The 143,085-nt window shown below is 40.3% G+C and overlaps 2 protein-coding genes across 5 annotated transcripts; one reads left to right on the top strand and one right to left on the bottom strand.

Moving 5' to 3' along the window:
* The first annotated feature begins 23,211 nt into the window (after positions 1-23,211).
* Positions 23,212-40,488, top strand: CBLL1 (Cbl proto-oncogene like 1). Of its 4 annotated transcripts, none has more exons than XM_067745924.1 (6): positions 23,212-23,409; positions 29,226-29,393; positions 32,427-32,524; positions 32,933-33,016; positions 34,295-34,368; positions 36,966-40,488. In XM_067745924.1, the coding sequence occupies exons 1-6, from the start codon at positions 23,361-23,363 to the stop codon at positions 37,999-38,001; spliced, it is 1,509 nt and encodes a 502-aa protein (XP_067602025.1). In that variant the 5' UTR covers positions 23,212-23,360; the 3' UTR covers positions 38,002-40,488. The 4 variants fall into 4 exon arrangements, with proteins under 4 accessions (XP_067602025.1, XP_067602024.1, XP_067602027.1 ...); XM_067745923.1 differs by having other exon boundaries at positions 23,219-23,409; positions 32,424-32,524; XM_067745926.1 differs by lacking the exon at positions 23,212-23,409 and adding an exon at positions 24,056-24,457.
* Positions 40,489-44,005: 3,517 nt separating this feature from the next.
* SLC26A3 (solute carrier family 26 member 3) lies at positions 44,006-75,878 on the bottom strand. Its single transcript, XM_067747632.1, has 20 exons — positions 75,748-75,878; positions 75,010-75,149; positions 73,482-73,592; positions 73,057-73,229; positions 71,532-71,696; positions 69,972-70,124; positions 69,435-69,517; positions 65,150-65,297; positions 64,926-65,039; positions 64,742-64,819; positions 60,714-60,809; positions 59,615-59,721; positions 58,243-58,312; positions 58,059-58,151; positions 56,411-56,506; positions 52,729-52,962; positions 51,219-51,273; positions 48,427-48,569; positions 48,239-48,304; positions 44,006-44,083 (listed from the first exon to the last, which is right to left on the bottom strand). The coding sequence occupies exons 1-20, from the start codon at positions 75,876-75,878 to the stop codon at positions 44,006-44,008; spliced, it is 2,334 nt and encodes a 777-aa protein (XP_067603733.1).
* Between the last annotated feature and the right edge of the window lie 67,207 nt (positions 75,879-143,085).

The following is a 143,085-nucleotide window of genomic DNA, read 5'->3' as shown; positions in this document are numbered from 1 at the left end:
CAGGGCTCGAACCTGTGTCCCCTGCATTGGCAGGAGGATTCTTGACCACTGCGCCACCAGGGAAGTCCACTTATTTATTTTATGCATAGTAGTTTGTACCTCTTAAATCCCTGCCCCCATCTTGCCCCTCCCCCCTACCCTTTCCCTACTGGTAACCACTAGTTTGTTCTCTGTATCTGTGAGTCTGTTTCTGTTTTGTTATATTTGTTTTGTTATATTTTTATATTCCACATATAAGTGATAACATACAGTTTTTGTGTTTCTCTGACTTATTTCACTAAGCATAATACCCAACAGGTCCATCCATATTGTTGCAAATGGCAAAATGTCATTCTTCTCTATGGCTGAGTAGTACTCCATTTTATGTGTGTGTGTGTGTGTGTGTGTGTGTGTGTGTGTGTGTGTGTGTGTATACACACATACCACATCTTTATCCATTCATCTATTGATGGACAGGTTGCTTCCACATCTTGGCTATTATAAATAATGCTGCTGTGAACACTGGGGTGCATGTTATCTTTTCAAATTATTCAGCAGTGGGATTGCTGAATCATATGGTAGTTCTAATTTTGGTTTTTTGAGTAGCCTCCATAATGCTTTCCACAGTGGCTGCACCAATTTGCATTCCCACCAGTAGTGTAAGAGGGTTCTCTTTTCTCCACATCTTCACCAACATTTGTTATTTGTGGTCTTTTTGATGATAGCCATTCTGACAGGTGTGAGGTGACATCTCATTGTGGTTCTGATTTGCAATTTTCTGATGACTTAACGATGTTGAGCATCTTTCCATGTGCCTGTTGGCTATCTGTATGTCTTCTTTAGAAAAATGTCTATTCAGTTCTTCTGCCTATTTTTTGATTGGGTTGTTTGTTTGATATTGAGTTGTATGAGCTGTTTATATATTTCAAATAATAACTGCTTATCAGTCATATCATTTACAAATATATTCTCCCATTCAGTAGGTTGTCTTTTCATTTTGTTGATGGTTTCATGTGCTGTGCAGTGTGTCAGTACTCTTTATTAGTCATCATTTTGATGTATTCTTCATAGCTCTACTTCCATTTCTGTGTAATTTCTTTTTGAAAAGACTTATTCATGCAATAAACAATGTTACCCACAAATATCTCCATTCAATCTTTTTTTTTTTTTTTTTTTTTTGCGGTACGCGGGCCTCTCACTGTTGTGGCCTCTCCCGTTGCAGAGCACAGGCTCCGGATGCACAGGCTCAGCAGCCATGGCTCACGGGCCCAGCCGCTCTGCGGCATGTGGGATCTTCCTGGACCGGGGCACGAACCCGTGTCCCCCGCACCGGCAGGTGGACTCTCAACCACTGCGCCACCAGGGAAGCCCTCCATTCAATCTTGTAATTTTACCCAAATATTTCCAGCTTATTTTATGCAACGATTTTCATTATTTTAAGCAAACTTTGCTTTCTGGTACAACATACACATCAAAATGATACAAAGTATAGTGTACTGCATGAAGAATTTTCACAAAACAAGCACACCAGTGTAGCCAGCACCCAGATCAACAAGCAGGAAATAACCAGCATCCCAGACGCCCTCTCATGCTCCCTTCCAGTAATTGCCCCAATGGATAATTACTGTGCTGATTTCTAACACTTGTTCTTTGAACTTTGTATAAATGGAATCAAAATGGAAAGATTTCTATCAAAGTAGGAAGATTATTTCTCTTTTTTCCCTTTCTCTTTTGTGTCTGTCTCCTTTCACTCGGTATTACAAATGTAAGATTCATCCATGTTATTGCATATTGCAATCATTCATTAATTCTCACGGTATTCCATTGTCTGAATTTACCACCAGTTATTTATCTATCCTACTGTTTATGGATATTTGGGTTGTTTCCAGTTTTCGGCTTTCATGAATAGTGCTGCTATGAACATTCTTGTTATTTATTTATTAATTTGGTAAACATATGCACACAATTCTGTGAAGTATATACCTAAGAGCAGAGTTGCTGGGTCATATACATATGTTCTGTTTCAGTAGACACTGCAGTAGATAACTAGCATCTACGGCAGAATTTTTTCCAAAGCGATTGTACCAACTCATACTTCTATCAGTTGTGAGTTAGAGTTCTAGTTGCTACACATTTTTGTCAACACTTGGTTTGTGTATCTTTTTCATCTAAGCTGTTCTTGTGGGTGTGTAGTAGTATCATACTATGGTTTTAATTTGCATTTCTCTGATGACTAAAGAAGTTGAACATCTCAGATGTTTATTATCATTTAACGTTTAAATATCCTCTTTAGTGAGTCATGGGCCCAAATCCTTTGCCTATTTTTCTTTTCTGGCCATCTGCCTTTTTCTAATTGCCTTGTAAGAGTTTATGTAGTAAGGATACAAATCCTTTTTGAAAAATGTACTGTAAATATCTTATTCTGTGGATTGCCTTTTCACCCTTAATCGTGATGACTTTTGATCGAGAGAAGTTCTTAATTTCAATGTAGTTCTTGTAGTTCCATTTATCACCTTTTACCTTAATGGTTAGACTTTTTTTTTTTTTGGTGTCTAGTTTAAGAAATTGTGCCTCCCCAAGATAACGAAGATATTTTCCTGTGTTTTCTTCTAAAAACTTTAATTCTCACATTTAGATATACAGTATATTTGAAGTCAATTTTTATATATGCTGTGACGCAAGGAGTAAAGATACATTTTTTTGTTCCCAAACGAATATCCCATTGACCCAGCAACTTTCATTGAAAATACCATATCTGGTGGTCCAGTGGGTAAGACTCCAAGCTCCCAGTGCTGGGGCCCAGGTTCGATCCCTGGTCAGGGAACTAGATCCTGCATGCATGCTGCAACTAAGAAGTCTGCAGGCTGCAACTAAAAGATCCTGCGTGCTGCAACTAAGACCCAGTACAGCCAAAATAAATAAATAAATAAATATTAAGATAAAGAGAAAAATACCATCCTTTCCCCTTCTTTGATGCAATGTAACCTTTATCATAAATCAGCTAACTCTATATGCTTGTGTCTGTTTCTAGACTCTCTGTTCCATTGGTCTAATTTTCTGCCCTTGTACCAATACTTTACTGTCTTAATTACTATAGTTTTTAGTAACTCTAGATATTTGGAAGTGTAATTCTTCCAGTTTGTTCTTTTCCTACTATATTTATGCTTAGCCCTCTGCATTCCCATTTACATTTTAGAAGAGCCTATCAATTTGTAACAATTATTATTCTTAATATATTTTCTAGAATTAGCAAAAATTTTCATCAGGAAAGGACCGATGACCCTGAAAAAATTAAATTTAAAAAATTAAATGATATATATGCTGAAACTCACAAAATTAATCATGATTATGCCTTATTAGATGATACAAAATATGAAAGCAACATGATTTTTGTGTTTGTTTTTTTTTTTTTTAATTAGAGAGAAATATAGATTTCAACTCATGTGCTTCATAAACTTACATGGTGGGACGCCCAGGTTGAGGTCAAGTTGTGTTTAGTTGGAACTGAGATGTGTGCAGGCACTGCCACTGATGGGCCAGGCTAAAGAGAAGTCTGTGTAATGACTGAGGAGCTTCTTGGGATAGAGACATTTATTCCAAAGCAAGAAGGAGCAGACTTAAAGAGCTGACCCAGTAACAAGGCTGAGTTGTTGGTGGACAGGGTGACTGGTGTAATATAGTGCCTGTCATTCTGGGGTATGTTCTAGAGACAGATCCATGAACACATGTTTGGGTCCTATGAAGAAATGAAGCTGCAAAAATATAATCCAAAAGAGCTGCTTTACTGAAACCCCTATAAAAGGATGGGGCCCATGAAATGCTCTTGACGACCATTATAACAATATAATTTCCAAGGCAGAGGAAGGTATTCTGCCCTGGTCTCCAGGCACACCTACAGCTCTTGGAGACACGTCAGGTCTTCTCCTGCAAGAATGCACGGAAGATAGCAGTCCTTGGTAGGACTGACTTGCTCATGAACACATTTCAGGTCCTCATTGGAACTTCCAGAAATATTTGAGGGGTCTTTTATTTGGGGCTTAGGCCTGTATGAACAGAGGAGATGAGAGTCAGTAAGTTATGGCTCTTTTCAATTTGCATCAGGCTGGGTTCCTGAAGAAAGTTTGGTTTCATTTAGAATAGAAAGCCCTTATCATGTAAACAATATAACAAAAACCACATGAATTTTAATCATACAAACTTCGGTTCCATAAAAAAGCCAAATAAAGACAAATAGCCAGAAGGAATGGGAGAGAGAGAAAAATAAAAGTGATGAGGGGGAAGGAAAAGAGGGCCAAAGAGGGGAAAGAGAAAGAAAAAGAACCACGATGAGGAAAATGGCATCAGGGAAGGGAGAGAAATAAGAAAGGGGAAATTAACTGAAGAAAGAGAAAGAAAAGGAAGGTTAAAATAAAAGGTGGAGAGAAGAGACAGGACATCAGGGAAAAGTAGAATGGAAAGATGAGGGAGAGAATTTAGTAGTGAAAAAAGAAAATTCAAATAAAGGATTGACTTCAATACAATCATATCATTTGAGAACTCAGAGAATTTAGCAGCGCTCCCTCTCCCACACATCACGCCAACCCCTGAGTTCTTGGTCCCCCTTACCTGGCTATATTTTTTTCCTCCATAATAGTTATCAGTCCACCTAATGCAATTTATCTCCTCTCCCTACTTCCTCCCTTATGCTAGAACATAAGCTCCACCAGGGTAGGGATCTTTGTTTTATTCCTGGACAGATTCCAAACACTAGAGGAGTGAAGAGTGCCAGGCCCACAGAAGGTGCTTAATACTGTTGGAAGACTGAATCACGATGCAGTGATGCTAAATAAGGCCGCTGTGGTTTGAGCATAGCAGTCATCTGAGTATTCAAGACATTCAGAGTTCCCTGGGCTTTCCAGCCTTTTCCTATGGCCTACACAACAGCCTGCTCTCCCTACTCGTCTCCAGAAAAACAGCTGGGGATTTGCTAGGATACTCACAGAGCTCTAAGAAGCTGAAGGCTCTTCTAGAATCTGCTGAGGTAGCCCACTTCATCCCTTTCTTCAGGAATATCTTTGGGCCTAGACACAGGGGAACTGTTTTTGTATAAGATCCTGCCCCAGTGCACTGTTTTAGACCAAGTGCTCCAGTATTCTGAATCCCTCCCCATTACACTTAAAAAAACAAAAAACCATTTTATTTTGAAATGATCATAGATTCACAAAATGTACAGCAAGGTTCCCATGTACCCTTCGCCCAGCCTCCCCCAATGTCAGCATCTTACACAATTACAGAACAATTCAGAACCCAGGAAATTGGCATTGGTACAAACCATAGAGCTTATTCACATGTCACCACTCATTTGCGTGTGTGTGTGTGTGTGTGTGTGTGTGTGTGTGTATGTTCTATGCAATTTTATCCCAAGTATAGCTTCATGTAAACACCATCACAATCAAGATGCATAGCTAGGGCTTCCCTGGTGGCGCAGTGGTTGAGAGTCCACCTGCTGATGCAGGGGACACGGGTTCGTGCCCTGGTCCAGGAAGATCCCACATGCCGCAGAGCGGCTGGGCCCGTGAGCCATGGCCGCTGGGCCTGTGCGTCCGGAGCCTGTGCTCTGCAACGGGAGAGGCCATAGCAGTGAGAGGCCCACGTACCGCAAAAAAAAAAAAAAAAAAAGATGCATGGCTATACCATCACCACAAGACTCCTGAGGGCCCTTTTTAAAAAGCATGCCAAGTGCTTGGAGCATGGAGAGGATACACCTCTCCATGTCACACCACTCCCAGATTCATTAAGACTGAACAAAGACATTCTGAGTTGGAGGAACACCTCTGATATTACACTTCCTGTGGCCAGGATAGGTTGACCACCTAATATTCCATTTTAGAACGTGGTTGCAATTTTCTCCATTTAAAAAAAAATTTATTTATTTATTTTTGGCTGAATTGGGTCTGCGTTGCTGCGTGCAGTCTTTCTCTTGTTGTGGTGAGTGGGGGCTACTCTTTGTTGCAGTGCACAGGCTTCTCATTGCAGTGGCTTCCCTTGTTGTGGAGCACAGGCTCTAGGCGCACAGGCTTCAGTAGTTGTGGCACGTGGGCTCAGTAGTTGTGGCTTATGGGCTCTAGAGCACAGGCTCAGTAGTTGTGGCCCACGGGCTTAGTTGCTCCGTGACATGTGGGATCTTCCCAGACCAGGGCTCGAACCCTTGTCCCCTGCATTGGCAGGCGGATTCTTAACCACTGCGCCACCAAGGAAGTCCCCAGTTTTCTCCATTTTTACTCATTACTATCCCAGTTATGGAGGAGCTCTAGGCCATACAGCAGGAGCATCTAAAGATCACCCTTTGGATGTAAAAGAATGATACAGGTCCTTGACCAACCAGTGCTACAAGTTGGTGGAGACTCTTAAGGATGGAGACCAGGTATGGCTCTTGTCCTAGTCAGTTCAGGCTGCTAAGAGGAGGTGGCTTAAACAAAAAAACATTTATTTCTATTTATTTCTCATAGTTCGGGAGGCTAAAAGTCTGAGATCAGTGTGCCAGCACGGTCAACGAATGCCCCCTTCTGGTTTATAGAAGGCACTCAGAGGGTTTTCTTCCTGCTGCATCCTCACATAGCTAGCTCTCTACTTGGAAGGCACTAATCCCGTTGTAAGGGCTCTACTCCCTTGACCTAATTACCTCCCAAAGGCCCCACCCTTCAGGTACCATCACTTTGGGATTATGGTTTTCAACATCTGAATTTGGGGGAGGGACACATTCAGTTCATTGCTGCACCCCTCAAGGCACCTGTGAACTAGGTGGCATTGCTATACACCTGAGGATGGGTCCTGATCTCTGCCTGTTAATTAGTCAACCCTACTCCTTCCAGGTGAATTCACTTGGTGGTGAGTGTAGCTCATCAACTGGTGGTGAGTGTAGCATATCAGGATCCTTTAACCCATTCCCCCAAGCTTATACCGTATACAAAAGGAGCCCTGGGCATCCTTCTAGTCCCTGGCACAGAAGTATTCAGGTGAATAGGAGCGGTCTGGACCAGTAGAACACACTTGTGCACCCGTGACTTTTCTCCGGTAAGCTCCCCATCAAGTGGGTAAGGGAAGGAAGCGGTGAGAAATGAGGCTGGCAGGTGGGCTGGGACCAGATTACAAGGGGCCTTGTACACCACATTAAGGAGGGTGGATTTTATCCTCTACTCTGGTAAGAGATAAAGACAAAATGGCTGGGTTACATTATCTAGCTAATCCAATCAGCTGACCTGGAAACCTAGAAATCAATTCAGAAGGTAAAATTAAAGTAGAGATGAATGAAGCTTTTGTTGTTTGGTTTCCAAGGACGGAGTAACAGGTGATAAATTAGCTTTTGTGATTTAGAAATAAAAAGCTTGTTCTATGGATGTAATTTTTATTTCCTTAGTTTATTCTTTTAAGACAATTCCAGTATTCTATTATCTCTAATGATATGAGGCATTACGTTTATGATTAGGAAGATATGTGCTATATAAAACATGTAAGGCAGAAGTAGATACTGATTTAATATCGTGGAGTCCATGTTCCCTTATAAACATGTTGCTGTTTCTATGCGGGAGTCGCTGTCTTTTCTGGTTTTACCTCCTCGTTTAAAAAACAGAACTTGCGGGCCCCAAACCAAAGGAGGAAGTGATTGCTTAATATTTCTGTTCAAACCAGTTATTAAATGTCTGTGACAAAATACGAGGCCTGGCAAACAAGTCCTCTGTGCTTGCTGTGACCTCCTCCCAATGAACCGAGGGCTTCCAAGCTGCGGGGGTGAAGCCTGCTCTCCTCCGTCCTCACCGCCTCTCCTCCGCACTGGGTGGTTTGCCTAACCAGAGACACAGCCGGCCACGCGGTGTGAGGACGCTCAGGATAAAGACCTACACTCGGGAGAAGCAACATGGAGGCCAGATCTGCCTGCTTAGAAGAGCTGAGGCTACTTTCTCTTTTTAGTTTCATCTACTTTATTTTCTTCAGGGCACTAGATTTTCCATCAGCTCCTTGTTCATCAAGTGCCTTTCCTGTGACAGGCACGTAACTAGAAGCTGGGTATACAGTCAGCGGTCAACAAAACAGAGCCCATCTCTATTCTCCTGGGACTTAAGAGTCTAATGTGGGAGATGGTCGGTAAACAAGCCAACATCCCAGAAAATACAGGTTGACTACTCTACTTGTGGTAGAGGCTTGGAGGTGATCAAGGGCCTTCTGTCACGGAGGACGACTGGGTGGGAACGCTGTGTGTCTCTCCGAGGAGGGGATGCTTCAGGAAGGAATTAGCAAGCACAGACCTGGGGGAAAATTGTCCAAGCGGAGGGAACAGGTAGGGAAAAGCCCCAAGGCAGGATTGATCTCAGCTGGGAAGTGGTCATTTGAGACAAAAAGAAGATCAGCAGGTTGGAGGAGGCTGCCGACGCAGGGTCCTAAACACTCGAGAGTTTGTACCTGGAAGGCACTGACAGGCTTTAAACTGGGAAAGATATGGCCAGTTTTGTGTTTTCAGAAGACTGCTCTGGGAGACTTGTTTGTTTCCCTGTGCGGAGAGTATCTCTCTAGGAATACCCATGATCTGGTCATCTTGGCTGCCTACAGGAAGAGGAAGTGGGAGTGGGTGGGAGGAAGAAGTTCTGTAGACCCTTTATTCACTTCTGATTCTGAACGTATTATATATACTCTAAGACTGGACGCAGGAACAGGGAGAAAGCTACTGCAGATGTCTAGGACAAATCTGAGACAGACATACAAAAATCTGGTGACCCGACTGTGGGAGTGAGGAAGAGGGAGGAATTAAGATGACCTGTTTTTGGATTTTGGATTGAGCCACTAAGTAGATGGTGATGATAACAAATTGGGGAGAGTTGAAGATGCACAGTTTGGGGGCAGTGGCAGCTCCTGAATTTCTAATTAGAAGAGGCTTAGGGGTGGCCAGCTGGTTGGAAGTAGCGACTGGAAGAGATTTGTCTTAAATAGTGAATTTGCATAGCATTTTTTTATATTAGTCAGGATATGTCTGTTTATACATAGTAACCTAAGATACACACACGCACACACACCTGAGAAATAAAAAAAAAAAAGAAAGAAAGAAAAAAGGCAAAACTTCAGGAACTTATATAACAAACTTTTTTCTTTTTTGTTCTTTTTCCTTCTTGTTCAGTTTGCTGGATGTCCAAATGACCCTCTGGGCAATATTCATCCACGAGATGGCTCAGCATTCCAGGCTGCTTTGATCTTAGGCATCTTTATCTCAACAAATGATAACCTGAAAACAAAGAAGGAAAAAAAAACACAGCAAGGAGAATTGTACACCTAATCTTAAATATTTCCACATGGAAGCAATACGTGTAATCTTCACTCATATTTCAGTGGCCAATGTAAGAGCCAAAGCTAATTCTACCTTCAAGGAGGTGGATAAATATAATCCTCTTATATAAATAAATAAGATCTCTAGGAAAGGAAGGAGGGCTAGAAGTACTGGTGAGTCTAGTAAAGCTTACTATGATATCTTACATAAGAATGAAAACACTTCAAAAATCTGTATCAAAGATTGGGGGTGGAGGTTAGGAGGAGAGGTAGAACGTGGGCCATCTGTGAGCATCCACCACCCTCCACACCCCCTACCCCCTGTTTAGTGCTGTGTTTTGTGTGTGGAGAAGAATACCACACATTCAAGAATCCCATTTCTGGACACATTAAATCAAAAATGCCTCTATCCAAGTGCAAGTGTCAAATAAGCAGCTGAATCAGAAGGTCGGAGGACAGGTCTGGGCTACATCTATAATTTGGGAAATTAAAATATATACACCTGCAGTTGGATATGAGAGTGTGAAGTCCACGAGAGTGGTCTAGGCTGGTGTGGCTGGGCATGAGAATGTCTAAGGAAGATGTAGAAAGGATGACTGGGAGACAGTTGTGGACAGAACCTTGCTGATGATGAAAATTACAGGGGGGTCTGGAAAGGAGACAGAAGAATCAGAGAGGAAGGGGGAGAATCAAGAGTGACTGTTAAAATTAAGGGAAAAAAGCTTTAAAATGTCTGCATTTCTGCTCTTATCAAAGCAAACCCCTCCACTTGCGTGATGGATCCCCACCCCTTCTGCACCTCAATTCCTCTCTATACTGAATTGATTCTGTTAGCACTTAAACATGCTCCAGTGACATCTCCCTTCTGATAAAACAAGGCCCACCTCTTCCAACCTCCTCCCTAGCCACTGTCATATCACAAAGCTCTAGGTACATGGCTCTCCTTTTAGTCCTTCAACATTCCAAGTTCTTCGGTGCCTTTGCACTTACTCTTCCCTCTGCCTGGAGGCTTTCCCCCAGCTTCTTCTAAAGGTTAACTCTTTTTCATCTTTTTTCAACTTAAATGGCATCTTCTCAAAGAGGCCTTCTGTGACCACACTGTGTAAAGCAGTTCTCCCAGTGCCATAGGTGCTTGTCTTAGTGTTTGGGCTGCTATAACAAAAATGCCATAAACTCTGTGACTTATAAACAACACACATTCATTTCTCATAGTTTTGGAAGCTGGGAAGTCAAAGATCATGTCTCTGGCAGATTCACTGTCTGGTGAGGGCTCACTTCCCGGTTCACAGAAGGTGACTTTTCACTGTGTCATTACATGGAGGAAGGGGCAAGGGAAGTCTTTTATAAGGGCACTAATTCTATTCACAAGGGTACCACCCTAAGACCTAATTACGTCCCAAAGGTCCCACCTCCTAATAATATCACCTTGGGGGTAAGGATTTTAACACGTGAATTTGATGGTGGGTTGTGGGGGGGAGGAGGACACACATGGATGACGACACACACGAACATTCAGACCACAGTAGTGCTTTATATATCACATTGCCCTGCTCTATTTCCTTCATAGTATTTACAGTTCTCTGAAATTATTGTTTGTTTACACGTATACTGTGAGTTTTACCCCACTAGAAAGCAAGTTACAAGGGGATATAAAGAAATCTTTGTTGGGGGAGGGGGTGTGGGTTGGGAGCATAAGGAGTGGTCATTTCTTCCTAAGGTATCACATTTTCAGCAATTTTAAGATACTGTGTTGATAGGAGGGTTGTTAATAATATGATGAAAATAACATTTGAGCAAGCAGTCTGATATTCAGATTGAGAGGTAAAGAAGAGAAGTGAGTCAAAGGTTGGCACCTTTATAAGAGTTTGCTATCCCACCAATCCAAGTAGTGGGGCTCACCACCACCGGGCCCTGAGCCAGATAACTCTGGTGGATGTTATAACATGGCTACACCCTTGAGACAGGGTCTCATCTAGCTATACGTCACAGTGCTTGGAACAGTGTCAAACGTATAGCAGGTGCTCAATAATTATTAGATAAATGTTAACTGCTGCAAACATTGCAGCCAGCTTCACTAGATCAGTGCTGAAAACCACCCAATGATTTTATTTTGTTTTATTTTATGTAATTATTTGGCTGTGCCGGGTCTCAGTCGCAGCATGAGGGATCTTTGTTGCAGCATGCGGGCTCCTTTAGTTGTGCCATGTGGGATCTAGTTCCCTGACCAGGGACTGAACCCGGGTCCCCTGCATTGGGAGCACAGAGTCTTAACTACTGGACCACCAGGGAAGTCCTCACCCGATGATTTTGACATGAGGAACTTCACTGGTAACCTGCGTGCGGGCATTTGCAGTTGGGTGTTAGCAAAATGGCCCGACTGCAGGGAGGGAATAGAGAGAGAAGAGAGGAAGTGGAGCCAGAGAGACTGCTCTTTCTAGAAGTTTCGCAGCAAAGGGAAGAAAGAAGAGGACAGCAACTGCAAGGTGCTAAATGAAGAGAGAGTTTTGTTTTGTTTCAACAGGTAGAGACTTGAACATTTTTTTTTTAATATGTCTAGAGAATAGAGCCAGTAATGAAAGAAGAATTGAAGCTGTATGAAAGGGAACACTTAACTGATGGTGTGTGGACAAGAGAAGATTTAACATACAAAGAATTCCCTTTCCTCCTGGGTAGAAAGGAGGTAAAGATGGGTTGGAAGTGGGGTTCAGGAAGCTGAAGGAGTGGCAACTATTTTCTTTCTAAACAGAAAGCTCAGAAAATTGACTTCCCAAACTGCTTTTTTCAATTTCTCCTCTTCACCAATTTAATTCTGTTCCCCATTTGTTTACGTCTTCTCTTAACTTTTACCCAGTTACGCTTTGTCAGCTCCACCTGTTCTGGATCCGCCTACAGCCCCTAGATCTTCAGCTGGTTTAGTATATTACCATGGCCAGTCTTCTGGGATTGCCCTGCTCCCTGATACCCAAACAACAAAACATTCCATCCTAAGAAAGTACAGGGATTCCGGGCTTTTCTCCGGTTTCTCTAAGTATTAATGAGGATTCCCACTGAGGGCTTTCATATATCACAATCTTTATCACCTTACTTCCGTAACTCAGTTCCAACTGGGATAATAATTCAGCCCAAAGATGGACACAAACCTCTCTCTTAATTCCCTAAGATATAACAAAGATATTTTAAACAAGATTTCATTTGAGGCTTAGGGATAACAGAAAGGAATATGAAAGAAAAGTAAGAAAGTTTTGTAACTCAAATGTCCAGCCCATTTTGTTCTTGTTCTACTTTGAGATCATATTCACAGATGTCAGAAAAGCACATCTAATTGCAAAAGCACTGATGATATTCCTTATCACATAGAAAAACTCGCTAAAACCTCCATCTGAACTCTTTCACACTTCCAACCAAGTTTTTGTGCCTTTGTCAGAGGTCTGTTCCCTGCAAAAGTTTCCTCCCCAGGCACACAAAAACATCCGGCCTACAGCAGGGTCTTTCTCCAAACCACACCCTACTCAGCCTAACAAAAGCTGGAGAAACAGATTTCTGCAAAACAAAAGCCCCAGGTGCTAGCCAAACTGACCAAGTAACACACCAGCGCTCCAGGATACAGAATAGGAAGGTTTCTCTGTTCCTCTGCTAATCCCGTGTCAGAATCTCCTGGAGTCTGAGAATCAAAAACCAGAACATATTTGACTTGTAACTATTTGGGACAACTGCTTTAGTAATTATTATGGATCAACTGCTTGGTTTGGGGGCCACAATATGTTTATATCTATATAGACACATTGCCTTATTACCATGACAGTTTTATTTCTGGCTCTTCATAGGACTTCCAAACTTTTGATGAAGACAGTATGTATGTGGGAGATTTTATTTACCTGCGGCTAGTGCCACCTAGTGGACATCATCTCTGAAAGAGCTTTGAGTCTAGGATTTTTATCTACCTGGCAAAGGTGGTGATGAAGATGAAGATGGCTGACATTCATTACGTGCTTATTATTTGTCAGGCATGGTATTAGATGTGATGCTAATCTATTTAAATTCATTGGCTAATTTAACCTCGAAAACAAAACTAAAAGGTGGAAACAGCTGTCCCCATTTTGCAGACTGTGGAAACTGAGACAAGGAAAGCTTAAGTGAATTGCCTAAGGCTGCTCAGGAAATAAATTCCAGAGTCCACGTGTTAACATACTGGGAGGTGAGCGGATGTTGATGGTGTGATTTAGCACCTGGGAGATGACTGAAGAAGACACCTAGTGACAGGTTCCAAGGACAGCTCAGCTAACCCCTGGGGCAATATGAAGAGGCCAAAGAAATGTTCTGCACTGGACACTGGGCAGACAGGATTCATTCTGAACTCCTCTGGTGCCCGAGGCAAGAACACAGGTGGACCAGGCCATCATTTTTATTGCCTTTTGTTGCAAGAGAGAAACAAATATTCACAATAAATGGGATAGCTAAAGTAGGGTAAAGACTGACACTTTCCCTCCCCCAAAAACCAATTAGAAAGCTCAGACTCTACCCTACCACCTGGAGTCTTTTTTTTCCTGATGAAGTAAGATTATATCACTCTCTAGCCTTTCAATGAGAAGTTCAGTGCACTTCTCAACTCATTTCAGCATCAGGTCTGGTCTATAGTCCAGAGTCTCATCTAAGTATCATCTAAATCATATATAGGTGAAACTAGGTAGGATTCATCCCGAGGCAAAATTCCTCTCCAGCTGTAAAAGCAAACAAGTGCTTCCAAAATAAATCGCGGGACAGGTATAGGATAGACATTCCCATTCCAAAAGGGAGAAATAGTTAAGAAGGAAGGAGTGACAGGTTCCAAGTAGGTCCAAAACTCCACAAGGCAAATTCCATTAGATCTTAAGGCTGGAGAACCACCTTCTTTGGTTTGATGCTCTGCCCTCCAGGCTCAGTGAGGTGGCAGTGTCAGGCCCACAGCTCAGCGGGGCAGCCCTGCCCACATAGCTCTCTGTGAGGGCCCTGTCCATGCAGCTCTGCTGAGCAGCAGTCCTGCCCTTTGAAACCAAGGTGGAGGCAGCCTTGCCCCCTTGCTCAGCTTTGCCTGTGTGCTCTGGACCTGTGGTGGGAGCAGCAGCCTTGATGGCCTCCGAAGTCACCTTAGGGGTCCTTCTTCTCTTTTCTTGAAGGATAACACATATATTCTCAGCCATATAGCTCTATGGTCCCATCCTTTGAAATCTAAGAAGGCCGACAGCCTTCCTTCATTCCTTGCCACCTTCTCTATCCCCTTTAGTTCAAACTGGCAGTGCCTCTGCTGTATAATCCCATCTCTCTGCCTGGCTTCTGCTGAGATGGATTAAGTCCGTAAATCTCTTTATCAAAGGGTTGTTCAGCCATAGCCTTAGTGTTCTCTTCAGAACAAGCTTTTTCATTTTTTGCAGTATGGATAGGCTGAAGATTTTCCAAATCTTCAAGTTCTGGCTCCTTTTTGCTTAACAATTCCTTCTTCAATTCATCTCTCTCCTTTTGCATTTTAGTATATGCAGTCAGGAAGAATGAAGCTGCCCCTTCAACAGTTTGCTTAGAAATCTCCTTAGCTAAATATCCATTTTGTCACTTGCAAGTTCTACCTTCCACAAAACACTAAAACACAGTGCAGCCAAGTTCTTTACCACTTTATAATAAGGACTGCCTTTCCTCCAGTAAACATGTTCCTGCAATAACGTTCTTCATTTCTCTTAATGTCTGTATGTCTAGCATGTACCTCAAAACTCTCTCAGCCTCTTCCAATTACCCACCTCCAAAGCCACTTCCACATATTTAGGTATTTGTTACAGCAACACCCCACTTCTTGGTACCAAACTCTTTATTAGTCATCTTGGGCCACCATAGCAAAATACCATAGATGGGGTGGCTTAAACAACAGAAATTTATTTCCTCGCAGTTCTGGAAGCTGAAACTCCGAGATCAGGGTGCCAGCTTGGTTGGGTTCTGGTGAGTGCTCTCTTCTTGGTTGCCTTCTTGCAGTGTGCTCACATGGTCTTTCCTTGGCGCATGCATGTGAAAAGAGAAAGAACAAGTTCTCTGCTGTCTCTTTTTTAAAATTAATTAATTAATTTTTATCTTTGGCTGTGTTGGGTCTTCGTTTCTGTGCGGGGGCTTTCTCTAGTTGCGGCGAGTGGGGGCCACTCTTCATCGTGGTGCGCGGGTCTCTCACTGTCGTGGCCTCTCTTGTTGCGGAGCACAGGCTCCAGACACACAGGCTCAGTAGTTGTGGCTCACAGGCCTAGTTGCTCCATGGCACGTGGGATCTTCCCAGACCAGGGCTCGACCCCATATTCCCTGCATTGGCAGGCAGATTCTTCACCACTGTGCCAACAGGCAAGCCCCTCTGCTGTCTCTTTTGATAAGGGCACTAATCCCATCATGAGGGTCCCACCCTCATGACCTCATCTAATCCTAATTACCTTCCAAAGGCCCCATCACATTGGGGTTTAGGGCTCCAACATATGAATTTTGAGATGATGCAAACATTCAGTCCACAGCAGCAGATATTTAATTTCTTTTGTGTACATTTATTTTTATTGCAAATGAGTCTTTCTAGAACTTTTATCCAACTTTTTATTATGTAGTATTTCAAACACCAGAAAAGTTGAAAGGAGACAATAGTATACCACACCTAGATTCATTAATCGTCTCATCTGCCTTATCTATATGTCTATATGCCTATTAGCTATATATTTCCTGTTTAAAATATCTTGCTGACAGCATGATATTCTACCCCCAACTACCTCAGCATGCATCTCCTAACCAAAATACCATAATTATACTTAAGAAAATAATTCCCTTATATCATCTTGAAGCAAATCCATATTAAAATTTCCTCAATATCTTTTTTTTTTCTTTTTTTCTTTTTTCTCAATATCTTTTAAAAAATATTTTATTTATCTATTTATCATTTACTTGGCTGCTCTGGGTCTTAGTTGCAGCATGCGGGATCTTTGTTGCCATGTGTGGGATCTTCCTTGCAGCATGCGGGATCTTTAGTTGCGCCATGCGGGATCTTTAGTTGTGGCATGAGGGATCTAGTTCCCTGACCCGGGATCAAACCTGTGCCCCCTGTATTGGTAGCATGGAGTCTTAACCACTGGACCACCAGGGAAGTTCCCCTCAATATCTTTTATAGCTGTTTCCCCCTGAGTTTGGATCCAATGACGCTGCAAGTATTACATTTAGTTGCTATAGCTCTTTAGTCTTATAAATCTAGAAAAGTCTTCCTACCCTTTTTTCCCCTTGACTCTGACTTTTTGAAGAGACTCAGGTGTGATAATGGCATTGTGACTTTATTACCTCTTAGAATTTATACAGAAATATTTACCAATAGGGGAAATGCTGTTACAAAAATACAGTGCATAATTAATGGACCTCAGATTTAATTTAAACTTCTTAGTTGAGTGGAATCAGAAAGCTTATCAAGTGCAGTAGTATACATATTGTGATATGGTGATAATACTGAAGAACACTGTGTGTTCATAATTCTAGAAATCTGCCTAAATTTACCATAGTTTTAAACTTATGTTCATTAATCGTTCAGCTTATCAGACTATATGGATGACAAATTTTTAAAAATCCAACTAAACAATTCTCTAACAATGCAAAAAAAATTACAAGGATAAAAATTTAAGAGTCACTCATATCAGTCTATACAGAAATAATTAACACCAGGTGAACAGCTTGCCCAGCTATCTGGGCAATACTTAATAGGTCGGTAGCAATACTTTTATAAAGACAATACAGTACTCTATATTCAAAGCAAACCCTGTGTGCCTGGGCATTCCTTACCCTGCCTCTGCTCTATCAACACTGCAGGGGTGGGGTGGGGGGGTTGATCCCTGCATTTCCCTGGCTCCTGTGCCAGCTGACATCCAGCTGGGGTCAATTAATTGGAGACTGGAGACCACTAGAAAGGGAGGAGCCAGGGGTACAGTCTTCACAACAGTTGTGTTTTTTTCTGGCCCCTGTGTTTCAGGTAACACTGCTTTCTCCCTTTGTCCCTTCAGCCTCAGGCTTCAGTGGCTTCTGGCTCTTGCACTAACCACTGTGTCACCTCATTGCCATACATGGCTTCCTAGCTCTTCCATTCCCTGTATAACAAGTCCCTGCACCAAATTCCTTCATTGAAAATACTTGACGTAGTTTCTGGTTAGACCCTGACAGCTCTACAATAGATGATATTTTTAATTAAAATATTCTAATTTTATTTTAATTTGATACAACAAAAGAAAATGAAGTAGAAAATTTTTTTCTTTAACATGTGGGCATTACTTTCTAAAGGCTCTTTCTAGGTTAAGAAGAGAACTTATGAAAACCTCTCAGAAGTTAAGAGTTGTTGCTCGTAATACTTTTAACTGCTTTTCAATTTTAGACAGTAAAGGTAGGCAGTTCATGAAAAATTAGTACTCATGTGCTTTCTGTCACCTTTCTCTTCACAATTTTTTAGTTACATTATTTTTATTTTGTTTATAACATTCACATTTTATTCTGTAACCATAATTTCCATAGTTGCTTAGTATTTGTAAAGTTACATATTTAAACCAGCTATATTTCTCTAGAATGTAAGTTTCGCACTGCCAAACTGGGCTATTTGCTTTGTTCATTGATAGATTCAAAGCAACTAGAAGAGTGTCTGGCACTGATAAATACTTGTTGAATAAATTTTTTACCACAGTTATTCACTTTCTTAGTTTAAATTTTAATTTCTCTCCTAACTGGCTGGATTTCATTGTGGTATATGTGTATATGTTTAAACAAGCACACACCTACACAGAGAGTTTTTTTCCTCACTCAAGAAAAGCTCAGGCTTGCTGTGCTGCTTGAGTTCCTTCATGTTGGCAGATATGGGCTGTTGTCTTCTGGCATTAGATGTTCTTTGCTCATTTTATTGAATGAACTATGAATACTGGTGTAATAAATTGTCACTAATTCTTTACAATTCTAGTAGCCAGTGCCCTCCTATTGCAGTTATTTTTTATTGTAAGCTTTTATCCAGTTGTTAGCCACATCCATTTGTTTTTTGTTTATTTTTTTGTGCAGTGCCACACAGCATGTGGGCTCTTAGTCCCCCAACCAGGGATGAGACCGGTGCCCTCTGCAGTGCAAGTGTGGAGTCTTAACCACTGGACTGCCAGGGAAGTCCCGCCACATGCATTTGTGTTCAAAAGTTTTAAACGTTTTGTTTTTTTTTTGGCAGGGTCATATTGTCTCTGATGACATTCTTCAATAAGTCAACAGATATTTTTGTGAGTACCTTCTGCTAAATACTGTGTATTATACAAATATGAATTACTAATGGATACTATCCTCTAGGAGCTTGTCTTGTAGGGTGCATAAAATAAGCATGTTGCTGCAATATGAAGTAGAGAGTGATGTCTTAAACATAGTTCTGAAGGGGCAGTAATTACCAAGAGGAATGAAGGAAATGCACACTTATTGAAGGCCTGTTATTTGGCAAGGGCTAAAGAGCCTTCACAGATGTTATCTCCTGATCTTCAGACCAACTCTGCAAGGAATGTTATTATTATTCCCATTTTACTGATACAGAAATTGAGCTTGAGTAACCATCCAGTATAACACAGGGAGAGTTGAGATTTGAACCCAGTTCTGCCTGGTTCCAAAGCTCATGCTCTTTCTCTGCTACATATATTACCTACTCTGAGCTTGAGTCAGAGCAGGCTTGATGGGGAAAGCGGCATATGAGCAGGTGCCTTGATGGGTAGGTAGGTTTCCAGGTGGGAGTAAGAACTGCAAATCCATGCCTAGTATTTTTCTCAACTGAGGGACAGATGCGTTTTAAATCTGTCAAAAAACTTTTCGTTCATTTGGAGATCCAGTTCTGAGGGGGTGACTATTACCAAATACCGGAAAGAAACACCACATCGCCCTCGTTCTTGAGTTTCCTGGCATTCTTTTCTTTTTTTTTTGCCGCACCGTGCAGCATGCGGGATCTTAGTTCCCCGACCAGGGGTTGAATCTGTGCCCCCTACATTGGAAGCTCGGAGTCTTAACCACTGGACCACCAGGGAAGTCCCTTTCCTGGCATTCTTTGATCTTGGATATCTATTTCCTCATCACCCCTCTGAGCAGACACACAAGGATTAATTCTTCCAAGTGCAAAGATTTACCCTTCCTCTTGGACATTTCTAGAATAGTATAAGCTCTTCAAAACAGCATGGGAGATAGAAAGTAGTGGTTTTCAAACTTAAATTCCATGCCATCAGGGCACTTCAACATTTCAGTGAGTCAAAACTACCATTTTTTTAAAAAAATAAATTTATTTTATTTATTTATTTTTGGCTGCACTGGGTCTTTGTTGCTGTGCGCGGGCTTTCTCTAGTTGAGGCGAGCGGGGTCTCCTCTTCGTTGCGGTGTGCAGGCTTCTCATTGCGGTGCTTCTCTTGTTGCAGAGCACGGGCTCTAGGTGCTCGGGCTTCAGTAGTTGTGGTGCATGGGCTCAGTAGTTGTGGCACATGGGCTTAGTTGCTCCGCGGCATGTGGGATCTTCCCGGACCAGGGCTCGAACCTGTGTCCCCTGCATTGGCAGGTGGATTCTTAACCACTGTACCACCAGGGAAGCCCTACCATTTTTTTTTTAAAGGGACAGAATAGAATAGAAATAGCAGAAAGCATTGCATACAGGAAGGGTGAGTACCGTTTCATGACACATAGTTATGTATATGTGTGTAAGTTTGTGTTTATGTACTGGGCTATGATGTAAAATATATATCTGATAGTGACAGACATTTCTTTAACAGTAACAAGGCCTATTTACAAACCTAGCATACCAGGGAGGCCTGAAAGCCCCTTCTAGCTGGCATAGAGTGGCAGCTGGGGATACGGTCAAGTCTAGGAAACAGTATGACAGACGGCTTGCTCACAGCAGTTTAAAACTGCCAAGCATTCCTTCAGAAATGTGGAGAGAAAAGAACAAAACAATGATCTCTTAGCAGAGGAGCTGCAGGGAGGAGCAGGCTTACCCAGCTGAAAGGATACCCACGGCAAAACAGTCCTTCTCAGAAGAGAAGGCAGGCTGCAGGGCCTCTCTAGGTCAAAGGTTCCTATCCAAATGGGTAAATATATTGCCAGGCCTCAAAAGACAGAGTTGGAAAATGCCTTTCATTAGCAATTTTCAGTCCTTATAGTCTTCCTTCTCATTCCTGAATCTGTCTCTTGCCCGGTTTTTTGTGTTTTTTTTGAGGTACGCGGGCCTCTCACTGCTGTGGCCTCCCCCTTTGCGGAGCACAGGCTCCGGACGCGCAGCCTCAGCGGCCATGGCTCATGGGCCCAGCCGCTCCGCGGCATGTGGGATCTTCCCGGACCGGGGCACAAACCCGCGTCTCCTGCCTCGGCAGGCGGACTCTCAACCACTGCGCCACCAGGGAAGCCCGGAACCCACAGTTTTTAATGCCGAAGTCCATATATCTAACCACTAGAGTCTACTATGTTTCCCATCCACTTCTACTTATCAAACTTGTTCATGTATAGTGGACACTGTCCTGATCAGTTCTCTATTGACAGTTCACTCACACTTGCTGGCATTTTGGCCATCACAGGGGGTCTCTGGCTTCTTGGTCAATTCTTAGGTGTAATAGTATTGATTCCTCCCTACCCAAATTTAAGATCTGCTCATTGTTTTTGAATCTATCTTGCTGGATTGTGTTGTTTATATAAATACATCATGCTAGGTTTTGTTTATATGCTCTTTCTTAACTGTTACTCTGAACTCTTACTTTCCAAGGTTCTCTACAATCATACCTTATTTCTCAGTACTCCCAAACATGGATCAGCAGTACAAAGTGAAGCTGGTCACTGTCCTGTTTAGAGCTATGACAATTCTCACATCTGTGCCCTTGCTCTTTCTTGTTTGATGTGCCTCTTTCTTCTCTCTCCTCATCTTCAAATGCTATCCTGTTCATCGAGGATCACTTTAAATCCCTCTGTAAAGCCTACCTAACTGCCCTCAGCTCTATTGCTCATAATTTTCTCTGAATGTAGGTAGCACTGCATTCTCCTGAAACATTTAGACTGTAATTCCGTGTTTTAATTATTTCTATAAATGCTAGCCTGTATGATCCTGGATGTAGGGACCATTATTTATACAGTTCTTGCCTTCTGCAGTCTCAGGCACTACAGGGTGATAACAACTAAAAGAGTAATAAGGAGGGACTTCCCTGGTGGTCCAGTGGTTAAGACTCGGTGCTTCCACTGCAGGGGTTCGAGTTTGATCCCTGGTCGGGGAACTAAGATCCCACATGCTGCATGGTGCAGCCAAAAAAAAGCATTAAGGAGATGAAGGTTATTGCCCTGATCTGGTATTGAGGAGTCTCATACAAGCTCTCTGATACCCATCCTCTGTTTTTTATAGGTAAACAGTGCTATGTAAATGCAAGGTCATCAAACACCTTGAAGAGCGTTAGCTTATAATTCATAGGCTAGCAGATGTCCATCAGGAAGATGAAAATAGGATGTGCACCTTGGTGCTTCCGATAGTCCACTCTGATGACATTTCATTTTTATAAACCTTAGGACAGTACCAAGCTATAAAATAAGTATAAATGTTGACTTTCAATAAAGAAATTGTGACTGATTACAGTACATGGGTTACCAACAATGGATGCCAGAGGGCAGTAATAAAATATAAGTCTTGTGGCTTCCCTGGTGGTGCAGTGGTTGAGAGTCCGTCTGCTGATGCAGGGGATGCGGGTTTGTGCCCCGGTCCGGGAAGATCCCACATGCTGCGGAGCGGCTGGGCCCGTGAGCCATGGCTGCTGAGCCTGCATATCCGGAGCCTGTGCTCCGCAACGGGAGAGGCCACAACAGTGAGAGGCCCGCGTACCGCAAAAAAATAAAAAATAAAAATTAAAAAAAATTATATATATATATATGTAAGTCTATATACAGTTTCACTTATAAATTTAGGTGAAGAAATTAATATGCCATGCTGGTACTGCACTGGTACAGTGAGGCAACTACAGTTAAGGGGAAAGTGAATATAGAGCACAGGTGCTTAAAGCAATGCATAAAAGCAGCAGAGGTCAAATCAAATAATTCAACAAATGTTTATCTAACATTTTATCAACAAGAAATCTAAAGTAAGTGAGTTTCCTTTCAGTAAATTTTCATAACTTGATGCACCACAAAATGCTGACACAACTTTTGACTTACATATTATATCACGTAAAACAGTTTGCAGGCTCTTTTTTATTCTAATTCTTTAAATATTAACATCAGCAGATACTAATATTATTATTCTGAACCTGGATTTGCATCATCTGAAGTATGGCTGATAGGCTAAATATGAGGATAGGAAAAAATAAAAAGAGCACTTCCTAGGTGAAAACTACCTTCTTTTATACCCCAAATTGGTGAAAAATGCTTGATCCTATCAGCGCTGTATTTAGAGAAATAGGGAGGAATGGGAGAAAGGTTAAGCTTCCCCCAACCTGCAAAAGAAAACAAAAAATGCCCAGCAACTGAAAGCATCTTGAAAACCACTTAGTAATACAGAAACTTACATTTTAACAAAAGCAGGAATAACGTTGATTCACAATTCTCCTTAGTTGTGAACGCACCTAAAAACCTGTTTATAAAGCTGCAGATATAGTGGGAAAGTCTTTAAAAAGATCCCAGTAAAACATTCAGCAGATAACACAGAACACTTATAGTATTACTCATCATATTATTATTCAAAGCTCTTACTGTTTAACTATACAGATAGAGCACATCGCTACACATACTTTATTCGAAATTCAGCACCATGAAACCACTTCTCTAAGAGGTCAATACAATAATCTCTGATTGATCCAGGAACTCTGGCACTGAAAGCGTGCATAACACAAGGTAATGATGTCGTCACCGAGGGACGACAAGAATAGAACCCAAATCCCTTGACTCCCCAGCTTGTGTTTTCCACTAATTGTGCTCCTTTCTACTCATTCGGGAGCATCAAGTGTGAAGGGCTGGAAAAGGGAGTGGACACAGATGCGCCAGGGTCGCGAGGTAGAGACCGCCCTGAAGGTCCTCAGGAATCACTCTTGGGCACTTGCCTTTTGTTTCGGCTGAGGACGATGCAAGCGGCAGCAACCACCGACCCGTGGGACCAAGAACTGGAACTAGGTACTGCCCGTGGCGGTAACTGTCTCTTCCTCATTTTAGGCCTTTCCTCTTTCCACCGCTCCCTCGCGGCCAGCCCTAACGTGCTCTCCCCCAAGCTCAGCTCCGCTCTGCACTGGAGTCCCCGCTGTCTCCTAACAAGATGCGGCCACGCTGCATCCGTCCTCCACCTGGCCCCGCGTCCAGTCCTTAGGAGGGGTGTTGTGTGTGTGTGCGCGTGTTTGGTGGGGGAGGGTTTCTAGCGCCACAAGAGCTTGCCCTAGAAAATGAGCGCTAATCAAGCGTCAGAAATGGGCTTCAACTGTTAGCAACTTTAGAGATGGGAACGGGGGCAGATAGCCGTCAGCTCTGCCTGTGTCTATGCAGCTTGTCACGACAAAGCAAAAAGGAGACCATATACACAGAGCCTTTCTCTCTAGCTGGGAGCTTCATACAGCTCAACCATCCCCCGGGCAACCTCCCGCTGGAGGACGCCTTCTAGAGCGCGCGTGTTTACACTTTTCCTGGATCGGGGGGACGGCGACCGTAGCTCCCGGACTCTGGGGGATTCCAAACCGTTACTCCGCCCGCCGAGGTGGGGCCAACCCAACGGCCGAGCCTGCGCAGTGTGCCTTGCAGGCTCCAGGGTCCCGGCGCACTACAAGTCCCAGAAGGCAATGCTCCTCGGGGCCGGCAGCCGCCTTACCTGCTGCGAGCTTAGTCCTATGGATACTACCGGCTTTCCCCCTCCCCCGGTTCCCGTCGGTCTCCTCTCCACAGTTAAAGGCTACTTCCTTTGGAAGCACATTTAGAGGAAGCCTTAGCAGCCTCCACATTGAAACTCTCCGCGTACTCGTTCTTTCTTTCTCTGCTCGAATTATGCCTGACTCCCTCACCGGAGTCGGCTAGCGTACGCGAGACAAGGAAGCCTTGGGAGGCCACAACCCGGGAAAGCTGGTTACACTTCCGCCTCCCAGGCTCCGGAAGGTATCGCGCACGCGCTCCCTGCGACTCCGGCGCGGTTGACTTCCGCTCCCACTGTGCCCTGCGAGCCGAATCATGGATCACACTGGTAAGGAGGCGGAGGCAGTGGGGGTCCTGGTTCCATGCCCCCTGGCCGGCCTGGGACTGGTCGCCCAGCGAGCTTAGAGGGTTTACGCTCGCCCTACACCATTGGGTTGTGGCGGCGAGAAAGAGATCTCACAGACCCCTCCGCGTGTCCGACCAGGGCCTGCTACTTCCTGGCCTACCCTCCGGTGTGGTACCTACAGCCTCGGTGCCGGCAACAGCCGTTCCTTCTCTGCTTCTGCCGGTCTCCGAGCAGGGACGGCGGGCGGCGCGGGCTTCGCGGGGAGGAGAGAGCGCCGGCTCTTTTTTTCCTCATTTTGGGTCCTCTGCCCTACGTTATGGGGACTGGCGGGTAGATTCCAGTCTCGGAGTCGGGGAAGCCTCATTACGCTGGGAGTCGATGCGCGAGAGTGGGTTGGAGACTTCCTGCTGTCTCAGTCAGCTTTGGGCGGGTGCTGCGGTGGTCATCTCCTGTCGTTTTTGTCTCTCCGGTCTTTCATGGACTAGAGGTGGGAGAAGGGAGTCAGATATGGTTTTCGGAATCATACTGGGAGCAGCTTTTCTGCTTAAGCCCAAAGCATGCCCCGCGCTTCGGCTGTGGTCCTTAATCATCAATCTTGAGCTTAAAATCAAGATAGTCTCATTTCTTTCTCCAAGTAAGAATGGCTTCACTCTTTGTTATGTGTTTTTTGGCTTTTGCTTTCTTGTGGTTTTTGGATATTGAATGAGTGTATTTGGAGTTAGATACTGCTCCGTTCAGTTCTATCAGCCATATTACAAGTAGGGGGAAAAAGGCTTTTTCCAGTATTAAGTATTGTTTAGGATTCCTCAGTCATCAACTGTCTACTTAATTGCATATATATATGTATACACATATATATATAAATACGTTATGTGTGTATGTATACACACATATAGATATATATACACACTCTTCTAGGCTTGGAAATGGAATGGTAAAGAAGACGGACTGAGTCCCTCTCCACTTGGAGGTTACGTTCTATTGGAAAAGACAATAAACAAGTTTTTAAAAATACTTAAATGTTTACAGATTATGATGAGTGCTTTGAAGAGGGTAAACGGGTGCTCTGGTAAAGACTATTAGGAGTAAGCTTCAGAGAGGGTGGTCAGGGAAGGTCTTTCTGGAAAAGTAACATTTGTAAGCTGAGATCTGATGGATGAGAGGAATCCAGCGTGGAATAAATCACGAGGAAAGCATTTAGAGCAACTACAAAGACTCTGAAGGAGGAAAGTTTAGAGAAGACCAGTCAGCTGCACCTAGTTAACTAGAGGGAAAGAACCGGAAGATGGAAAGGAAGGCAGGAGTCAGGTCGTGCAAGACTTTGAAGTCCATGGTAAAGATTTGAATGTTATTTTAAGTGCAATATGAAGCCATTGAACAGAAGTAGAGGAGGAACATAATCTCTTTTTAAAAACATAATAGGTTTTATGGAGAATGGTGTAAGAGAAGGCAAGAATAATAGAAGAAAACTTAGGAGGTGATTGCAATAGATCAGAAGGGAAGCTTGGCTTAGTGAAGGTGGCTGGTTTAGTGAAAAAGGGAGTGGGCAGATTCAGTGAATCTTTTGGTGATAGAACTCAAACAGGCACTGGTGGATTGGTTTGGAAGCATGTGAGAGAAAGGAAAGGGTTCTAGTTTGAGTGGTGTCCATTACTGGAAGACTTGGGAGAAAAACACTTTTTTTTAAGGAGCAGAGGTGAGAAATGGGAATTTGGGAACAAGATTTTGGACTGCTCAGTAAGAGATGTGTGTTGAGACATACAAGGGGAGATGTCAAGTGGAGATCAGAGGGAAGTTTGATTGGGACTTAGTACCACAAATGACTTAAGGCAGAAGAGAAGAGGGCCTAGAGCCAGGCTCTAAGGAACTCTAGTGTTTGGAAATTTTATAGAATTGAAAATCTGGGATCTTGGTGTTAGGGTAGCAAACATGCCACGTCAGCAAATGTTTTTCATTTGAGCATCTTACTGGAATTTTGGGAGTCAAGCAGCTTCCACAGTTTAGAGAATGTTATGTTAGGAAATTGTAATGTGGGTGGGTGTGTATCTCCATATTTATTATCCTAGTTCTCTAAGTTAAAAGTTTGCCTAAGTAAGTAAAAGTCATCTGAACATGAAAATATTCACTAATGAACCGACCACTTAAAAAATTAGTTCCTGCTCAGATATCCCTGCTTAACACCAGCTTCTGTTTTGTTCTTTTAGTTAATTTCATTATACGGCAGTGTCCTTAGTGTTTCATATCAGGAAATGGTATAAAATGCTGTACATTGATTGTGATTACAAAAGATTCTGATTTTCATGAAATTCATAAATGTGAATTCGGTAATTATTTGAATCACAAATAAAATCATTGGCAAGTGAGGAAATGCCAGTTAGCCAGTGAATTGAAGACATTATGACAGGATAGGCATCTCAAAAGGATGTTTCTAATATCAAAGGATTAATAGAGGCCCTTGGGGAAATTGATGAAACCCTCTAATGTTATGCAAAAATGACTGGTTTTGTAATCTTGCTGAAAAAGTCAGTCATAAAATAAAGGCTATCCTGTGGTGTTTTTATAATAGAATTTTGCTGGAAAAATTACTCCAGGAAACTCCTACTTAACACTTGATTCGTTCTTTGGCTATTCTAAGAATTAGCACTTAGTTGTAACTATAACCTAAATTTTGTAAAAATATTTCTTGGTTCCTTTAATTCAAGATAAAATTCTACACAAATCTTTTAAAAACCTATATAATATAATATAAAAGTGTTATGCCTTTTTAAAGTGGATTTCACTTTATATGGCCAGTTCTATCCTTAATTCTCACTTTGTGTAATATCTAAAGACTTTTGTTGTTAGGGCTTTATGTTTGTAGTTGTCTTATTCAGAAGGAAATTATGCTGTATGTTCTGATTCTTAATAAAACCCCCAAAACCCTAAGACAAACCCAGAGTGATGTCACTATTAACCGCTGTACTTTGCTTATGAACTTGCAGGCTGAGGCAGGCTGCAAGGTGTTAGAGGGCAGCAGGCTCTGGAAAGCCATAATAGGCTAAACAAGCCACAGTAGTGACCACAGGTGTCCAGGGTGGTGTGAAAAGGACTTGTAGTAATGAAATGTTGGTATTTTGATCATTCATCAAGGTGAAACCGTTAAGAGTCCTTTTACTATCTGAAGGACAGCACTGAACTGTTTACAACACTTGCTTTTTTTAGTTCAGTGGAAAATCAGGAATATACCTATTGAGCAAAAAAAAAAAAATTCGTTCTGTCTTATCTGTCTTTTTGCTATTACATCGCTTGTAGGTATTTTTACATAAATAAGCAACTAGAGTGAAAGCAGATGAAATACATTATTCAAATTGTTAATACATTTTGTGAAGTGTTGAGAGTTGATCAAGTTGGATTTATCCTAACTTTAACTATCCATGTAATCCCTTTTCCATGAATTGTCTTTTTTGAGGGTTAGCTATTATGAAAGTAATAATAGAAAGTAGACTGAAAGATATTTAAATTAATAATTAAGGACCGATTTTGAATTTTGTTCTATCCTTCAGAAAGAGTGCAAATCGATGTGAGTTCAACATGTGTCTGTAATTCTAGTACCCTTGGAGATCATTAGTACTAATTAGGATAACTACTTCCAAATTTGGCTTTACTGAATTTAATGTGGACAGTTTGGCTGTCACTCTTGATTGCACTGTCTAATGCAGTGAGAATTACACAGCCTTGTTCACTAATTGACATGTTTAAAACATTACTATTTAAAAAAATTATTTGCGTTTCCTATTTTAGGGCATTTCCCTTTCTGTCTTTAGTAGGTAAAGGTAAATATTTTCTGGATTGTAATATCTTGTCATGGACTTGAAGAAAAGGTGGCTTTTAACCTTCAAGTAGAGTCAGTTCTATGAAATAATGCTCCTATTACTCATGGGATATGAGTGAATTTAAATCATAAGCTAGTAACAGGCAGGGATGTAGAAAGTTTCAGTTATTTAGGCCAAGTACAGAAAACTTGCATCCTCCTCAACTATAATTTTCCATTACAGTGCTGACCAAGAATAACACAGTCACATGTGTACATCTAGAAATGTTATAGCACAAGTACATTAGTGCGTGTTTTTACTACTAAAGGGTGCAATAATTTTTACTATATTCCTGAATGCTTTTTAGAAAAACAACTTTACACTTAAGAGAATAATCACATCCCTAAAACTAACTTCATTTTCAATGCATTATTTATTTAATTTTACCATTGTCAGTGTTAGTTTTGTGTTTCCAGTATTATTGATTGTCCTGATATCGATGCAGATTACTAAATTTACTGAGTGCCTACTTTGCATACTTGATGGAGATAGTGATGGTTTTCTTTCTTTTTGTTCTTCTTCCTTTACTTTTCTTTTTCTTTTTTTAAAAAACCTCTTATAGTTCTAAGACAGAGGTTCTTATCTTAGGCTCATGAAGGGTTTTACATTTCTGTAAATCCCTCTGGAAAAATGCAAAATTTTTTTGTCCATTTTTTTAGGGAGAGGTTCTGTAACTTTTGTCAACTCTTTAAAGGTTCCATATCTCAAAAAGCATTGCTTTAAGGGTTTGTCCAAAATAGAGAAAATTAGTACTTGAACTTATATAGCATAGTATTTAAAATCAGAAACCAGATATTCAGCCCTTGATAATAATGTTGGGTATGTTGCTTTAATACCTGTGGCAGAATAATCTTCAAAAAGAAAAACTAAAAGAAATTGCAACTTTTTTTCTAACATAGACAATGAGTTACAAGGCACTAATAGTTCTGGATCATTGGGTGGTCTTGATGTTCGAAGACGAATTCCTATAAAGCTCATCTCCAAACAAGGGAACAAAGCCAAAGCTTCACCTCGAACTCCAAGGACTATAAACAGGATGCCTGCAAAGGCTCCAGCTGGTGATGAAGGTAATTTGTTTAAACTAATAGGTCCAAAAGTCCTTCTTTTAGATCTGATTCCACCAAATAAGCCATGTGATTTTATTTACCTTTAGTCACCTCTTTTTTTTATTTTTATACTCTCTTCCTTCTTCAGTCTTTGACTTCTCATTTTGGCATATTTTACTTTTCTCTCCCTTTATAAATATTTTTGGTTTATTTTCTTGTTGAAAGTAACACTGCCTATTGTTTACAAAAAATCTAAACAGTATTGCAGAAAACATAAAAGTAAAATTGTCCCTCTCCCCCCATAATTATTCTCTTCACAAATAATCCCTGGTATGACTTTTTCATAGTTACTTTATAACTGCCCTTTTTTCATGCAAGATGCATGTGAGATTTTGCCTTCTCGGTACATACAGTTGTATCTCATTTAAGAGAATAGGTTTAGGTATTTCACTTACGGACATACCATAATTTATTTAACAATTTTTCTAATTTTTTGCTGTTAAAAACAATTTTGTAGTAAATATCCTTGTATATGTACCTTAGTATGTATATTTTGTAGAATTTAAACTTTGCATGAATTTGGGCATCTTAGAGCTTGGTGGATTTTAGAATTTGTACATTTCAGAATTTGACAGATGTTGCCAAATGGCCCTTTAAAAATAGTACATCACTTTATACTCCCACACCAATATTGGTACTATTAACCTTTACAAATTTTTGTTCTGATACACATTTCTTTAATTACGAGTGGGGTTGTATATCTTTTCATAGTACTGGTCATTTCTTTTGCCTAGGATCTACCTGTTCATTTCCTTTTCCCATTTTTTTTTCTGTTGTCTTTCTCTTGATTTTTATGAGTTCTTTCTTTGTAATTTAATACAGTTGTCATATATTGTATATATTCTCCATTTGTCTTTTGAGTTTTATATATAAAATTTTTACTGTAGAAAAGCTTGACGGTTCTATGTAGTCAGATATCCAGTCTTTTCTAGTGTGACTTCTGGGTTTTTTGTCATTGTTAGAAAGGCCTTTCCCCATTTCATGAGTATAAAACAGTTTTCCCATCTTACCCTTTAGTACAGGGTCAGCAAACTATGGCCTATTGGCCAAATCCAGTCCTGTTTTTCTGTAAATAAACTTTTATTGGGACACACATCCATGCCCGTGGCTGCTTTTTTTTTTTTTTTTTTTGGCTGTACATGGACCTCTCACTGTTGTGGCCTCTCCCGTTGCGGAGCGCAGGCTCAGCGGCCATGGCTCACGGGCCCAGCGGCTCCACGGCATGTGGGATCTTCCTGGACCGGGGCACGAACCCGTGTCCCCTGCATCGGCAGGCGGACTCTTAACCACTGCGCCACCAGGGAAGCCCCTTGTTGCTGCTTTTCACACTATATTGGCATAGTTGAATAATTTCAGGTATGGCCTACAGAGCCTAAAATATTTACTTAACTGGCCTTTAAGCAGAAAAAGTTTGCTGACCCCTGCTTTGGAACTTTTATAGATATGTATTTGGTTATTAAAACAAAAAGCGGGTATGGGCTTGAAGTGGAAGGGAATGAAGAGATAACTGAGAGGAAAAGGATAGAAAGGGGATTTTAGCAGGGGATTTTAGCTTTTTTGCATTGTTGTACTGTTACACAAGAATTTATTTATATATTACTGTGTAGTTTTTAAAAAGTATTTAAAAACCAAAAAGGCCAAAGCGGGGGTACACTAGGTTATTGATAGAGCAGCAGCAGCTGGTATGTTATCTATACAAATATATATGTAGCTTAATGATGGGAGTACAAGTTGAACTACTCTGAAAAATGATAATGTGCTCCTAACTTGCTTGGCTGTTGTTCTGCTCAATAATTTTTTGAGTTTTTGATAAGTAGAAAAGTTAACTTTCCTTATTTTCAGTTTTAGATGACAGCAGCTTTTATAAGGTATAAATGGACCATATAAGAACCTAGGGTCACTCAGATGTAACTTATAAGAACTCTACATTTGTGTTGGAGGTAATTAGATAGCAGTACACTGGTATGTATGTCTGTATCAGGTTCAAAAAATTCTTGCATCTATGCGTGTGTGTCTGTCTCTGTTTGTGTCCGTGTGTCTGTATGCAGATGCTGTAATGTAGCCATGTGGGTAAAGTTAAGACTTATGTGCTTTGGCTACTCTGTTTACCAGTTCTAGGGCCAAAAGAGTCGTGAGAAGGCTGGCACCTTGGAAGGATAGATTTGTCTTCTCAGCTTTACTTTAGGTAATTGGATTCTACCTAGAATCCCCATAAGACTGTTTGCTGGTTTTCTTTTCTTTTGTATGAGATGAGAAGAGTGCCATCAACTTTTTAATTAGGTCAGAGAAATTGAAATTGAGCCCATTTGTTCTTCATATTGTTTTAAGTTTATTGATATTGATATATGCAGTGTAGGGGAGAATACTTGTAAGTAGATATGATATAAATTCTGCTGTTTGCGTGATTAACCAGAGAGAGGTTTCAGTGGAAAGGATGAAGTATGAATATGTTGGATGTTTCTAAAATCAGGCTCAGTTTAAAGCTGAAGAAGAGGATACCTAATTTACTAAGTCGTAAGAAGAAAGTCTGCAGAATTCTTCATGTTTTCACTAATCCTTTGGCAATAGTATCAGTTGCTTACAGCATAATACCACTTTTATAGATAGATAAGAATAAATGGTGATAAGTATATTTTATTTGTGTAATAATCATGATGATAATTAGTAGTTTTATACTAGAAATAGTTTGGTGAATTAATAAGAGCACTTGAATGGGAATGAAGAGATCTGAGATCTTTTCCTAGCTCTGCCACTGATCTTCTCTGTGTTGAGTTATTATGATCTCCAGTACTGCAATATTCTCAGTCATGAGAGTTGGACTACATGATTTCCAAGATCATTTCTAGATGGTGCTTTAAACTAGACTTGATTATCTTGTTCTTAGAAGAGCTTTGAAAGGTGTCAGTGAATAGGTCTATTTGGCCATGTACATGTACTTCCAAAATGAAATTGAGATGTGAAAAGTTAATAGGTAACACTTTCTTCTCTCAGAAGGATTTGATTATAATGAAGAAGAACGGTATGACTGTAAAGGGGGCGAACTGTTTGGAAATCAGCGAAGATTTCCTGGACACCTTTTTTGGGACTTTCAGGTATAACTAAAAATAAAAAATTTTATTAGAACAATAAAATATTTTAAATACTGTATTAGAACAATTCAGACTACGTAAAGAATGGTATGAACTTTTATTATAGTTTTATCTTTCAGTACTCACAAATCATTTGTTTATTAATGCCCTATTTCACTGTTTCCAAAAATAATCTGAAGTAATTTTTAGTAAAGTCAAGTAAAATCAATAACCATTAACACTGTTTAAGGGAATAAACCCCCAAGACTGATGGTGGCCCAACTAATGTGGCATATGTGGGGATTATACCAAGAAACCTTCATTTCTAATTGTTTTAATAACTTTTATAAAATACTAACCAATTCATTGTGTAAATTATGGACGTAAGTTTTAGAAATGCTTAAGGAAAATTTAATTATATCATTTCAACAGATAAACATCTTAGGTGAAAAGGATGATACACCAGTTCATTTCTGTGACAAATGTGGATTGCCTATTAAAATCTATGGGCGAATGGTAAGTATAAGTTAAATTCTGTTTTTGTAAATTAAATATTTGTGTAGAGGTAGGAATTTGAAATTTAAGTAGATAGATTTATTACTGTTTAGTGATTAAATTTATAACATTTTAAATAAGTATAAAATAGCTAGGGGAAATTTGGGAATAATATTCATTTAATAGAATTATCTTGACAAATTCTTTAATTGCTTGTAAAATATTAATTACGGAAACTAATTCTGAAAACTAAATAATTTCCTTGGACTGTTTGATACCTGTTAGTTTACATTAATTCTAGTTTATTAGGGAAAAATTTTTATTTTTTCCCTTGTTCACAGAATAAAATCAGTTATTCATTTCTGAAGGCTATAATTTTTAATATAAAACTGAATTAATAAAGATTATTTATGATTTCTGAGAATTGAATTCTAAACATTAAAAAAAAAATGCAGCCCTAACTGTAATTTAATAGTAATTTTGACGTATAAAAAGATAGTTTTAGGGCTTTCCTGGTGGCGCAGTGTTTGAGAGTCCGCCTGCTGATGCAGGGGACACGGGTTCGTGCCCCGGTCCGGGAGGATCCCACCTGTCACGGAGCTTCTGGGCCCGTGAGCCATGGCCGCTGAGCCTGCGCATCCGGAGCCTGTGCTCCACAACGGGAGAGGCCACAACAGTGAGAGACCTGCGTAGCACAAAAAAAAGATAGTTTTACATTTTTGTTGGAAAAAAATTTGAATTCAGTGATACATCTGTGATGGTGGAGGGTGTGGATTATGCACTGTTGCTTTGCTATATAACACAGCTAAATAATGGTAATGGCCTGTCAGTTTTAAAATGGTATAACATCATTTTACTGTGTCCTTCTGATTTATTTTTAAATATTTGTAAGTGTATTAAGACTACCAGGGAAGAAGGCTACTTATATTACATTAGAAGATATTTGTTCTTTTCCTGCCTAGGAATACTTTCAGGAGATACAGGATTAGTTAAAACATTATGCAGTATTCTTCAGGAGCTTTTAACCTGTAGGGACCATGAATGTGTAAGCAAATATGCATGTATATGTTTTTTGAGGAAAGGGCCAAAGTTTTCATCACATTCTCACAAAGAGCTTTGTGACTGAAAAAGGTTAACTGTTGCTTTTATGTAATTGGTACTTAATAAATGTTCATTTTAACCAAACAGTTCTCAAGTGCCTTCTATATCTAGGTCACTGTGCTTACTGTGTTTTTTTTTTTTATGGAAGTATTTTAATTTGTTCTAGTATGCTTAACTGTAACATGTCTCTGTTCACAGATTCCATGCAAGCATGTTTTTTGCTATGACTGTGCTATTTTACACGAAAAAAAGGGAGATAAGATGTGTCCAGGGTAAGATCATCATTAAATTTTTAAATAATAAAGTTTGTGATATAATGATTTATAATCTAGGTTAAAGGTCAGGGTGTGCTATAGACCGGTGGCCGGATATCAAATATGTAGACATGGCTCATGTTTCTCTTTGAGCCTAGAGTTGGCCTTAGCCTTCTCCTTAAGATAGGGCTAATTAGCTATTATCAATCAATTCAAATTGGCCAAAATACGAGTATATTTGCCATCAAAAGTTAGCGTTATATAAACCCAAAGTAGTTATTTTCTTGTTTTAATGGGACGCTAGAGAGGTAGTATCACGTAGTGATCGAGAGCAAAGACTCTTGAATTAGAATTCCTGTATTCAAATCTCTATTCTCTTATTTATTAGCTGTGTGACATAGGTGATTTCTTCATCTGTAAAATAGAGCTAATAACAGTACTTACCTCCCTGGGTTATTATTAGAAGTAAGTGAGTTAATACATATATAGTACGTAGCATATAGCAAGTACTATGTAAGTATAAACTCTTATTTATTACCTTCAAATCTGATTATTATGTCTTGAGTGTATCTTGAACACCATCATGTTCTAAGATAGACTCAGACAAGTTATGACAATCTAGAGTGTTGGTTGATAGTGATCTATTTGGGGATGGTCTTGAAGGATCCAGAATAAACTATGAATTTTTATATCAATTTAGAACCCCTGATAGAAGGTTTGAGGAAAGCTTTGAGAGAAACTTCTTTGGAACAACTGTAGGCTTCCTAGATTCCTTATAACCTGTCAGAACCTGTCCCAAGGGTTGTAGTATTAGTTGATAGCAAAGCTATGGACAATGGTAAGGGATAATTTTCTTTTATGGTGTAGGAAGATTGGCATCACTGAGAGAGGATGGATGATTCATTGACGAACCAGTGCCAACTAATTCTCTTGGCATATTTTTAATAGCCCTTTAAAGTCACAGATTATAAAATTTATAGTGTGAGTTTAAAGAGTATTTCCTTCCTAGAATTATAATTCAGAAGAGTTATGAAATTAAAAGCGCATATTCACTGTTGGCCTTATTTTCTGTAATGCCTGGTTTTCCAACACGGTGTACATCCACTATATAGTAAATTTGATTGCCTCATTGGGATAAGGGGTTTTGGATGTTGTACAACACCATGTAGAGGACATCAAAAGGTTTTCTCTTTTATGTAAGTGTTCTAATGTTAATATTTAAAAGGGAATTTAGTTTTCAGGCTGTTCAGTGTAACTCCAGTAAGCATCTCACTGGTTGGCCCTTAGGTATATTAGAGCATAAGCCTATTTGGATTAACAGACCCAGGTTAGAAAGTGAAGAAATGGCAATCCAAATTAATGTAAATACTATATACTAATGATTAAGCATCACCCAAAAGAAGTGCCTCACATCCCGTTACTGTGGAGATATTTCAGAGCTTACAGCAAGTTAGAAGCAAAAAATAAGAAGTGTGCCAAATGGCCACTAAAGGGATGCCTCCTAGTATCAAGAAGGAGTACCAGCCTTCAGTGAGGAAGGAAAAACAGACACCACTCAAAATCAAGAATATAGAGCCATGTAATATAGTGTCATATGACCTAACACACATATTCAATGATAACAGCTTATACATGTATAGTGCTTAACTAGTCATTAAGTCCTGTCATTTTCACTGTTTTGTTGATGTTACAGATACTCTTTTAAGTAGGGCGAAGTAGATACAAAAACATTGTGAGTTAGGTTAGATCTTTGAACCCCATTTTACACCCATTTTACAAATAAAGAAACAAAGTTTAAATGACTTCACCGAGATCTCAGAGCCAATAGTAGATCCCAGTTCCAATTCCTAGTTCAGTCCTCTTTCCGTTATTTCAAGAAGACTCTAAAGGCAAGAGTGGATTAAAAATAGTGAGTGAAGAATAGTTACAATTTGACCCTGACTCATTAAGAAAATATTGAGTTAAATTTAGTGGTTATAATTTAGAGAAGCAGGAGTGTGTAATACTTTGTAGTAGTAAATTTGTCTGACAGTTCAGAAAGACCCCTTGAAGGGACTCTTGGTGTTCAGGGTTTGAATTTAATTTGTTTATGTTGTTTAATGTTAAGAACCTTGATGATTAGGATGATCCTATTTATTTTTGTAGTTCTTACAGTTCTTCCACTTGGTGTCTTCCACTTAGTATTATTTGCGCAGAAAATAATACTCAATAAATACGGTACAAGTTTGAATTCCATGATTGCGACAGATCCTTTGGTTTGCCCTTCCTGGATTTTTCTTTGCAACTGGATGCAAAGCATAGAATTGTTTGAGAAAATCAGATAAATTCTAGGTCTTGGGAAGAAGAGATCTTTTCTTAAAACATACGCTGTTTGATAAACTTTGAATTTTTTTCTTAAGCGTTCTGATGTTGAAAGAAATGCTGTTGCTTAATAGGGAACAGACCACAAAGTGGAAAAGATTAAAGGTTCACTTGCAGTAACTATATCTTTTAATTGTGAACTTCTGTAGTATTTTCCATAACAAAATTTAAAACTAGTCATATCTTTGAAATTAAGTGCATTATTTTTATAGTCTGTTTTTAGTAAATCAAACTTTTTTCCCCTTCTAATTTAGCTGTAGTGATCCTGTGCAGCGAATTGAGCAGTGTACACGAGGTTCTCTCTTCATGTGTAGCATTGTTCAAGGGTGCAAGAGAACCTACTTGTCCCAGAGAGACTTACAGGCTCATATCAACCACCGCCATATGAGAGCTGGAAAACCTGTTACCCGTGCTTCACTTGAAAATGTTCATCCTCCTATTGCCCCACCACCAGCTGAAATCCCTGATCGTTTTATAATGCCGCCAGACAAGCACCATATGAGCCATATTCCGCCAAAGCAGCACATCATGATGCCACCACCTCCTTTGCAGCATGTGCCCCACGAGCACTATAATCAGCCACATGAGGATATTCGTGCTCCTCCAGCAGAATTGTCCATGGCTCCACCTCCACCTCGCTCGGTCAGTCAGGAAACCTTTCGTATTTCAACAAGAAAACACAGCAATTTAATAACTGTCCCTATTCAGGATGACTCAAATTCAGGTGCTAGAGAACCACCACCTCCTGCCCCAGCACCTGCTCACCATCATCCTGAATATCAGGGTCAACCAGTGGTCTCGCACCCTCATCATATTATGCCTCCACAGCAACATTACGCACCACCCCCACCTCCTCCACCACCAATAAGCCATCCAATGCCACATCCTCCCCAGGCCGCAGGTACTCCTCACCTGGTGTATAGCCAAGCTCCACCTCCACCAATGACCTCTGCTCCACCACCAATCACCCCTCCCCCTGGACATATTATGGCCCAGATGCCACCTTATATGAATCATCCTCCTCCAGGACCTCCCCCCCCTCAACATGGTGGTCCACCTGTAACTGCACCCCCTCCTCACCATTATAATCCTAACTCTTTACCCCAGTTCACTGAAGATCAAGGAACTCTGAGCCCTCCATTTACACAGCCAGGGGGAATGAGTCCTGGTATATGGCCTGCACCGAGAGGGCCGCCTCCTCCTCCACGAATGCAGGGTCCGCCTTCTCAAACCCCACTTCCTGGACCACATCATCCAGATCAGACAAGATATAGACCGTATTACCAATGATAATAGTATTTTGAACTGAAGATATGATGAGGAAACAAACTTATGTATAGTCAATCTTTTAATTAAGCTTTGACTGTTTGGGGAAGGGAAAGCACCTCTTACTGAGGTGGCTGTAAAACACTTAGGGTCTTGTCTCTTAAAATGGTTTTAAATCTTGACCTTAGGAGTGATTTCAAGTACTATACTGTAGTGCAGATAAGTGGCTCAGTTGAGCACAACTATATTTTAACAAACTTTCTTCCCCTAGTGTGGTAAATTGACCCAGAGGTGACCATTTGTAAAAAATTTGAAAGAAGTTTTTCGTCGTTCCACTTTCAAAAGTATTGCTTTTGTTAAACCCAATGTTTAGTTTTTCTTGTGATACATTTGTTAACCTGTGTAAAAGGATTAAATTTCAATATGGTTGTAAAAATGCTATTTTTATGTGAATTTAAGTGCAGCCACATAGTGTTTTTTAAACCATATGTTTTACCACTAATTTCCCAAAGTTATAATAAAATCCTAAAAGTAAAAATCTACTAGAATTTACTGCAAGGCACACTGTTAAATGGTAGAAAATGATTTCACATGTTAGGCACTGAAATTTTGAGGTATATTAGGTGTATAATGCACTTGACTTGGATGCCTTTTCATTTGTAGGCAGCCTCAGGAACACCAAAATACATTGGAATTCCAGTACTAAGAAATATTTATGTTTGTAATACTGAAAGGCAGTGTTCGTTACTTGGAAAGTTACGGCCAAAGTAATCAACTCTGTAGGCTCCAAGCTGTTGGGGATGCTGGCACCCATTAATGCTTTTTAACTGAATGGTTGGAATCATGTGATGCACCACAGATTAATCTTAAGTAACGTTATTTTATAGAACTGTTTAAATGGTGTGCTTTAGATGAAGTGTATTCCTCTCTACTCATTGTCTTAAACTAAATATTTAGGGCTGAATAGGCTTTATGTAATTCCTCATTTCTTGGTAGAATTTGATCCCGTGCTTAAGTGGGTTCTTGTTTATTGGGTTTTAAACTATAATTTGAATGCCATGGAGAAATTTGAATAATGTATTAATGAAGGACATTCTTGTAATCACATACTTGTGTTGCTCAGGTTTCATTACTGTGTGATAAGGTTTTTCCTCTAACTTGACATTTAAAAACTATTAATGATTTCCTGTTTCTTTTACTGGTTAAGCATCTAAAACGTGGAACGTTTTAGCTTGGAGTCAACAGTGAAGACTACCAGATGATTTTGTATTGGAGAAAAGAAAAGTAATCTAAATTGTGAATTTCAGTGCTTTATAAGGTGTCTTTGGAGTCAGCTTTTGCATTATAGGGGCTTCTTACAGTCCAGCTGAGATGACCACTTACAGTTTATACAGAACTCATATGTATAAATCAACACTCTTAGGATATTACTATATATCCTTTGAATAAACCCCTGTGAAGTACTTCCTCCCCCCAAAATGGTGCATAACATATAAACATGAAATGTGTAGTATGCAGATGCCATTTATTAAATAGTTAGTAGTGTATAAATTTAGAACATTTCTTTTTGACAAAGGGTGAACTGATTGCTAATTTACCATTTAATTCTGTCAGGAACAGGCAAAACAACTTCTCATCTTGGATAATCAGATGCAAAGTTATCTATGAACTTAGAGCTGAAGTTAGAAATAATTACAAATGGCCCTTTCAACCGTGACCAGCTGAAAATAACCAATACAATTTTTTTAAGTGAAAGTACGTGATTTTTCACACCTAGCAATTTGAGAGTCCAGTTGTTAATGCAATATTTCTAGAGAGAAATTGTTATCAGAAGCATGGGAGTGAAATAGTATGAAATGGTGGTGAGTGCATCTATCATATTACTGTAGGTACTTGGACTGTGCAAACTTGATTCCTTTTCATGGCCCTATTTAGGAGCTGTTAAAATACTCTTGTTGAAAATCCAGTACCATTTTTTGGTTTCATGTAATAGGAAATAGCCGAATTCACTTTAAAGCTTCTCAACTATTTATGAAGAGCTCACCTGTTTTAATGAAATTCACTAGAATTGAATGTGGCATGAAACCACTTAGCCTATGTATTGGACAAAAAAAATTAATATCATGATAAAATTCCACATGTTAAGAGAATTCTTGTAGGCTTTTAAAAAATGATTTCTTTTTGGTTAGGTTTAAGAAATATGTGTTATGCAGGAAGGCAGATCAGATGAAATGTGTTGTAACAGACAATTTTTTAAAATGGTGTCAGACTTGAATTCATCCAGTTATTGTTTGAATGAGGGTGGGTGGGTAGAAGGATAACAAAATTACTGTTAGTGTTTCTTTCCTTAAGGAAAAAGATGTGAATCCCAGCCTTATTTCAGGGAAGCCTTTGAAGCTATGATGGACATAAGTCTAAATTAAATGTATGTATATTTCATTATATTGCTCTTAAGACTACTGAGGTGGCAGTTTAATTCTTAAAAACAATAAAATGAAAGCATAAATACTATTTTGCCTAGATGAATTTTTACCTAATGATGACACATTTGGGAGATTGCAGAATTTTTCTTGTTCATACAGCTTTTACAGTTAAAATAGATTCACCTTTTTGGAGATTAAAACCAGCAAGTTGAACGTTAACATTTCTGAAGTGGTATGATTGTTCAGAGTATTCTATAGTATTTGGGGGAAATATCAGTTGCAAAGACTAAGAAACTACTTAATATCCATCTTGCCCTGTAAAAACCACTTGCTCAAGTTATCGTATAAATACTACCACTGAAATATAAATGCAAAAGATAATTTGACCATATTTTTAAACTCAAAATAGGTAACTTTACTGTATGAAGTATACAGAGCTGCTTTATGCTTTGTTCTTACTAACATACTGGAAGAGTATCTTTCATACATCTTTCTGGAAAAACTATAGACATATCATAAAATTCTTGAAAAAGCGTTACAAGTACGTGGAAAAATCTCACAAGTACCTGAAACAAAAATAAACTTTTCTGACTATTAGATCAGCCATCAAATTGGTATATTGATGTTAATTGAGGTTTGACATAATCATACTATATTCCGGCTGAAGTGGCTTTATTTTTCTTCACTGGTTTTTGTAACTGTAATCTGTTCAATTGTGGCCTAGACCAAGCCGACTTTTCTTATTACAATATATGCACAATCTAATAAAGCAATATTGGATATACTAGGTTTAAAGGGGAAAGAGAGGTAAGCCAGTTAAAATACTTGGTAATGATACTAATAAAAACATTTGAATTTTCAAACATGTTTTGATTCATGCCCCTACAGTTTTCCATCTTTGAGGGGAAAAGTATTAAGGCAGAATTTTTAAAGCAGCATTTTAGTATCAAACTTTAATTTTCTCATCTCCCTTAGAATTTGAATTTTTAGGCATTACAGAATCACAGGATTTAAATGAACAATGGTGGGTCATGGGTTTAGCTCTAACACTTGAGTGGAACCATGTCTTTTTAAAAATCTGCCATTTTGAAATGTTAATCTGTGTCCTGAGAATGTCTCATTGCTATTCCAAGTAGTTGTTAGCACCAACTTTCATATTGTATTTAAGCCCATTTCCTATTAATCTACCTTTAAAATTGTTCTCCCTTTGTCTTCCTTCAGATTGAAAAATCTTGCTCCCTTTATTTTTCTTCCTATGTGTTACTTTGAAAATCTTTAATTTTTTTGTTTTAAAATTTGCACTCATTTCCATTATACAAGCAATAAGTCTTTTGGGAGAAATATGTCATATTACAAATAAAGATCCCCTTGACCACTACCACAATTAACATTTCTCTTCCAGAGATAACTCATGTTATAACTTTGGTGTATGAATTGTTTTAGTTGCAGAGCTGACAACTAAGTAATAGGCTCCATCCTCCGGTTAAGCACCCTAATCCACGGTAAATGTAGTATTTCATGGCCTAAACTCAAATAGGTACTGAGCACCTACCATGTGAAATATAAATTCATTTATATGCTAGATGCCATTTTTAAAAAATTTTTATTTTATATTGGAGTATTGTTGATTAACAATGTTGTGTTAGTTTCGGGTGTACAGCAAAGTGATTCAGTTATACGTATATCTATTCATTTTCAAATTCTTTTCCCATTTAGGTTATTACAGAATGTTGAGCGGAGTTCCCTGTGCTATACAGTAGGTCCTTGTTGGTTATCTATTTTAAATATAGCAGTGTGTACGTGTCAGTCCCAAACTCCCCATCTGTCCTTCCCCCCACCCTTCCTCCCTGGTAACCAAAAGTTCGTTCTCTAAGTCTGAGTCTGTTTCTGGTTTGTAAATAAGTTCATTTGTATTAATTTTTTTTTAGATTCTGCATATAAGCAATATCATATGATATTTGGCTTATTGGCTAGACACCATTCTAATCACTTTGGATGCACAAGTCTTTAGAGACAGATGACCATAAATTTCGTTAAATTATGTAACATGTTAGAAGTGTGATAAAATCCTAGAGAATAAAGGGAAAGTAAGGATAATGGGGGTGTTGGTAGGTTTGCAGTTTTAAATAGAGCAGTCTGGGTAGAATTCATTGAAAACATGACATTTGAGCAAAGATTTGAAGTAGGTGACAGTTAGCCACGTATATTATGTGGGGAAGAACTTTCCAAGCAGAGGACACAGTCTGTAAAGGCCTTAAAGAGGGGGTTGCACCTGGCATATTTGAGAAATAGCAAGGAGATTGGAATGGAATGAGTGAGTAGTAGGAGGTCAGAGAGGTAATGACAGTGGGAATGGGGAGATCACAGGCTTCCTAGGCCATTGTAAAGATTTTGACCTTACTCTGATGTGGAAAACCGTGGTGGGGTTCTGAGCAAAGGAGTGGAATGATCTGCTTCTTTTAAAAGGATTATTCTGGCTGTGTGTTGAGAACAGAAGAGGGAAGCAAAGATTGGAAGGCCAGTCAGAAGGCTGTTTTAATCATTTTCACAAGAGATGATGGTGGTGACATAAGTATCAAGAAGTGGGTGAGGGACTTTCCTGGTGGTCCAGTGGGTAAGACTTCACGCTCCCAATGCAGGGGGCCCAGGTTCGATCCCCAGTCGGGGAACTAGAACGCACATGCATGCCGCAACTAAGAGTTCACGTGCCACAACTAGGAGTCCGCATGCTGCAATTAAAGCCCACACGCTGCGACCAAGTAGCCTGCCTGCTGCAGTGAAGATCTTGGATGCCACAACTAAAACCCAGTGTGGCATGCATAAATAAATAAATAATAAATATTTAAAAAAAGAAGTGGGTGACTTGTGGAAGGATGGAGATAGATATATATATATATATAAATAAATAAAATAAAAATTTATGTATGTAAATTAAGCACGTATATATGATGGACATGGGTATATAATTATGAACCAACTAGATATGATCCCTGCTAATTAGGAGCTTACATTTCTAACTTACCCAGGAATTGTTCTTGATAGTAACCCCTGAATTTTCCTCAAAAGATTTTATTATGTTCTTTTTCAAAGTATAGCGGCCAGGGTGGGGAAAAACAGTAAAAAATGTTTTACAAAAGTATACAGATATACAACCATAATGAGAGAAATAATTTATTTGATTCTGGAATTAATAATATATTTCCTAATAGCTTTTCTGGGTATACTTAATTGTGCAGTGCTAAATAAGTGACTTTGGAACAAATCTGCAGAATGCACCTATACTGTTCCTGAGTTTAGTCCTGCCTTGTGCTAGATCAGTTTTTAGATAGGTTTTTATTTCTTTTTTTTTAGGTTTTTATTTCTTTGAAGAGGTAGTATTTCCTAATGATTAAGAGCCTGGGCTCTGGAGTCAGACCATCTAGACTGAATTCTGGTTCTATACCTATAGAACTAGCAAGCGTATATAACTTAGACTAATTACTTATGCTCTTTGAGCCTTGATTTATTTTGCTTTTCTAAAAAATGAGGATAAACATAGTACCTATCTTAGGGGGGCTATTTTGAGAGTTAAGTGAGTTGATACTAGACATATTTAAAAGGTAGAGTCAATAGAATTTCCTAACAAAATTTTCAGCCTGAGCAGCTGGAAGGCTGGAGTTGGCATTAACTGAGGTGGAAAGGTGCTAGTAGAACAGATAAGGGGGAGAGGATCAGTAGATCAGTTTTAACATGTAAGTTGTCCAAATGAAGATGGCAGACAAATATGAAATATTCCTCTCTCTGCTCTTGTTTATGCAGTGTATGGTCCAGCTTGCATTTAAGACATTTCATTTACATTTCTAACTGGTAAGTTACTGTGTTTAAACAAGAATATGTATCAAATGCATAAATTAGCATTAGAAAGTGATTTTGAAGATAAACTGCTCAACATGTATGTATGAGCTCCAACCTTTCTTAATTTCAGTAATATATGTTTCTTCACAAGTGGTTCTGTCTCCCAGTTCATCACTGGATATCCTCTCCCCTTCAGTTTGCTCTGATTTGTGTAAGTTTTATTTTTTTGTAAGTTTTATTTATTTTTTTTTATAAATTTATTTATTTTTGGCTGCGTTGGATCTTCGTTGCTGCGTGCGGGCTTTCTCCTTTTGCGGTGAGCGGGGGCCACTCTTCGTTGCAGTGCGCGGGCTTCTCACTGCGGTGGCTCCTCTTGTTGCGGAGCATGGGCTCTGGGCGCGCTGGCTTCAGTAGTTGTGGCAGACGGGCTCAGTAGTTGTGGCCCACGGGCTCTAGAGCACAGCCTCTGTAGTTGTGGCGCACAGGCTTAGTTGATCCGTGGCATGTGGGATCTTCCTGGACCAGGGATCGAACCCATGTCCCCTGCATTGGCAGACGGATTCTTTACCACTGCACCACCAGGGAAGTCCCATAAGTTTTATTTTTATCTTCCAACGCAATCTCTTAACCTCTTCCTAAATCAGGGCTCAGAGTCTTTGCCCTGGTCAGTTTCCAATATTTGCTCTGAGGCAGGCAAATAGAGGCCCAGCCCCATGCGTACCCCTTACCCAAAGCATATCCACCTTAGAGGCCTCAGAGAAAAAACATTTAAGGATGAGGATAAGTGAACCTCACTCAAGATGTTAAGGTTGAATGGATTGTGATGGGGGCACGGTAATTGGAGTGCTTTTTCCTGCTCTATGACATATTGGTTGGCAAGAAGAGGGTAGAGGGCACCTTTGCTTGTGAAGATGCAGACATCAGTGACAATTCTGTGCAAGGCTTTTGCCCCACCCCCAAGCCAAATGACCAATTAAATAGGCTCATGCTTTCAATTTCTACTGGAGCTCTTAACCTGAGATTCATAGGGCATCATATACAAAGGTATATGTGTATATGTATTTTTTCCCGAAGTCCGTAGGGTACATGAGGCTCTCTAAGGTGTCCATGACTCAAAAAGTTTAAGACACGTTGCTATAAAGAGTGCTGACATTCTAGTTTTTAATTAAGAGTAGCTATGCAAATAAGCCTTTGTTTTATTTTTCTGTAATTGGTTTTAAGTCCAGTAGACAAGCCCTCTCAGTAAAGACATTAACAAAGGTTAGAAGGGTACTTTGACAATAAACATTCAGAGGTGAGATCTAAAACAATTGGGGCAACTTTTCCCATTGACAAAGTGGTTTGATGTTGAACAGAGGCCACTGAATCTTTTTCTGTTGGTGATGATGTTTAATTTCTATTACATAAAATAAATACAAATTTGTACCAAGAACAGTTCCAGCAAAAAAGAGAAACATGCTGAATCTCATTCTCCAGTTGAATTGAGCTCTAGAGCTGTTACCCTGTGAGTTACAAATAATGACCAGCAGTGAAGAAAGAGTCAAAAACTAGTTATAGTTACAGATAGGGCATTAGAAGGATTGTATCTAAATCTGGATAGGCGGTTGAGTGCTTTAAAAAGCTATAGTAATCATAAAATCTGGGCAAAGAAGTCTCATTGCAGGGGGTTTAGAAGATTCTCATGTAGCAGGTTTCCAGTCAGATCACTATAAAGAGGACCCACAGCAAGCATGTTTCAGAAAACTAACAAATTTAACAAAGCAAGACACACCCACTGTACAATTGATTTTTTAAAATGGATATATATTAGTATGAACTATACAAATTACAAGATTCAAAGCAGTGGTGCAAATGCACTGCAAAATATGCGCAAAGGTAGTGACTTGGATGGAAATCTGTCAGTGCTATAAAAATACATACAAACAATAATTTTCCTTTGATAAATCTACAAGGTATAAAATTAAGAGTATTTACATAATTGCCTACTAGATATGTGAAAAATATACCATGCTAGAACAATCTCGTTCCAAAGTTTGAAACATAATTTCTGTCAAACAAAAATATTCTTCATACAATGTATGAACTTATCAATAACTTTCTGGGTATAAAGTTGTTCTTTATGTGACAGTCAGATGAGGATCCCTCTGAATTATATTTTGATTAGAATTTTGTTTCACTGGGTACCTGGAAGAAGACAGAAAGTTCTTGCTTTAAAAGACTTGTTAAGTTCTATCCCTCTTAATAATCATATCTTGTATTTAAGAAGAGTAAATGTGGTCAATCTGATTAAAATTGGGAGCTAGAACTTACCAGAGTCACCAACAAGTTTTTTGTCTTCAATTTTAATGATCAAATAATACCTTCCACGACTACTTGGTTAACGTAGAACCATGTGATACCATGTTGTAATAGAAGTGTATTTTTCAAAGGCCTAATTTAACTTAACCAAAATAAGAATATAATGTGTTGTAGTAACATATTTCTTCACATTTGTTACAGGGGCCATACAAACTCAAAGGTGCCAAGTGTGCTGGTCAGGGACACTCAGCTTTTACATGAATTACCACTGGTGGCCTAACCACGACTGCTGATTTATCTTCCTCTAAGTAATGCAAAGAGCTTGTGTTAAATATTTCTTTTTTTTAAATATAGGGAAACAGGTACAGGATGGTATTGACTACATTCTGTTTGACAGTTGGTTCTAAAGCTATGATTGGACATCAGATTTAAATTCTGTTCCTATACTTGATCCTTTAAAACTTGGTGACAATTCTGAATCCAACAACTGGGCAGAGGGTTTCTGGTAAGGCTCTCTTTGTGGGGGCCTCGGGCAAGGTGCTAGATGTGGGGTTTTCTGGAAAACAGCCCTGGGAAACAGAATCATGGCTCTCCTCTCCCCTACCAGGTCTAATTTTCTGGAATGGCTTTTTCATCTAACCTTTTTCTGTTTGATAAAACTCTTAATAATCATCCAGGCTTATCTTATGCTATACATTGCTTCATTTCTAATTTAAATTCTTTTTTGCTATTCTTCTTAGACCTTTCTTCAAATAAGAGAAATACCACCAGCCACTTCCCGTACTTGAAGACAATCATTAGATTCTTTCCCAGGACCCTCACATCCATTAGTTTTTCACCAAAGGAAACAGCCAGTATAACATAGTGTGCAGAACATAGATCTTGACATCAGACACATCTTGCTTCAAATCCTGTTGTCAGTTTAGTGTGTGACCTTAAGCAAATTAGTTAAGCTCTCTGAGCCCTTCTAATTTCCTCATTTGTGAAATGAAGATATCTTCTTTGCATATTGTTGTAAAGATTGAGATCATGAATGTAATGCACCTACCATATACTTGCCTTACAGCAGATACCCATTTTGATTTGTAGTTCTGCTTTTCCCAAACTAGAGACAGTCCCTTATAGGAGTGAATATTCTAGAAATGAATATTCTAGAATGAAATGGCACTATCCAGTTAAATGATGATTTGCAACTCTTTCAAGTAAGGAAGTAAAGGAACCTAACTTTCAGTGCTGGGCTAGGCACTGTCTAGGGGCTTCCCATGCATCTGGGGGTCAGGAGGTGTACATTAGCTTCTCAGCTCCATCACAGATTCATCTATAGATGGAAACAGTAATTCCTTCCCTGCCTCATGGATTGACAAGACCAGAATAAGATCTTTGTTGTAAGTACTTTGAAAACAAAACGTTCTCTCTCTCTATGCTCAATATTGTGCTAAGAGATCGAGTATCACTATTTTCCATCCTTTTTTTGTACTGGTCTGAGCTTATTTCCCCCCAGAGTCCCTATGAGACTGACGTTGCTTCAGTTTTCTTTCTTTCTTTTCTTTTTTTTTTTTTTGTTATTGCTTCAGTTTTGTAGGGATGAGGCACAGAGGCTCAAACAGGTGCTGGACTTTCTGCAGTGTGCTGGAAGAGGCCTCACTATTTTTAAAAGTGTTTTGTCCTAATGTCTAGATACAGGTAAACCTGCTGAGGAATCTTACCTGACATTCCCGATTACGTAATGCTCCATTTGTGTTTATGGTGAAATCAAATTTTCCTTCTTTTTCCTGAAAACCAGGATGGAAATATGGATTAGGAATATATTTTTTTAATGTTGAAAAATAAAGGGAAATTTAAGAAGCACAGATGGTTGGTTATACAAATGTGAAAGTCGCCAAAAAGCTGTTACCTGACTGGGATTAAACTTCGAAGTACTGTAATCTTTCTTCATCAAAATATGCAAAACAGCATCATGGATTGTTAAGAAGAATATTGAGTCCTTGACTTCATCATCAAAAAATTCACACCGTGCCAGCTTCTCAATGAAGTCATCTGAAGAGAAGAAAGAAAGAATAACAGGAAGAAGTAATTGTTTGGCTATGGGTTTCTCCTTGAGGTTGGGGATTTGAATTTACATTTGCAAATGTGCATTTCACTGATGTTTGGTTAAGTGTTTGGGGGTTGCAATGGTACGATACCAGTGTACCATTAGTACAATGTCTTCTGGAACTAAAGGACACCTTTCTAAGAAAATTACACATGTAATGTGTTCATGTAAAAACAAAGAAGGAAAAGGTTCAAATGAGAAAAACTTCTGGCAGGAGACTTGTGAGTTAATCTCCCTCGTTAATGACTGGAGCATCAAATGTAGCTTATTACTAAAAGCTGAGATTCTGCCAAAATAGAACGTATACTCATGGACCAGTGCCATGGTTCTGGATTTACTAGTTACTGCTTTAGTCCATTTTCCCAAAGGTGCTGGGTACTATCAGAAAACATCTTCCTTGGCACCGTACATTACCTCTCCAGTCATCTTTGAGGAATTCTATTCTTGTAGGCACTAACCAGCATTGTTTGCACAGATAACCAAATATTACATCATGTCTACTATATGCAAAGCTCTGGCTGGGTAATATGAAGGATCAAAACCTAAGTTAGACATGAATCTTGTCCTGGAGTGAAGGTAGAGCTCTTATATACTATCTTAATGAAAGGGAAATTGTTGTAGACTCATAAAGGCAGGAAGCAATCTGATTTTTTTCTTTAATGTTTTTTTGGGGTCTTAAATAATGCCTAGCAGAAGGTAGGTCCTCAGATTTTTGAAGAATGAATAAGGCACAGATCATGTGCTATGGAAATTCAGAGAAAGAAGGGTAAAGGTTGTTTCCTCTTGGCAGGATTCTGGGAAAACTTGATGAAGCAGTTACCGTTTAAAAGAATGCCTAGGATCTGGAGAAAGAAGGATGAAGAGAAGGTATGAAAGGGTGGAGATGGGAAAGTCTGTTCACAGGCAAACTTTCAATATCGACAAGACCTAGCAGTGTCTGAGGGAGAGGGAGAGAGGAGGGCATTGTGGTTGCCAGAACCCAGGATGCAGGTGGGTGGTGGTGTGCAGTGAGAGGGAAGGTGATGATCTTAGTTGAGGACCAAGAGGGATGCCAGGCAGCAGAGGCAGCAGGAAAGGACAATCTTAAAAAACCTGGGATGATGGAGAAAGAATAAAATTGTTTAAGAGATTAAAGGGTTACTGAGATTAAGAGAATATTTTTAATTATAAGGAAGCCTTGAAACTAGAGTATATCTGTAGATTTTATGGATAGGAGCCAGTAGAGAGCAAAAAATTAAAGATGCCAATTTCACGCCTCCCTCAATTTCACTTGTCCTCCCTCTCCCTAAAAAGTTTTCCCCCAAGATACTGTCAAGGTTGACTCCCTCACTTCATTCCAGTTGCTGCTCAAATGTTGCATTACTGGACATCCTTGATCACCTGTCTAATATAGCATTACCCCTGTGGCTCTATGTCTCTTAACCCTGCTCTTTTCTTCACAGTGCTTAGCATTACCTGAAATATCTTTTTATTTGTTTATTATCGGGCTTTCCCACTAGACTATAAGTTTCATGAGAAAGATTAATGGGATGAGTCAGAAAATGGGATGGGAGAATATTCTAGGCATGGACAAGGACACTGATTAGTTCTTGCAGAGGACTTAGATGAGAACTGATAAGGGTCTGGATTAAGGCTGTAGAAATGGAGAGGAAGAGTGACTCACTAGGGAATATTTATGGTGACTCACTGAATATAGAGGGATGGGGAGGAGAAATTAAAGACGGCTCCAAGGTTTCTACTTTGGGCAACTGGGTGGGTATGTGGTGATGCAGTGATCAAGATAGAAAAGGAGAAGGAGTAGTTTTGGGAGGGAAGGTAATATATTTAGTTTTGAATACATGTATCTTAGGTACTTGGAGGACATCCAGATGGTTGAATACAGGGTCTGCAGCTCAGAAGAAAGGTCTGGGCTGAAGGTGTAGTTAGCGGATTCATTAACCTGTAGACATACTTGCAGTCATAAGCATGCTAAGAGATTGGCTTAGAAAGAGTTGATAGAATTAGAACCATAGGGTTTAGGTTTGAACCTTGGGGAAGACCGACTGCGGTGTGGAGAGGAAACAATGTCAGACACTGTGGAGCTCTGAGAGTGGTGGGAAAGGACTCAGAAGAATGGTCTTGCAGAAGTCAGGGAGACAGAGGCTAAAGAAAGGTACCTCAATGCTAAAGTAAGCTCCAAGAGAATGAGGCTGGGCTGGGGGTGGTTGATCTTGACAACCTGGACATCATTGATGACCTTGGCAAGGGCAACCTCATCAGTGAGGTGAAGCAGAAACCAGGTAATTATGGGCCGATGAATCGAGGGAGGTGAGGAAAAGAGAAAACAAGCCTACTTTTCTAGGAAGTTTAGGGTAAACAGTGGTTACATATTCACTCCTTTGCTGCCTGTTAAACTAGGATTCAAATTGTAAAGTTAATTACATATTGACACAACTCAAATATAAATATGCTGTTCCCTAGAGATTTCTGTTGGAAATCTACAAATTAGATTTCCTTCTTGGTGATCATAAAAAGTGCCTGTTCTTTGGAGAAGCTGTCTAGATTGAGAGTTAGCAGTAAAGAAATTGTCAGAATATAAAAACAAAACAACTTACCATCAGTTCCAACAATATACACATCTACCTGAATCCTGATAAATTCTTGCAAGATCTGTTAAAAAGAAAGTAGATCTTCCTTAGGGAACAGTTTCACTTGTCAGAATCATAAAGAAAACTATCATAATTATGTCTTAGGGTGATATGTTGCTTTCAGAGCCTTTTACATTTTGAAAAGAGACAATAGTATAGAGATACTAAAGTTAATAACAAGGCTCTATCACAGAAAGAAAGAAATCCAAAGGAAAGAACTCTAAGGAAGGATGATGGGAAAATGTTCTGCCTTGACTCACAAGATGAACTCTGATTTAATTTTAAAATTTTCTTCTATGGGATGATCTTGACTTAGTTTATAAAAGTATATAAAAGTTTAAAAACCCCATGACCCGTACACATTGTTCTTTTTATTCCTGTCCACAGTGCCTGGAGATATCTAGCACCAATGAATCTTTATCCGTTTTCCTGGTCTTTAGGCTAAGAACAAAGGCCAGTAGAGATATGAGAAAGGTCATATGAGGTTAAGAAAAGTATCTTGTACTGTTGATCAGTTTAGCGATCATAAATATCACTATTATCATCAGTAAACACTTTTAGAGCCTCTACTGGGCTGAAGTAAGAATTAGGACCTTAAGGAAACCAAGGAAACCTAAGGCAGAGTCCCCATCCTTTGTGCTATACTGCCAAGATCAAAACATAAACTTTTTGTGTATTTTCTCCTCCAAAGCTAAAATAGACAGAAGCAAAGAAAAAGAAAAGGCAAGCAGTCTCAAAAGTTATGTGATGTTTAGATTTTTTTTTAAAGATAGTTTGAAGGAAATAAAATTGATCCTATTTTTGAATTTTATATCCAGTTCACCTATACTTAATAGATCTTAGGTCAGTTTTTATGTAGGCAGATTTCTATAAAAAAATAAGCAAAAGAGGGGAACTTGGAATTCTTAAATTCTCTTGATATCTGTTTCTGCATTTCTGTTAGAAACTCATTATTTTAGAAATGCTGACGAAACTGTGCAAAGAAAACAGCCTGCAACCTGACTGTTACAAGTTCCGTTTTAAAATCACATGTGACATTTATTCTTTTGCATATCTACTTAAAAAAAACCCACACATTATTATATAGTCAAGTGAAATCTCACTGGCTTATGAAAGATGAGGATAAAAACAAAAGGCCACTTTTTTGTTCCACTTTTTCCCAAGACCTCCTCTATTTCAGGACAATTTAGATACAACACCCGCAAGGATTTGAAGGCACTGCAGAATTGGAATTTAATAGGATTATGAGCATTGTTGTCTATAAGCATACATTAGAAATTATATGCAGTCTCATGGGAAATGCACTTTGAAAGAGTTCTCTGAACATGCCCCACCTGCACTCCCTCCATGAAATATTCTAAGATTAAAATTTACTTCTACTTAAGCATGTGTTATCTAAAGGAGCATCCTTCCACAAATACACCTTTTTTACCTTTAGTGACTGATTAGCTGTTTCCATTCAGAAAAGAGAAATTACCATTTTGAGACCCCTCATTGATGAAATGTCAAGAAATGACACTGCTGAAAAGTCAAGAATGAGGCTGTGGAGGTTGACTTTAGGGACTGTGATGTTGAAAGGAAGATCAGCGTTCCAGTCTATCTGGAAGGGCAGGTCTGTTGTATTGATGGGCTGATCCAGTTCTTCTATATTATCATTGTCCAGCTCTTCGTCAGAATCTTTAAAGCCATCAACAGTACATATATATCCTTTCTGCAAGAGAGGATACTAATATGCATAAGAACTGTGACCGAGAAAAACACTGTAGGCAAAGATGTCACAAAAAAAGAAACCTACAGGCCAATATCGCTGATGAACATAGATGCAAAAATCCTCAACAAAATACTAGCAGACAGGATCCGACAGCACATTAAAAAGATCATACACCGTGATCAAGTGGGGTTTATCCCAGGAATGCAAGGATATTAACAAATATTACAAATTGAAGGAGAAAAACCATATGATCATCTCAATAGATGCAGAAAAAGCTTTCGACAAAATTCAACACCGATTTATAATAAAAAACCCTCCAGAAAGTAGGCATAGAGGGAACTTACCTCAACATAATAAAGGCCATATATGACAAACCCACAGCCAACGTCATTCTGAATGGTGAAAAACTGAAACCATTTCCACTAAGATCAGGAACAAGACAAGGTTACCCACTCTCACCATGCTTATTCAGCATAGTTTTGGAAGTTTTAGCCAGAGCAATCAGAGAAGAAAAAGAGATAAAAGGAATCCAAATTGGAAAAGAAGAAGTAAAACTGTCATTGTTTGCAGATGACATGATACTATACATAGAGAATCCTAAAGATGCTACCAGAAAACTACTAGAGCTAATCAATGAATTTGATGAAGTAGCAGGATACAAAATTAATGCCCAGAAATCTCTTGCATTCCTATACACTAATGATGAAAAATCTGAAAGAGAAATTAAGGAAACACTCCCATTTACCACTGCAACAAAAAGAATAAAATACCTAGGAATAAACCTACCTAAGGAGACAAAAGACCTGTATGCAGAAAACTATAAGATACTGATGAAAGAAATTAAAGATGACAAAAACAGATGGAGAGATATACCATGTTCTTGGATTGGAAGAATCAACATTGTGAAAATAACTATACTACCAAAAGCAATCTACAGATTCAATGCAATCCCTATCAAACTACCAATGGCATTTTTCACAGAACTAGAACAAAAAATTTCACAATTTGTATGGAAACACAAAAGACCCCAAATAGCCAAAGCAATCTTGAGAAAGAAAAAGGGAGCTGGAGGAATCAGGCTCCCTGACTTCAGACTATACTACAAAGCTACAGTAATCAAGACAGTATAGTACTGGGCTTCCCTGGTAGCGCAGTGGTTAAGAATCTGCCTACCAATGCAGGGGACATGGTTCGAGCCCTGGTCCGGGAAGATCCCACATGCCACAGACCAACTAAGCCCACATGCTGCAACTACTGAAGCCTGCGCGCCTAGAGCCTGTGCTCCACAACAACAGAAGCCACCACAATGAGAAACCCACACACTGCAATGAAGAGTAGCCCCTGCTCGCTGCAGCCGGAGAAAAGCCCACATGCAGTAACGAAGACCCAACGCAGCCAAAAATAAATAAAAGAAAAGAAAAAAGACATTATGGTACTGGCATAAAAACAGAAATATAGATTAATGGAACAGGATAGAAAGCCCAGAGATAAACCCATTCACATATGGTCACCTTATCTTTGATACAGGAGGCAAGAATATACAATGGAGAAAACACAGCCTCTTCAATGGTGCTGGGAAAACTGGACAGCTACATGTAAAGGAATGAAATTAGAACACTCCCTAACACCATACACAAAAATAAACTCAAAATGGATTAAAGACTTAAATGTAAGGCCAGACACTACAAAACTGTTAGAGGAAAACATAGGCAGAACACTCTGTGACATAAATCACAGCAAGATCCTTTTTGACCCACCTCCTAGAGAAATGGAAATAAAAGCAAAAATAAACAAATGGGACCTAATGAAACTTAAAAGCTTTTGCACAGCAAAGGAAACCATAAACAAGACGAAAAGACAACCCTCAGAATGGGAGAAAATATTTGCAAATGAAGCAACTGACAAAGGATTATTAATCTCCAAAATATACAAGCAGCTCATGCAGCTCAATATCAAAAAAACCAACAACCCAATCCAAATATGGGCAGAAGACCTAAATAGACATTTCTCCAAAGAAGATATACAGATTGCCAACAAACACATGAAAGGATGCTCAACATCACTGATCATTAGAGAAATGCAAATGAAAACTACAATGAGGTTATCACCTCACACCAGTCAGAATGGGGTTCATCAGAAAATCTACAAACAATAAATGCTGGAGAGGGTGTGGAGAAAAGGGAACCCTCTTGCAATTTGGTGAGAATGTAAATTAATACATTCACTATGGAGAACAGTATGGAGGTTCCTTAAAAAACTAAAAATAGACCTACCATATGACCCAGCAATCGCACTACTGGGCATATACCCTGAGTAAACCATAATTCAAAGAGTCATGTACCACAATGTTCATTGCAGCTCTATTTACAATAGCCAGGACATGGAAGCAACCTAAGTGTCCATCGACAGATGAATGGCTAAAGAAGATGTGACACATATATACAATGAAATATTACTCAGCCATAAAAAGAAAGGAAATTGAGTTATTTGTAGTGAGGTGGATGGACCTAGAGACTGTCATACAGAGTGAAGTAAATCAGAAAGAGAAAAACAAATACCGTATGCTAACACATATATATGGAATCTAAAAAAAATGGTTCTGAAGAACCTAGGGGCAGGACAGGAATAAAGATGCAGACATAGAGAATGGACTTGAGGACACGGGGAGGAGGAAGGGTAAGCTGGGAAGAAGTGAAGAGTGGCATGGACATACATACACTACCAAGTGTAAAATAGATAGCTAGTGGGAAGCAGCCACATAGCACAGGGAGATCAGCTTGGTGCTTTGTGTCCACCTGGGGGGGGTGGATAGGGAGGGTGGGAGGATAGGGAGGGTGGGATGGAGACGCAAGAGGGAAGGGGATATGGGGATATATGTATACGTATAGCTGATTCACTTTGTTATAAAGCAACAACTTACACACCATTGTAAAGCAAATATACTCCACTAAAGATGTTAAACAAAACACTGTATGTGAGGGATAAGTAGTGAATTTCTGAAGCATAGATTCAGAGTTGGGTCAATTGATGGGATTGTAAACTGTTTTATTTGGAGAATAAAAAATTTCTTAGGGGCTTCCCTGGTGGCGCAGTGGTTGAGAGTCCACCTGCCGATGCAGGGGACACGGGTTCGTTCGTACCCCGGTCTGGGAAGATCCCACATGCTGCGGAGCGGCTGGGCCTGTGAGCCATGGCTGTTGAGGCTGCGCGATTGGAGCCTGTGCTCCGCAACGGGAGAGGCCACAACAGTGAGAGGCCCACATACCGTAAAAAAAAAATTTCTTAGGAGAATACAATTTTAAGGAGACCCTTAAAAACATGACACTAATTGACACACAAAGTACCTTGTTTATCCGGCATTTCATTTAAAGGAATGGAACCAACCTCTTGAACTACATTTTACTAAGCTTTTAGGTACAATATGCAGAAGTGTGGGCAAGAAGCTTACCAGTGTCACTTGCAACAGACCTTTCTTCTGCAGTTTTCGGATTTTCTTCAAAGCTTTGTTGCGCTTGCGAAGAATTCGAAGTGGACTAAAGCCAACCTGAAAAGCCCATTGCTGTGTTACAAGAATGCTGAACATTCTGCTACTTATATAGCATAATTCTAGTTAATGGCATAATTCTACTTATATAGCATAATTAAGCGGGGTGGGTTGAGGGATTGGGGCACATAAAGCAGATATTTGAAATAAAATTTACAAGTGGTCCAAACATCATCATTGAGAGCATTGTATCAGACCTATGGTCTGCTCAGCCTGTATGCAGTTAACATTCAAAAACCTCTGTACCATCCAGGTTTTATCCCTAAAGTATCCATTAATGGGTCTAAATTCTATTTGAAGTTTTTGTTTTTGTTTTTGGCCCACACAACCCTTAGGGAATTTTATTTTATTTTATTTTTTCTATTTGTTGAATATGAGTGGCATCTAATTAGTATCCTGCTTCTGGATACTTTTTATTCTATTAAAATTTGTATGATTATATTTTATAATATCTACTATTATATGTCTTATTTTATACTTTTAGTATTAGATCTGAGAGTAACGTTCATTTTTCCCCTTTTCAAAACAAATGTGTTCTTATTGTGGTAGTATTTAGCTCCAGAGTAATAAGTAAGGAGGATCAAATTATGTAATAAAAAAATCATTGACAAAAAAATGTAGTGAGATGGAAAGATAAGTGAAAAGGACAGTATCTAAAGCCAGATAGACAGTATGATCCCGTTTTTGTAAAAAAAAAAAAAAAACTTGTTGGGTAGAAAGGTATTTGATGCATAACAAATGAGTAAAAATAGTTAGGGTTTAAGGCAGAAGCTCTGTGCAAGGTACAGAGTGGACCAGAAGGCATGTGAAAGAGTGAGTGCTGAGCTTTTGTTTCTTAACCTTAAAGTCTGCTTCTTTGTCAGCTTCTCTCCAGTCCACCAGGGACACTGGTTGTTATTTAGTGTTAAATATTCATTTATATTATATTTATTCATTTCACTTATAAGTATTCATTTGCTATCCTGAATCTCTTCAAGGATGCAGTCAAATATTAAGGACTCGTGTTGTTTCTGAAGTTGATTCCCAAAGAAAATCTGTAGGAGATCATCTATTAAAAACCAGCAGCCCAAAATCTTGTGGTAAATCTTTTTACTTTACAGCAGAATTTAATAAAAAGGGTCTCTATATTGGACCTTATACAAAAAGTCTCAGGCTTCCCTGGTGGCGCAGTGGTTGAGAGTCCACCTGCCGATGCAGGGGACACGGGTTCATGCCCCGGTCTGGGAAGATCCCACATGCCGCGGAGCGGCTGGGCCCGTGAGCCATGGCCGCTGGGCCTGCGCGTCCGGAGCCTGTGCTCCGCAACGGGAGAGGCCGCAACAGTGAGAGGCCCGCGTACGGCAAAAAAAAAAAAAAAAAAAGGTCTCATTTCCCAACATGTTAATGGACCCCTTATAATGTAGTTCCACCTGCCCTGGGACACAGGATACAAAAACACAAACACAACCCAGCCTCAACATATGTGAAATGAATGACACTCCTGTTACAGAACAAGCATTTCTTCCCTAGATATTCAGTGGAATTAAAAAAAATTAATAACCCCAAACCTTACAGCATCGATAAGTTTCTGCTTAAAGAAACTAATGTTTGCAAAGTAAATAGGAGATGGACATCTGAAAATCTTCACACCGTCTGGTTCATACATCTGTAAGGCAGAGAAGTCATAGTAGATGGTGCCCATTAGATTTATATTAATATCATTTAGCCAATCAAAGAGAAAAATGAGTTTTCCTTACTTCAGAGTAATCTTTTCTATTCTTATAGATGTTGCTCCTGCCAACATTAGCCAGCGTGCTGCACTTGGGACTGTAGGAAAAATCAACACCGAGTGAATCATTCATGCATATACGTTAGGCCTATGAGGCTAACATCGATGTTTTCCCAGCATCCCAAAGCAGGCTCACTTTTCCAAATTTTAAAGGTTGGGGAATCCTCACGCCATCATGCCCTGGAGGGCATACACCTTCTTTGACTGACCCTCCCACAGCTCCTGGAACCGTGCCTCTCCTCCCATTTACCACATCCAGTTTACAAAGCACTTCCATATGCTTTGCCATTTTGATTCTGAATATCAGTTAGTGGGTGAAATAAGGCAGATACAGTCACCTTGTTGTATAGATAAGGACATGGAGAAGTATCATGATTTGCCTATGACCACTCAGTTTGTCTCTGTGTTTGATGGGTCCCCAAGAAATGAATGAAAATATAAGTGAATAAACAAGGGCAGGAACATTTCAATGTAAATGTGTTCCGTCCAGGATCAACCTTAACTATGATAACACCTTCTGTTCTAGAACACCTTAGATCCCAACAAGCCTTATCTCTCTGTCACGCCATGTAATCCAACATAGGCTGAGTGACCACACGGTGGTGACATTACACGGCAGAGATTTAAGAATCCAAAGATGTTTGGACTGGAATTCTGTTTGGAATTCTGTTAAAAATCAAGAATTCTAAGTAGCTTTTGTGGCATTTCGGGATGAGCGGGGCCTTTGAGAAGTTTTCTAATCCAGCTCCTTGATTTTCAGGTGGGAGTCCAATCTAACAACCCATCCAGAGGAACAACAACACTCCCCCAGACACGGAGAATCTCAGAATCTTCTCAGAAACACTTTCCCATGTTTAACAAGTCTGAGACAAAGACACCAAACCTGCTCAGAATAGAATTACCACCAGTTTACAGCTGGGCAAACAGACTCAGAGATTTATGATTTCTTTGAATTGGTGTCAAAGCAGGGAGCAGACCAATAACTGGTGGGATCTGGCTGATGCTCTAAGGTTGGGCCATTCTTTCACCCTCAGGCCTTGGGGTGAGGCAGAACAGATTGGCCAATCTTCTCTTCCTTTTTTTTTTTTTTTTTCTCTCTCGCTACACGGCACAGCATGTGGGATCTTAGTTACCCACCAGGGATAAACCCTCGCCCCCTGCAGTGGAAACGCGGAGTCTTAACCACTGGACCACCAGGGAAATCCCAGGCTTAGCCAATCTTGATAGATTTGCATACCTATCAACTAAACTGCTTTTCCCTTAACAAGTGACAGGTTTTTTTCTCCTCCGACCTGGGCAGGTCAAAGCCTGCAAGGATGCAGACCACAATGAGCACTTACAACTGGGTCCTGAAGACGATAGTCAGGAGCTGAAGCGCCACACTAGCAGCCAGGCCTAAACCGAGGCCCAGGACAACGGCAAAGATGAAGGTCATGACCCAAATTAGCTGTCAAAAGAAGGCAACACATACACCACCATTTACTCTCATTTAAGTACAGTGTCCTAGGTCCAGAGCTATGAGAAAGCATGAACTTCTAGGGCCCAAAGCAGAAGTTGGGAGTGCACAGCAGAACGGACCTGCCTTGAGGTCATTTCTGCTGGCTCGGGTTCTGAGCTGCAGAAACACAAGCAAAGCTTTTCAAAAATCCCAAGAGAGTGTATCCATTTCTAATCCCATCCCTGGGCCAGTTAAGGAAATGATCGAATCTGTCACAGCGAAAATTCCAGAACCAGCTGCTCTTTGTCAAAATCAGCAAATTAATTGGTAGAGCCTGGACTAATCTCTTACTTTTGGTCCTCTGATTTAATTAAAGGCTACTGTCTCTACCAGACTCCTAGCATGCCAAAAAAGTGTTAAAATCCCTAACACTGATCTATCAGCAGCAAAACTAAACCAAGTGTGGTTTATTACTTTATGCTTGTTAAGTACCATAAGCTATGTTAACAAGCCTTTTTACACCACAGACTTTGACCCTGATATAATTAGAGACATGGGCTTCTCATTGTAAGGCATGCTGAGAGAGGGGAGCCTTTATAGAGTGTTTCCAAAAGGAACGTTCAGAATTTTTCTTCACAGATTCTCTGGAAACTAACATATGATGTAATGAAGAACAGAAGCAATGCACACCCTAAGATTCAGAGAGTTTCTGTGGTGTTAGAGGTGACTTCAAGAAGTTTTAGAACAGATCTAAGAAGTTCTCTCCTTGTGTTTCATGGACCATTGCCTACTTGTAAGTAGCTCATCCTTTTACATTAAAATCCCAGAGAATAATCATTAGAGTATGTAGTTTCAGGATAGCAAATAAAACAAACTCAGGTTATTTAAACAGACAGATAGAAACAAAATTTCACTTTGTTTGCAATATAAATATGCATTTTACATCAGCATTAAAATGTCATTCTGATTCCTCTCTCTCAAATACCATCGCCTCTACTTACACAATCATACTTATCCTTTCGCCACAATCTTCGTATTTCTGTGAACTGCATCAGCATTCCTTTCAAGTTTCCAAGGGCTAAAGCTGCCAGGACAGACTGTGAAAAACATAAAGAGCAGATGTACTTTGAGATAATCCAATAACCATAGAGAAGCAAAGGTGAAGGTTGTAAATAAGTGAGTCCTTTCCAGGGCCTCAAGGCCTATCAAAGGATACACCCTTTTCTGGTGTGCAATGCCATGCACGATACACCAGACCCAGGACTGTGAGCTGTCCCCAGCCATGATTTTGTCCCCACCACAGTGACAGGGACATGCCATAGATGATCTGATAGCATTTACTCGCCTGTACCTTGGGTCAGAGAAAGGCAGATCTGAAGACCTATGACCAAAAGAAATTCTTCCCAAGCAGAGGTGGTCTAGTGTATGTCTATTTACTGTAGGTAGGGAGAGGGGGTTGCTCTTTGTTTAAAAATAAAACTTGGGGGGACTTCCCTGGTGGTCCAGTGGTTAAGACTTTGCCTTCCAATGCAGGGGGCGCGGGTTCCATCCCTGGTCGGGGAGATAAGATCATGTCTCGCGGCCAAAAATCCGAAACGTAAAACATAAGCAATATTGTAACGAATTCAATAAAGACTTTAAAAATGGTCCCCATCAAAAATATCTTTAAAAAAAAAAGGAACTTGGGGAGCTTGGGGTCTTGGAATCAGAATTCAAACCTTGGATGATGATCAGTGATCATGTCATTTAGTATGAGGAAGCCGAAGATCACAAAGAGGTTCGCAAAGATTTGACGCCGACTCTCTGGGACAGTGTGAACCCTATCTGTCTTGTTCCCTACTAGATCCCCAGAACGTACTGTGGTAAATGCACGTGGGAGGGGCTTCATAATTATTCAGCGAATGAGTGGGTGAACTAGTGAGTGGAAGAGGCAGTAACACAGCCTCCTTTAAGAAGCCTGATGGTGATACTGCTGAACAGTAGAGTCACGAAGAGGGGTCTGGGTGGTCAGCTAAGCTCAAGTTTTTGTTTCCTGGCATGCCAAAATGAGATAATTTGTCTTGCAGGAATGATGATAATTAAGGTGAAAAATGCTGAATGGCACCCTCTCTTCCTTATTTGGGTTTTAACACAATGGTAGGAACAGGCCCCCAACCCCTGCCCCCAATTCAGCTGTTCGATTCTGAATGGACTATGGAATTTGTATACTGACTACTTTCACACCATAAAAGAAATGTACAAAGAAAAACCAAACACAGTTGGTGTTTTCCTATCTCAAATATAGTTTAACTGATCTAGACATTTTTTATTTTCACAAGTTATGTTTATAATTTAATGCTTGACTAGTTCATTTACTCACTGTGAGAATACAGGTGGTTGTTTAGAAGACTAAATATTGTCTTAAGTGACTTTAAAAAGGAAATTACACACAAATGCACACCAGTTAAAAAATGGGGGAAACTGGATAAAGTCTGTAATCTGGTTAACAGTACTGTACCGATGTCAATGTACTCGTTTTGATATTGTAGTGTAGCTATGTAGTTGCCCTGCCCCCCTGCCATGGTAGCTGCGTGAAAGGTTCACAGTACTCTGTACAATAAGCCTGCTGCTTTGGGGGACTTTACTATAAAACACGTCAAGTACCACCTGCAGAAGAGACATATTTTTTCTTTTCATTAGGCATTATTTACCACCTGGTCAGTATTCCATGGAAAAACAACTTGAAAATGGGTAAACAGCATATATATGTATAACCGAATCACTTTGCTGTACACTTGAAACTAATACAACGTTATAAATTAACTATACTTCAATTTAAATTTTTTTAAAAATTAAAAAAAAATTGAAACATTTACAGTGAAATACATACACAATAGAGCCTTTAAAGAAAAATAAAGATTACAGAGCCCTGAGAAGCCATAGACAGGAAAAGGGGAATCATTTTACCAGGAACCAGGTATCCATACTGTAATTGATATAAAGGATTAATTGTAAACAAAATGCTTAGAACTCTGCTGATGCTTAGTAAGCGCTCAAGGGACGTTCATTCTTAGCTATCATGAAGGGTTATTTTGTCCTTATATGATAAAAAGAAGTAGCCCAGTTATTCAGATGAAACAAAAACATTACAGACACAATGGTCCAAGAAGGAATTGTCACATGGTTCCTTTACAAAGTAGGGCCTTTGATTAGCATCCTGGACAGTGTCACTGGTGTGGTTTATTCACGAAAGAGATAGGATTTTAAACGGCAATTGTTTTTTTAGTTTCTCCCAATTGAAGTGGGTGAGGTAGAGCCCAGGGATACACATGGGAGGAAGCACACAGGGCAGAATTCTCTATTTCGGGGAGCTGTGTGTGCATTTATTTTTATTGAGATATACATTCTTATACACATTATTTCTTTGATGGTGACTTTTTGACCCATTTTATGCCATTCCTCTGGAAATCAGTAGGTTAGCATAGGAAGAACGCACAATTTTAGCAAAGAGTACTGTGCACTGCTTGGCCACATTCGGGATAACTGCACTGGGACTCCAGAAACCTTGGACAAAACTCATGTTCCAGCTACTAATCAACAAGGGAAAAGGCCTAGATAACAACCAACAGACTTTAGTGGGCTGTGTCCTATCTCTATGTCCTTTGTAGTCAGAGGTAGAATAGAATGTTTGTAGAATAAGAATAACAACAATAATAATCTTTATAATAAAGGCTAGCATTGGGACTTCCCTGGTGGCACAGTGGATAGGAATCTGCCTGCCAATGAGGGGAACACGGGTACGATCTTTGGACCGGGAAGATCCCACATGCCGCGGAGCAACTAGGCCTGTGCGCCACAACTACTGAGCCTGCGCTCTAGAGCCTGCGAGCCACAACTACTGAGCCCGTATGCCACAACTACTGAAGCCCACGTGCCTAGATCCCGTGCTCCACAACAAGAGAAGCCACCACAAGAAGAAGCCCATGCAAGGAGAAGCCCACGCACCACAACAAAGAATAGCCCCTGCTCACCACAACTAGAGAAAGCCCCTGCACTGCAACGAAGACCCAACGCAGCCAAAAATAACTAAAATGTAAAAAAAGGCTATTATTTATTAAGTGTTTATCATGTGCCGCACCCTGGGCTAAATATTTCACGTGCATTATTTCATTCAATTTTTGCAACAACTCTGTGAGGTGGGGACTATTTCCCTCCCTATTTTACAAATGGGCAACTTGAGGTTCAGAGAGGTTAAGTAATCTGCCCAAAACACACAGATAATAAGCGGCAGAGCCACTTAGAAGTACATCTACAGGACTAGAGCCAGTGCCCCCGTACTCCCTCAAAGTCAAATTAACACCACAAAGAACAAGGTATTGACCATCATCTGGTTTCCTACAGATCCTGTATTTTCTAGGGCCTGCTGTTATTTTTGTAACCTGGATGCTGCCACGGTGGACAAAGCATTAAACTACGCCCTCAAAAATTACAGTTCAGGAGAGATGGAGAGAGGAGCATGAGGTGAAGGTACAAGGTCAAAGTCTAGCTGTTGGCTCCCATCCAGCAATCTGACAACTTTGGTCTTGGAGTCAAACCAAACTCTGGGAGCTGCAGGGCGTATTCCTAAGAACAGGTTGTGTGGATGATAGCACCATTCTCTGAATTTGATAGAGGCCCTGATGACCTCAACCTTTAAGAAAATCTTCACTTTAGTCAATCCATATCGAAGCTGCAGTGCCAGGATGCCTTCCTATGTAAACATTAATTATATCTGGGACTACAAACATAGCGGTTGAAGAGGAGAGTTGATAAGGCAGAGTATGAGTTGCAAGGGTAGAGCTGTTGGATATTTGCATTCTTAACATTCATAAGATAGTGCCAGGAGAAAAAGAAATAGTTTTGGCCCATAGAGTATTGGCTAAGAAGAGGACCTGAGAGTTTGTAGATACTCATTTTCCCTAGTTTAGTTTGTGCTTCCTCAGTTTAAGAACCAGGGTCCTTGATTCATCACCCAAAGGAGAGAGATGTCAGTCCGAGAGAGGAGTGCTACCTTTTGCAGAGGCTCCAGGAGAAATCCAATGGCTAGGATGACAATCAGCACGATGACAGCAGAGAAAAGGCCAGCAACCTGTGAAGATGAGAACATTCTCATCACAGACTCAACTTTCCTCCCCGGATCCGCATCCCCAGTGACTCAAGCTAGGACGACCCTCACAGCAAAGATCCTCCAGTACCTGAGTTTTGCCTCCTGTACTCTCCTGGACCCCTGATCTGGAGAGGGCTGTACTTGCTGCAAATCCTCTGAACGATCCACCGAATATGTTACTCACTCCCAAGGCGATTAACTCCTGATGGGAGAACAAGGAAGAATCTTCCTTAGATGCGGCACCATTGATATTATGCATGCAGAATAGTATATAAAGTTGCCTAATTAGACCCAGCATCGGTTTATACTTACCTGATTGCCGTCAATGGGATAATCGTATTTGAGGGAATAGACGCTGGCCACAGAGAAGGCCACTGCAAAGCCAACAATGGCAATGCCAAAGCAGTCTCCGATGGTATCTCGGAAAGTCTGCACATTAGGTGTGATAGGGGCCTGAAACCTGAAATTGAAATTAAACAAGTCAGAATGCCACCATCCTGCTTATAAACCTTCCACGGTATCCATTTGTTCTCAGGAAAAGTGCAAATTCCTTAGCAAGGTCCCAATTACCCCTCCTCCACATCTTGCTTAATTACTACCATTTTCCCAGAATTTATACTCCAGCTATACCAAGCTTTCTTTGTTTCTCATCACCCATCATCTCTCACCTTGACAGCTTCTAATTTGCTGTTGCCTTTCCCTGAACCATTCCCCTCATCCCTATCCTTCCCTCCAGAAGGTCTTCTCTCACCCCCAAGGTCAGGGTTAGGCAAGATTCTCTACGCTTCCCCAGTTCTTGATGCCTCCTGTTTCCATCCCTGCCCCTCTCTCCCCCAACTCTCCATCCAGACCCAGAGCAGGGACTGTAACTTGTTCATTATTCTATGACCAGGACCAACAATGGTCCTTCACAGCATATATCAGGTGGTCAGTAATTGTTGGGCAAGTCAGCGAATGAATGAATGCAATCTAGGCTGAGTTGTGCCTTTGGAGTATGACTAGCAAGAATTTAGCACCACTGAAAGCCTTGGAATCTGTTATCTTACTGTTGAAAAGCAATGCCGCCTGTATTTGATATGAGTGTAAATCTAGTCCAGTGATAGTGATAAATCTGATATGATTTTAGCATAGCCACACTATAGTGTACACTTAGATCAATATAAGCTTTGTGCAAAATGTCTCAGATCCACTTGTATTGTTACATTGGGTTGCAAGGTATCACTCATTATGCCTCCAATAGCTATCCATGGATGAAGGCTCTTTGAGCAAACACAATTCTGAGAGAAGGAAAGCAAGAAATTCTTCCCTTCATTGAAAATGATAACCTTTCATGGAAAACCCTTAGCAAACAGATGGGCGTAGACTCTGCCCCGCACTCCACAGAACTTCTAGAGCCAACTGTGGCCCTGACGGAGGGCGGGTTTCCATTTAAAGTGAGATAGTGTCAGGGAAACATTCACGTCACAGAGGATACTCCTGTGCCTGTGTCTCATGAACTTAGAGCAGTTAAATAATATTTACTAATTGCATTATAAAGTCCAAATATCCCAAAGTCAACATCAATTTACTAAAATGCTCAGCTCCTATAAACATCTGTTTCTGACCTAAAACTTATTGGAGGTAAGTTAATTGGGTCCATTCAACTCTTTTTTAATTGCTACTCATGTTTTGTGAATGTTAATAAATTTTTAGCTCTAATTTTGAAGAAGTACTATTATTTCATATTCTGCAGCTTTCATAAATCAGAAAGTTAGCTTGGAATATTATATATAATTTAAAACCAGTGGTACAATTATAATCTGCATTTTATACCAAAATAACCAGAAGCCTGCTATCATTCTTTTTTTCTAGCCTCTAATCACCATAGGCAGAGTGGTGTGATGGAGATTTACAGTCTGAAAACTTGATTCATTTCCTGGCTCTGCTACTTACCCAGATTCCTCATTTGTAAAGTGATGATAATAACACTTGTTCTCTTTTCTTCATAATTTTTGTGGGAGGGTCAAATAAATAATGAATGTGACTACTGTTGACACACTGTAAAGTACAAAGTACCTGTAAGCTACTATTACAGGGTCCCTCTGGAATCTGAATATATCCTTTGTGTTTCCTTTACTATTTCAATGATCTCTTTCCTTCAGCCAAGTTATTTGCATTCAGTGTATGTAGCTTCACAAAGTCACTTCTAAGGTGTCATATTCATTAATAACAGATTAGCAATAATTAGCAATCGTTACCTTCCAGTTATCTTCTATTTGCAATCATCAGAAATCTAAAATGCTCACTCGATTATCACTCAGAAAAAATGGGACTGTAAAAAGCATGTAGGGGCTTCCCTGGTGGCACAGTGGTTAAGAATCTGCCTGCCAATGCAGGGGACACTGGTTCGCGCCCTGGCCCGAGAAGATCCCACATGCTGCGGAGCAACTAAGCCCGTGCGCCACAAGTACTGAAGCCCACACTCTAGAGCCCGCGAGCCACAACTACTGAGCCTGCGTGCGTAAAAGCCCGTGCTCCGCAACAAGAGAAGCCACCGCAATGAGAAGCCCGCACACTGCAAAGAAGATTAGCACCCGTTTGCTGCAGCTAGAGAAAGCCCAGGCGCAGCAACAAAGACCCAACACAGCCAAAAATAAAATAAATAAATCAATTAATTTTTAAAAAAGCGTGTAAAGTGCCTAGTACCTAATTTAGGTGCTAAATTAGGAACAGCAGTAATGCAGTTTGAACACTTACAATAGGCCAGGCACTTCAGGACATCACACATATTAACTCACTTAATCCTTACGAGAACCCTATGTAATAACCTATGCTATTTTTAGCCCCATTTTTACAGCCAAAGACATTAAGGCACAGAGTTTATTTGCCCAAGATGAGGAAGTGAGTCTGAAGTAAATCCTAGGCACTCTGCCTCTAGAAAGCATGAGTTTGCTTACTGGGCTACACTGCCTCTCTGTAGAGTGTAAAGACCTATAAATGTGAGTTACCCCTTTCCCCACCCACACACACTATGGAAGGAGGTCCATTGACATTTAAAGTATATTTACTAAGTAATGTCTCTAAGATTGTAACTCAGTGTCCTTACCTTTTATTTCAAAACCTTTCTGGCAAGATCCTCTTTAATTTTGTATCTACTTATCTATCTAGTTTGTGTCTCCCAAGATGTTTAAATAAAGCATAATCGGGCTTCCCTGGTGGCGCAGTGGTTGAGAGTCCACTTGCTGATGCAGGGGACAAGAGTTCGTGCCCTGGTCCGGGAAGGTCCCACATGCCGCGGAGCGGCTGGGCCCGTGAGCCATGGCCGCTGAGCCTGCGCGTCCGGAGCCTGTGCTCCGCAACGGGAAAGGCCACAGCAGTGAGAGGCCCGCGTACCGCAAAAAAAAAAAAAAAAAGCATAATCACTTGAAAGTTGCAGAGTGGAGAGAAACACTAGAAATAGTCTTTCAGCTTCAGCCTAATTTCTCCCATTTAAGTTAAAGGTGATATTTGTGATCCAAATATTACAAGTGGTAACACAATTTTATCTGATGATAAAAATATTTTTTGCTTAAAAATATATATTTGCTTTTTTTTTTTTTTTGCGGTACGCGGGCCTCTCACTGTTGTGGCCTCTCCCGTTGCAGAGCACAGGCTCCGGACACGCAGGCTCAGCGGCCATGGCTCACGGGCCCAGCCACTCCGCGGCATGTGGGATCTTCCCGGACCGGGGCACGAACCCATGTCCCCTGCATCAGCAGGCAGACCCTCAACCACTGCACCACCAGGGAAGCCCTATATATTTGCTTTTAATAGAATTTAGTTAGTTTTAAGTCAACAATGCAATGCATATACGTGCTGATTCCTGGAATAATTCTCAAATACTCCTAAGCATGGGGAGGGAGGGAGGGTTTTTTTGTTTTTGTTTTTTTACAGGAATACCACCTTTCCTAGGGGTAAGCAAGTTGAAAGAAATTGATGCTATGGCCAGAGGGCAGAGAGAGGAAAGAGCACAAAACTGGATCTCCCTCCTCAATCCAATAAATGCAATGGAATACGTTTTCAAATTCCTTGTACAAGCTGCGCCTCCCATCCTTCTGCAGCGCTAAGAGTTGCTCTGGGCTTGTCTTGAATTTGATCTTCAGAGAGGACAGAGTGTGCCCATCTGGATTGCTCAAGCAGCGTGTGGCAGGTATTCCTTCAGTGTCTCCTTTGAACTGTTGGAACTTGGCTCCAGTAACCTCAAACAAAACATTACGTATTGTTTATAGTAATTTATGGCCAAGGAAATCTGGTTTCCCTCGGTTCCTTTTAAGGAGAGGAGCAAGTTTACTTTGCCTATTTTTCTATTTTCACTATCTCACTTTTCTTGCGTGTGAGCCCCTTCTGGTTTGTGAGTTCTTCCGCACAGAGAAACTTTCTGATGTTAAGAACTGCACACCCTATGTCCTTTGTGACTCCCTCCTAGGAGAGTAGTGAGCCCTCCTCCTGGGTGCATGATGGATGCCAGATACAGGGAGGGTTCTGAGCTCGATTCATGCATTTCAGCTTGAAGTCGTTCGTCACTACTGCTTACTCTCTAATTAGAGCTTGGAGATGCCATAATAAGAGAGACACTTACCCACTTTCCATCTCCCCAACCACGGCCACGTTAAACCTGTTTTTGAAGTCAAAGCCATATGACACAGCTGTTGCGATCACAGTCTGCAAAGTTGCAAATTGCCCAAGTTAGAAATGGGAGATGTAACTAAGAGTCTTGCTTTGAAAAAAAAAATACCATTGCCAAAAGCCACCCCTTGACTTATTGAATAAGAATCTCAGCTCAGGTTTGGCTACTTTTTGAAAAGTCCCGAGGCAATTCTAATGTGCCACCAAAGCTGAGAACCACAGCTCCATTCCAATGGGTCTCTCACTAGGATTCTCAGAGGTCTGCTCTCTGCCCCATCCTTGTCTTACATGGAAAGAATAAACCCCAAGTCATCAAAGCAAGTTATTAAATTCTGAATAAAGAGAAAACCATACTAAATATGATACCCAGAAACTGCAGAGAGGTCACCGGTCCCACTAAAGCCTCTTGATCTACAGACGGTGAAGGGCTTTAGACATAAAAACACAAGACTAACGAATTATGAAAGAAAGTCTTGGGACGATCAGTTACCATGATGAGTTCAATTGGAATGGGCACTGGAAGTTTGGCTTTGTAGCGCTGATTTATTTCTTTAACCACAAATACCACCAACAGGATAACCAAGGATGTCACAAGGTCTGCAATATTAGTCTTCTCTATTTGTGAGAATATGGAAGTTAGTACCTAGAGTATAAAAGTAAAAAACATCCAAGTGCTACATTAATGTGTAATTTGGATATAACACTTAATTAATTCCAAATAGATAAAAATAAACATAGACGTGAAACGACTGACAGATTGATAGCAATTCCCTGTTCTGCTTGTGTTAGCCACAAGTAATTGTAGAGACTAGCATGGAGATATGAGAAGGGTAAGTCAGCACAGCATCGTCACCACACTGGTTTAGGGATGCTCTTCGTCTAGTGTTGAATTTTCTTGCACGTTTTTCACATTTTTATAACTGGTCTCTTCTGCTCTTAGGTGTCGTTGCCGTCTTTTTTATTTCACAATCAACACTACTGCTCTGTCCAGGGAATAACCTTTGACCTCTGATAGTTTTTCTTAGCATGTATCCCCTTAATTCCTGCCTTTTTTGTTTTAATGTTCAGACCCCTCATATTTCTTCGTTGACTCTGTCTGTCACTTTTGGAAACTAGTTTCCTGGCTAGCTGTGCAGTTCTCTAAGCCAGTTGGGTGCCGTATCTGTGGGATCCAGACAGCTCAAGCAGGTCCAAACTGGATCCCAAATGGTTCCCAAAAGACTCCACTTCTGGAATAGCTCTGGATGGGAGTGAGAGAGGGCTGGTTCCAATTTGGAGGGAGTTTGTCTCTGATTCCCAAAGACTGTCTTGACAGAAGCACTAACAAGCCCAAAGTCAGTAAAAGGAAGGAAATAACAAAGATCAGAGTGGAAAGAAATGAAACATAGACTAAAAAGACAATAGAAAAGATCGATGGAACTAAAAGCTGGATTTTTGAAAAGATAAAAGAGACAAACCTGTAGCTAGCCTCAGAAAGGAACAAAGAATGAGGACAAAAATACATAAATTCAGAGGCACTAAGAATGCTCTCTGTTCTACAGAACATCCTTTAGAGGAGAGAAGAAAGAACCACTGTTCTATTTACATATTGGCCAATTTCCTTTTGTTTTATAAACAGGGATGCATAAGAGGCAGAACTTCAATTCTAAAAGAACAAGACCTGCTTTTTAGAAATAGGGAAGCACTTCCACTCAATCAGCACATTTCTTCCAAAATAAGATTTTGAGAAAGATTTTAAAACTTGGGACAAACTTTTAATAATGGGCATCGATGTTTTTTCTTTTTAAAAATACTGAAGACTCAAATCTAAGAGAAGTGGTAGTTAATTTCTGTTATTCACATCAGCTGATGTGGTATATGGTAGCTGTGGTAGATTTTCAGGGTTGTTCTCCTTGCCACTTTTTTTTACTGTGAATACATTTCACAGCCCGTTGATTTCTTGGAAGTTATAGGTAAGTCCTGCAGCAAAGGCACGAAAGGAAAGTTCTCCTGGAAACATGATAGTGAATTTTGTGTATTTCCATATTTTTTAAGCAAAAGGAATACTTACTTTGAAAATTGAAAATGGATCAGCATGTGCTGGGACTGTCAGCTGAAGAATAAATTTGAGCTGGGAAACCAAAACGTGAACAGCGGCAGCTGTGGTGAAGCCACTGATTAAGGATTCGGACAGATAAATCACCACGAAGCCCAGCTGCAGAACCCCCATGAGCAACTGCAAAGAGAGAGAGCAGAGCCTTTGTTAGTGTAGATTCAGAGAACACCTCGGCAGACTGAAGGATCAGCTACTGTAATGATGCAAAATGTGGAGGTCAGCCTCCACCCCTGTGTCTTGAAGAAGCAAGTGTTGTTGCCTCCTGGAAAACCTCCCATGCAAGGTACCACCCTCTGCTTCCCTCCCCCATCCCAACACCCCCCACCCCAAGGTGGAATGTTACATGGTGTTCAAATAGCACATCAGTCCAGTATACTCCCAAGAACTAACAGGTTTCTTCTCTTCCCTCTTTTGAAGGTGCGGTATCTTTAGGAGACTCACCCATAAACCTTTCATAGCAGAATCTTATCTAGCATTAGCCCTCATAAATTTTCCCAGGGAATTTTCAGTTACCCTTTACAGCTGCTGTCGCATGCATGGGTGAACATCCATTCAGATTCCCTCAAACAAGTTGCTTGATTTTTGTTAGGAAATACGTAACTGCTCATGACATCAAAAGTGCTTGATTTTAAATGAGGGCAAAAGTGGTTCATTCCCCCAAAGCTTCAGGATTTTGCAAGAAAGTAAATGGATAGATGCTTGGCCTACCTCTCCACTCCTGACCCCGGAATGCAAACTGAGCTGTGAGTTTGCAAATGCACTAGGATCAGAGATGCACTCGGACTCCATTGTTGAACTGACCCCATTGTTGGTCAAGAAGACCCACCATTTATGTCTTGGTTTGAATTGACTCTTTTTTTCTTTAAGGAATGGTCTTAACTAATAATATCATTAGCCATAAACTTAGGCAACATCTTGAGGAGTCTGACATTTTCACTATCTAACATCTTGAGGATAGGGACATTTTCATAATCCAGGCATGGTAACAGGGGTGTGGCTTGGGAGTGAGGCTTTAAACCCCTCCATAATCCTTTTCAGCTTTCTCCAAATCTTTGACATGGACAATTCAAAGCACTAAGCGCCCATCCCTTCAAAATAGACTGTAGTCAATGAGGAATTAGAAAGAAAAAAGTTCCCAAGCTGCCAGTTTCTCTATTGCATAGAGTTCTGTTTAGTGAATATATAAATTCCCAGGTATATTATTGAATTCAGCATTTCACCTGTCACCACATGTGCCTCCCCACTCTTATTTTTTCCTTCTCTCTAGACCCATGTTCAATCATCTTTGCAAAGTAGACCTGCCCTTTCACTTCTGGCTGTGGTAGGTGACTCTTAAATTATTTCCAATGGGCTATTGAAGGAGGCATGTAAACTAACAGGAAGAGTCGGGAGGGGTGGCAGGAAGGAGAGAAACCACAAAGATGTGTACCAGTCAGGACACATAAATTGGGGAGCGTAGATTCTGTGACAGAGTACTCACCTGGATGATTCCAGAAAGAATTGTGACCGTTGCAGCCACCATCACCTTATGATCATCTAGTGATGAATCATTAGCCACTGAGCTATTAGTGACTGTCGGATCAGCTGTATCGGCTATTGGGGTTAATCTCACAACTACTGCTCCCACCATCATACTGAGAACTGGAAATGGACCTAATAAAAGAGAGGGCGAGTTGTAGTCATTATGTCTCCCTATAGCACAGTTGTCTTTCAGCCATAATGTAGCATATGAAGAGACTGCTGTCTGGAGTTCTGGTCTACTTCCCCAAGCCCCAGTCCTAATTCTTACAAGAAACTATGACTCCTCTCCTGGATTCTGCACAATTTGGAATTGATACAATGCGTGGCTAATGGCATTCATAAAGAAAAGCAATGTAAGGTCAGTTAGCCCAGGAGTTCACTTACCCACTGATATGTGTCTAGAAGTGCCCAAGAAAAAGTAGATTATGACTGGGAAAAAGGCTGCATACAACCCATAGCTTGGGGGGATGGTGACCAGCAGAGCAAATGCTAAACCTGTAAATACACAAGCATCAGTGTCCTTATTTCATGCAAAGGGATCATAGAAGTTTTCATTAGGCTCTTCAAGTATTTAAGATTGTACCTTAAAAATTATTTTATTAACTCAAATGTATCAACGATGTAAATGTAAGAGCTAAAGCTATAAAACTCTCAGAAGAAAACTTAGGTGTAAACCTTCGTGACCTTGGATCAGGCATGGGTTTCTTAGAAGTGACACCTATAGCATAAGCAACCAAATTAAAAACAGATAAACAGGGCCCCATCAAAATGTAAAAATGTGTACTTCAAAGGATACTATCAAAAAAGTGAAATGACAACCTACAGAAAGGGAGAAATGATTTGCAAATCGTATCTTGGATAAGGGTCTATTATCCAGAATTATATAATTAACTTTTGCAATTCAACAATAAAAAGACACATAACCTAATTTTAAAATGTGCAAAAGATTTACACAGACATTTCTCCAAAGATGTACAAATGGTCAGTAAGGACATGAAAAGATGCTCAACGTCATTAATCATTGGGAGAATGCAAATCAAAACCACAAAGAGAGTCCATTTCATGCTCACTAGGATAGCTAAAATAACAAAGGCAGACAATAACAAGGGTTCACAAGGATGTGGAGAAATTTGAACCCTCACCATTGCTAGTGGGTTATTATATGACACAGCAATTACACTCCTAGGTATATACCCAAGAGAAATGAAACATGTTCACACAAAAACTTGTGTACAAGTGTTCATAATAGTATTATTCATAAAAGCCACAGCATGGAAACAACCCAAATGTCCATCAGCTCATGAATGGACAAAATGTGGTATATCTATACAGTAGAATATTATTCATCCATAAAACGGAATGAAGTACCTGTACATCATGGATGAAACTTGCAAACGTTATGCTAAGTGAAAGAAATCAGACACAAAAGACGACATATTCTGTGACTCTGTTTGCATGAAATGCTCAGAATAGGTAAATCCATTGAGACAGAAAGTTGTTGCCGAGGGATGGATGGAGAGGGGATGGGAAGTGATTGCAAGAGATTTTGGGGGATGGTTGTAGTGAAAATGTCTTGCAGTTAGTGGTGATAGTTGCACAACCTCGTGAATACACAAAAAACACTGAATTGTGCACATTAAAAGGGTGAATTTGGGCTTCCCTGGTGGCGCAGTGGTTGAGAGTCCGCCTGCCGATGCAGGGGACGCGGGTTCGTGCCCCGGTCCGGGAAGATCCCACATGCTGCGGAGCGGCTGGGCCCGTGAGCCATGGCCGCTGAGCCTGCGCGTCCGCAGCCTGTGCTCCGCAACGGGAGAGGCCACAACAGTGAGAGGCCCGCGTACCGCAAAAAAAAAAAAAAAAAAGGGTGAATTTTATGATACATGAATTATATCTCAAAAAAAAAAAAAGTTACCTTGCAGTACAGCCACCAGCCCTGTGCTGATTCCAGAAACAATGTCACTGAGGAGCCATTCCTTTATGCGGTACGCTGGCAACCAAGATGCTATGGGGAACAAAGAGAGGGCAATTCTCTTGGCCTTTTGTGCAGAACAGCTGAAAACATTGAAAGCCACCGTTCAGTTATTAATATCCAATTTTAAGTTTAGTACCTATTGTACATGGAAAATTGGTAAAGATAATATTATCATTTCACTAACTTTCTCACTAACATTCACCTCCTTACCCATATCAACTGCCCCCAAAGGATTGACCACCACCAAAGGATTTTTTGTTTTAAGAAAAATGTTGCTTTTCTTTAGCCACAATAGAAATTATCTGTCATCCTCAGCTTGATTTTACAACACTTTGATGGAGAATTTTCCTCTGTCCTCATCTATCAGTTCTCTGGTATGGAGAGATTGTGTGGAGAGCCAAGATTGGTGTTCAATTTCAGAGACTACTTTTCTAGCCCTGGCAGGAAGTAGGAGGTTTGGAAACCAAAGATAAAAAGACTTTGGAGAGGGGGGAAAATATTTGAAAAGAGAAACATTTTAAATCTTTAATAAGTAGCCAATTATAAATATCTGTTTGAAAAAAAAAACAACTTTGGAGACTGTGGGCTAATAGCCGAAAGAAGAGCTTGGAAGCTTAAAAATTTCAGAGAAAGTGCTTCATTTACTCCTAATGCCAGTACCTTAAAAAAATATCTTACCGGAACCACGTTTTGAGATGATCCAGAAGTGTCTTATGATGTCTGTGTTTCTTCTTATGTTCTTCGTCAAAAGCCTTTGTGGAATACACTGGCCTGGCCACGACGTACTGATTCCCGATGGGTTCAATCATTGTGCTTTCTCTGACCGTTGTGGTAAGTGGAAGACCTTTGGAACTATGTGGCAAACCCTTCTTGCCTTTAGCAGGTTAAAAATGCCTGAAACCAAACAGAGCTTGCTTCTTAAATAACTCGGAGATAATGTGATGCAATTTACAGATGAGTGAGCTCTGAACTGAATGTTACCACCTTTTGAGATCAAAAGAGGCTGGATTAAGGGACCTAGATTGTATTTTGCGACTGTGATAATCGCTTTTTACTGCAAGAAGCTGGACACAGCTCCTCTGGGTAAGTAAACAAGGGCTTTGATTGATTTATTTTTAAAAGATTGCCAAAAAGCAATAGAAATTGACTCAGTTTACTAACCAGTGAGTGCATTTTTGACTTGTAAAGCGAGATCTCAAGAAAGGAATTTATTAAAAAAAAATTTTTTTTCAGCAATGTTTCCAAAGTTATGGCACTGGAGGTACTGGGACAGGTTAGATTTAAAGTCTGTTCATTGCCCCTAACTCTAGTCAAGCCTGTTGCATTTGACCCATCAGAATTTTTGTAATACATTATAAAATGTTTTTAATTTGTGAAATTCAAGGATATTGCCCATTTAAGGTATTTTCTTATTATTTCTGGGAATTAAATAGAGTTTTATCATTTGTAGTTGAGGAAACTACTCAATTTACTTAACCTTTTTGAGCTTCATTTGTATACTTGGAATAATAATACTCGTTACAAGGGGATGATGAAAATTAAATGAGAATGTTTTCACAGCATCTAGCATTGCTTCAAAGCATCTAGCACACTACAAGCATTCACTAAATGGTAGTTCTTATTCTAACTATTTGCATTTTCTGCACAAGATTGTTAATTTCTTGGTTCTTATCTCAATCCTTTTTACTACAGTTAAAAGATCAGTTTTGCAAAAGTTTTTTTATGCACATTATCTATTTAGCCCTCACAATTCTTTGAGGCAATTACTATTATTATTCTTGTCATCTTCTTACAAATGAGAAGACAATAAATAGCACATAAAAGTCTCCATAAAAATCTAAGAATCTTTTCCTCAGGTCATACAGCTAGTACACTGTCAAAAATACAACTTCTGTTTTCAGACTTTGCTGTTTCTTCTACAACGCACAGCTTCTCTTTTGTCCAGTGTGAACAGAATTGAAGAACCTTCCAACTAACTGTTAGCATTTTGCCCACTAATCTTGGTTCTGTATCATAGTTATTAATTGAATTATCTCAAACTAGATTGTACCTTGTTACATGGTGCTTTTCCAAAGCTCAAGGGATTTTTAGCATGTTTGCAGAGCTCAAGTTATAACCAGGAATCAGATGCTGGCCTCAATTTCTGACCCCACCTGATCTCTCTTTGGCACCCATTTCTTTCCCCACCCCATTCCCTAGCTTCCTCCAACGTCCTTTCTACTGACCTTCTCTGACCACAGTGTGGTGTTTCTGCCCCAGCCTCTGGCTTGACCTCCAGCATTTGAGACCCCGTGAACCTTGTTATGACTGTGAGACCGCCTTTGCTATTCTTTCTGAGCCTCCTCCAACCCCAAGCTGCTTGTCCTCCTTGCTTCTCATTTCTATTCCCGCTCCCACCTCTCCACACTCAATTCCAGGTGTTATATCCCACTAACTATATAGTACTTTCCATTATCAAAAGAACTTGTACGTGAAGGTGGGGGTTGGCTTACTCATTGCTGTGCATAGCAAGGATTTTTGTCCTTGTTTGCCAACTACCCACCATATGGTTGGGACGTTTACACGAGATCTATCCCACGTTAGTGACTCTTGACACCTTAGATCTCTTGCAAAGGCTGTCTTCAAGAAGAGCTTTAATCCTTGAGGTATGCAACCTAGCCAACGTTATTATTATTATTAGGCCGTGCTGAGCAGCTTGCGGGATCTTATTTCCCCAGCCAGGGATTGAACCCTGGCCCCCATATCAGTGGAAGCATGGAGTCCTAACCACTGGACCGACAGGGAATTCCCCAACCTAGCCAATTTAGGATGAAGATGACTCGGGTACTGTGCATTCTATTTCTGGCAGATGCTGCCGTGGACAGAAAAAAAAAAAAGATGCTGCTATTTTGTTACTTTACTCATATTTTCATCAAGTTGTTCAGGGAAACTCATTAGTTCTCTTCCTTAAGAAAAATCCTGAAAGTGCTTTTTTTTCTTCCTTTTCTGCTGCACATTTTCTCTCTGCTAAGTCACAGTCTAATTTTTTTGGCCAGTGACAATGATGGCAGATATAACTATATCTCTATGAAGCTTCCTTCCCTGAGGATGACCATGCCCTGGCTCTTCAGTGGATCAAAGGCCTGAGCCCTGGCCATCCTGCCACAGCCTGGGAAATGCCACCACCTCATGCCCAAGCGCTGACTACAAGGGGAGTGCTCGAGGGCCGGCATCAGGGTGGCTTAAGAAATCTTTTCAGAATTTAGAACGAGAGAGCTTGAGGGCCACCATTCCAATCTTGTGGTTTTCCCCTAGCTGCCATCACTTCTCCCAAAAGCTACTGCCTCATATTGCACATGTAACCAGGGACTTCCCTGGCGGCCCAGTAGTTAAGACTCCATGCTTCCAAAGCAGAGGGCACTTAAGATCCCACGTGCCATGTGGCACAGCAAAAAAAAAAAAGCTTTTAAGAAAAAATATTCCACATGTAACCAACCATCTGAGCCACTAAATCAACCACCCCAATGGTGCCTCTGCTGAGAAAAGCTCCAGATACTCATAAATTAATGTCATTCTCCAGTTCATCATTTCTGGGATTCTTGAGAATGACCTACTTTAGTTAGGAATTCAAACGTGATTTTTCTTAACTTAAAAAAAAAAAAAAACCTGAACATGTTACCTTTTCCCCAGAAATTCTTGGAAAACGTTTTCTTGGTTCCTAGAATGAATTCCACTTTCAAATATTACACCCTCATTAATGTACACCTTTTCATGTTCTGTTTTATCTTCATGCCTCAAATTTTTCTCTGGGTTTCTTAGGGCATCAGTGGCTTTGGGGGGATTGAAATTCATTCTCAGGCACTTTTCCTCCTAATAATTTTTGAACTTTAAGCCTTGTTTGTGTACATTTCCAATCTTGCTTCCTTTCCTATGATGTGTTCTTTTAAATTTTTTGGCCTTTATTACATATAAATTACATACATAGACACATGCACATACATACATATACCTACATATCTTGGTCCTGTGACTTAGTCATACACGTTTGTCTCTGCTTTTTTTTTCTTTCTGAGCAGAAATTTAGTCCTGGGATTAATTCCTGAAGTTCAGTTTTTTCTATTTTAACTATTCTGATTTATTAATAACATTTTGATACTTCTAGGAATTAGGGATAGTCATGCGCATTACCCATCCCCCTAACCCCTCTGAGCTCCACCCATCTGCACCCTGCAGCACAGTACTGAGTGTCACCACCTGGCTTCCAGCTACCTGGGCACCTCCATTCTGCCTGCCCCACTCCCCTGAGAAGTGTCGATGGCCATGACCTTTGCATGTCTCAGCATTTATCCATTCAGTGTTCTAGTCTTTCAGGGGTCTGTCCCTTCTGTGGGAAACTAATTTGAACCAAGATGCTCATAAGCAATGCTAGTATTTTTCTTTAATTGGTGGTAACTTGAAACCAGGAGGGAAGCAGGTGTGCAGAATATTTCCCAGCCCCTCCCCAGTCATGGTAGGTAACCTCTACCACCCTGGCACAAGGTTGGCTCTCAGTGACTCCACCCCTCCATCAGACCTCAAAATACCCCTGTGCCAGTCGGTGGAAAACCAGAGGTAAGCCAGGCCTATTTCACGAATTGGTCCTTGGACAATGGGATAAACAGCCGTGTCTTGATAGCTACATCTGGGGGAGAGATGGGAGAACAAGCAGACTAACGGCTCTGGTGAGCACCTTCAGAGGGACCCCACTCCGCAGCCAAAAAGAAACCAGAAATCAAGGGCACGTAGATCCACATTCTGGATGATGTCAAGCTGAATGGAAGCGGGGAGATAATGGCATCAAAATCGTAGAGGGACAGAGCGGTGGTTAGGAGTCACTGGGCTGGGGATGAGTGGGAAGGATGCGGGTGAAGAGAGCTCGGGGCGGAGGCTGATCCTGACGAAGAAAGGTCAGAAGGGTCAGAGGTGGGGCAGGCTGTACCTTCTAGCTAAATGCTGTGGTTCTTGTGTGCTTCGGCCACTTTGGAAACACAGTAAGGTAATTAATTAAGCTATGGTATAGAGGTGAAGTTGAATCTGGTAGCTCTTTGGGAGAAATAAATGTGTCCGTTATCATTTAGAACATAAAAAGCACTCCTGTTTTCCTTCCACCCTTTAGTCATGATCCTTGGAAAGCTATGAGCGTCTCACAAACCCTTCCAGATTGCTTTTGAAGCCAGAGTCTTCCCCTGAAGAGGGAATATGGTGACGTAGAAGGCAATTAAAGGTGGTGGGACTGGAATGAGAATCCTGAGGGTGTGGGGCAGTATCTCCAAAGAGTCCCAAAGGTTTTTTGTTGCCACAATAATATGGATGATTCACACAGCTCTAGCTCAGTGTCCATAGTGGGCGAGAACATAACAGGTATTTTGTATTGCTTATTCAAGAAATTTGTGTATGTGACACAGATTTATAGTGGTCTTCTAGCAACTTAACTCAGTTTTATCTTAATCTTAGTTCAGGCACTATAGTTATTATTGACAATTCTTTTTATTGGCAATTATTATTCTTGACCATCTGCTGAAAAACTCAGTCAAACCTAACTGAGTTGGGAGATGCAACAGAAAAGAGTGGGAACTGGGCAGCTAAGTAGACCTGCCTTCACATCCTTGCTTTGCCATTGCTTCGTTGTGTTGCTATGGGCAAGTGCTCCAAGCCTTAGTTTTTCTCACGGTGAAAGGGGATGTCATTACCTCCCTGGTAGGACTGTTGTCCAGACTGAAAGTGAGGTATGTAAGGAGAGACTTCTTAGCTTTAATTGCACAGATAATAGTTTCAGGATGGAGTTTAATAACTGGGTAGACCTTACATGACAGTCAGCTGGAAGCTGTCTGAAAATGTTAGTGCCGCCATCTTTTCTATAATTTTGTGTTTATTCTGGACTTCTCCAGAATTCGAGCTTTTCCATTCCCACCCATTTATTTTAACATCATGTTAAAGCATCTCCTATCTAAGCTTCTTAGCATGGTATACAAGGCCCCGCATATCTTGGCTCTGGCCTACCTCAAGACTCTTCACTCCTCCTTCATAATTACAGCAGTTTCTTAACAAACCATGATATTTAACACCCCCTCCCCTCATTCCTTTGCATGCATTGTTTTCTTTATCTGTGTTCTCCTCCAACACCTGGTAAATTCCAATTCATCCTTAAAAATACTCAGCTGTCCCTGACCATTGATTTGTTCCTTTGTTCCTTCAACAAGCGTTTATCATCCTATTGTTTGTTAGGAACCCTGCTCCTAAGACAATGCTGTAAAGCCTTCATGGAATCTCCTAAAAAGAGTTAATCATTTCCTTATTGTACACACCTGGTGTGTATTTCTCTCCCATAGTGTACTGTATTGTCATTATTTGTTGATAAGTTTCTCTTTCCAATAAGACTCAGTTCCTCAAGGACAAGGTCTAAATCTTAATCATTTTTTCCCTTTTGCATAGTACCTGTACCATAGTAATTACTCAGAAAGGCCTGTTGAAATAAACTGAACTATAAGCAAAAGATATAGAAATGATGTAGTCCTAAATTCCAAAGTTTACTTGCATAGAAGGAGGGCCCCAAACGATTGGTATGGATAACAAATTGTAAGCAGAAGGAATGTGAGTGTGGGTTGGTGTTGAGGAAGATTTCATCAAGGGACTGTGGGTCTTGAGTTAGACCTTAAAGAACAGGTAAGTTTGAAAGAGATGATGAGAAAGCAGTGGGGGATGAACACATCATGTTCAAAGGCTAGCGGCCAAATACTGGAACAGAAGACTTTGTTGGCCAAAAGGCTGAACTGCTAGAGAAATGTTAAGGTGTGCTATAGGAAGGAATCTCAGATGCACAAGGCTCTCAAAATAATAAAGAGAATCCCTTGACTTTCTCTAAGGCCTTGCATCTTCCTAAGCACTTTCACTTTTCTTTCTTGACTGTTATCCTGTGAAGTAGGCAGAGAAGGTAGGCGTTATTATCACCAATTTACAGAGCAGGAAATTGAGGTCAGAAAAGATATAAGACTTCCCAAGTCTCACAGCTAGCAAGCGACAGGGCCAGGACAAGAAGCCAGGTCTTGTAAATGATTCTCTCCAATCCACACTCTTCTCTGCCTTTTGATGTGGGGATGCCCATAAGCCGTGATCCCCAAGAGAGACAAGAGAACAGAGCTCCAGACGAGGTACCTACAGTGTGCCCTTGTGCAGAAGAGCCCCTCCTGCCAGGCTTCTGCTCTCAATATCACGTACACAAAATGTGAGCCTGGGTAGCCTGGAGTTCAATCTCACTGAAGTGAACTGGTTTATTCTCCCTTTACTACTCAACAAAGTGAAACAGAGGCTAGAGGAAGGCTCTTTTCTCCTTGTTTGGAGAACCAAGGACCTCCATCATGGAGAGAAGCTGGACCAAGTTATTACTCATTTATTCTAGTAGTTAAAAAACATCCATTCTCATTTTGTGAACTGTTTTGTTCCTTAGTGAAGTATAAGCTATTTAGTAGCTATTGAGACATTTGTTCATTTATTTATATACCTACTCATTCATTTTTCCAGGTGGAGGAGGCAAGGTGTGTGTTAACCCACTGTAAACTATTTAATACTTTTGTCTGAAATCAAATAGTTGCTTCCTTATCTCTTAGTAGGAATGATCTTTATGTGGCCAATTTTCACTACACTGTTTCTCTGAATGACACATTTTCTTTGGAAAAGAGAACTATCTAATCCAAAGATTTAATAAGTTGTTTTTCACACTCACGTTTAAAGAATATTGTGTAATCTTGTTTTTTTGGCCCCACTGCATGGCATCTGGGATCTTAGTTCCCCTACCAGGGATCAAACCCATGTCCCTTGCAGTGGAAGCACAGAGTCCTAACCACTAGACTGCCAGGGAATTCCCTATAATCTTCTGACATTTTAAAGAACGAAATAAATTTTCCTGTTAGGACTGGTAATCCATAGGAAAAGTACTCCTGCTGGTATGATATTACTCATGGCATGTGACATTCTGCTACTTTCCAGTGGCAACTTTTTTCTCTTTCTTTTTTACTGTCTGTCCTACTTGTTTCTATTCCCTTTTCTCCCTGCTGCCACCCCGCCCCCGCTTTCCCTTCTTGGACTTTCTGGAGTGTCTGGCAGCTAAATCCCTCACTTTTGGACCAAAAGTCTTTTCTCAATACCTTCTAACAGATCATTCTATCTCCTGGAAAAAAACCTTTCCTAAAATGTTGCTTTATTTGCCAAACTTCAGAACAGATGGTCTACTAATAAAGTCAGGTTTGAGTGCAGAATTAAAGGAATATGTGAATAATGAATGCAAAAAACCCTGCTATCATTGAAAAGGCTATTTAAGCCCTAACAGTGCATACAAACATTTACTTGGTCATGTCAAAATCTACTCAGGTATTTACATCACATTGCTAGGGCTCCAGACTAACATTTTTAGCCTACTGTTAGTGGTATCATTCAAAATTTCCTGCTCATGGAATAAACTCAAGAATGCAACCCTAACTTTTGAATCGGCTTTGATCAAAAAATATAACATTTGCAAGAGAAAACCAGTTTGAGTAAAATGATCATACATGTGTTTCCTACCTGATACACACTCATTGAGGTCCTTCAGCGATGGTGGAAAATAGCCCAGTTCTAAGAGGCAGTGTCCATCCACTTAGGTCTATAGGTTCTGCACGCATCCATATGTATAGAGACATCTATATATAGGTTATGTAAAGCAGTGGGGAAATCACCTTTCTGTCAGCTTTAATAATTAACTTTCATTAACTTTTACAACAATGGAAAGACTCCAGTGTGGTCTTGACCTTTGAGACTCTGATCAGCAGATGGGATGATGACAACAGCTTCCTCAATTTCCTTGTGAGATTATACCTCTCATTGCACTTGTATGTGTGTGTGTGTATTTCACTGGTCTGCAGAGATTTGCACAGACTATGTGTACATAGAAGTAAAAAAAAAATCTCGGGCTTCCCTGGTGGCGCAGTGGTTGAGAGTCCGCCTGCCGATGCAGGGGACACGGGAAGATCCCACATGCCGCGGAGCGGCTATGGCCCGTGAGCTGTGGCCGCTGAGCCTGCGCGTCCGGAGCCTGTGCTCCACAACGGGAGAGGCCATAGCAGTGAGAGGCCCGCGTACCGCAAAAAAAAAAAAAATTTCAGCAAGTGTTATCTTCCTGACATTTTACCTACTAGTTTAGATGGGAGTTGAGAGGTGTTATTTCTTGGCTGGATCACTCCAAAGAACGCTCATGAAATGCAAAAGAGCGGTGCACAGCCTAACTCATGGTGTGATAAAGGCCCTTCTTAGGAAGCTCTCCTAACTCCAGGCCACAGGCCTCTGTTTTCCCTCTAATTTCTGCCCCGACCACAGCTCCTGCTAAGGGCAGCAAACCCTACGTTGCTAACTCCAATGAGTGTTTTTTTTTCTTTTTTTAACATCTTTATTGGAGTATAATTGCTTTACAATGGTGTGTTAGTTTCTGCTTTATAACAAAGTGAATCAGTTATACATATACATATGTTCCCATATCTCTTCCTTCTTGCGTCTCCCTCCCTCCCACTCTCCCTATCCCACCCCTCTAGGTGGTCACAAAGCACCCAGCTGATCTCCCTGTGTTATGCGGCTGCTTCCCACTAGCTATTTTACGTTTGGTAGTGTATATATGTCCATGCCACTCTCTCACTTTGTCACAGCTTACCCTTCCCCCTCCCCATATCCTCAAGTCCATTCTCTAGTAGGTCTGTGTCTTTATTCCTGTCTTACCCCTAGGTTCTTCATGACATTTTTTTTTTCATCTTACTTAACCTCTTAGCATTTGACTGTGCTGACTACTCATCCTGGAAAACTTCTCTTTTAAAAATGTTAATTTTTTAAATCATACCTCTCCCCATTTTCACCTCATGCTTCTTTGCCAACTCCTCCTCTATCCAGCTCTTTTTTTTTTAGGCATTCCCCTCTGTCCTGGACTCCCGTCTTTTCTTGCTACCAGCTTGAGTCCTCGGACTCTTTATTCAATAGAAACTGATGAGGCCAGACGAGAAATTCAGGCAAGGCTTTACTGGGGCCCCTGCTGCAGCAGTGTGAGGGAGCAAAAACAAGCAACAGGTTCCTTTGCTCGCTCCCTGAGGAGGGTGGGCTGGGTCCTTAAGCGGGGTGAGGACAGGGCTGAGTTGGTGAGTCTGGGTCAGACGGGAGCAGCGGCTTGGGTGGTCAGCCCATCCCCATGGGGGTGCTGTGTGCAGGGATCGTGTGCAGTACCCTGCTTTTATTCCCGGCACCTCAGAAGTGGCAGTTGGTTTGTGGCCTTTTTGTAACTTATTGTTCATAATTTGCCCCAACGGCGCATGCACGCAGTTATTTTTAGTCCCTTATATTTGCATTCTATTGCTGGAGGAGACGTTCATCTGGGTGCAAATGCAAGCACTCTGGTAGATACGGGTCCCAGGTCCCAGCCTATCTTATTCTCTCTCTTTATCTTCTTGCTCTAAGAGTCCCGTGGCTCCCAGGGACTTTCAGATTTCTAAGTCCAGCCCTCCAGATCCACATATTTAACTGTGTACCCAGTATCTCTGCTTAGAGGCCCCACAGGCCTCTCAACCTTGACACGTCCGGATCTGAACTCTTGAGCTTTCCTCCCAAATCTGCTTCATCTCTAGTTTTCCCCATTCTAGTAAAGAACCCCGCCCCCCAACTCATGTCAGAAATCTGAGAGTCATTTTCTCACTTTCTCTTACAAACAATCGCCCCACCCCCAGCCAATGCGTCATCACCAAGTCCTGCTGAATCTACCTCCAAAATATATCACAAATTTTCATCGTACTTTTGCCTCCCTAACCTAAGTCACCACCATCCCCCGCAAGAGCTTCTTGCCGCACTTCTCGCTTCCTCTCTTAGCCCTCGCAGTCTCTTTACCACCCAATAGTTAGAATGATCTTTTCGTGCTGGGACTCTTCAGGGAACTAATGATGATACTTAGGATAAAAGAACTCCGAAGTCTTGCATGATAACCTCTTGCCCAACTCTCCAACCTCATCTGGCTCTGCTTTGCCTATTGTTTTCTTCCTTCCAACCATAGTGGCATCTTCAGTGCCCTGAATTTGCCCGCCCCTTCCAGGCATATTTTCCTCTGCTTTAATGCTCTCTTCCCTCCCTGTCTGGCTGTTCAATATCACTTCCTCAGAGAGAAGCACTTTGACTCCCAAATCTAAGTGAATTCCTCTTGTGGTATTTCTCTCATAGTGTCCTGTACTTTCCTAAAGTATCATCATAATTAAAAAATAAACTGTTATTTTTGCAAGTACTTGTTTAATGTTTGGCTCCCTCATTCGAATAAAAGCTCCATACAGGCAGTGACCTTGACTGTCTTATTCACTACTCTGTCCCCAGTACCTAGAATGAATCTACCACAGAACTGGTTGAAAGACGGTTAAATAAGTGAATTATATTTGGTACAACAAAATTCCAAAACAATTTGGACCAGTCACTAGAGTTTATTCTAAATTAATCTAACCTGTATTTTTAAATTTGGCTCAAACATGTACTAACTGTGTAACTGAATTAGTTGTGTCATCTTTTAAAGTACATAATACTGCTATTTTTAAAGAAAAATGTACAGTGTACAAACTACTATATATGAAATAAATAAGCTACAATATATTTTACAATACATATATTGTATGTATATGAAATATAGCCAATATTTTATAGCTATACATGGAATACAGCCTTTAAAAATTGTGAATTACTAAGTTGTACACCTGAAACATATAATATTGTACAACAATTATACCTCAATAAAGAAAAGTACAGCATTTATTCAGACCTACTGTGCATTGATCAAATTGTGTTTTTAGGTTTCTTGCTGAGAGAACTGGAAAACGTTGCATATAAAGATACAATTTCAGAACCATTGATCAGATGAAAAATTATTTATTTTAGAACAAATAAGAGAGTTTTGAAAGGTTTATGGATACAAGCTGAAAAAAGGCAAATCAAAAGCATTCCTATATACCAACAATAACCAAATTTAAAAATGTAATAGAAAGATACCATTGGTAATAGCAACAAAAGATACAGAGATAAGTAGAAATAAATTGTTTTTTTGAATTTTATTTTATTTATTTTTTATACAGCACGTTCTTATTAGTTATCCATTTTATACATATTAGTGTATATATGTCAATCCCAATCTCCCAATTCATCCCACCACCACCACCCCTGCCACTTTCCCCCCTTGGTGTCCATACGTTTGTTCTCTATGTCTGTGTCTCAATTTCTGCCCTGCAAACCAGTTCATCGGTACCATTTTTCTAGGTTCCACATACATGCGTTAATATACGATATTTGTTTTTCTCTTTCTGACTTACTTCACTCTGTATGACAGTCTTTAGATCCATCCATGTCTCTACAAATGACCCAATTTCGTTCCTTTTTATGGCTGAGTAATATTCCATTGTATATATGTACCACATCTTCTTTATGCATTCGTCTGTCGATGGGCATTTAGGTTGCTTCCATGACCTGGCTATTGTAAATAGCGCGGCAATGAACATTGGGGTGCATGTGTCTTTTTGAATTATGGTTTTCTCTGGGTATATGCCCCATAGTGGGATTGCTGGGTCATATGGTAGGTCTATTTTTAGTTTTTTAAGGAACCTCCATACTGTCCTCCATAGTGGCTGTATCAATTTACATTCCCACCAGCAGTGCAAGAGCGTTCCCTTTCCTCCACACCCTCTCCACCATTTGTTGTTTGTAGATTTTCTGATGACGCCCATCCTAACTGGTGTGAGGTGATACCTCATTGTAGTTTTGATTTGCATTCTCTAATAATTAGTGATGTTGAGCAGCTTTTCATGTGCTTCTTGGCCATCTGTATGTCTTCTTTGGTGAAATGTCTATTTAGGTCTTCTGACCATTTTTTGATTGGGTTGTTTGTATTTTTAATATTGAGCTGCATGAGCTGTTTATATATTTTGAAGATTAATCCTTTGTCTGTTGATTTGTTTGCAAATATTTTCTCCCATTCTGAGGGTCGTCCTTTTGTCTTGTTTGTAGTTTCCTTTGCTTTGCAAAAGCTTTTACATTTCATTGGGTCCCATTTGTTTATTTTTGTTTTTATTTCCATTACTCTAGGAGGTGGATCAAAAAAGATCTTGCTGTGGTTTATGTCAAAGAGTGTTCTTCTTATGTTTTCCTCTAAGAGTTTTATAGTGTCCGGTCTTACATTTAGGTCTTTAATCCATTTTGAGTTTATTTTTGTGTATGGTGTTAGGAAGTGTTCTAATTTCATTCTTTTATGTGTAGCTATCCAGTTTTCCCAGCACCACTTATTGAAGAGACTGTCTTCTCTCCATTGTATATCCCTGCCTCCTTTGTCATAGATTAGTTGACCATAGGTGCGTGGGTTTACCTCTGGGCTTTCTATCTTGTTCCACTGATCTATGTTTCTGTTTATGTGCCAGTACCATATTGTCTTGATTACTGTAGCTTTGTAGTATAGTCTGAAGTCAGGGAGTCTGATTCCTCCAGCTCCGTTTTTTTCCCTCAAGACTGCTTTGGTTATTCGGGGTCTTTTGTGTCTCCATACAAATTAAAAAAATTTTGTTCTCGTTCTGTAAAAAATGCCACTGGTAATTTGATAGAGATTGCATTGAATCTGTAGATTGCTTTGGGTAGTATAGTCATTTTCACAATATTGATTCTTCCCATCCAAGAACATGGTATATCTCTCCATCTGCTTGTTTCATCTTTGATTTCTTCATCAGTGTCTTATAGTTTTCTGCATACAGGTCTTTTACCTCCTTAGGTAGGTTTATTCCTAGGTATTTTATTCTGTTTGGTGCAATGGTGAATGGGATTGTTTCCTTAATTTTTCTTTCTGATCTTTCGTTTTTAGTGTATAGGAATGCAAGAGATTTCTGTGTATTAATTTTGTATCCTGCAACTTATCAAATTCATTGACTAGCTCTAGTAATTTTCTGGTGGCATCTTTAGGATTCTCTATGTATAGTATCATGTCATCTGCAAACAGTGACAGTTTTACTTCTTCTTTTCGGATTTGGATTCCTTTTATTTTTTTTTCTTCTCTGATTCCCGTGGTTAGGACTTCCAAAACTATGTTGAATAACAGTGGTGAGGGTGGGCAACCTTGTCTTTTTGCTGATCTTAGAAGAAATGCTTTCAGTTTTTCACCATTGAGAATGATGTTGGCTGTGGGTTTGTCCTATATGGCCTTTATTATGTTGAGGTAGGCTCCCTGTATGTCCACTTTCTGGAGAATTTTCATCATAAATGGGTGTTGAATTTTGTCAAAAGCTTTTTCTGCATCTATTGAGATGATCATATGGTTTTTATTCTTCAGTTTCTTAATATGGTGTATCACATTGATTGATTTGCATATATTGAAGAACCCTTGTATCCCTGGGATAAATCCCACTTGATCATGGTGTATGATCCCTTTTTTTTTTTTTTTTTTTTTGCGGTACGCGGGCCTCTCACTGTTGTGGTCTCTCCTGCTGTGGAGCACAGGCTCTGGATGTGCAGGCTCAGCGGCCATGGCTCATGGACCCAGCCACTCCACGGCATGTGGGATCCTCCCAGACCAGGGCATGAACCCGTGTCCCCTGCATCAGCAGGCAGACTCTCAACCACTGCGCCACCAGGGAAGCCCAGTGTGTGATCCTTTAATGTGTTGTTGGATTTTGTTTGCTAGTATTTTGTTGAGGATTTTTGCATCTATATTCATCAGTGATATTCGTCTGTAATTTCCTTTCTTTGTAGTATCTTTGTCTCGTTTTAGTATCAGGGTGATGGTGGCCTCATAGAATGAGTTTGGGAGTGTTCCTTCTCTGCAGTTTTTTGGAAGAGTTTGAGATGGATGGGTGTTAGCTCTTCTCTAAATGTTTGATAGAATTCATCTGTGAAGCCATCTGGTCCTGGACTTTTGTTTGTTGGAAGATTTTTAATCACAGTTTCAATTTCATTAGTTGTGAATGGTCTGTTCATATTTCCTATTTCTTCCTGGTTCAGTCTTGGAAAGTTATACCTTTCTAAGAATTTGTCCATTTCTTCCAGGTTGTCCATTTTATTGGCATAGAGCCACTTGTAGTAGTCTCTTAGGATGCTTTGTATTTCTGTGGTGTCTGTTGTAATTTTTCCTTTTTCATTTCTAATTTTATTGATTTGAGTCCTCTCCCTCTTTTTCTTGATGAGTCTGGCTAAAGGTTTGTCAGTTTTGTTTATCTTCTCAAAGAACCAGCTTTTATTTTTATTGATCTTTGCTATTGTTTTCTTTGTTTCTATTTCATTTATTTCTGCTCTGATGTTTATGATTTCTTTCCTTCTCCTAAATTTGGGTTTTCTTTGATCTTCTTGCTTTAGTTCCTTTAGGTGTAAGGTAGATGGTTTATTTGAGATTTTTCTTGTTTCTTGACGTAGGCTTGTGTTGCTATAAACTTCCCTCTTAGAACTGCTTTTGCTGCATCCCCTAGGTTTGGATCATCATGTTTTCGTTGTAATCTGTCTCTTGGTATTTTTTGATTTCCTCTTTGATTTCTTCAGTGATCTCTTGGTTATTTAGTAGTATATTGTTTAGCCTTCATATGTTTGTGTTTTTTACGTTTTTTTCCCCTGTAATTGATTTCTAATCTCATAGCTCTGTGGTCAGAAAAGATTCTTGTATGATTTCAGTTTTCTTTCATTTACTGAGACTTGATTTGTGACCCAAGATGTGATCTATCCTGGAGAATGTTCCATGTGCACTTGAGAAGAAAGTGCAATCTGCTGTTTTTGGATGGAATATCCTATAAATATCAATTGAATTTATCTTGTCTATTGTGTCATTGAAAGCTTGCATTTCCTTATGAATTTTCTGTCTGGATGATCTGTCCATTGGTGTAAGTGAGGTGTTAAAGTCCCCCACTATTATTGTGTTACTGTTGATTTCCTCTTTTATAGCTGTTAGCAGTTGCCTTATGTATTGAGGTGCTCCTATGTTGGGTGCATATATATTTATAATTGTTATATCTTCTTGGATTGATCCCTTGATCATTATGTAGTGTCTTTCCTTGTCTCTTGTAACATTCTCTATTTTAAAGTCTATTTTATCTGCTATGAGTATTGCTACTCCAGCTTTCCTTTGATTTCCATTTGCATGGAATATCTATTTCCATCCCCTCACTTTCAGTCTGTATGTGTCCCTAGGTCTGAAGTGGGTCTCTTGTAGACAGCATATATATGGGTCTTGTTTTTGTATCCATTCAGCAAGATTGTGTCTTTTGGTTGGAGCATTTAATCCATTCACATTTAAGGTAATTATTGATATGTATGTTCCTCTTGCCATTTTCTTAATTTTTTTTTTGCGGTATGCAGGCCTCTCCCTGTTGTGGCCTCTCCCGTTGCGGAGCACAGGCTCCGGATGCGCAGGCTCAGCGGCCATGGCTCACGGGCCTAGCTGCTCCATGGCATGTGGAATCTTCCCGGACCAGGGCACGAGCCTGTGTCCCCTGCATCGGCAGGCAGACTCTCAACCACTGAGCCACCAGGGAAGCCCTGGGTTTGTTTTTGTAGGTCCTTTTCTTCTCTTGTTTCCCACTTAGAGAAGTTCCTTTAGCATTTGTTGTAGAGCTGGTTTAGTGGTGCTGAATTCTCTTACCTTTTGCTTGTCTGTAAAGCTCTTGATTTCTCTGTCGAATCTGAATGAGATCCTTGCCGGGTAGAGTAATCTTGGTTGTGGGTTCTTCCCTTTCATTACTTTAAATATATTGTGCCACTCCCTTCTGGCTTGTAGAGTTTCTGCTGAGAAATCAGCTGTTAACCTTATGGGAGTTCCCTTGTATATTATTTGTTGTTTTTCCCTTGTTGCTTTCAATAATTTTCTTTGTCTTTAATTTTTGTCAATTTGATTACTATGTGTCTTGGCATGTTTATCCTTGGGTTTATCCTGCTGGTACTCTCTGTGCTTCCTGCACTTGGGTGGCTATTTCCTTTCCCATGTTAGGGAAGTTTTTGACTATAATCTCTTCAAATATTTTCTCGGGTCTTTTTTGTCTCTCTTCTCCTTCTTGGACCCTTATAATGTGAACGTTGTTGCGTTTAATGTTGTCCCAGAGGTCTCTTAGCCTGTCTTCATTTCTTTTAATATTTTTTTCTTTATTCTGTTCTGTGGCAGTGAATTCATCCATTCTGTCTTCCACTTCACTTATCCGTTCTTCTGCCTCAGTTATTCTGCTATTGATTCCTTCTAGTGTATCTTTCATTTCAGTTATTGTATTGTTCATCTCTGTTTGTTTGTTCTTTAATTCTTCTAGGTCTTTGTTAAACATTTCTTGCGTATTCTCGATCTTTGCCTCCATTCTTTTTCTGAGGCCCTGGATCATCTTCATTATGATTATTATGAATTCTTTTTCTGGAAGGTTGCCTATCTCCACTTCATTTATTTGTTTTTCTGGGGTTTTATCTTGTTCCTTCATCTGGTATAAAGTCCTCTGCCTTTTCATTTTGTCTGTCTTTCTGTGAATGTGGTTTTCCTTCCACAGGCTGCAGAATTGTAGTTCTTCTTGCTTCTGCTTTCTGCCCTCTGCTAGTGTTAGAGGGTGTCCTGCAGAGGCAGGGGGGTGGCTGTGGTTCACCATAGGGACAAGGTCACTAGGAATAAATTTTAATCTAAAGACATATAAGAACTTTATGGAGAAAATGGCAAAACATCATTAGGGGATGAAAAGGAAATCTGAGAAAAATATGAAGCCATATATCTTCATGGATGTGAGGACTCAGTGTCATGCAGATGTTTTCCCCAAATTAATTTATTACATTAAATGCTATTGCAATAAAAATCTGAAAGTTTTTTTATAGGACTGGAAATACTTATCATAAATAAAACATGTATGGAAATACTTGTATGCAAGCACAAAGAACCAAGAAAGTCAAGACAATTTTGAAGATGGAAAAGTGGGGAGACTTACTCTGCCAGATGTAAAGCTTTATTACAAAGTTTTAGTACTTATGACAGTGCTCTATTTGTGCTATGGGAGACAAATATACCAATGGAACAGAACAGAAGGCCCAGAAACATATTGAAATTTGAGATATGATTGATGTTGCATTACAGCTGTGAAAGGATGGACTATTCAGTAACTGGTACTGAAAGAACTGGTGATCCACATGGAACAAATCAAACAGATACAATTTCACACCATACACACACAAAAATTTTCAAGTTTCCTAAAGATCTCAATGTAAAAAGCAAAATTTTTAGAAGACAAAGTAATACCGTTATAACCTTAGGCTAACAGTATTTCTTAAACAAGTCACAAAAAATGTGCTCATCATAAAGAAAAAGATTGATAAATCCTACTCCATTAAAATTGAAACATGAAATACACCTATAACAATAGTGAAGACAAGCTCCAAACTGGATATTTGCCCCAATTAAGCCTTAAAGGATTAATGTCCAGAGTATATAAAGAACTCCTACAAGTCTATAAGACAAAAGGCAAAAACTCAATACAAACTGTCAACCTACAGAAAACTTGAAGTGCCAACTAACATCTGAAAAGATGTTCACTAGTAATTTCACTAGTAATCAGACTATTTTTTTATGCAATCACATTTTTAATAACAAAGATATTGTTTTTAATATGGTCACATATACTTGGCTAAGTCCAGATCTTAAAAAACAAAAGTATCTAGCCCAACAGTACAACCATACAGCTTTGTACAGAACATTCCATAAATCAACAGAAAACACATTTGAGTACAAAAATAAATATTTAAAGAGAATCTCTAAGCAGCATTTTATTTCTGCAAAACAGACATATAGTACTGATTAAATATCTACAAGTGCTTTTACTTTACAAAAATACATATAGACTAATTCATTAACAATGACCTGGTAAACCTTCTTAATAGACTAAGTCATTAACAATGACCTGGTAAACCTTCACTTCAATCTGAATGATTTATAAGCTAAATCTTACAACCACAAAAAGGTTTTTATTTGTATTAAGATGTTACCACTTTTGACCAAAAACAAAAAAAAAAGCTTAAAATATTTTATATTTCAAAGGAAAATTAGCAACATAACTGCACAATATAGTCTATGATGGTTTTATTTAATGTGAGGGCTACTCTATTAAAAACTGGTGCTTGCTGTTGTGTTGCCAGAGGCAGGAACACAGCAGAACACTGGTGCTTCTCCCACAAACTCTTGTCGACCACAGCTTCATAAGGACACCTGGGCCCCCATCCCCATTCAAAAAAATACAGCAAAAGAAAACCGACCCCAAACAATGTTAGGCTGATCCTATTCCATTCCTAATGTGCAGAACTCCAACTCTGCTGGACTGATGTGAAGTCCACGGATACATAATCTATTCACTATCTCTGCATTGCCCGGAAATATTTAATCTTTCGTTTGTACTAGATTAGTTTCTTATTCCATGAAGCTCTGAAAGATGGAAGAAAACTGGACCCAGCATTTAATATGTTTCACTTGATTCTAGATTTAAAGATAATTAAAATTAAAAAGCATTTCTGAATAATGACTCAAGTTTTGATTCCTAGAAAAAGGAGCATAACAAGTATTCATTCTAATGAGCATTTAAAATTATTTTTGTTTAGTTTCATAACTTCCTTTTTTTTCTGTTTTTTAATAATATCTTTATTGGGGTATAACTGCTTTACAATGGTGTGTTAGTTTCTGCTTTATAACAAAGTGAATCAGTTATACATATATATATGTTCCCATATCTCTTCCCTCTTGCATCTCCCTCCCTCCCACCCTCCCCATCCCACCCCTCTAGGTGGTCACAAAGCACCCAGCTGATCTCCCTGTGCTATGCGGCTGCTTCCCACTAGCTATCTACCTTATGTTTGGTAGTGTGTATATGTCCATGCCTCTCTCTCGCTTTGTCACAGCTCACCCTTCCCCCTCCCAATATCATCAAGTCCATTCTCTAGTAGGTCTGTGAAGAGTCATGTACCAAAATGTTCATTGCAGCTCTATTTACAATAGTTTCATACCTTTCTGAAAAGGATGTGCTCAAACATTTTAATTCTATTTGGAAATATAGTAAGGATAGCAAATAAACACACTACTTGTGAAAACTACATTACATTAGGAAGAGGATCACTTTTAAATTATTTGGGGAAATGTCACTGCTTTAAGAAAAAACTATAGGGGCTTCCCTGGTGGCACAGTGGTTGAGAGTCCGCCTACCCATGCAGGGGACATGGGTTCGTGCCCCAGTCCGGGAAGATCCCACATGCCGCGGAGCGGCTGGGCCCGGGAGTCATGGCCGCTGAGCCTGCACGTCCGAAGCCTGTGCTCCGCAACGGGAGAGACCACAACAGTGAGAGGCCCGGATACCGCAAAAAAAAAAAGAAAAAGAAAAAGAAAAAACTATGAAAACCCTGTAATGTATATTTGAGTACATTTTAATGAACATTCAATGTTAACTTTTTTCAACAAAATACTACTGAACTAGGTATATCAAGTAAATCCAGAATTAGTTGGTTATTTTGTGCTTTCCAAGGGTTAGACTTTCTAGTATATTTAATATTTTTCTATTTTTATAAACTGGATCTGGCAGACATGTTATATTCCTTATTGTAGGGATAGGTATATCTCTTAAAATAATAGCATTTCATGTTTCTAACCCAGAAAATTAAAGTTATGGCAAACTCATTTTTTTAATTCCCACAACCAATATCCATATCTTATTGGTATAAAGCATAGCCTGCTGGAAAATTCCTTATGGTAAACCAGAGTATGTAATGGAGTGCATCCATATTTATCCTATCCAAGGAGGTTTACCAGGTGGCCTGTCAGGAAGACTTCATCATGTGAGCTTTACTTGAGGTGACCCACAGCATGGGCTCCCCAAAAGTCGGTATGAGAGCAGGGCTTAACCTGGTGTATATGCTCTTCATACGGGGCTTATCTTGCTGCATTTGGCTATATGGCTAGATTCTAAAATACAAAGTAATTGCTGAGAAACAAGACAAAGAGTTACTTTAAAAAAAAAACCCCACAGGCCTTTAGGAAAATTTTGCTTTTGAATACAGAAAAAGCATTTACTTATGTGAGTCCAGTAGAAGGTACTGTTTTCTATACAAGTAAGCATGTCCGCACTTTTACCCAAGTAATTTCACTAGTGATTTCACTAGTAATCAGGGAAAAGTAAATTAAAACCACAATGAGATCCATTTCACTCCTGTCAGCAGGTATGAACCTATAACTAGATTTGGTGGACCCTGAGCTTATGCAATTGGTAGGGCTCATTTTAAGAAAAAGAATACAAAATTACAAACACAAAGTTAGCTATGGGCCTTTTGAAGGGGCCCAAGCTAACGAAAGGTCCTTAAGCTTCATTTGCTTCATGGTAAATCTCTTTTGCCTGAAAATGCCAAAGGTCACAGAGGAACATATGCAGCAATTGGAGCTCATACTATTGGTGTGAGTGTGAATTGGGGCATCACTTCAGAGAGATGCTTGGCACTGTCTTGTCAAGTTGAAGATACACGTTTTCTAAGACTTGGCAATTCTACTCTTAGGAATACATCCTTAAGAAACGTTGACTTGTGTTCCAAGATGTTCATAGCAGCAATGTTTGTAATAGTGGTTAAAAAAAAAAAAAGGGTGTGTGTGTGTGGGGAATATCCTAAAATCCCACTTACAAAACAGTGAATAAAGAAATTATGCTTTGTTCATACAATGGAATTCCGTACAATGATGAAAATTAATGTATCAGAGCTGCACGTAACAACACGAACTCCTCTGACAAGCACAAATCAAGTGAAAAATATTATGAAAGAAAACTTACACATGATTCTGTTTATATAAGGTTTAAAAACATGCGAAATGCTTATGATTCATACATACACAGCAAATGTATAAAAACAAGCAATAGAATGATAAACAAGAAATTAAGGATAGTGGTTACCTCTATGGTGAGAGGGAGCAAATTAGCTGGGGGGTGGGGACTGTGAAGAGGGCTTCAACTATATCTGTAATATTTTTTCTTTCTTACTGCAGATTTCTTTCTTTTTTTCTTTTAAAATATGTATTAGTTTTCCAGCACCACCTTAACGAAGTACCACAAACTAGGTGAACTAAAACAACAGAAATTTATTCTCCCACAGTTTTGGAGGCAAAAAGTCCAAAATTAAGGTGTTACAGGGTTGTGTTCTGTGTGAAACTCTGGTGGATTGCCTCTTCCAGCTTCTGGTGGATGGCAATCCTTAGCATTCCTTGTCTTGCAGCTGCTTCACTCCAGTCTCTGCCTCTGTCATCACATGGTGTTCTCACTGTGTGTCTCGGTCTTCTCCTCTTTTTTAAGGATGCTTGTCATTTTGGATTAAGGGCTCATCCTATTTTCTATGACCTCATCATAACTAATTACATCTGCAATAATCCTATTTTCAAATACTGGTCATTCTAAAGTACTGGGAGCTAGGACTTGAACATATCTTTTCAGGAGGCGTGATTCAATCCATCACAAGACATCATTTCCATGCAGTGAAACATAGAGATCTAAAATGTATATTTTGATGCATTTTGACAAATGTGTATACCCATTAGTATTAGTTTTCAACTGATCCTGTAACAAGTTACCACAAACTTAGTAGCTTAAACAGCACAAACTTATTATCTTATACTTCTATAGGTCAGAAGTGTGAGATAGATCTCACTGAACTAAAATCAAGGTGTTGATTGGTCTGTGGTCCTTTCTGGGGCTCTAGAGGAGAATCTATTTCCTTACCTATTCCAGCTTCTAGAGACCACCCACATTCCTTAGCTCATAACTCTACCCTTCTTCTTCAAAGCCAGCAGTGTTACATCTCTCTGCACTTTCTTCTGTTGTCAATCCCAGCCAACAACCAGAGGCAACCTCTGTTCTGATTTCTATCATCTTCAATTAGTTTGGCCTGTTCTAGAACCTCATATAAGTGGTACATACAGTATCTTCTCTTTTGTGTGTAGCTTGTGTCTCATTGCATAATATTTTTAAGGTTCATCTATGTTGTACATGTATCAGTCACCCATTCTTTCTTCTTGTTCAGTAGTATCCCATTGTATGACTATACCAGCATTTGGTTGTGCATTCTCTTTCTGATAAACATTTGGGTTTTTCCCGTCTGGGACAATTATAAACTTTCTCACACAAGTCTTTTTTGGACACATGTTTTTAATTTCTATCAGGTAAAAATCTAGGCAAATTGGTGACTCAGGGGATAGAAATATATTTAACTTTATATTAAACTGCCAAATTGTTTTCCACAAGTGGTTTGACCAATTTAAATTCCCATCATAAATGTATGAGAATTCCAGTTACTCCTCACCTTTGCCAACATTTGGTATTATTGATCTTTTCAGTTTTAGGTGGGTATTTGTTTTATTTCTTAAAAAAGAAAAAAGAAGCAAAATTTTTTTTCCCCTCAAACAACAAAATAAGGAATATTCCTCAAAAGGTTTGCCCAAGTTTAGAGTGAAGCTCTGGTGGTATATATTAGCAAATTATTTTTATGACCATCATATGATTATAACTTAGAGGCACTCTTAAAAAATTAATAACAGTTGAGCCTGAATATAACAAATGTATTGATTTTTACATATACCTTAGGAAAACAATCTTTTTCCCTCCCATCAGGTTTTATCCTCATAACTGACCTGATGCCTTGAATTAAATACTTCTCTTGGTTTTTCAACATTCTCCCACTTTCTGAAGACGGGCTGTGTTTTATTTATTTGCCTTTCTATCCCTAGTACCTAGCACAGTGCTGGGAACATAGCCAGTGCTCAGTTAAGGCTGCTGAGTGCATAAACAAATAAGCATACTGATATAAAGCATAAATATGAAAGACTAGAGCTACTTATCTCTCTTTTAATAGAAAACCAATTTCAGATTTGTGCTTAAGTCATAATTTGGCCTCAGTTACATATTTGGGTTGAGATAAAATCTTTTTTTATTCTAGTTCTAAGTTAAAGTGAAAGAAATTTGCTTAAGAAGAAAATTAGCATTTGTAAAAAAAAAATCAGTGATTTGTTGTTTCTGTTCTCTGAAACCACCAATTTTCTAGCCACAAGGTTGTTTCAGGTGTGATACCTCATGACTCATAACGCTTTTGAGATGGCTATTTTTATATTTAGTAGCCCTGTATCACCCTATTCTACAACACCAGAAGGCATGGCCTTCCAGCTGTACTGAATTCTACTAGAGGTAAAAGCCTCTGGATAAAATTTTCATGAGTCAAACTCAACCTAAATGAAACCAGCAGTGCCTGTCTGGTACCTCTAGATCTGTGGTTGGGATTCAGGGACTCTGTTAAAGTTCTGCAAAAATGTGTATGTGTGTGTGAGTGTACAAGTGTGAATTTTTCAGGGAAGATGGTCCAGTTTTCATCAGATTTTCAAAAGCCAAGAAATATGAAAAAGTATAGAGCAGAGTTCACAGATTTAATAATGTGGCTACATTGATTTGTCAGTTATATCAATTTGTGCATAACAGTAAGTTGATTCATTAAATTAAATAATTAACTTGATTTTTCTTCTTCTAAGTTGACCAATCAAGTGTTTGCCTGAATAAATCAAACAAATTCCTTGGCATAATGCAGGTGCATCCCCAGTTATCACTGACAAAGTGGGAAGAAATTACACCAGGAGGCAAATCTCTTGGTCATGGAGAGAACAACAAAAGTTCACCTCCCTGAGATTTACCATTATGTGTAGATGTCAAATCATACTGATTTTTCTAATAGAACCCAGGCTGCCTTTCCAAAGGTCCAACTGGCCCATCTAGATCATCTTTTTCTGTTTCCTTGAGGAGTTAGGAAATGAGACAGTTATTCTTTTGTATTTCATAGAGACTGACCCCCAAAGGATTCCAATCCATCAAAGAAAATAATTTCTAATTTAATATGAATCAATATATTAATCCCTCTTAGAGTCAAGATGAGACCAGACCCCAGAGGGAAATTCAAATTTTAGAACAGAGAGAAAAGAGTAAAGCAAACTAGTAATTACCAATCAGATTTAGAAAAGCGTACAAAGGGAAAGAAGAAGCCATCCTATAGAATATACTCCTTTGGAAGAGTTTGGATTAGAGTGACCTAGAGGAGGCAAGGTCATCCTCAGATATAAATGGGGGGTGGGGGGTGGTTGAGAAAGGGAGTGGGAGGTGATTCTGAGACATTTGCAGGAAGTACACTTTGTACAAACTTGATAACAGTCACCTAGGGTTCATGACTCTCATTCCAAGCATAAGTCGCATTTCCTTTATTGTTTGTTATTTCAACTCGTTTTATTATGTGTAGTAGTATAAGATTTCTTATAGCAATATTGGAATGGAGGATTGCATTCATTTGGAAACTACATTCTACTTTATTATCAAGATTATATAACATTTTGGAAGTGAGCCAACTTCATCTTTGGGGGAGTTTAAAGAGCTGGCTGGGTTTTGTACCAGCTTCATCATGGTGATGGTTTTCTAGTAAACAGTCAACGTTTCTAACATGGATGTTGTCCATAAGAGTCCTAACATCTGAATAATAATAAGACTGAATTAATCCATTTTCATTTCTCTGCCAAATCAGAGGGCTCCTACTTGGCCATCTCCCTTGTTCTTCATGTAACATGTTGTATTGTTCACTTCCTTCCTGGAACTCTCCTCCTTTGCTGTCTATCATCTTAAATTCTCTTGATTCTCTTGTCTCTTATTAGTCTCCTTATAGCCAGTTCTTCTTTCTGCCACCTTCTTTCTGGTTCCCCAGGGTTTAGTTTTGTTCCTCTTCTTTTCTAACTCTACCTTCACTCTTTGTTTTTGTGTGTGTGTGTTTGTGGGGTCTTCCAAATAGTCATTTATTTATTTGTTTATTTATTTAAATAAACCCTAACTATCCATTATATTTTGTTAAACCACATATACAGTTGTCCCTCAGTATCCACGGAGGATTAGTACCCCTACCTCCCCCCCAGATACTAAAATCTGTGGATGCTCAAGTCTCTTATATAAAATGATGTAGAATTTGCATATAACCTATGCACATCTTCCTGTATACTTTATTATTTTTTAAATTTAATTTTGTTATAATAATAAAGAAACAGACTCGCAGACAGAGAGAAAAAACTAGTGGTTACCGGTGAGGAAGAGGGAAGGGGAGAGGGAAAAGATAAGGCTAAAGTATTAAGAGGTACTATGTATAAATAAATAAGCTACCAGGATACACTGTACAGCACAGGGAATATAGCTGATATTTTATAATAACTATAAATATAGTAAAACTTTAAAAATTGTGGATCAGTATGCTCTGCATCTGAAACATATAATCTTGTACATCAGCTATACTTCAATACAGTCACTCTTTGAGAGACGTTTATTCTTTTTTTGTTGTTTTTGTTGTTGTTTGCTGTTTTTTAAAATTGAAGTATACTTGATTTACAATGTTGTACTAATTTCTGATGTACAGCAAAGTGATTCCATTATACAAATATGTACATTCTTTTTCTTCTTTTCCTTTATGGTTTATCACAGAATATTGAAAATAATTCCTTGCGCTATACAGTAGGACCTTGTTGTTTATCCATTCTCTATATGACAGTTTGCCTCTGCTAATCCCAAAATCCCAATCCATCTCTCCCCCACTCCCTCTCCCCCTTGGCAACCACAAGTCTGGAGAGAACTTTATCCTTTCCATGCTTGTGATTCCAAAATCAGCATTTATGCTCCCCACTCAAATGCAGATCCTATACTTGTAGCTGCCTACATGAATGCTCCCTTTAAGTGAGCCTGCAGTTCCCCAAACTCAGAATGTCTAAAATTGCATGCAGCAACTTAAAACTATAATATAGTCATATTATTCATGTGTCAGTCTGCCAAGACAAAAAGTTTGAAAATATTCATTCTAATGAGAGTGTGGAGAATCAAGGCCGTCTGTGCTCCGTGAGTACAAGATGTTTATTAGTGCATGTGATTTATTTGGCAATATTTATCAACATTTAAAAGATATTTATTAAAATTTTAAAAACATATTATTGGACCTAACTTTTCTAGTCTAAAAATTTAGCTTAGAGATACGTGTCCATAAATATGTAAAAATAATTGCATATAAGAATTTGCATTGCAGGAATGTTTTGTAGTTGTAAACAATAATAGCAGCAATGGGGAGGGTGGGGGAGGGACGGATTGGGAGTTTGGGATTAGCAGATGCAAACTGTCATATAGAGAATGGATAAACAACAAGGTCCTGCTGTATAACACAGGGAACTATTTTCAATATCTTGTGATAAACCACAGTGGAAAGGAATATGAAAAAGAATATATATATGTATAACTGAATTACTTTGCTGTACAGCAGAAATTAACACAACATTGTAAATCAACTATACTTCAATAAAATAAATTTTTAAAAAATAGCAGCAACAGCACCCTACCAAAACAATCCCAATAAATACAGCCAAAATACTTATCAGGAAAGACTTGTTAAACATAGTATGTCCAGGGCTTTCCTGGTGGTGCAGTGGTTGAGAGTCCTCCTGCCGATGCAGGGGACTCGGGTTCGTGCCCCCGTCACATGCCACGGAGCGGCTGGGCCCGTGAGCCATGGCCGCTGAGCCTGCGCGTCTGGAGCCTGTGCTCCGCAACGGGAGAGGCCACAGCAGTGAGAGGCCCGCGTACAGCAAAAAAAAAAAAAAAAAACAACAGTATGTCCATACAGTGTAATACTATGTAGCTTTTACAAAGAATAAGGCATCTCTGGAAAGCTCTGTCTTAAAAATATACTATTCAATGTAATGTAAATAAGAATTGATAGAGTATGGTCATATTTGTGGGAAAAAAAACTTTCAAGAAAGAACACACAAGAAGCAGCTAATAGTCACTATGTTCTGAGGCTATGAGATGGGGAAGAGGAGGAAGAGGATTGTACTTTTCCTTTTTTCTCTTTTTTATAAATTTCTTTATTTTTTGGCTGCGTTGGGTTTTTGTTGCTGGGCGCGGGCTTACTCTTCATTGTGGTGCGTGGGCTTCTCATTGTGGTGGCTTCTCTTGTTGCAGAGCACAGGCTCTAGGTGCAGAGGCTTCAGTAGTTGTGGCACGCAGGCTCAGTAGTTGTGGCTCGCAGGCCCTAGAGTGCAGGCTCAGTAGTTGTGGCACACAGGCTTAGTTGCTCTGCAGCATGTGGGATCTTCCTGGGCCAGGGCTCGAACCCATGTCCCCTGCATTGGAAGGCGGATTCTTAACCACTGCACCACCAGGGAAGTCCTGAGGATTGTACTTTTCAATATACACCATATTGTTTTGCCGGTTTTTTGAAAATACTTACAGTTTTATTGATAACAAAAATAAAATGACTTCATTCTTTCTTACAAATTCATCTCCTGGTTTCCCCAACTTTGTCCACATCACTCTCCTTATCAACCTAGCTTGAGGGTTTGGAATGAGCCTTGATTTCTCTTTCATTTTTAACTGTGTTGTAGTGTCTCCAAATCCTCTTCTTTTTCTTCAGTGTCTCAGCTTCATCTTTTCCCATCCGTAAGGCAACCTCTGCCCTGGTCCTGATTCTTCACCACTTATTTCCCATGAGGACCTGGGCAAGCCACTTAATCACTCTTTAATTTCCTCATATGTAAAATGGAAATAATAACCCATATACTGGAGGGGAGGGAATATTTTAGTTCTAGGCCAAGTATCTAGCTGGGTGAGGGCACAGGCCCACCCACCAGCAGGCCAGCCACCTTGGATTCCTTGAGCCACCCTGGCCACATGGGAATCTCACTTTGCCCACCTGAGGGCCCAGGTCTCAGCCCCACCCACTAGTAGACCAGCACTAGCCCTGGGACCCCTGGGTCCCCCATAGCCAGCGATCTGACCCAGCCTCTCCCATCACCATTAGTGATGCTCAACATCACTGATCATCGGGAAATGCAAATCAAAACCACAAAGAGATATCACCTCACACCTGTCAGAATGGTTATCATCAAAATGACAACAAATAAAAAGTGTTGGCAAGGATATGGAGAAAAGGGAACCCTCAGGCCCTCTTCCTGAGAATGTAAATTGGTACAGCCACTATGGGAAAACATTATGGAGATTGCTCAAAAAACTAAAAATAGAACTACCACACGATCCAGGATTCCATTCCTGGGTATTTATCTGAACAAAATGAAAACACTAATTTGAAAAGATATATGCACCACTATGTTCATTGCAGCATTATTTACAATAGCCAAGATATAGAAGCAACCTAAGTGGCCATCAGTAGATGAATGGATAAAGAAGATGTGGTACATATATACAATGGAATATTCTTCAGCCATTAAAAAAATGAAATCTTGACATTGTAACAACATGAAATAAGTCAGACAGAGAAAGACAAATACTGTATGATTTGACTTATATATGGAATCTAAAAAAACAAAACAAATGAATAAACACAACTAAACAGAAACAGTCAGAGATACAGAGAACAAACAGGTGTTTGCTGGAAGGGAGAGAATTGGTAAGGGGAGAGAAACAGGTGAGGGAGATAAAGAGGTACAAATTTTCAGTTACACAATAAATGAATCACAGGTTTGAAATGTGGGGAATTTAGTCAATAATTATGTAATATTTTTGTATGGTGACAGATGACAATTAGACTTATCATGGTGATCATTTTGAAATGTACATAAATATCAAATTACTATATTATATATCAGAAACTAACATTGTGTTGTAGGTCAATTATGCTTCAAAAACAAACAAGCAAACTCATAGGAAAAGAGATCAGATTTGTGATTACCAGAGGTGGGAGTGGGAGGAGAGTGAATTGGATAAAAGCATTTAAAATGTACAAACTTTAATTTGTATGAAAAACTTTCATAATGTATGACAAGATAAATATAATTAACACTTCTGTCCATTATATATGAAAGTTTTTAGAGAGTAAATCATAATAGTTCTCATCACAAGGAAAAAAATTTTTTTCTATTTCTTTCATGTTGTATCTACATGAGATGATGAATGTTCACTAAACTTACTGTGGTAATCATTTCATGATGTATGTAAGTCACATCATTTTGCTGCACACCTTAAACTTACACGTGCTGTATGTCAATTACATCTCAATAAAACTAGAAGGAAAAAAAAGAAGAAAAAATCTTGCTCTATCATAACTACCTCATGTTCTTTTAATTTTCCCTTAATTTGGCCCAAGTTTCTATACTCTCCTTCCCATGTTCATTTTCTATTTTTATTTCTTTTGGCACAAAAGTTACACATGCTCATTGTAAAAAAAAGGTATTACATTTTATGGAAATATGCACAATAAAAATGCAAGTTGCATTTCACCACATCAATTTTACTTGTCAACGAGCAAAGCCAATCAAGAGATAGTAAAGATGGAATTTTTGGTTTTGTCAATAGATTTAGATAAGAAGAGAAACTATAATAACCTTTTACCTTTTGTATCTGTTTAAATAGCACTGACCTTTGAAGATTTTTAAAGGGTTTCGTGGACGTGATGCAAACATTCCATTTTTCCTCCGCATGTGCTCGTGGGACAGGCAGACGTTGCTATTCCTATCGCCCAACAGAGGACCCAGCGAAAACAAGTGAAGCAGAGAAGCCTTGGAGGAGGTTCCCAGAACCAACCAATGCTTGTGTGAAAGGAGATACCATCTGGTGGGACCAGGTATTTATGACCTCAGGTTCTCTCTCCCTTCCTCATGCCCCCCCTCACTGGGCACTCCCCATTCTACTGTGTGAGGCTTACCTCACTGGACACAGCTCATTTCCCAGGAGCCTCTTTTCTTCCTGAGTCCCAAGCACAATCATTTCTAGGCGTGCTCAACTGTTCCATCAGAGCCTCCCTGCACATCTTGCCAGAATTCTCCATAGGGCTTTGTGAATAAACACAATTCTTATACTTTGGTTATTGGACTTCATTGGCAATTGATTTATGTACACATTAAAAAGTGTATATTGTATAGCATATAGACATATAATTCAGAATTGACTACATGCGATACTGTGGTCATTTCTAAAAAAAAAAAAACAGTGTATAACATGAGGCATTTGGTTACAAACATAACCCTGCTCTTGCAGCATTGTTCCTATGAGAAAATCAGATTTGATTCACAATCTGCTGATTTATTATACTGTTTTGAATAATGCAACCCATTGTAAGTTTAAGAACTTCTGCTTCTAGTATTATTAGTATTTATAATGATTGGATGTTTTTTGAGTTCATTATGAAGCAATTGAATAGGCAAGTACTGCCAACTTTACTGTGTTCTTTACCATGTAATCAACGTGTTAGAACCAGAGAGGGAAAGAACACATAAATCATGGGCAACTGGTTATGAAAGGGAAGGAAAAATGACTTCCTTTATTGAAAATGGAGGCGTTTTCTTGACAAAATTCACTAGTACTAATTAATAATTGACTTTGCTGCATTGCTCTATTTCTAAAAATAGGAAACAGGATTCCTGTAGGCTTTTCTCTTTTGTTCCAGTAACATTAAAATCTATTTTACTGTTGCACTTTTCTGATCCAAGCTAACCCAGCACGTAATGCAACCCCAATCAGAGGACAGGCTATTGTGAACCATAGAGACATAACTGTTGGCTCAAAAATTCATTACCTTACATTTTTTTAATGATATAATTCCATTAATGAAGCAGATCAAAAACAAGACCAAACAATGTATTGTGTAGTTTACATATTTGGTAAAACTGTAGGGAGAACAAGGGGATGATAAACACAAAATCCAGGAGAATGGCTGCCTCTGTGGGTGGAAAGGATGGAGAGGTGGCCATGGAGGCTGACACAGAAGCCTCCAATAGTGTTGGGAATGCTTCAGCAAGGTGGTGGGTCACAGGGGTTTTACTCTGACATCAGAGTATCTTACAATTGCTGTCAGCAGGTGGCAATGATGACATAGTTGTTGTTGCCTGGAACGTATCTTTTTTTTTTTTTCACATTTTAATTTATTTTTTGGCTGTGCCACACGGCTTGCAGGATCTTAGTTCCCTGACCAGGGATAGAACCTGTGGCGCCTGCAGTGGAAGTGCAGAGTCTTAACCACTGGACAGCCAGAGAAGTCCCCCTGCCTGGAACATACCTTAATGATTTTTTTTCACTTACATTTTCCTTTTGATGTATGCACAGTTACACATGCCATAAATCTAAGCCTGAAAGACCTCTTCCAGCGAGTATAAAAGTTAAAAGTCTAAGTGACAAGAAGAACACAAAACAGAGACGAGAAGAGGGGAGCAAAAGCCAGCTGGGCTGGGTGAGAGTAGAGGCTTCGGTGGGGGTGATAAACGCAGAGCCCAGGAAAATCAGGGATGGAATTAGGGAGGAGAGAAAGGAGTCACTAGAGGTACAGCTGGGAATTATAAATTGGATCCTCCTCAATGCCCTTCAAGAGATTTGATTACAAGGTGCAATTCCTCTTCAATTATTTACAGCCCGTTTTTGCACGTAATTCTTCACATGTGCGGCAGCTTCAGGTCAGAACCGCAGGGGTCAAGGAGTCTACAGGGTTGCCATGGGCAGGTGGCTTTTATTTAGTGTTGATTAATTTAATCCACCTGTTTGCAACAACAACAAAAACAACAAAAAAAGCATCATAGGTGAAGCAAGCAAGCAAGTACATTTAATCTCCCTGAATCTCATTTTCTTCATTGGACAAATTGGGGTTCTAATGCCAAGTGTCCAGGTGTCCAGGTGACCAGGTGCGAGGCTTAACTTCTAGGTGGGTGTCTGGGACGGTTGGTGACCTTGTAAAATAAAAATTCTCTCCTCTCAGCAGCTGCCTAGGCCAACCTCTGTTCCTTTACTTCTCTTTCCTCTTGCTGTGGGATTCTCCTTTCGGGGGTCCAATTCTATGTTGGGATTCTTCAAGTTTCCACTCCATTATCTCACATTTAATTTAAATGAGTTATCAAGCCCAAATGTCATCTTCTACTTCTTTGTACATTTATAGAGCCTTGAAAAAAGTCTCCAAATTGTGTTTGGTCTCACTGGATTGTCTTTTCCCTCTCCAACACAATGTTGTCATAAATGAAGTTTTGATTATGCGGTCCCTCTTCCAGAGCATGCTATTGAGATATTAAATGAGACCAGCTTCAGGGATGAAGGCTAAGAACCATTTGTTAACCCCTTCCTGCCTGCAAATGTTCATTTTTGTTCTTATTCTTTCTTTCCTGTTAATTTGAGAAAACTCATATTCTCATATTCAAGTTTTTAGACATTTTCTTCTCTGTGTCTATAAAGGGAAAAGTTTATATAGCTGCTGGGAGGAGAGAATTTCTATTTTACAAGTGAATTGGACACCCCCGTATCTGTAGTGAGTTTCATGGGTACCAGTTGCAAGATCCCTGGTTCATTTACCGGAAATCAGCATCTCACTATTTCGATGCAATTTTCTGATGAGTTTGCTATGGTTTGTCTCTTATCATCCAATGTGGTTTGACTGCCTAAAGTGTGCCTTCGCCTCAACATTTTCCCATATCTATGGTAATTCAATGTTATGTTTTATTTATAGCTTTGAGAATAAAACAGTATTTTAAAATTCAAAAGACATTTTGTGAGCCATTACCCTTATCTATGTTCTTATGTATTTTTCAGTAAAATCTAAAGGACTAGTGATAGATGATTTTCCTGGACAAAAATCCATGCCCCTTAGAGGGCCAGTGAATGCTCTTCCTTTCCTTTTTCCTGATGAGACTTCAGATGTGATAGTGAGTTAATTTGGATCACGTGAATACAGGCAACCACTCTAGAGAAGCAGAACAAGATGGAAGAAGCCAGGTTCCTGATACCATGAAGACGCTGTGCCAGCCCCAATAAGATCCTTAGTTTTGTGTTGAATGATGCCACCTTATATTATAGTTCTACGGCTTATCCAGGTAAAAGAGTTTGATTCATTAATCCACAGTGTTCAAGGCTTCTTTAAAAAATTTTATGGTTGGAGTTTTAGCTAATAAGGAGCCTGTGTTACAAGTAGAATTAGTATTAAAACTAGTGACCATCCCATCCCCCACCCCCCAATTTTTTTGCCATGGCTCTAATTTTAAATCACCTGTCTCATTGTCCCTGCAGTGCACGGGAACTTGTAAAATCCTGTATTCCCACTCTTTGGTTGGGGAAATACTATGTAGTTACTGAAGCAGATAGCTCTTGGCTGCAAATAACAGAAACCCCAAGTCAAAGAGGTTTTAACATAAAGAAAAAAAGTAATAGCCCATGCAATTGAAAAGTTCAAATGTAGGTTTCACGTAAGGTTTTTCTGGCTTCATTTCTTTGACAGTTTCTTGGCTCTGCTGTCCTCCATCATCAGGTTAGCTTTTCCTCACGAGAACTGAGGTAGAGACTACTCAATTCCAGTAAAATTTTTAGCTGGATCCATGATGGCCCAGCCACGGCTAACTTTCCAAGCCCCTTTGCAGCTGGGTGTGACCACATGACCAGATCTGGCCAACAGGATATGAGCAGAGGGATGTATGTGATTTCTGAGTCTTGCTTTTAGAAATCAGGGGCCAGGGGGGTGGGCTCCTTCCACCCTTATCCTCCTTCCTATTAGATAGATTTTTGGGCATGGTAATGAGTCACTGAATTATACAGATGAAGGCAACCCTTTTGAGGACAAAGCCATCTTGAATCCTACATATTAAGGCAGAACAAGAGGGAAGGATTCTGGATCCCTGACACTGGAAATTCCATGACAGTTTTCTTTTGTTTTATTTTTTTTTGCTGCATCACCAGCACGTGGGATCTTAGTTTCCCAACCAGGGATCAGACCCCAGCCACAGCAGTGAAAGTGCCGAGTCCTAACCACTGGACTGCCAGGGAATTCCAGAACTGCCATGACAGTCTGGAACTGCTTATGCTTTAACTATAATACAGGAAAGAAACACTCCTATTTTGTTTATATAACTATTATTTAGAGCATCCATCCTGAACCCCTGGGGTCCCTGAGACCCTTTTAGGGGATCCCTGAGGTCAAGTCTATTTTTGTAATAATGCTGTTGTAGGCTGAATAATGATCTTCCAAAGATGTTGACATTCTAGTTCTCAGAACCAGTGAACATGTTACTTTATATGGCAAAGGGAATTTGCAAACGTGATTAAGGATATTGAGAGGAGATGACTTTGGATTATCCAGGTGGGACCAATATAATCAGTGAAGGATATAAGAGAGCAGAGTCAGAGGAGAAGCCGTGATGACACAACATTGCTGGCGCTGGAGGTGGGAGGAGAGAGCCCCGAGTCAAGGAATACTGGGCAGCCTCTAGAAGCTGGCAAAGGCAAGGAACTGGAGTGTCCACTAGAGCCTCAAGAAGGAACCGTCTCTGATGATATGTTTTTAGCCCCGTGAAGCTGATTTTTGGACTTCTGACTGAGGAATATAAGGTAAAAGTTGTGTTGTTTTAAGCAGCTAAGTTTATTTTTTACAGTAACAACCAGAAACTAATATAAATGCTTAGACGTTATTTGCCTTTATCCCAAGCATACAGTGGAGTTTTCCAGAGGATAGATGATGTGTTATCAGCACGGACTGAATGCATCAGCTATGAGAATCCAGCTGTCTTTCATTAAACTGAATACTAAGGAGGTTAACAAAAATATAAAAACAATGTTACTCTTCTCACTAAGTTTTTGGGGGGAAATTTTAGTGTTTTGTTTTGGAAATTTTAGTGTTTTTTTCATTTAAAACTATGTTCTTTATATTAAAGAAGACTTTCGTTAAAGAAGAAGTCTTTTCACTGTGATTTCAAATGAGTTAATAGCTTTCAAGTTCTCAGTTTTAATTTCTAATACAGTATATATTTATAAATATAATCCACATCAATAAAAGCTGTTTGTGGTCCTCAATAATTTTTAAGGGAGCAAAACTATCCTTAAACCATAAAAATTTGAGAAACACTAATATATCCTAAATAATATAGTAACAAAATTGGTTGCTGCAATTTTAAATCACAAGGTCGGTCGCTCACTGTACTATACAAAGGAAAGAGAGAGTTTTCCTCCCAAAACATCAGATAGAAGCCCCAGCTTTTATTTTGATTGAACCAACTTAGGCTCTCTGCTCCCTCTTACACCAATCACTCTGACAAGGGTCTGGATTACCCTGATTCATGCAGTAATCAGGACCCACACCTGGGGTTGGGTTTAATCCCAATTAAACTGTGGTTGCTACCCAGTGGGAGAAAGGGACACACAGAGGCTAGGGAGTCAGCCAGCAATATCCATCATGGTTACCATAGAAAATAATAACGATGATGATAGCAAACATGTAGCGCTTCCCGACAGGCTCTGTTCTAAGCCCTCAATTCTCACAGCTGCTCAATGAGAATGGTATTGTTATTATTTATTATAACACGTTATTTACCCTCTGCCCCCATTTCAGCCCAGAAGTATGCTTGGAGAATGTTAAAAGATTTCACTTTCCTAAGATTTTGACCAAAGTTTTACCATTAGTATATGCTAGCAGCAAAATGTGATGGTTTAGAGCACAGGCTGTGAGGTTGGACAAATTTACTCCCCTTATGCTCAGTTTTTTTTTTTATTTTGTATTTTTTTTACATCTTTATTGGAGTATAATTGCTTTACAGTGGTGTGTTAGTTTCTGCTTTATAACAAAGTGAATCAGTTATACATATGTTCCCATATCTCTTCTCTCTTGCGTCTACCTCTCTATCTCACCCCTCTAGGTGGTCACAAAGCACCGAGCTCCTCTCCCTGTGCTATGCGGCTGCTTCCCATTATATGCTCAGATTTTTGACTATGGACAATGATAGCCTATTTGAGACCCTTTATAACCCCCCATGGTATTTGTTAGTGGGAAAATTCTGTTTTGCATTCAGCAAAACTATTTTAGCCTAACTAACTAGTCTCTTTAGACTTAACATATTCTGTTTCTTTGGGGACAGTGCCCAGTCTGTCAGATTTCTGGCCCCCCTCTTCCAGTTGGTGCTAAGTGTTTTGGGGGACTGGGCGTGGAGAAGTGTGACGGAGTGTCTGTGGTGGAGAAGGGTGAGGTCCTCAGAGCTACATCCCGGATTGGCAACTGTTAAGGGTGACAGACCAGACCCCGGGTACTCTACCAGTGTCCGCGGCTGAAGGGGGTCTGTGGTGGTCTCTCTCGGCTTGGTTAGGCAGCCCTTTCCACCGCCAACACCTGGGCCCTGGCTCGGTCTTCACTGGGCCTGAGGGGTCTTTGCACACCAACACCTTTGGCAAATTCTTCAACCAGTCTCTAAACTCATGTCTGTAACACACACCCCTGTTCCCCCAACCCCAATATTTTGCGTGGGAACTGATACCCTTAGGGGAACTGGAGTGGGGCCCTCCCCCTGCCGAACCACGCTGCCTCCTGGATTCGCTTCAACATGGTGGCCTCCAGGCAGCTGCAGGGTGGTTCCTAGGCGGTTTTTCCCCAGAGCCCTCTGCAGAGAGCAGGGCAGAAACCCCTCAGATTTGGTCTTTCCCTTCACCCTGTCTACTAGTACTCTTCTCTCAAGGCCGTTGGCACAGAGAGGGAAGATTGGGACACACATCTCTCCCTGCCACTACAGCTCTGCTCTTCTCACCACAGGCCATTGAGAGAAGGAGAGGAGGCTTTTCTGTTTTACCTACGCCTCTCTCTGAAAGTCCAGCATCAAGTCTTCCAAATAGCATTTCTTGTTATGGCAAAGGAAGAGGTGAGAGAATTTAGAAAAATTCTGTTCTCTATTGACAAAGCCTGACTTTCAAGCCTGTTGTCTTGCTGAGGAATTGAAAATCTGATTTTGGATGTTGGCAGCTGAATATTAACTCTCTCTCTCTCTTTTTTGGCCTTTCTGTTACAACAATCCCAACTCACATTCTCACCCGCTCCCTGCCTCATTCATGTCCTTGATATTCCTTAGGCGCTCTAGGAGGAAGGTTGTATACATCTGAGAGAAAAGTATACAACATGAAAATACATATGTGGGAGGAAGAGAAAGGGCACATTCATACACTTAATAAGGTTATCCCGGGACATGGACAAAGCTAGCTTAGAATCGTGGCTCCGTTACTTATGAGTTGTGTGCCCTTGGGCAGGTAAAAATCTCTAAGTTTTGACTTCTTGGTTGTGCAGAGAAAACAATAGTATCTACCTGATAGATTTGTTGTGAGGGTAATAATAATAGTTTTTATTAGTGCATATGTTTATCACATTTATGGAACTTTGTAGGTGTTCCATAAATGTTAATTATTCTATTATTAGTGCATAGGTTTATCACATGCCTGCCAATCCCACTTACATACTCACCCGGTATAACACTTACCCTGTGAACATATGTGTTGATGATTCTACACATACTGTTCTTGAATTAGTCATTTAGTCTCCGCTCAGGCTTAGGCTGAACTAAGTCAATAGTGTGAGAAAATATTACTCAGTGATTGTTAAAGCATTTTGTCAAGCATTTTACTTTCTAACAGTTCCTTCCAATTCTTACAGACTGTGCAACATAAGATCTCTGTATCTTTGGGGGGTGGAGAAGCTAGATTGGAAAGAAAAGGAGGAAGGAGGAAGGAAAGGAGGGTAGGAGGAAGAGAGGGAGAGAGGGAAGGAGAAGGGGAGGGAGACCCAGGCAGCAGCGTTTATTATAATCTTTGATTGTAGCTTGACTGACATGTATGAAGGCTGCTATAATCCTTATGTAGAAACATCCTTCTGCATAAAATGTGAAGCCAGTCTGGTTATTGTGGGTGTCTTTAACGGGCAGTTTAGATTTTTACATAATTTATTCACATAACAGATTTCCTAAGCTTCTGTAAAACAGGCATGATATTATGATTCTGTGACTAACACAGACCTGTTTTGTAGCTCTAAGAAAAGTGTTTTAGATGCACAACTATATACCTATAAGGAGGTGAGGTGGGCAATCACCTATACCAGGGCTTGGCACACTTTTTTTTTTTTTTCCTAAAGGAACAGATAGTAAATATTTTAGGCTTTGTGGACCATAGAGTTTCTATTACAAATGCTCAGTTCGACTGTGGAAGCTGAAAGCAGCCGTAGACAGTATGCAAATGAACGAGCATGGCTGTGTGCCAATAAAACTATTGATGAGTACTAACATTTGAATTTCATGTTTTTTTCATTTGTCACGAAATATTCTTCTGATTTTTTCCCCCCAACTATTTAAAAATGTGGGCTAAACAAAAAGGGCAGCATGCAGATTTAGCCCCTGGGACTGTAGTTCACTGAAACCTGATCTATACCGTGGAAGCAGAGAAACACTGAGGGATCTTTCTACTTGCTTCTGCCAAAACCCTGTAATTTCACAGTGGATATTTGAATCTTTTAGCTTAGGGTTTTAAATTTTTTCTTTTTAAAGTAGATACAAATTTTCTCTGCGGAGGCAAAGCTTCTAGTTGTTGTCAGCCTTTACAGTTGCCTTTTTTTTTTTTTTTTTTTTGCGGTACGCGGGCCTCTCACTGTTGTGGCCTCTCCCGTTGCGGAGCACAGGCTCCGGACGTGCAGGCTCAGGGGCCATGGCTCACGGGCCCAGCCTCTCCGCAGCACGCGGGATCCTCCCGGACCAGGGCACGAGCCCGTGTCCCCTGCATCGACAGGCGGACTCTCAACCACTGTGCCACCAGGGAAGCCATACAGTTGCATTTTGATAAATTTCTGATTCTTAGTAGATTTTGACAGAGAGAACATAGGCGGACCCTAAGTTTCCTCAGGAGGGAAGAGGTGATGTAGAATGTGGTTAAGAGTTGGAAGCTGGATTCGTGGGAAACTTGTGATGGCATGAAAGACAAGCTCCTCTTGTTCAAAATTTGGCCTGGCATCATAGCTGCTTGGATAGACTTTAGAAAAGGAATTGGTCAAGTATGGAAGCTCCAAAGGCAGTGTCAGTAATAACCATTTGAAGAGAAAATCTAGGCTCTAAGTATCAACTTACACCAGGGCACTGAGGAATCCAGTCTAAAGACATGTTGATCAATAACTTCCAACGCTAACTCCCAGTTGACCTTCACCACATAGACACTGTATTTTGATACAAGAAGAAAACTCCAGGGAATTCCTTGGAGGTTCAGTGGTTAGGACCCCGTGCTTCCACTGCAGGGGGCACAAGTTCAATCCCTGGCTTAAAAAAAAAAAAAAAAAGAAGAAAACTCCATTTAAGAATACCCACCCCCAAACTTCATGCGTTATTTAACTAGCTTGTCCTGTCCAGTATGGGAGCTACTAGTCCCATGAGGTTACTGAGCACTGGAAATGTGGCTCATCTGAATTGACGAGTGCTGTTGGGTATAAAATACGCACTAGATTTTAAAAACTTAATACCAAAAGAGAATGTAATCAGGTTACATAAAATATATTATTAACATTAATTGGGTTAATTTGGCCTAGCCAAATTGACTCAAAAAACTAAGCATGGCAATGCGTAACAGTTTTGAGGAGTATTGGTCAGGTACTTTGTAGAATGGTCCTCAACTGGAATTTGGCTGATGTTTTGTCATGATTGTAGTGGGGGGTTGTATTTTGGGGTGGACTGTAGTTTATTGGCCAATGGACCAAGGGGTGACTGTGGCAGGGAGTGTTGTTTGGAAATATGTTCCTTAGAAATATTATCTTGGCCCAGGCCTGGAATATCCAGTGTAGTCTTGCTATGGCTTACCACTTGTATTCTGCTGGAATGTTCAATTTGAGCTCCTGATGATGACGATAATGATGGTGGTGATGATGATGATTTAAACTTTAAAAAAGATGATATTGGCATTATAAAGAATTGCAAAAAATAGTGTAGGAGTTCCTGTAGAACCTTCCCCCAGCTTCCTCTAAAGTTAACATCTTCCATGACCACGGTAGCATCACCCAAACGAAGAAATTGACATTAGTACAATACTATTAACTGAACAATAAACTTTATTCGGATGTCACCGGCTTTTCTACCCTTGTCCTTTACCATTCCAGGATCCAGTCAGGATGGCATTCATTTAGTTGTCATGTCTCCTTTGTTTCAATCTGTGATAGTCCTTGTCTTTCATGACCTTGAGACTTTTGAAGTGTTCTGGTCAGTTATTCAGAAGGTCCCTCGGTTTGGTTTGTCTGATATTTTCTAGTATTGTTTGATATTATTCTTAGATTGAGGTTGTGCATTACTGGGGAGAATACCATAGAAGTAATGTCTTTTAGTGTATCATATTGGGGTACATGAAATAGATACATCTTATTACTGATGTTGTTAAGCTTGATCATGAGGTTAAGTTATCTGCCAGGTTTCTCCACTGTATAGTTACTATTTAGTAACTATTTTTGCCTTTGTAATTTATAATTTTTTGCGGGCAGGTTGGGAAAGAGATGATTTGAGGCTACGTAAATTTCTTGTTTCTTCTTAAACTTGCATCCACCGATTTTAGTATCGGTTTGTGGATCTGGCCTACTGCATTGATTACTCTGGTGTTCTAATAATGATTTTCTATTTCCCTCATTTCTCCTACGATTATTAATTGAAATCTTCTGTAAGGAAGAGCTCGTCCTTCTCCTCCATTTATTTGTTTATCCAAGTGTTTATTTATGTCAGTGTAGACTCACATGCTTTTATGCTTTGGGTAATAAACTGATTATTTTAAATAATTTTCTATTGTAATTTTGAAATGGAGAATTTTAATGAAACTTTGAGGAGATACTTTGATTTTCTCATTGTTATTACCTATCTTAATGTTCTTTAAAGGAGGCAAGTAAATGTAAATTGCTGAAAAGTAAGGAGCAGATTGTCTAGTGAAGTCAACTAAGTGGAATCACACTGCCCAGGTTCCAATCCAGACGGTGCTCTGTGACCTTGAGCAAGCTACTTATCCCCTCTGCTTCGCTTTCCTCACCTGTAAAATGAGCTTATACAGAAAACAAACTTATGGTTACCAAAGGCGAAAGGCGGGGGAGGGATAAATTAGGAGTTTGGGATTAAAATATGCACACTTCTATATATAAAATAGATAACCAACAAGGACCTACTGTATAGCACAGGGAACTACATTCAATATCTTGTAATAACCTATAATGGAAAAGAATCTAAAAAGAATATATATATATAACTGAATCACTTTGCTGTACACCTGAAACTAACACATTGTAAGTCAACTATAGTTCAATAAAAATTTAAAAAACAAACAGGCAAACAAAACAAATAAAATGAGCTTGTAAGCAATATTTGAGAGGATGAAGGATGAAAGGATAAAAGGATACTTCAGAGGGTAAAACAAGATATCACATGGAGAATGTTTAGTGTAGCACCTGAGTGTAGAGTAAGTGCTTGGTAAATGTTAGTTTTCACTAGTAAGAATAAATAGCTGAAGGCACGATTAACCCTTTGTCATGACTGAACCAGAAATAATGAATTAAGGGATTATTAGAAATCACGTCTTAGATTGGTCCTTTCTTTATGTACTCAGTAAATACCAGACTGAGCATTTAACCTAAGTAGTATTCTTAAAATTCTGATGAACTAGACCTGACTTGGAGCAGTTGAGAAAATTATAGAATTAAAAACAAGCAGGGAATCCCCTGGCAGTCCAGTGGTTAGGACTCTGCACTTTCACTGCCGAGGACCTGGGGTTCAAACCCTTATTGGGGAACTAAGATCCCACAAGCCACACAGCATGGCAAAAACAAACAAACCAATAAACCGAACAAACCAAGCAAGCATTTATCTTCAGTGCCCAACCCTCCTCTATAGCGATCCCTCTTCCCTGTGGCCCCCTCAATCCCTTAAGCAATGAAATTTCTGTATATTTGGTAACAGAAGCAGAGTTACCACCCCTCTCCTGCCACCCCACCTCTTGCCAGTTTGGAATATTATGCGCTCATTCCTTTGTATGGTCCACAAATTCTTATATGTACCAGCCTCTGTATTCAATCCCTTTATTCTTTCCTAAGATTATTCATGTGTCATTTTATGACATCATTGTTTCTCAGTATAACTAGAAATTTGGGGGTTCCAAAGCAAAACATTTCATAAAGGTCCTTTTGCTCACATAAAATACAGTGTTTCCCTGGGCTCTACCCTCGTCTTAAATGCCCAGAGAATACAGCTTATATTTTCTTCATAAAGTGTAGAAGTAAGGAACTGGCAGGACTATCTCTTTGTTCTGACTCTACCCAAAATTCTATTCAGTGGACTTTTTAAAACTTGAGGTAAAATTCACATAACATAAAACTAATCATTTTAAAGCATAGTAATTCGATGGCACTTCGTACATTCACAGTGTTGTGCAACCATCACTTCTGTCTGGTTCCAAAACATTTTCATCACCCCCAAAGGAGGCCCCCTACCCATTAAGCAGTCTCTTCCCATTCCCCACTGACAGCCACTAAATCTGCTTTTTTGTCTCTGTGGATTTACCAATTCTAGGTATTTCATATAATTGGAATCATATATGACCTTTTATGTATGGTTTCTTTCAGTTAGAATTATGTTTTTAAGGTTCATCCATGTTGTAGCATGTATCAATATTTCATCCCTTTTTATGGCTGAATAATATTCCATTGTTTGAATATACCATAGTTTGTTTATCCCTTCATCTGTTGATGGACATTTGGGTTTCTACCTTTTGGCAATTGTGAATTGTGCTGCTGTGAATTTTCATTGGCAAGTATTTGTTCGAACACCCGATTTCAATTCTTTTGAGTATTTTCTCGGAGTGGAATTGCTGGGTTATGTGGTAATTCTATGTTTAAAATTTTGAGGACCCGCCAAACAATTTTTTATAGCAAATGTCAAGTGTTGCAATTTCTCCACATTCTTGTCAACGCTTGTTGTTTTCTTTTGTTGTTGTTACAGCTAGCCTAGTGTGTATGAAATGCTCACTGTCATTTTGGCTTGCATTTCCCTAATGACTGATGATGTTCAATATCTTCTGTTTTCATGTTCCTGTCAGCCATTTGTATATTTTCTTTGGAGAAATACCTATTCAAGTCCTTTGTCCATTTTTAACTGGGTTGTTTGTCATTTTGTTGTTGAGTAGTAAGAATTCGTTATATATCTTGGATACTAGATGGTTATCAAATATGTCTTTCCCCATTCTGCAGGTTGCCTTTTAACTCTCCTGACAGTATCCTTTTTTTTGTCAGTCACTTAATATTTATTTATTTTTAACACCTTTATTGGAGTATAATTGCTTCACAATGGTGTGTTAGTTTCTGCTGTATAACAAAGTGAATCAGCTATACGTATACGTTTATTCCCATATCTCCACCCTCTTGCATCTCCCTCCCACCCTCCCTATCCCACCTCTCTAGGTGGTCACAAAGCACCGAGCTGATCTCCCTGTGCTTCCCACTAAGCTATTTTACATTTGGTAGTGTATATGTGTCCATGCCACTCTCTCACTTCGTCCCAGCTTACCCTTCCCCTTCCCCGTGTCCTCAAGTCCATTCTCTACGTTTGCGCCTTTATTCCTGTCCTGCCCCTAGGTTTTTCAGAACCTTTTTTTTTTTTTTTTTAGGGTCCATATATATGTGTTAGCATACGGTATTTGTTTTTCTCTTTCTAACTTCCTTCACTCTGTATGACAGACTCTAGGTCTATCCACCTCACTACAAATAACTCAATTTCATTTCTTTTTATGGCTGAGTAATATTCCTTGTATATATGTGCCACATCTTCTTTGTGTTGGGTCTTCATTGCTGTGCACGGGCTTTCTCTAGCTGCAAGCGGGTGCTACTCTTCGTTGCGGTGCATGGGCTTCTCATTGTGGTGCCTTCTTTTGTTGCGGAGCATGGTCTGTAGGCGCACAGGCTTCAGTAATTGTGGCTCGCGGGCTCTAGAGCACAGGCTCAGCAGTTGTGGCGCACGGGGTTTGTTGCTCCACGGCATGTGGAATCCTCCCGGACCAGGGCTCAAACCTGTGTCCCCTGCATTGGCAGGTGGATTCTTAACCACTGTGCCACCAGAGAAGCCCCTGATAGTATCCTTTAATGCACTAAAGTTTCTAACTTTAAGGTCCAATTTATCTATTTCTTCTTTTGTTTTTTGTGCCTTTAATGTCATATCTAAAAATCTATGGCCAAATCCAGGGTTATAAAGATCTACCTCTAGGTTTTCTTCTAAGAGTTTATAGTTTGGGGACTTCCCTGGTGGGCCAGTGGTTAAGATTCCACCCTTCCACTGCAGGAGTTGTTGGTTCGATCCCTGGTTGGGGAACTAAGATCCTGCATGCCTCATGGTGCAGCCAAAAAAAAAGAATTTATAGTTTTAGCTGTTACATTTAGGTCTTTGATTATTTTGTGTAAACTTTTTGTATGATGTAAGGTAGGGGTCCAACTTCGTTTTCTTGCCTATAGATATCCAGTTGTCCCAGCACCATTTGTTGAAAAGACTCTTCTTTTCCCATTGGAAGGTCTTGAAACCTTTGCCCCAAACCAACAGACCTTAGGTGTATTATCCATTCACTCTCATACTTTCTCTGCCCAGACAAGACCAGCGGGACATGTGAACTTAACCTTAAAAATGAAAAAGCATTTCTGATTTAACATGTGAAGCTTATCTATTCTATTTCCCCAATATATCTCTAGTCTGTGCACTTCTCTGCATATCAGCTGCTATCGCTTTAGTCCAAGCCTGCAGTAGCACTCACTGGACCCCTGAAGTGGCCTCTCCACAGGTCTTCCCTTTCCTTTCTCAACTATTCCAATCAGTCTTCAAATCAGCAGGCAGAGACATCTTCTAAAGGTAAAATATGGGCATGTCATCACTGGCCTTCAATTCTTACTGTTTCAAGGGTAAAATTGAAAAATGTTAACACAGTCCCAAAGCCTGCATGATTTGCCCTGCCAGTACCTTCCCCCACTTGCCTCTAGATCATTGCATTCCAGCCTCTCTGGACTTCTTTGTGTTTCTTGAATTCACCAAGCTCTTTTTTTGGGGGGGGCGGGTATGTGGGCCTCTCCCTGTTGTGGCCTCTCCCGTTGCGGAGCACAGTCTCCGGATGCACAGGCTCAATGGCCATGGCTCACGGGCCCAGCCGCTCCACAGCATGTGGGATCTTCCCATACCGGGGCACGAACCCGTGTCCCCTGCATCGTCAGGCGGGCTCTCAACCACTGTGCCACCAGGGAAGCCCTCTTTTTTTTTTTAATGCAGATTCTTTTTTTAAAAATTAATTAATTAAATTTTGACTGCGTTGGGTCTTTCTTGCTGCATGCGGGCTTTCTCTAGTTGTGGTGAGCGGGGGCTATTCTTCATTGTGGTGAGTAGGCTTCTCATTGTGGTGGCTTCTCTTGTTGCAAAGCACGGGCTCTAGGCGTACAGGCTTCAGCAGTTGTGGCACGTGGGTTCAGTAGTTGTGGTGCACGGGCTTGGTTGCTCCGCAGCATGTGGGATATTCCTGGACCAGGGATTGAACCCGTGTCCCCTGCATTGGCAGGCGGATTCTTAACCACTCCACCACCAGGGAAGTCCTTACCAAGCTCTTTACCATATAAAAACCTGTGCATATATTGTTTCCTCTGCCTGGAATAATTGTCCCCCCTACCCTTCACTTTGCAATTATGCATCCTTTGATCTCAGCTTACAATGTTACTTCCATGAAGAAGCCCTTGCTGATCTACACCGCTTTATTCTTTCTTGTTGATCCTTGCTCTTTTCTTTCCTGACCCTAATCACACTCTGTAATTACATATAGTTTTTTAATATCTGCCCTTTTTTTAATACCTGATTCCCCCTCTAGAATGTAAGCTCTATGAGGGCAGAGATATGTTTGTTTTGTGTTGTTACTGTACTTCCTGTGCCTATGGTAGTATCTGGCACATAATAATAAATAAATGCTTTGTCGAATGAATAAACAGCCAAGATGAGAATGTTTAATTCCATTTATTTCCCAGTCATCCATTAAACGTGTGTTAAATATCTATTAGTGCTAATTGCTGGGAATAAAAAAGGAATAAAACATATCCCATACCCATTCTGAAGTCCCAGACTATTGGGACAGTGTAGTGGCCTGAATGTTGGCCCCCAAAATATTAGACCCAAATTCCTAAACCTGTAAATGTTCACTAAATGCCATCACATGTATCCTTATAAGAGGGGGGCAGAGGAGAGGGTGATGTGAAGGTGGGGGCAGAGGAGAGGGTGATGTGAAGGTTGAGGCAGAGATTGAAGTGATGTGGCCACAAGCCAAGGAGTGCCAGCAGCCCCCAGAAGGTAAAAGACTCAAGGAACAACTTCTCCCCTAGGACCTCTGGAGAGAGTGTGGCCCTGCTGACACCTTATCTTAACCTAGTGATGCTCACTTTGGACTTCTGGCCCCAAGAACCAGGACAGAGTAAACTTCTGTAATTTTAAGCCATCCAGTCTGTGATAATTCGTTACAGCAGCCATAGGAAACTAATAGAGATGGTGATGCCAGTAAATAAATCCTTGCAAAACAACATCTTATATGGAGATAAGAATCCAGGTCGTGTAATAAATTAAAGAAGTAACAAGATTCATTTTTATAAGCCTCCTTAGCCTGAACCCCCTACATTTGGTGATAAAGGTGTCTGTCTACCTCCAGATGCAGGGAGGGCACCTTTCACAAGAGAGATTGATCTCCTGCTTTCGGGGAGACAGAAAGGAGGGTCGGAGTGTCTCTCTTGCATTGGCCATTTCTTAAATAACTTTCATTCAAAATAATCAATATGCCATTAAGTCATATATGGGGGCCGCCTACGGACCCCAACAGCATGTTCAGGGAACATCTGGGTTCAGCTGGAGTGTCAGGTAGATGGAGAAAAATGATGGGAAATAAGGAGGGAGAGAATTGTGAGCAGACTGTGAAGGGCTTTGCATGCCATGTCAATGTGCTTCACGTTTTCTGTAAGTGATAGGAAACTAATGGAAATATAGGAATGACTGATGTGTGGAAAATGAAGTTCTGCAGCAACTGAATAGTGGACCAGAGTGAGGTGGGGCCAGCTCAGTTCTGCCAGTAACTGTATCTAAAGATGAATAAGACACAGTTCTTGCCCTTACATAGCTTGGAGATGATGAGAGGAAACACAAGGGACTCTATTCCAGTTACTCATAATAAGACTGTGGCAAGGGACTGCCCTGGTGGTTCAGTGGATAAGACTCCGCGCTTCCAATGAAGGGGACCGGGGTTTGATCCGTAGTCAGGGAAATAGATCCTGTATGCATGCCACAACTAAGAATTCACATGCTGCAACTAAAAGCCCACATGCTGCAACTAAGACCCAGTGCAGCCAAAAAAAAAAAAAGACTGTGGCAGTAATCCTGTAAGAGATGATAGACGAAGACCGTAGCAATAGGGATAGAGAAATGGAGATATTTGGAAGACGTCCCCTTGGTATTTAAACTAAGACAACCTGGAGACCTACTGAATATGGAGTGTAGGAGAGGGAGGACTCAGGATGAACCAAGGATTTTAGCTTGTGTGGTGGAGAAATACTATTAGTGGAATTGTGTGGGGGAAAGGTCTAGGAATCTAGTTCTGGATCTGTTTCAGATGCCTGAGGGATAGCCAAGTAGAGACTTCAGGGAGATGGTTAGAGATATCGATTGGGAGTCTAGAGACACTGATCTGGAGGTCATCAGCAAGAGATGGGACTTGAAGGCATGAAAGGGCATGAGCAGGCAGAGAAGAAAAGACCAAGGTCAGAGCCCTGGACAACCCTAGTGCTTGAATAGGAGAAGAAATACGAATTGTGTAGGGCACCAAAAGGTTGTAGACATGAAAGAGTATTCTGGAGTCTTTGAGGTATTGACGAGTTCTATAAAGGCTTTATCTGAAGGACTTTTGGGTGTCTTAGAAACTGGAGTTGTCCCCAAGTCAACAAACTGGGAACTTGGTTGGCACCCTATACGTCTGTGTTTGCTGGCTTCCTAGCATCTGGCCTAAGGATAAGGCTGTGTAATTTGGTTAACCTGAACACCCACGTCAGTAACCAAACCCTTGATCAAATCATTAAACAGTTAATCCAGTGAGCACTTAATGATCCGATCTAATTGGTCAATAGGGTGACCATAGTCCCAACAGTTGGACCAATTCATCATGTAGACATTTCTTGAGATAAGCATTTAATTTTTCAGTTATTGAGAGGCTTATGGTCAGATTGTCAATGACTCTTAAGCTAGGTAAGTTGGGCTTAAATTAATGAGGTCAAGGCTCAGTATTCTTGTGCCCTCATTGCCCTTTCTGAGTGTTACCTGGCAGACTCGAGGCATGAGCAAGAAATGGGAAAATAAGGAGGGAAAACAAGGAAAGAAAAAACGACAGGAGAGAAAGGGAAAGGGGAAGAGGAAAGTGGAGAGAAGTTTGAAGGAGAGAGAAAAGAGAAACAGAAAAGGAAGGGGTATATCCGTATTTGTTCCCTGAGGGTAGAAATGCATGAAATCTTTCCTGCATTCACATGATCAAGGCACCAGTGAGGTGTAGTAGGAAGCATGCATTTTGATGCCATATGAACCTGGCCTCTGAGCCCTGGCTCTGCCATTCTAGTTGTGTAACCTTGAGCCAGGTAACCTCTCCGAGCATCCTGAGAGGCAGTGTGGTCCAGAGGGGAAGAGCCTTGTTTCTGGAGCTGGGTTTAACACATACCATACCATAATGTGATTCTGACACACACCAGCTGCAGGACTTTGGGCAAGTTACTTAACCTCTTAATGACTCCGTTTCCTCATGTTTTAAAGTGGGGATAATAACAGAATCGGCTTTATCTCGTTGTGACTCTTAAATGAGTTAATACTTGTAAAGTACTTAGAAAAGTGTGCTCCATAGTGTTAGCTTTTAGCTAGAAAATAGTAACAATTAGGTTGTAAAATATTTGTAAAAGTTCCTAGCCTAGTGCCTGCCTTATGGAGGGACTCAAACTGTGGATCATCTTCCCTTGTCTCAACTCCTCGGATGCCCCAGGTTAGAAGAATGACTGTTCTTAGCTCCTCTTCGTGAGGATACATCCAAGCCCACTGAGACTAGGCTTTTCCAACCCCTCATCCATAGCCTGGTCTCACCAGGCTCTGGGTCAAACAGATGGAGCACTGCGTGGGAGGAGTGGGAGGTTGCTTTTTTTCCCCAAAGCAATCTTAAGAGTAGTGACAAACGGTCTAATAATTTCAGAGTTAACTTTGCAACAGCTTCCAAAGCTCAAGACTTTTGGGATGTCTACGTGGCATATGCATGGTATGTAACAGTAACCCAGAAGAGAGATCTAAGGGGACAGAAATTACACTCAATATTGGTAAATCTCAGCAACTGGAAAGTCACTGCCGTGTTCATCCTTTTGTGTATGAACTGAGTGCAGAGCGTGGAGTAAGAGAGTGAGGCTAAGTATTTTTGCCCCTTTCCTAAATAATGGAGGCACGTCACACACACACATATACACACACCCTTTATTTTCACACAATTCGTTAGCAGTATGAAACCAAACTTTATGATTTAAAAAAAAAGCCATTCTTCCCATATTTAGCACAATTCTTACAACCCAAAAGTCAAAACTTGGACAGGCATAAATCCTGGATGAAGAAACACCCATGAATGAAGGTGGAGAGCTCTGCGTGGCAATTTCACTCCTGCAATGAGGGGAGCATGAAAGAACCCTCTTTCCACTTTTCCTAGCCTCTAGATCACCTCCAATCTCCTGTGATTTCCCATTTAATTAAAAATATTATTTTATTGAAGTATAGTTGATTTACAATGTTTAATTTCTACTGTACAGCAAAGTGATTCAGTTATAGCAATACATATATATATATACATTCTTTTTCATATTCTTTTCCATTATAGTTTATTACAGGATATTGAATATAGTTCCCTGTGCTATACAGTAGGAGCTTGTTGTTTATCCATGGTCTATGTAATAGTTTACATCTGCTAGTGCCAGACTCCCACTCTAACATTTCCCCACCTCCCCACCCCCTTGGCAACCATAAGTCTGTTCTCTGTGTCTGTGAATCTGTTTCTGTTTTGTAGATAAGTTCATTTGTATCATATTTTAGATTCTACATATAAATGATATCATATGGTATTTGTCTTTCTCTTTCTGACTTATTTCACTTAATACAGTAACCTCTAGGTCCATCCATGTTGCTGCAGATGACATTATTTCATTCTTTTTTAGGGCTCAGCAGTGTTCCATTGTGTATAATATATACTACATCTTCTTTATCCATTCATCTGTTGATGGACATTTAGGTTGTTTCCATGTCTTGGCTATTGTAAATAGTGCTGCCGTGAACATTGGGGTGTATGTATCTTTTCAAATTATAGTTTTCTCTGGATATATGCCCAGGAGTAGATTGCAGGATCACGTGGTACTTCTATTTTTAGTTTTTTGAGGACCCTCTACATTGTTTTCCCAGTGTCTGCATCCCATTTACTTTCTTGTTTTTTAATTATTTTATTTTATGTTATTTATTTATTTTTGGCTGTGTTGGGTCTTTTTTGCTGAGCGCGGGCTTTCTCTAGTTGTGGTGAGCGGGGGCTACTCTTCATTGCAGTGCGCGGACTTCTCGTTGTGGTGGCTTCTCTTGTTGCAGAGCACAGGCTCTAGGCACGCAGGCTTCAGTAGTTGTGGCTCGTGGGCTCAGTAGTTGTGGCTCGTGGGCTCTAGAGCTCAGGCTCAGTAGTTGTGGCGCAAGGGCTTAGTTGCTCCACGGCATGTGGGATCTTCCAGGACCAGGGCGCGAACCCGTGTCCCCTGCACTGGCAGGCGGATTCTTAACTAGTGCACCAGCAGGGGAGCCCCCATTTACTTTCTACTTCCCTGTTCAGGGGACTGGAAGAAACTGTGACAGATCCCCTCTGGTGCCAGCAAGTGCAGATGACACTAGGTAGTTTAAAGGGAGATGAGCACATAGATCTGGCATCAAACTATCTGAGTTTGCTGCACAAGTTTTAAACCTTCTTGCCCCATCTTTCTCATCTCTAAAATAGAGATGGTGATAGAACCTACCGCATAGGGTTACTGTGGAGATTAAACAAGATGACTAAATGAGACAAAGTTGTTAGCCCAGGCTCTGACTCAGGGTCAGCAGTTAATACCTAGTTGCTGTTGTTATCAGTATCTCAAGGTGAAGGCTACATATGAGGCCAATTATGCAGAAACTCTTTTGCCCACCCTGGGATGGATGGACACGTTTCCCAAGGTGCAGGAGAAATTGAATTCGTCATCACTGCAGCAATGTGTTAATCACACGGACTTTATCAGGATATGACTATCTCTTTTAAGTGTTTACTGTGTGCCAGGTTATCCTTCATGAATTGCTGTCAAGGTCACATGTCAATTAGCTTGGAATTACTGATTAACTGTTCTAGTAAATATCTGCGTCTTCCACCTTTCACGTGGAAGCCTGAGCTGCCCAAAGGTGGGTGAGGAATCCTGACAGTTTCTGGAGATAAACTCCCAAGAGGAGGATTATTAACACTTGCCAAGTCCAAACTAGGGTGTGGGAAATAGTAGGGTGTTACTCAGTCACTTGTACATTTCTGCCGCCTAGCCAGCCTAGTGAAGACTTTAGCCAGGGGAGCATCTCCTCTCTCTTAAAATTGGCTTCTCTTCCTTTCCTGTTGATATCCCAAGGTCATCTGGGGGTGAGGTGAGGGGTGTGGTCAAGGATTGTCTTTTATTTAGGGCTTTGACCTAGGCACACCAACTTCTACATGTACTCCCGACACCACATTTAGAGATAAGATAGGGACTTCCTCGGCTGTCCAGTGGTTAAGACTCTGCGCTTCCACTGCAGGGGCATGGGTTCGATCCCTGGTTCGGGGAGCTAAGATCCCACATGCTGCTTGGTGTGACCAAAAAAAAAAAAAAAAGATATAGTCAGAGGGGAAATACAAGAAAAAGATATTTTTTGGAGGTTGGAGGTGTGGAAGGAGCCTGGGGGAGCAGAATGGCGGAAATTCAGGTGATAGGTTGTAGCAGCAGGCCAGCAGTGCATTTTGGGTTTGAATGAGGTGAAATTGGAATTGAACTGATGATTCAGCTTTCTGCATCAAAATGCCTCTTGCAGGACTTCCCTGGTGGTCCAGTGGGTAAGACTCCACGCTCCCTATGCAGGGGACCCGGGTTCAATCCCTGGTTGGGGAACTAGATCCTGCATGCCGCAACTAAGAAGTCCGCGTGCTGCAACTGAGACCCGGTGCAGGCAAAATAACTAAATAATAAATCAATTAATTAATTTAAAAAATGTCTCTTGCACATCCCCCATGTTTCTATGCCCTGTATTCCTTCCTTGTTCTCACCAAATGAATGAGTCAGCATGGAAACTTTATTTGCACGGATAAGATCAACGTTGCCTTGAAAAAAAGAAATGGAGGCGGGGGACACCTCTGTGTCTCATCACACTTGCCATCATTAAAGTTCCCACGTAAAGGTCGGTTGTGAAGGTAGCTTGGGGGTGGGGTGTGGTGCAGAGCTCTGGAGAGCTTGCCTGCTTCACCTCACGGGACACTGCCGTGCCTTCTCTAGCCACCACTCTCCCCACTCGGCCCCCTCCCTCCCCCGCCATCCCTGGCCTTCATTCTGTCTTATTCACTCATTTGCACGTGCACAGGAAGACCTCGATTAATTTTTGTTGAGTGAACAAAAGAACTTGGATTCGGAGGCTCTGTATATAAAGATTACATTTGTGTGTGTGTGCCAGCCAGAAAGTCAGGATAGAGAGTGAGGTTTACAGCTTAAAAAAACATTTTTTTTCTCCCATAAACAAAATCTTAGAGTCCCAGGGAGGAGATATTGCATTTTTTTCCCCTAAACTTTTCTCTCAGGGAAAGTCTTGGAAGATTTGGCTCTAACTATTCTGTGGAGGATTAATCAAGGGCAAAGACACATATCACAGACCCACATCAGGTACATTCCTTATGAAGCACAGACTGAACTGGCCAGGAATGCAAGAAGCCCAGCCCTGAACCCAGCACCACACGAAGACTCTAGGAGATTTTAGCAGACACACAGTGAAGCAGTGTACAGTGATTTTAAACACCCCCTCTACCATCACCACCTCACTCCTCCGAGCATAAATCAACCACCACCTAGATTCAAACAGAGAGGGAAGAAAACCCCCAGAAGGAAAGGGGAATGTTGACATGACAGAAAGGACAGGAATGTAGAAGCTGGTAAGTAAATTTTAATCACCGATCTTCAGATGTATGTGGACAGCAGTGTTATTCCTCAGGATTGGAGACAGAACACCTATCAACCTAGAGACAACGTTGAGGGGTTTTTGAGGATAGGGAAGGGCTCCTCTCCCTAGGTGGCCTGTGATTTGCTGCTTTGCAGCAAAAGAACACTGGATTGGAAACCCTTGGAACATGTTTCATTAGAAAACACGTGTGTAGCTAAGGTTGGGTAACAGGGAGAAGCCTCTTGTTCACGGAGTCCCAGGTATATAGCAGGTGCTCAGGACATTTTGCTGTATTGCAGAGTCCGAATAAATAATGCAAGGCCTGCAGCTGTTGCTTCCTGGATCATTTTGAAGTCTAATTTGGGGCGTGCCAAAAGGAACATTTGTCCTTAAGATTAACCATGACGTCCACACTCCAGCGGAAGTTCTTCCTTGAAATTCTTCTTGGTTTAATCTAAAATTGTTCTTCCAGATTAAGGCCAAAGACTTCCTAAAGTCTTCATTAAAAAATTTTAAAAAATATATCCAGGCACATTAACCTAAACACTCATTGACTCTGGTTAGTTTATCAGATTTCTGCAATGGAACAGGGCCCAGAGGGTAAGGTAGGCGGGGAGGCATGGAGAAGTGGGAAGGATTCTCATTTCACCCACACTTCGGCCTGATAAGGGTCCCGGCAAGCACTGTCTTCACTTCACAGTGGAGACAATTGAGGGTCAGAGTCATGTCACTTGCCTGACACCACAGCCTTAGTGAGTCCTGGAACCCAGGACACTGGTCTTTCCATCATGTTGCCTCCCCCTGAATCCTGCTTGGGTTGTGCTAAGAATTTCAGAGAAACGCCCTCATGGGTGCCAATAGCTTGGGAACCACAAAGCCTAAGACATACTAGTTTTCCCTTGGACTCTGCAGCTCCTGAGCTATGAACTCCCATCTGGCAACTGAGAAAATAAATATATATCATCTAGAGGGAAATGGTTGATATTATAAACGACATCAGTCTGTCTAGTGTTCATTCAACACATATTTAGTGATCACCTACTATGTGCCAGGCACTGTTCTAGGCCCCGGGGGGATGCAATATTTAATAAAAGAGCTTATATTCTAGTGAGCTCTCATTGAGCTTATATTCTAGTGAGGAGACATATGCAATAAACAAAATATGTAGCATTTACAGTATGGCAGATAGGGATAAGTACCATGGAGAAAAGGGGAATGCAGAGGTTGGGTGGGGAAAGTGACGGATGTGATATTGAGTGGTCAGGACGAACCTATTGATATGGTGAGTTGAAGCCAAGTCTCCAGGGAGTAAAGGAGTAAACCATGAGGATATGAGGGAGGAGTGTTCCAGGCAGAGGGAATGTCAGGTTCAAAGATCCCACTACAAAACGTTAATGACACGTGGTGAAAAAAATCCCGAGTAAGATATGTTGTTTGGTGGTTTCTGCAGACATAGGTTTTGATCAAGGGAGAAAAATACTTAGTTAATACATAAGCTTACAATTTAAACATTTGGCCTATAATTACCAGAGAGAAGAAATCAATATCTGAATCTTGGACTGTGGTTTAAGCAGAAAATTATCCTTTGAAATCACTTTTTCATTAGGAAAAGCTTTAACTTATTAATTAATAACTTACTGACTATGGGAAGGTTTTTGCCTCATATATCGATTAAGCCTGATTCTTTCTTATTGTAGAGGTGTTTGAGTTCTCGTTGCGGTGTTGCACAGGGCAAAGGTATTGTGAGCACATGCACATCATCGTAATGTTCCAATGCATAATAGATACGATTTGGTTCCACCCAGACTTCGGAGAACTCACCCCAGAAGTCTTTCAACATGGAGAAGAACTGTAGTGGTGAGGAACAAATGTACTGTTTTACACAACTTGGGTTTCAGTGCAATTCAATATGGTACAGACATCTTATGTCTCTGAGACTAGGAGATAATAACAGCTGTTGGCTTTATAGGTAATCATAATACTGGCTCAACTGCTGCTGCTGTTGATTGTTTTGCTTGCTCTGGGAAGGGCCTCTAGTCTCCTTGGTTCAAAAAACATTTATTGAACAGGTATTGTCTTACTTAATCCATTGTGGCTGCTATAACAAACTACCACAGACCACGTGGCTAATAAACAACAGAAATTTTTTTTTTTGCAACCCAAATGACTTTTCTTTAAATAAATTTATTTATTTTTTTATTTTTTGGCTGCGTTGGGTCTTTGTTGCTGTGCATGGGCTTTATCTACTTGCAGGGAGCGGGGGCTACTCTTCATTGCGGTGTGCGGGCTTCTTATTGCGGTGGCTTCTCTTGTTGCGGAGCACAGGCTCTAGGTGCGTGGGCTCCAGTAGTTGTGGCGTGTTGGCTCTAGAGCACAGGCTCAGTAGTTGTGGCGCATGGGCTTAGCTGCTCTGCAGCATGTGGGATCTTCCCAGACCAGGGCTCGAACCTGTGTCCCCTGCATTGGCAGGTGGATTCTTAAGCACTGCACCACCAGGAAAGCCCCAAGATCAGTGTGTCTGCAGATTTGGCATCTGAGACCCTCCTCCTGGTTCATAGATGGTTGTGTTCTCTCTGTGTCTTCACATGGCTGGAAAGGTGAGAGAGCTCTCTGAGGTCTCTTTCATAAGGGCGCTACTCCCATTCATGAGGGCTCCACTCTCATGACCTAATCACCTCCCAAAGGCCCCACTTCGTAATACCATCACATTGGGGATCAGGCTCAACATAGGAATTTTAGGGGAACATAAACATTCAGTCTATAGCACCTGCTTTACGCTAGAAACCGTGTGAGGTGTTGTAAACACAACAGTGAACAAGGCAAAAACTGGTGCCTCCTTTCACAGGGCTTCCACCTCCGGGGAAAACAGATGGTCCCTGAATTATGATGGTTAGACTGACAATTTTTGGCTTTACGATGGTGCAAAAGTCATGTGCATTCAGTAGAAACCATACTTCGAATTTTGAATTTTGATCTTTTCCTGGGCTAGCGGTATGCCACGTGATACTCTTGTGATTCCGGGCAACAGCATCTCCCAGCCAGTCATGTGATCACGAGGGTGAACAACCAATATACATACAACCACTCTGTACTCAGACAACCATTCTGGTTTTCACTTTCAGTACAATATTCAATAAATGACCTGAAATATTCAGCACTTTATTATAAAATAGGCTTTGCGTTAGATGATTTTGCCAACTGTGAGCTAATGTAAGTGTTCCGAGCACATTTAAGGTAGGCTAGGCTAAGTTACGATGTGTAGTAGGTGAGGTGTATTAAGTGCATTTTCGGCTTAGGATAGTTTCAACTTATGACGGGTTTATTGGGACATAACCCCATCATGAGTTGAGTGAGAACTGTATAGGCGATAAACAAATTTATCAGTAAACAAACAAACAAAAAAGTGAAAGATCATGACTTTCAATGGGTACTCAATCTAGCTTGAGGAATCAAGGAGATGGTGCTTAAGCAGAGACCTACAGCGTCAGATGGAGCTAGCTGGGGGAGCAGTTGGGGGCGAGCAGCTCTAACTGAGTGAAGTGCCTGTGCAGAGGGGCGGTGGTGGGGAGGCTGCAGTGGTGTCCAGGATCGCTTGAGGCCAGCGTGAGCAGAGTGCAGTGAGCCTGTACACAATGACCTGACTGGCCACCAAGCCACCGTTTCATAAAAACACCGAAAGCCGTAGTATTCCTTTGGTCGTATGGATCACACAGATCCAAAATTACCTGCAGGAGCTAAGAATGGGGTTTGCCTTTATCTTACATAGATGCAGGGTGGGGGGGTATCTCTTATTTTTTAAGTCAGGTTAATTGGGATGTCGTTTACATACAATAAATTTTTTAGTGTACATTCTTATAAGTTTTGATAAACACATAAGTCGCGTAGCTACCACCACAGTCAAGTTTAAGAATGGTTTCATCATACAGAAGAATTCCCTTTGTAGTTACTCCCTCCTCTACCCTCAGATCCTGGCAACCACTGGTCTGTTCTCTGTCCCTGTAGCTCTTGCTTCAGTAGAATTATACATCACATAACGCTTTTTTGAGTCTGGCTTCTTCACTTAGCATAACACAGTTGAGATTTATTCACGTTTGTGTGTATAAGTAAATTGCTCCTTTTTTTTTTTTTTTTTTTTTTTTTTACTGATGAGTAATATTCCTTAGTGTGGATGTACTTTGTACCATTCCCCAATTGAAGGTGTAAAGACGAATAAAGAAAAATATCATTCAAAATGGAGTCAGGAAGCCCTGAAAGGGAAGCTGTCACACATGTACCATTGTGGCAGCTTACTTTACATACCCCAGCCGGAAGAAGGAAGACTTTCTTCTTGCCCAGTGACAACTCAGCCAATGAGAAGCCACCACAACCCCGAACCCTTGCTTTCCTCCAGTGACCTTTTGTTCAAACAGCTCCTCCCAACTTCTTCCTTTCCTCATAAAAGAAATGCTCCTCTCCTTTGTTCTCTGCACTTGCCTATGATTCACCTTAGTTTGCATGTCCCGAATTGCAGTTCTTCTGCTACTCCCAAATAAATTGGGTTTTGTTGGCTAAACTATTTACCTTTCTGTTTTAAAAGTTGACACAGATCATTGGTGGTTTCTGGGTTTTGGCAATAATGAATAAAGCAACTATCAATATTTCTTTTATTTTTTGTATGTGGACATATGTTCTTTCTTTAGGCTAACTACTTAGGAGTGAGATTGCTGGGTCATATGGTAGTAGTTGTTTAACTTTATAAGAAAGTACCACACTGTTTTCCAAACAGTGGCTGTATCATACTGCATTCCCACCTTGAACTTAACAAAAGTTCCAGTCAGCACAGCAACAAATCCAGTGAGCACAAATCTTTTTTTGTTTTGTTCTAAAGGTAATTAAGATTCCCTTTATTTTCTGTCTCTCATTAAATTTGCAGCATTCATCTCTAGATAGGATTCTATGTTGTTTGGATATGGGTAGAGAATGTTGTATGTTTTGTGAATAACAGTGGAAGGAATTATAAATAGATCCCAAACTGAGAGCAGCTGACAAGTAGAGAAAGCTCAGCTGGAGAAGCTGAGGAGGTATAGGCAATGCTTGCTTTTATTTTCTGTGGACTAGATCATTTTTTCTCTCTTCAACTGCCTTAGCAAAACTTCAAGGCAGTTCCTACTTCTTTCAATAGTCACAGCAACCTGCTTCATGGAGAAAACAAAGAAGAGGCGGAAAGGTGAGGTGGCAGTTATGGGAAGGGGTGTATGTGAGCAACTACATTAAGTGATCCCACACCTTAGGACAAAATCATCCAAAAACACATATTTTCATCACATACCATTCTTTGACTACTCTAATAAAAAAAATATATGGATGTTATTGTCTATTCCTTCCTCCAACCTGTTCCCTGGATAGTTTTTTCAAGAGTAGTGCATTTAAGGGAATTCCCTGGCAGTCCAGTGGTTAGGACTCCAAGCTGTCACTGCCGAGGGCCTGAGTCCATCCCTGGTCAGGGAACGAAGATCCCACAAGCTGTGTGGCGTGGGCCCCCAACGCTGCTTCAAAAAAAGAGTATTGCATTTGATTTCATATTTCTCCCAATACTTCATGTGACAAAGAACCTGTAATTTGCAGCATGGCTGGCTAGAGATGATTTGTAGTCTGGGTTAAAGAACTAACTGAAGATCACAGGTAAATTAAATGATGTCAAGTAAAACCCCTAGGTCAGAGAACGGTATATTATAAGAAATGTTATTTCTCACTCACTCTACCTACCACTTATCACTCACTGATGGCAGATGAGACCTATGACTTTGATCGTACATAGGGTACCTGGGGATTGTGATTATTTAGATTAATAGCTGCTGTAGATAATTAGAACTTTCTGCCAGTAAAACTTGAAGGGTTAAGCTCACTTGACAAAAATATTTCCCAGTAACTCAGAGCTCTTTGAGTCCCCCAGGTCTTCCAGAGCCAGCCCCCAGCTCTCCGGTGCATCTCTGGCAGTGAAGCCCAGTGGCTGGTAATGCACTGCTCTGGAGATGCAAGCATGTCACTGTCAAAGGCATCATCATGTGAGAACAAAGGCTAGAATGGAGACCAATTCAGATGCCTCTTAGTTTTCCCTACGTGACAGCTTCCTTGGTCCATCACAGCTAGAAATGAGCCTTGCACCAGCTAATGACTGTAATAAAATGTGACCAGGGGAGGAAGATTTGCTGTTTCTTCATTTCACTCCAGAATCACCCCACAAGGCCCCATGTACTGGAATGTTTAACTTTGTCATCTTTCAAATCACTTACGCCCCTCCAAAGACCCCGCCTCTCTGGCATGGGCAGGGCAGTATGGTGGGTGTGGAACAAATGGACTTTAACATGGGTGAGGTCAGTGCCCAGAGGCTTGGTATTACTTAAACTATATTAAACTGCAGTTAGGGTTTGGAAAATTGGGAGGAGAGGATGGGAAGGAAAGATGCAGACTCTAGAAAACAGAGGCACAGCCCTGAGTCTTTGCCCTTGACTTGAAATAAGGTCTGTTTACAGAGAACATACACTGATGCTTTGTCATTGATTCAGTCATTCAACAAATATTTATGGAGCACCAACTTAGGGTCAGACTCTAAGTACTAAGGAACAAAACAGATGGAGTTTTCTTGGAAGCTTACATTCTAGGGAGGAGAGACAGACAGATAATAAGTGGACAAATGACAGGATAAAGTGATGCAGACTGGAGAAGGAAAAGCTTTTTTTTTTTTTCTCATGACCCAAGGGGTTTACTTCATCACACTCTCTTTATTCCTGGAGCCTACAGGCTTAGTGTTCTTATTTAATATGAACCAGAATTCACCATAAAGTTCTCAGGTACCAGTCTGCAAAAGCCCCATGTAATTATTTATTTTATTATTATTATTTCAAGGCTCATCCTGTTGTACCATGTGTCAGAATTTCCTTTTTAAGGCTGGATAATATTCCAGTGTATAAATAGACCATGTTTTGTCTACTCGTCTGTGGATGGACACTGGGTTGTTTCCACCTTTTGGTTGGCTATCGTGAATAATGCTGCTATGAACATTGGTGTTGAGACTCAGTTTTTAGTTGTTGGCATCAGTGGTCTAATTTAACTCTTGCAGTGGATGTATATGTGATTGAAACACATACCCACAACATGAATTGTGTTTCCAGAAAAAAAAAAACCCAAGCAAAACATGGTGGGAAATGGCAAATTGACTTAACTGATAGTGTATGTTTCCATCCCCAAGGTTTATAGTTGACATAGTTATTTTGCTTACTTTTATTCATTAATTGGTTTAGTGTTATTCCTGGACATTGTCTTGTACATTTCTAGATATTGATTGGGTATAATTATAAAGAATATCTGTTGAGTCTAAGGATTGCATGTTGAAATCATTATAATTATCTTCTTTCTTAGAGTGCTTAGTGTAAAGTATAAAATAAAAAATAAACATATTTTTCAAAAATTGCATAATGAGAAAAAGCACCCAGAGATGACTTGGTTTCTAAATTACCCCAAAACTCAGCCAGAATGTTCCAGAGGAGAGGATGCCTCTTACTTTGATGGAACAAAGAAACAGTTTTGTTCACGTAGCTGTGCCTGTGTCTACAAAACTGTGCCTGAGTGAATATGCCATAACCATGTTCCCTCAAGGTCACTGCAATGTGTTTTGACAATGGGTCTGAAATTTCAATAAGCCCCGCTTTTCCCATGCCAATAAGTAACAGTGATTATGACGTCCTTTTCACCCTACGTGTATGTTTTTTCAAGGTGCTTCTCAACAGATACATTCAAGTGCACACCTAACATTTATCTAGTGAATGTGGTTTAATAAGAAACCTAGTGATTCACTCCCTACATGCCCCCAAATACGTTTGGAATCTTAGCTAGATTCATTAGTTAACCAGATAATTCAGTCAGAGCTGAAGACATTCATCCAGGGAAGACTGTCCTCACTATTTTAAAATCCTGGTTTAGGTTTTCAAAATTCCTTTAAAACTCATAAACCCTAAATCATGCAGAAAAGGTGTAGCTATGTAGCACTGTAAGCTTTTGTGAGACTTCACAAACAAATCACAGGGTTTCTAAGTTCAAATTCACTATAGCTCTGGCATTCTTTGCTGTCAAGGACTATGTAAGAATCATCCTCACTTACCGCGATCCTATCATCTACACTTACAATGATATTCCAGATACTAACTAATGTGGCCATTCTCATTGGTGAAGGACCTGCTAGTCGAGGGTGGGGGCTCGGTGAAAAGGTGTCATTGGATTGGGTTCTTAGCCCTGTGTTCGTCAATCACATAGCCCAGAACTCTAATTTCTCCTGAGCTAGGGGCTGGCGATGATTTTGCAGAGATTGCTGCCATGGTTTGTTCCATGGACAGGTGTGGTGGGGAATGCAGGGGAGAGGTGGTGAACTGGAAAAGCAAGTTGAACCAAGTCTGAATTTCTGTTTCTTCCTCCCCACCCCCATAGAGATAAGGACAGAAATGGGTTTTCTGTCCTTTGCTGCCAAAGGCAGCAATATTTGTGGCTGCAGCAACTCCCAGCATCTCACGCAGAGCATCACCTCCCCTGGACATTATACATTCTCATGGTTTTTCCTGGTTGGAGAGCCAGTGAGCTGAGACAGTCTAGATGCCTGGAAATTTCTTTCCTTCTCCTAAATTTCCACACCAGCCTACAAATTCCATCAGAACTTCAGCCCTGAATTAACTAGATTGTCACCACACCTCCAATTTACTCTGTGATATCGTCTGCAGACATCACAGATGGGTTAGGAGACCAAAAGGATGTCTGATCTTGGCGACTTGCCTCCATTGTCTAGCACATTATTTACACCATTGGGAAAATTAGCTATAGTTGAGAGTTTGTACTGGATCTAAACACAATTCCTGCAATCCTGGCCAATTTCTACCTGCTTGTGTCTACACTGTGCTTAAATGTAAGAATTTATAACCCAGAAGTGACCTCTGTGACAGTTGTAATCTGGGATAGGTGGATGTAACTTATGATACAGAAAGGCAGAATGGAGAGCTGTGGTTGACCAGATGACCCAAAAGGGAAATGAACACTCCTGATCTAACACTGTAAAGAAGATGTTCTCTGATAAGCTTCCTGAGTACACAGCTCAAACTTCAAAAATCTGATCTTCCCTGCCAGTGTCCGTCCCACCTCTACTACCCTATCCCTCACCCTCACACTTAAAACCTTAATATACCTTCATTCACAAAATGAAGACCAAACTCCTTAGAGGACACAAAACACAGCAGACCTTCCCTTGATCTAGGCTCTGTCTACCTTTCTAGTTCTATATTTAGATACCTCCCTCCCCCTAGCCCATGCTCCAGCCAAACTGGAGTATCATTGTCCTGCAAACTCATTGTGCTGTCTCTCACCCCCAGGTCAGGCCTTTTCATATGTTGGCCCTTCTGCCACAATGACCTTTCCTTCCTACTTCACCTGGTACAAAAATCATTTGACACGTTTTGACTCACATCCTGTAAACCCTCTTCCCATGTGAGGACAATCCTCACCTTATGAGTCTTGTTGGTAAACAGTACCTTTCTTCCTTTACAGAAGTGGAAAAGACCCAATACTCAATTTGCCAGCTACCCTAGTACCTAAGGAGTGGGCAGGTAGCCAGCTTTGGCCCATCAGCTGCACTGATCTGGAATGTGGACCCTGGAAGTAAAACCACCAAGAAGCAGACCAGGGAAGACGCCCTCTTGGCCATGGCAGGGGTGGGGACAGTAACATGAAGTTTCCTGGGGCCATCTGCAATGCCACACCACCAATAGCATCCACATCACATTGGTACCACTTTTCCAACTTGTTCCATCACCTTCCCAGAAATTGTGTGGCTAATTGATGTCATTTCCATAGATTCTGGCCAGAGCCCCTTTCTTGTAATTAAGACTCTGACTGTTATACCTGGCTAGCTTCTATTTGTCCTTCCAGACCCCTCTCAGTTACAACTTTCAGCAGAAGCGGTACCCATGCCTGTCCCATCCCTCACCAGTGCTTCTCTTCTGGACTCCCATAGATGTGTGGTCCTCCCCAGCTCAGCACTAGTGACACTGTGTCACAACCTGCACTCACTCACTCGTCTCTTCTTCTAGACTAAGTTCCCTGAGGACAGAGACTAGGCTTTGCTCCCCTCTGGCCCTAGAACCCAGTATATTGTCTAACATGACAAACAGGAATAGTAGCAGAAATACTAATACTAGTAGTGATAGTAATAATAACATTTATAACTAACATTCATCGAGCGCATACTGTGTGCCAAAAGGCTACATTATCTTGTCAGGTGCCAAAAAGATGTTTATTTAATGAGCAAATGAATGTATATTAAGAGTTGCTCACAAGATGTTTTTGAATAATGTGACTCAGGCAACCCAGCGGAAACCCTGGTACCATCCCATTTCATCAATAATACCCCTTCTTCTCTCTCTGCTTTCTTCCTCTGGACATATCTCTTGCATTTCACTCTTGTCCTCAACTAGATGTTGCTTAATACCTAGAAGGATGATTAGCAATGGTTATGGTGTTAGTTGCAAGTGTGTTTCAAAAGAAGCTTCTTAAAGTGTGAAAATGTTTCAGAAGGATGGAGTCTTTACTGTGGACACATTTGACCATGTCTATAGGAGACATGGTCACTTGTTTTTAATGTCATGGATACAGGAGCTGGGGATAGAGAGAGAATACTCGTGTAACTGTGTGAAAGAGCGAGGGAAGCTGCTCCCATGCTCCCCTACATGTGCTCTCTCCTCTGGACAATCTTCTTCTGGGGTTTCCTAAGCCCCACAGAGATTTTTCCAAGCCACCTACCCTGGAGCAGGCTCGTGAGGAGGAGGAGGAGAGGGGTGTGTAGACAATCCTGTTTAATTTTCTACTTCTGTCCTCCGCTTTCCTGCCTCCTGGCTGAGTAACACCATTGACACACCATCTCTTTTTTTTTTTCTGATGTTTTTTTATTGAGGTATGTTGATGTACAGTATTATATATGTTTCAGGTGTATAACATAGTAAGTCACAATCTTTAAAGGTTATACTCCATTTAAAGTTATTATAGGGCTTCCCTGGTGGCGCAGTGGTTGAGAGTCCGCCTGCCGATGCAGGGGCCGCGAGTTCGTGCCCCAGTCCGGGAAGATCCCACATGCCACGGAGCGGCTGGGCCCCTGAGCCATGGCCGCTGAGCCATGGCCGCTGAGCCTGCGCGTCTGGAGCCTGTGCTCCGCAACGGAAGAGGCTGCAACGGTGAGAGGCCCGCATACCGCCCAAAAAAAAAAAAAAGTTTTTATAAAATATTGGCTATATTCCCTGTGTCATACAATATATCCTTGTAGCTGCGTGGTAGTTTGCACCTCTTAATCCCCTCCCCCTATCTTGCCCCTCCCCTTTCCCTCTCCCTGCTGGTAACCACTAGGTTGTTCTCTATATCGGTGAGTCTGTTTCTTTTTTGTTATATTCACTAGTTTGTTTTATTTTTTAGATTCCACATATAAGTAGTATCATACAGTGTTTGTCTTTCTCTGTCTGACTTATTTCACTTAGCATAATACCCTTCAAGTCCATGCATGTTGTTGCAAATGGCAAAATTTCATTCGTTTTTTTAATGGCTGAGTAGTATTTATCCATTCATCATCTTATCCACTCACCTGTTGATGGACTCTTAGGTTGCTTCCTTCCATATCTTGGCAATTGTGAATAATGCTGCTATGAACATTGGGGTGTGTGTATCTTTTTAAATTAGTGTTTTCATTTTCTTCAGTTACATACCCCGGAGTGGAATTGCTGGGTCCTATGGTAGTTCTCTTTGTAGTTTTTTGAGAAACCTCCATACTGTTTTCCACAGTGGCTGCACCAATTTACATTCCCACCAACATAGTACAAGGGTTTCCTTTTCTCCATTTGTCGCCAGCATTTGTTATATGTGGTCTTTCTGTTGATAGCCATTCTGATGGGTGTGAGGTGTTAATCTCATTGTGGCTTTAATTTGCATTTCTCTGATGATTAACCGAAACACCATCTCTGAAAGGCTGCAGACCCTGTTCTGGATCTCCACCCTGTCCAACACATGCAGTATATTGTACCCTAACTAAAAGTCTGAGGGTGAACAGAGGACCATCATTTCAGATATAAACTCAGTTTAAAAACAAAACCAAACAAGCACACAGAAAGCAAGGCAAGGATGGGACGGAATGACGGCAGAGGGTCACCCCAGCCTGCCACTGTTCTTCAGGTCTGACACCCTGCATGCTGCCCCGGGGAAGTTAGGAATATGCACGCGGAGGAGGCCAGTTACTTGTTTCAAAACAAACAAGGTCCTCAAATCCTTTGAAGAGCGAGGGAACAGAACACTCTATTAAGATAAATTCCTTCATTCCCTCTGAACTGAGATCTTTGTTTACAAGGGAGGCTGGGCTTGGCTGAAAAAGTGGTGATCAGCTGTAGATCAACATGATGACCCCAAATGATGATCTCAGACCACAGCACCAAGGGCCTTTTTCGTGGGCCTGCATGCTCTGATGGAATGGAGAAATAAAAACTGAAAGCCATAGGAGAACACGATTTTTTTTTTTTTTTTTTTTTTTTTTTTTTTTTACAGTTTACGGTGGTTAGAAGCTCACCATATTTCTGATTCAACTTTACAATGTTTCTCATCTCTCAGCCAGAAGGTTCAGAGGTGTGGCTGTGGTGGGATTTTGACCAGGTACAGCCTCAGCAATGAGTCTATTCCTACTCTTTTTACTTTGAAATCCAACCCATGTATGTAGCTCTTTGAATTTGGGGTTCATCTGAGTGCCTATAAACTATGGCCCTTGTGAGCTCACTGCCTGCTGTGCTCACAACACCAAACGGAATGGAGCAAGGTGAGCTCCTGGCTTAATCTGGGCAGTGCCCGTAGTGAATCAAATGAACTTCCCCTATTTAGCCTATGTTGACCTTGATCATCAAGACTAGTTTACCTGCACTGTACAGGTTAGACACCAGCCTATTTTATGTTATATAGAATGTTTTAAACTTTTGTGTATTTCTCCAGATTTGCATCAATGAGTTTTTAAGGTCAAAGCTTTTAAAATAAATATTAAAATGTAATAGGTTTGGAGATTTTTTTTCTTTTTTCCTGCCAGGCCACAAAAGTGGAAACTTTCAAGACTTCTCACCATCTGCACTGTTCCAGTCCTGGTTTAGGTCATGCCAACTGTCTCTCAAACACTGAGAAAGTTTCCAGACATGTCTCCCTTCCTCTACTGTTAACCCATACCCACCCAGCACAGTCCTTCCACAACGCACCAGTGAGAGCTGTCTTTATAAAGTGTAAATCATGGTACATCACTGGTTTAAAACTCTCCCAACGTTTCCCCTTACAACTAGAACAAAAACCATACTCTAACCTTGGCCTACCAAACCTTCCCGATTGGGCTCCTGCCTGACTCTCCCAACTAACCCACAGCTAGCCCTTGGTCCTCGACATGTCAGTCCCTTCAGCCTTCTTCTTGTCCCTTCAACACACCAAGCTTGGTTCCTCTCCGGGCCTTTGCACTTGCTATTCTTTCTGCTGTTTGCTCTTTCCCCAGATCTTTGCATGGCTGCCCCCATCTCTTTACACAGATCTCAAGTCCCATCTCTTAGAGAGACCTTAAGAGCTCCCTCTAGATAAATCAGCACCCCCTACTCACCTCTGCCACTCTATCCTATATCCTATTTTAGCACTTACAAGTCCTTGAAGTTGAATTCTTTTAAAAGTCCTATTTATGCGTTTATTGCCTGTCTGCTTTCCTACCAAACACTAGAATATCAGCTCATTAAAGGCAGTGATTTAAGATTCTTTCAGTCATTGCTGTACTCCCAGGATCTGGAATAGTGCCGAGCCTAAAAAATACTTATTAAGTGTCTGACAACTTAACAAATTTAACATTCAGTAACAGCTACCTGATAAGT

Source organism: Pseudorca crassidens, chromosome 8, assembly GCF_039906515.1.
Source record: "Pseudorca crassidens isolate mPseCra1 chromosome 8, mPseCra1.hap1, whole genome shotgun sequence".
Classification (NCBI taxonomy): Eukaryota; Metazoa; Chordata; class Mammalia; order Artiodactyla; family Delphinidae; genus Pseudorca; species Pseudorca crassidens.
Note: the sequence above shows the minus strand (reverse complement) of the source record. Positions and strands in the feature narration are given on the sequence as shown.

Bases quoted from the DNA above. Each gene is read 5' to 3' on its own strand.
- SLC26A3 (XM_067747632.1), bottom strand. From the start codon at position 75,878: ATGATTGAACCCATCGGGAATCAGTACGTCGTGGCCAGGCCAGTGTAT. The intron at 71,697-73,056 runs GTGAGTACTCTG...CTCTCTTTGCAG, and splicing joins TTCTTTCTGGAATCATCCAG to TTGCTCATGGGGGTTCTGCA. The intron at 48,570-51,218 runs GTAAGTTGTTTT...TCTTCTCTTCAG, and splicing joins GTATATTGTTGGAACTGATG to ATGACTTCATTGAGAAGCTG.
- CBLL1 (XM_067745923.1), top strand. From the start codon at position 23,361: ATGCAAGCGGCAGCAACCACCGACCCGTGGGACCAAGAACTGGAACTA. The intron at 29,394-32,423 runs GTAATTTGTTTA...TTCTTCTCTCAG, and splicing joins GGCTCCAGCTGGTGATGAAG to AAGGATTTGATTATAATGAA. The intron at 34,369-36,965 runs GTAAGATCATCA...CTTCTAATTTAG, and splicing joins GGAGATAAGATGTGTCCAGG to CTGTAGTGATCCTGTGCAGC.